Source organism: Schistocerca nitens, chromosome 2, assembly GCF_023898315.1.
Source record: "Schistocerca nitens isolate TAMUIC-IGC-003100 chromosome 2, iqSchNite1.1, whole genome shotgun sequence".
NCBI lineage: Eukaryota > Metazoa > Arthropoda > Insecta > Orthoptera > Acrididae > Schistocerca > Schistocerca nitens.
Window position 1 is genome coordinate 307,940,896 of NC_064615.1, and position 144,179 is coordinate 308,085,074.

General features: G+C 40.6%; 1 protein-coding gene across 1 annotated transcript; it reads left to right on the forward strand.

Moving 5' to 3' along the window:
* The first annotated feature begins 28,752 nt into the window (after positions 1-28,752).
* On the forward strand, positions 28,753-97,985 carry LOC126236075 (sodium-independent sulfate anion transporter-like). Its single transcript, XM_049945135.1, has 12 exons — positions 28,753-28,853; positions 49,550-49,773; positions 54,855-55,050; positions 64,295-64,515; positions 65,720-65,897; positions 65,996-66,172; positions 68,884-69,045; positions 79,117-79,257; positions 82,384-82,529; positions 83,665-83,829; positions 91,023-91,176; positions 97,734-97,985. The coding sequence occupies exons 2-12, from the start codon at positions 49,588-49,590 to the stop codon at positions 97,796-97,798; spliced, it is 1,791 nt and encodes a 596-aa protein (XP_049801092.1). The 5' UTR covers positions 28,753-28,853; positions 49,550-49,587; the 3' UTR covers positions 97,799-97,985.
* The last annotated feature ends 46,194 nt before the right edge of the window (positions 97,986-144,179 follow it).

Consider the following 144,179-nt stretch of genomic DNA (forward strand, 5'->3'; position numbering starts at 1 on the left):
GATCCACCACATGCATAACATTATCTTTTGTGGATGTGCGCAGATGGCCGGCCGGAGTGGCCGTGCGGTTCTAGGCGCTACAGCTTCGAGCCGAGCGACCGCTCCGGTCGCAGGTTCGAATCCTGCCTCGGGCATGGATGTGTGTGATGTCCTTAGGTTAGTTAGGTTTAATTACTTCTAAGTTCTAGGCGACTGATGACCTCAGAAGTTAAGTCGCATAGTGCTCAGAGCCATTTGAACCATTTTGTGCGCAAGTGTTTTCACTGGGAGTTGCTATTTTTTTGGGGATCAACCATTCCTTTCTTTTACTCATGTTAGCGTAAAGCCACCCTTTCTCGTCACCAGAAGTGATACAGGACAGGAATGGTCGGTGTTGTTCACGAGCCAGTGGATGACGAGCAAGAAGAGATGCACAATGAGCAACTGCTCATTTCTGTGATTTTGGCTTGGAGCATGCGGTAGCCATGCACACGATATTTGGACCTTCCCCGTAGCATGCAAATATCACACAATGGTGGAACGGTGACAGTTCATCACACTTGTCAGTTCTCGAGTACAGTGACGTTGCATTACACGCCCTGAATTAAACACTTTGACGCTTTGGTTAAACTGTCTGGCTTATGGTAAGTTTGCGAAATTGGATGAAACACACAAAGTTAACATAACATACCATATAATAACAGTAATAATAATATCGGAAGCTAAATTAACGACCCATAAATGATGTAGGCCACACAGTTGCGATTTGGTTAGAATAATGTTTGTTCAGAAAGCAAACTACTAGCAAAAATTGTCGTACTTAGAGTTACTGTTACACTCGAGCGCATATCCATTTGACACAGTTCGATCGTTCACAATCTCATCGCGAAATACAAGTCCAATACTCCACCTCGTTATTTACGCGGAAAGTTAGAGTTCACACCAGGCGCGCGTCTGCTCACCGGTCAGACACCAAGTCCCGCGATACCAGAAAGAGTGAATGAAATTTTCGAAGTCGTTTCATTTCATAGCTGCCTAAAGACCGACCGCCCGCTTTCGCCTCTGCACCAGCACTGCCCGGCTCCGGCCACGTTTACATTTGCATTACATGGTCCTGGTGACGTGTGTCGTGGCTTAAGATACGCATGTACAAGACTTGCTCCTGCCTGGTCTATACGGTACTTTTTCGCTGTCATCGCCAGACAGAGTGGGACCAATGCTAGTTTAGAAATATTTTATGAAGTGATATAGCAATGAAATACACTACTTTACTTAGTTCAAAAGATTCAAAATTTGTCTTACATATCTATGAAGTTATAAAAGAGGAAGGAAATTATGGTAACAGTAATAATTTAAAAATTTAACAAGAGTTTAGTCTTAGCATACAATAAAAATAGAAAGTAACTGATCTTTTGGCTGAGTCTGCATAATATGCCTTTAACTGCTTCTAGCCCTTGGTAATAAATAAATTAATACGAAAACAGAATTCTTCAACCTCAGTTTTCACACATTAGAACTGACTATTCGTAATGCTCAAATAGTGCTAGTGGTATAATCCTCAATTGTAACATGATTTCCCAGCAGAGTTTCAAAAAATTAGAATCGATTTGCAGAATACTGGCGATTTTTTGTAGAATTCGACCAGTTATTGGTTTTCCAGAAAAGCAGCAAATGGTGCATTGGCTAAGCTTTCTTTTATTTGCCTATTTACTTCGATATTGTGATGCTTTATATCTTTAAACGGAGACAGTCAAATTTTTTCAATCTTTTTTTTTCGAGTTGTACATTTTTTTACAGGAACTAATAGGAATAAAATACAGAAAATCGGTTATTCCAGAAATCGGTTATTTTGAACAGTTTCAACAATCGGGTTAAACTGGGGTGGAAAGAAAACGATACAACAGGAAACCGGTCGTTTCAGCGACAACCGCCGTGCCTACTGTGAGGGAGTCGTCGTTGTTGAGCTCCCGCATCGAGCGGTCACAAGCAGCGGCGTTGAGGACAAACAGCATGAAGGATTTGGTAGAAAAACAGTTGACAGTCGAAAGTCTTATGTCGCATCGTAGAAGAAAAGGGTTCAGTGATTCAGTTAATTCGAGGAAAGGAGCACGGGGTTAGTTATGAGACTTGTGCCTGAAACACTGCCGTATTTGTGAATCAGTAATTGTGGTGGAGAAACATATTCGAGACGTATAAGAGACATGTATGTGTTCGTATTAGGCACATGGTCAGGTTTAATTTCGTAACGAAGCGTGTTCTCTATGTAAAGCTCCCATACTGCAGTACGACAATCCGATAGCCGCAAAAGTAATCTAAAAATAAGCAGAAATATACGTTTAACAACGAGCAGAGATTTACTCGCTGCAACTGCACAGAGCAAAAATTACCAAAGCCACAGCACTGGGAAAAACTACCTACACTGTTAGCCGTCGATACACCTCCTCTGCCTGGCGCATGGGACAGCCTCCACTCACAAGAAAGAGCGTAACAGTTTAAAGTCAATACGTCAAACAACACAAAAAAACACGACTCTGAAAGTTACCATAGAAACGACTGTACTTTGTTGGCTACAGTTTAATCTCACAAGTCCGATTCATTTATTTAACGCCACCTCCAGCTAGCTACAAGTTCAGTGGCTTAGTGCGAAATCTGTTCTGGCCAATCTCGCGCGCATGTATTAAGACATGTGTTAAGATTCCCCTATAACATATGGCGTATCGGCATTTCACAGTCACGGACGATAGTGTATTTAGAAATTCATCACGCTTGTGGAACCAACAGAATAATTTTATCGATCGCCAAGTATCACTCACTTCCGGCTTACTATTCGCAACACACTTAAAACACTGCTTTCTCCCACAGAACCTACGAATCATCTGCTTCACGCAGCTAACTCCTCCATTTTGCGAGCTCGAAACCATCCCATGAATTTTAACACTTAAATTTTTATACTATATCTGATTCAGGAACAGGAATTTTGATCTTTTATTGGTGAATTCCTGCTCCCGCTATTAGACCTACTCTGGAAGCTGCTGCTTGTTGCCAGGTCTGTCCAAAAGCTATTTCCAAGAGGTGCTGTAAAATACCTGTGTCATGCCAAAGTCACTAGCCAACGCAGAAAGCCCCCGACTCCAACACATGTAGACGGATTAGGAAGACCGACAAATCACCTGCAGGCTGGACAAAGTCCACTTGTAACGCCGGAAATGCATATCCTCCTATTTCCATCTATTGCACTGCAAATTTTTTCCTTATTTTGTTACCTGAAGATATAACATTTCTGTGTCTTTGTATATTGTAATTGTTTTACTATTTGTATATATATGCATTTATGTCGATGTATAATTGGTTTGTTTTGTGAATAGTATTTGTATTTATACGCTGGGTCTGCCTAGGGAAAACTATGCTATCGAACGAATACATCGATAGGTCGTGTGGAGAACGAAAGTGTTTAGGATCTTTGGTAGTGTTAACTCGGCCGCGTGGAGCGCGGGCAGAGCAGAAAGAGTCTGCCTGGAGTAGCGAGTGGAGCAGGTGTGTTGTGTGACGCTCCCGCGAGCTGCCGCGCTTTCGGGGTTTGGCAGCATGTAATTGCGCTCGACTTGCTATGATAGTTTCTGACACGGTGTCGCGGACGGGAAGCATTAGCTGGCGCCCATCAAGAGCCCGTTTCGCCTGGTGACCATGTCGAGAAGGAGGCGAGCCAACATCCAGCTTCTACAACAGCGACGGCCGACAATGAGTGACTGTCGCCACCTCCTCGATCGACGGCTTCAAACCTTCAATCAACCAACAAGGAAGACTGGAAGCACGTAAAGTTTTAGAACTGTATGGCAGACCTCAGCTTTTAAAACTGTTCCAGTCACAAAATTACAGCAACGTAGCATGAACCTTTGTTGCTCATTGTCCCAATTGCATTACCAAGCAGGGTCCCTTCCTTTTCCGGAATGAACCCGAGTGTCGTTGAAATTCAAACGCCAGCATTAAAGCAATATTATTCTATTTCACTGCTTTAATTTCAAAGTTCAGTTAAAGTATTCATAGCTGGCTACAATATTTAGATTACACAAGCACAAATTATGAGTGCGAGTTTTGTTACCATATTTTAGCTTACCTGTGACTACAGCTCAGCTTGGTACGTACTAAATTTTACTATTGTTAATTGTTCAGAATCATTTAATTCAAGTTCAAAGTTAAATCTCTTATTTCTAAATTGCGTAGATTCAAGTAGCTTTTGAAATGATTGTTGAGGTAGTCCAAGACTAACCGTATTTTACTGAATTTCGATGTGCTTCAGAAAGAAAGCTCACTATTAACTTCAGTCACTAAATTAACTTTCGATTTTCCGGTTTTATTAATTATTTTGCTAAATTAAGTCAGAGTGTAGCGAAATTTATTATTTCCGACAAACTTTCAGTTTTCACACTACACGTGTCAACCTTCAGTTGCCACGCTTCTAGTGCTAATTATATGTGTAATAACCTTTCTTTTTCAGTTACTATAGTAATTGTCCTTAGGACTGGCGACTGTAATTTCCCCCAAATCTCAAATATCTAATTACCGCTAGTTAATTGTTGACGTAACGGCCGCACATTTACTTTCTTTATTAACTTTACCCCTTTTCAAAATTAATTTCCACCAGTTTCATTTGCATTTTTCCTTTCATTTAGATGTAACCCTTTCCTCCCTCTTTACCGACAGATTAACTTCGGTGACGATTGCTTTTCCCAAATTTCCATTAGGTACACGCGGTTTAATTTTTCACTGTCATTAAGGTCGATAAGTGAGGGGGAGGTTACACACTGTCATCCAGACACCGAAAACTGCCTCTGGCGTCCATTAGGGCAAAGAGGACGAGCCCTCAGGTGCTGTCACGAATGATATACAAGATGATTCCGTGAGGTTTTTGCAAGCTTTAAGATGATGGAGAAGGGCAAATGTATCAATTAGAGGTAGTTGACCCTGGTCCGGGAACAACAGAGTCGAAAGTTATAAGCTAAAACTGTTCTGGTTCCACTCACAGTGGACCAGTTCACACGGAGTTTTGTCAGAGATACTACCCAGGTTGCTGGAACATATCCCGCTTATTATTCTTCAACGGATGTGGTCCCTACGTATGGAGCCACAGCTCACTTTAGATGAGGATCCGTGAACACCTCAGTCAGATATTCCCTGAAAACTGGTAGGCAGAGGAGGTTATGTTTCGAGGCTAGCACATTCACCTGATCTCACCCCATTTCATTTCTTCTTGTGGGGTCATGTAAAATATCTTGTATACAAGAAGTCTTCTGAAACTAAAGAGGATCTCCTGGCAAGTGTTCTTGTTCTCTGCGACGCTCTTCAGACGACACCCGATATATTAGAATGGGTACGACAGAACTTTGTGCGATGATGCTATGCCTGGATTGACGCTGGTGACACCATTTTGAGCAACGGTTGCATATGTAGTAGCTTCTTAAACTTGCCCAGGTAAACGGAATTCGTTATTACTGTACTGTAGTCTTGGGATTTTCGGTCTCTCTGACATCAAACTACGAGCGCCGTTAGTAGTCCATCGACAGAGAAAGTTATATGAGGGCATTAGAGAGCGTTCAGTGGGATTCATTACTTCATCATAGATCATAAGATGGGACCTTGGATTGAATGTTGCAGGGAAGTTGAGTAGATTTTCGCTATGTCCTTCGAATCGGTCGTTTCCGGTCTAGGGTCCCTTACTTCAAATTGATATATTTACCCATCTCCATCATCCTTGAAAGTTTGTAACATCGTAACGGAATCGCTCTGTATAACAAAGGGGCTGTCCTTTGTGAAAATCGTCATGATAACCACTAAACTAAACTAAACTTTGCCAGAAAAGGTCATGAAGACCTAAAGGTACGAACCGGCCGCCGTCTCATCCTTAGTCCACAGGCGTCCCTGGATGCGAATATGGAGGGACATGTGGCCAGCACGCCGCACTGAGCAGCGATATTTCGCTATGATGGTCCAAAATCGTCTAGCTACGGTGCCACGGTGCAAATGTTCTGGCGTGGGCCATCTGATGCATCCGCAGCTTCATCGCTCTCCTGCCGCAGCAGACAATTTCGTGCCTTTCTGGACCGCGTCAGTGTGAGGAAAGCCTGAATCTGTTACGCTTTCGTTGCAACTGATGGCTCTCGATCTTCCACAATAACCGAGTCCATCAATATGAGGTAGCAAATATGAGGTAGCCAAGGAGGTGGAAACGTGAGTTCTACTATGCCAAGACTGCTTGGTAGCTACCGGGTGATCAAAAGTCAGTATAAATTTGAAAACTTAATAAACCACGGAATAATGTAGATAGAGAGGTAAAACTTGACACACATGCTTGAAATGACATGGGGTTTTCTTAGAACAAAGAAAAAGTTCTCAAAATGTCCGACGGATGGCGCTGGACAGCAAAACGTCAGTGACTGCGCATGACAATCGTGTACAAAAGGAGCTGTAATGAGAGAGAGAATCAGATGCGCCAGCAGTCGCAGCATGTTGACGTTACCTGAAAAGACGCTTTTAGTGAAGCTGTATTATCAGAATGGGGAATGTGCTAGTTCAGCGTTAAGATCCTATCGCCATAGGAAGGACATTCGAACGGGTAAAGGTCCGTTGGCAAATGCAGCTCTGGCGAGAATGATTTAGAAGTTCGAAGCCATGGGTTGTTTAGACGATAGACCCCGTAGTGGCCGACCGAGCACAAGGCGTAATGCTGCTGAGACAGTTCAAAAAGAAATGGAGACTGTAGCGGGTTCGTCTAAGCACAGGGAAGTCAGCGCTCATGCAGTCGCACGTCGCACCGGCATTCCATACACTGCTGTTTGGTTGACACTGAGGCGTACCCTCCGATGCTATCCGTACAAAATCCATCGGCATCTTGAACTGTTACCTGGCGATTTAGTGAAGCGGAGGGCATTTTCGGTGTGGGTGTTTCAAAAGATGGCGGAAGATGACGATTGGTTGAGTAACGTGTTGTGGACCGACGAAGCTCATTTCACGCTCCGAGGGTCTGTCAACGCCCACAACTGCAGAATTTGGGCTACCGAAAATCCTAGAACTGTCGTGGAAACTCCATTGCACGACGAGAAAGTCACGGTATGGTTTGGATTTACCACATCTACCGTTATCGGGCCGTTTTTCTTCGAGGAAAAGCGTGATTGTGGTTTTGTAACGGCTACTGTGACGGGTGAGAGGTACTCCGATATGTGACAGAATCGCATCATCCCTAGCCTGGCTGATAAACACCTGCTGGAATTTACGATGTTTGTGCACGATGGCGCACCACCCCATATTGCTAGACGCGTGAAAGATGTCTTGCGCGCGTCGTTTGGTGATGATCGTGTGCTCAGCCGCCACTTTCGTCATGTTTGGCCTCCCAGGTCCCCAGACCTCAAAAAAAAAAAAAAAAAAAAAATGGCTCTGAGCACTATGGGACTTAACTTCTGAGGTCATCAGTCCCCTAGAACTTAGAACTACTTAAACCTAACTAACCTAAGGACATCACACACATCCATGCCCGAGGCAGGATTCGAACCTGCGACCGTAGACTGTAGCGCCTAGAACCGCTCGGCCACTCCGACCGGCCCCCAGACCTCAGTCCGTGCGAATATTGGCTTTGAGCTTACCTGAAGTCGCAAGTGTATCATGATCCACCTACATCTCTAGGGAAGCTGAAAGACAACATCCGACGCCAATGCCTCACCATAACTCCGGATATGCTTTACAGTGCTGTTCACAACATTATTCCTCGACTACAGCTATTGTTGAGGAATGATGGTGGACATATTGAGCATTTCCTGTGAAGAACATCAACTTTGCTTTGTCTTACTTTGTTATGCTAATTATTGCTATTCTGATCAGATAAAGCGCATCTGTCGGACATTTTTTGAACTTTTGTATTTCTTTGGTTCTAATAAAACCCCATGTCATTCCAAGCATGTGTGTCAATTTTTACCTCTCTATCTACATTATTCCGTGGTTTTTTAAGTTTTCAAATTTATACTGAGTTTTTGATCACCCGGTACAACAGGTAAACACAATTAATTAGCAGAAGTACAAAAATGGTTCAAATGGCTCTGAGCACTATGCGACTTAACTGCTATGGTCATCAGTCGCCTAGAACTTAGAACTAATTAAACCTAACTAACCTAAGGACATCACACACATCCATGCCCGAGGCAGGATTCGAACCTGCGACCGTAGCGATCGCTCGGCTCCAGACTGTAGCGCCCAGAACCGCACGGCCACTCCGGCCGGCAGAAGTACAGAATAAGAAAGTATTTACTACTTAACTTTGTGGTAGTCCAAGATCTGTTGGTTGACAATTATAGGAGACGCGACTAGGTTAAAGGTCTGTAGAATGACATAATTTACAAGTCACAAATCTTGCAGTGACGAATTAATCTCTCATAATCTTGAATGTCGAATCCGGTGAATTTGAAGGCTAACTTGGAACTGAGCTACAAAGACTTGATAGCAGCAATGACTGAGCTGCAAACGATGACTAACATCGGCGCTGGCTGACCAATATCCTGTAGATCCCAGTCCTCCAAATTTCGCGTACGCACAGTCCGCCGCCTCCCTGCACGTTGGTCTGTCTGAGAGGATCCATGATCACACAAACGCCCAAAAAGGGCTTGAAACGTTGTTTGATGTGGTTGGTGTCTGTGAGGGTACTTGTTTTGGTATAGCACTGAGCACGGCTAGGAACGGTAGACTGGTACAACTGCACTACACTCCTGCTACACATGAAGTGGCCTAGCGGCGCCTCGCGGCGAGCGTAAGTACTGCGACTGGCTGAGTACTCTTTGGCTAGCACAGCCTTTCTTCCGTTTATCGAGAGAATCGTATCCGGCGGATCAATCTCTCAGGCGGCGTTGTAGTCGTATGACTGACATCACAGCGACATTCTATAATTGTAACTGAACCCCGGTGTGTCTTTTCCATCCTTCATTAACTTCCTGGCACAACTTTATCCAGCTTGCGACTTACAATATTAGTAAAGTATTACTATAGATTCCGCCCATTCTTGCTATTTGCTGCATTTAATTTCTTTTTGCGACGTTTAAGCAGAAACATCTCAGACTTTACTAGATTTTCCTTCGCACCAGTCATCAAAATGGTTTTGTGTCTATATAAACCACTGAATCGATAATTTAGGCTTGCTGCTTGCCAGGCTTTTCTACTTATTGTGGGCAGTAGAATGTGCATCACGCACTCCCGCATTTATTACATTAATTAGCCAGCACAAATTGTCTTCTGTTACCATTCATTTGACTGCAGACGTTATCTCCGTGTGAAGTAACGCAATTCACAAATAGCAAGCTAATAATAAGTGGATGTTTTTTCATGGCTGACAGGTAGGCTGATAATGATGGATCACCTGCTCATATCGAACGAGCACTGGGAAAGGAAGTAAATGTAGTCTTACATTAAGAATTATCGCGATTTAGGAAAATCGCAAAGTAGCTTGCTTACTGAAATGGATTCGCGATTTTCTGTCACAAATGTCAGAATACCTAGTAATTGACGAGAACGCCGAAGATAAATCTGGTGTTCCCAAGAGAAGTGTGATAGCCCCTTTTCATTTTGGATCTGTACAAATGATTTAGGAGACACGCTGAGATAAAGCCGTTGTTTATCACGAGATGAAAACGACACGATATCTGAATCGTGCGAAAAGTGGCAATTGAATCTGAACAATAAAATCTGCGAGACGCTTCACATGAGTACTAAGACAAGGAAGAAAGATCAGGATAACGGCCCACTGACAACGGGCTGACAAGCTCGGATTGTGTCAAGGATGGGAAAGAAAAACGTCTGTGCCCTCTTAAATGAACCGTCGTGGAATCTCACACGAGCGATGTAGGGAAGTAATGGTAAACCTGAATCTGAACGGTCGGACGCGTTGTCCTCCTGAATGATACTAAGATAGTTTCATAGTTTCTGTTCTATGTGAAGTGACACAAATTTAGATGCAGTAGATTCAGTTTAATCCATAGGGACTACAATTATAAACAACTTAAATTGGAACGGTCATGTATAAAATGATTTAGGGAAGGCGAATCACGCCTGCCTTTTATTGGCAGAATGGTCAGAAGTCGCAAAAAATCCTTTAAAAAAACTACTTACACTAGCTAGTCCGTCCTACTGTCAGAGTACTGCTGTGTGGAATGGGTACTTACCAGAGAGGACTGACAGAATACATAATAAATGTACAAGAAGGGCGGCTCGTTTCGTGTTAGGATGAAATAGAGGAGAGAGTCTTACGAGTATATAAGAGAGTTGGGATGGCTGTCATTAAAACAAAAGGCCTTTTTTCATTGTGATGTTATCTTTGTAAGAAAATTGGAAATGCGTCAGGGTAAAGTCGGCCCATCGGTTTCATTTTTATAAATGGTACTAGTTACTCAGTCAAGACACAGAGATTTTTTTTCCTTTTTTGTATCGCGCGTTACTATAGGGAAATAAATATTACATGGTGATTCGAGAGGTTACAATTTTCCTCCAACTATATATACTATCCACTGACGTTAATGTTCCCCCCTGTCACAAATCTGAATAACCGCCTTTTGCAGCCCAGGTCGCTGCGAGACGTGCAGGAAGAGAGTCAATGAAGTTCTGGGAGGTACCGACTGAGATGTGGAGCCATACCGACTCCAGTGCCTCCCAAGCTGCTCTTGCTTTCTCGGTTTAGAATCCAAGGCTCAAACACGCCGATCCAGGTGGTACCACTGATTATCGATTTGGTTTAAATCAGGGGCGTTTGGTGGCCAGAGGAGTACGGTTAACTCATCCTGGCGCTCTTCGAAAGACGCACATACACTGCGAGTCGTGTGACACGTTGGAGATGGTCCCCGAGGATATGGGCAGAATCATAGGTTCCTCGCAGTGGTCATAGCTTCCACTGTTTTCCCAAGTGGGAGGTACACACAGAATTGTTGTGAATGTGTTTACACTGAAAAATTAAGAGACTGACTAAGGTAATACCAAAATTTGGAAAAGAGATGGTCTCAAGAATAGATTTATATTTGTGTTAATCCACTGTGCCTTCCAGAACGACAAGATCACTCAGGGAATCTGCATCTACATTTATACTCCGCAAGCCACCCAACGGTGTGTGGCGGAGGGCACTTTACGTGCCACTGTCATTACCTCCCTTTTCTGTTCCAGTCGCGTATGGTACGCGGGAGGAACGACTGTCTGAAAGTCTCCGTGCGCGCTCGAATCTCCCTAATTTTACATTCGTAATCTCCTCGGAAGGTATAAGTAGGGGGAAGCAATATATTTGATACCTCATCCAGAAACGCACCCTCTCGAAACCTGGCGAGCAAGCTACACCGCGATGCAGAGCGCCTCTCTTGCAGAGTCTGCCACTTGAGTTTACTAAACATCTCCGTAACGCTATCACGGTTACCAAATAACCCTGTGACGAAACGCGCCGCTCATCTTTGAATCTTCTCTATCTCCTCCGTCAACCCGATCTGGTACGGATCCCACACTGATGAGCAATATTCAAGTATAGGTCGAACGAGTGTTTTGTAAGCCACCTCCTTTGTTGATGGACTACATTTTCTAAGGACTCTCCCAATGAATCTCAACCTGGTACCCGCCTTACCAACAATTAATTTTATATGATCATTCCACTTCAGATCGTTCCGCATGCATACTCCCAGATATTTTACAGAAGTAACTGCTACCAGTGTTTGTTCCGCTATCATATAATCATACAATAAATGATCCTTCTTTCTATGTATTCGCAATACATTACATTTGTCTATGTTAAGGGTCAGTTGCCACTCCCTGCACCAAGTGGCTATCCGCTGCAGATCTTCCTGCATTTCGCTACAATTTTCTAATGCTGCAACTTTTCTGTATACTACAGCATCATCCGCGAAAAGCCGCATGGAACTTCCGACACTATCTACTAGGTTATTTATATATATTGTGAAAAGCAATGGTCCCATAACACTCCCCTGTGGCACGCCAGAGGTTACCTTAACGTCTGTAGACGTCTCTCCATTGATAACAACATGCTGTGTTCTGTTTGCTAAAAACTCTTCAATCCAGCCACACAGCTAGTCTGATATTCCGTAGGCTCTTACTTTGTTTATCAGGCGACAGTGCGGAACTGTATAATCCAACGCCTTCCGGAAGTCAAGGAAAATAGCATCTACCTGGGAGCCTGTATCTAATATTTTCTGGGTCTCATGAACAGATAAAGCGAGTTGGGTCTCACACGATCGCTGTTTCCGGAATCCATGTTGATTCCTACAGAGTAGATTCTGGGTTTCCAAAAACGACATGATACGCGAGCAAAAAGCATGTTCTAAAATTCTACAACAGATCGACGTCAGAGATATAGGTCTATAGTTTTGCGCATCTGCTCGACGACCCTTCTTGAAGACTGGGACTACCTGTGCTCTTTTCTAATCATTTGGAACCTTCCGTTCCTCTAGAGACTTAAGGTACACGGCTGTTGGAAAGGGGTCAAGCTCTTTCGCGTACTCTGTGTAGAATCGAATTGGTATCCCGTCAGGTCCAATGGACTTTCCTCTGTTGAGTAATTCCAGTTGCTTTTATATTCCTTGGACACTTATTTCGATGTCAGCCATTTTTTCGTTTTTGCGAGGATTTAGAGAAGGAACTGCAGTGCGGTCTTCCTCTGTGAAACAGCTTTGGAAAAAGGTGTTTAGTATTTCAGCTTTACGCGTGTCATCCTCTGTTTCAATGCCATCATCATCCCGGAGTGTCTGGATATGCTGTTTCGAGCCACTTACTGATTTAACGTAAGACCAGAACTTCCTAGGATTTTCTGTCAAGTCTGTGCATAGAATTTTACTTTCGAATTCACTGAACGCTTCACGCATAGCCCTCCTTACGCTAACTTTGACATCGTTTAGCTTCTGTTTGTCTGAGAGGTTCTGGCTGCGCTTACACTTGGAGTGAAGCTCTCTTTGCTTTCGCAGTAGTTTCCTAACTTTGTTGTTGAACCACGGTGGGTTATTCCCGTCCCTCACAGTTTTACTCGGCACGTACCTGTCTAAAACGCATTTTACGATTGCCTTGAACTTTTTCCATAAACGCTCAACATTGTCAGTGTCGGAACAGAAATTTTCGTTTTGATCTGTTAGGTAGTCTGAAATCTGCTTTCTATTACTCTTGCTAAACAGATAAACCTTCCTCCCTATTTTTTATATTCCTATTAACTTCCATATTCAGGGATGCTGCAACGGCCTTATGATCACTGATTCCCTGTTCTGCACTTACAGAGTCGAAAAGTTCGGGTCTGTTTGTTATCAGTAGGTCCAAGATGTTATCTCCACGAGTCGTTCTCTGTTTAATTGCTCGAGGTAATTTTCGGATAGTGCACTCAGTATAATGTCACTCGATGCTCTGTCCCTACCTACCAGGGAATGCCACTAAAGCATTCCCCAGACCATAACGCTCCCTCCTCCGGCCTGGATCCTTCTGACGCTTATTACAAGGTGTTTGGGTTCAGAAGTTTCAAGCCGTATACGCTAACGGCCATCAGTCCGATGGAGCGTCAAACGTGATTCATCTGAAAAGACCACATGGTGCCTCTCGGTGGAAGTCCAGTTGCGTTACTGGTATGCAAATTACAGTATTCGTCGCCGATAAACAGCATTCACCATGGGTGCATGAATCAGGCGTCTGCTCTGAATGGTCAATGAGAAGACACTGTTGGTAGGCTCTTGGTTCTTCTGGGCAGTTAGCTTCTCAACAGTTGCACACCTGTTCGCCCATAAACATCTCCACGGCGGTCGTTGACTCCTGTCATCTATGGCCGGTGGTGCACCGCTGTTGCCTCGGTGTCGGTTTCGGATAGTGGCATTTTGTCATGAACGGTATACTTTAATCACAGCGACACTCGAACGGTTTACAGAATCAGTAATTTTTGGAAGTGCTTCCAGCCTTGTCCTGAAAGCCAATTATCGCGCCCATTTAGGCGTCCGATAAATCACTCCATTTCCGCATTATGACAACAAGTGCACGGTTTTCCGACCCCATCCGACGCACTTCATATATCCGCCAATTCTCCACTGCTAGTGCTCCCATCTGATTCTGCGAGTGGTTATTGCAAGCTGACGTCGAACATAGATGCGACCGGACCGTGTATTTAACTGCGTTCTAGATTGCTTTTGGTGTCTAGCTAGTTTCAGTGATTGCGACTTAGGCCAAACAGAGAATTTTCGTAGCAGAGCGGACTAATTTTCCACACATGCGTGACACTGTGACGTCATCTGTTCTGTTTGGGTGTCCATACCCTGCCAAGTACAGTGTCGACGCGCCAATTGTTTCGTACGAACAATCCCACAGAGTCCTCGGTGAAGTAACTGCAACGCTTGTTTTTGCAAAGCTTTGAGGATCAAGACATGTGACTGTACACTGTCATTTTGAAAAAGAATCATACCTTGAAGTATAGCGAAGCTATGCCGACGTGCAAAGTATCGGCGCACTACCGAGTGCAATGAGCGAGGCCAAGATGCGCGAATGTATTTTAGCAAAACGTTCAAATCTGTATCAGCTTCCGTAGTCTGTGAAATTTTTCTATAGTGCAGAGGAAAGATGGAAGCAATTCAGAATCGTGAGGATCGATGTGACAACAAGATGCAGCAGAGACGTCAAAGTCTGTACAGTGTGTTAACTGTAAGACGGCAGAGTTTTGAGGGGAGTGCGGGGAGAGGAGGATGCAAGCATTAGCTGGCGAGGGGAGAGGAGCCGTTGTGGGTGGGGGGTAGGGGGGGGGGACAAGGCACGCCTACCAGTTGCAGTGCTGGCACTACAAATTGCGCGTCATGCTTACACGAAAGCAGACGAAAGGCTTGGAAGTAAAACTCGCTGTAAGTGTTGTTCGTAAAAAGCGCTCACAAACCATTCATCTGATTGCAATGAAACTTTGGTGAGTTGTTCTCTGAACGCCCGAAAACAGTAATAGACAATGATTCAACATGCACGTCATTCTAGCATGTGTAGTGCAATTGATTAGACAAAGGCTTGTCATGCAGTGGACCTGGGTTCGATTCCCACTGCTCGAAATTTTTTTTTTTCATTTTATTTCATTCATATTGCCAGGCGTTTGTGGTGATACGCCACGATGATTCTTGGAAAACTGTTTGAATCTTCCAATGCTTTGCATGCTTTGTCCTGTGTATGTAGCAGCTGTCACTGAAGATTTGTAAATGGGGTGAAGCAATTTTTTCTGCTCCCTTTCCCTTTCGCAGCATTCAATCACACGCAATATAATTTTGCGAGCATCGCTACGTAATACTGGTTTCCTTCTAACCGTAGGCCTACCGGTAGAGGTTGATGGCGACTCCTGAGATGGGCCAGCAGCAACTGCCTCTTCACTCATTTTGATAATGTTTAGCACAACTGCACAATAAAAACACGCAGAACAGTACAGCGCAAAACAATAACGAAACAGACGACAATGGCTACCTTGTACAACACAGTCAGCTACGTAATGTTGGCAGCAGTCGAAACTGCGTGCCTATCGAAGCCTCCCGACGTTTACCGACTTCTACCGATTCAGGACTAGGGAGAGGTCTGTCATCTAAAAGTTTACACACTGTATCAGGACCAATCGGAAGACGTAAAAGTGCGTCCGCATTACCATGTTGAGCAGAAGGACGATACACAATCTTGTATTGATTCTGAGACAACAATACAGCCCATCTTTGCAATTTTTGTGCATTTCGTACAAGAATCGGTTTCATCGGATGAAACAAGGACTGCAATGGCTTGTGATCCGTTGTTGTTGTGGTCTTCAGTCCAGAGACTGATTTGATGCAGCTCTCCATGCTACTCTATCCTGTGCAAGCCTCTTCATCTCCCAGTACCTACTGTAACCTACATCCTTCTGAATATGCTTAGTGTATTCATTTTCACCCTCCAGGTTGCCCTCCAATACTAAATTGGTGATACCTTGAGGCCTCAGAACATGTCCTACCAACCGATCCCTTCTTCTAGTCACGTTGTGCCACAAATTTCTCTTCTCCCCAATTCCATTCAATACCTCCTCATTAGTTATGTGATCTATCCATCTAATCTTCAGCATTCTTCTGTAGCACCACATTTCGAAACCTTCTATTCTCGTCTTGTCCAAACTATTTATCGTCCATGTTTCACTTCCATGTGATCCGTTACTAGGTAGAAGCAGCTCTTTATTCGCACGAAGTAATGGCCGCTAACGACAGGGGATCTCAGGTTGATTCCGTATTTCTTGATTTCCTGAAAGCTTTTGACACCGTTCCTCACAAGCGACTTCTAATCAAGCTGCGTTCCTATGGGGTATCGTCTCAGTTGTGCGACTGGATTCGTGATTTCCTGTCATGAAGGTCGCAGTTCGTAGTAATAGACGGCAAATCATCGAGTAAAACTGAAGTGATATCAGGTGTGCCCCAGGGAAGCGTCCTGGGACCTCTGCTGTTCCTGATCTATATAAATGACCTGGGTGACAATCTGAGCAGTTCTCTTAGGTTGTTCGCAGATGATGCTGTAATTTACCGTCTAGTAAGGTCATCCGAAAACCAGTATCAGTTGCAAAGCGATTTAGAAAAGATTGCTGTATGGTGTGGCAGGTGGCAGTTGACGCTAAATAACGAAAAGTGTGAGGTGATCCACATGAGTTCCAAAAGAAATCCGTTGGAATTCGATAACTCGATAAATAGTACAATTCTCAAGGCTGTCAATTCAACTAAGTACCTGGGTGTCAAAATCACGAACAACTTCAGTTGGAAAGACCACATAGATAATATTGTGGGGAAGGCGAGCCAAAGGTTGCGTTTCATTGGCAGGACACTTAGAAGATGCAACAAGTCCACTAAAGAGACAGCTTACACTACACTCGTTCGTCCTCTGTTAGAATATTGCTGCACGGTGTGGAATCCTTACCAGGTAGGATTGACGGAGGACATCGAAAGGGTGCAAAAAAGGGCAGCTCGTTTTGTATTATCACGTAATAGGGGAGAGAGTGTGGCAGATATGATACGCGAGTTGGGATGGAAGTCATTAAAGCAAAGACGTTTTTCGTCGCGGCGAGATCTATTTACGAAATTTCAGTCACCAGCTTTCTCTTCCGAATGCGAAAGTATTTTGTTGAGCCCAACCTACATAGGCAGGAATGATCATCAAAATAAAATAAGAGAAATCAGAGCTCGAACAGAAAGGTTTAGGTGTTCGTTTTTCCCGCGCGCTGTTCGGGAGTGGAATGGTAGAGATAATATGATTGTGGTTCGATGAACCCTCTGCCAAGCACTTAAATGTGACTTGCAGAGTAGTCATGTAGATGTAGATGTAGAATTTTCTGCCAAACGAATAGTGGTGGAATTTGTTGACATCATACACAATAGCCAATGCATCTTCCTGTATTTGTGAATAGTTACTCTCAGCTTTGGACAACTCTTTTGATGTGAAAGCAATATGCTGTCTTTGTCATCAAATCTGTGCGAAAGCACTGCTCATATTCCGTTAGAAAAAGGGTCATCTTGCAACACAACTGGTTTGTCAGGATCAAAATGAACCAAGCGTCGATAATTGAGCAATGCATCTTTAAGTTTTTGAAAAGCTAATCTGGAACTCATCTGTCCAAAGGGGACGTTCTGGCGATGCAAACTATGCAACGGAGCTCCGATTTTTGCAGCATTTGGTATGAACCGAATATAATGGTTCATTTTCCCTAAGACTGACTACAATTCTGTGACACTGCGAGGACTGGCAAGTCACGAATGTCGAACAAATGTGACAGAAGAGGATGTACATCTCGACTGTTTATGACATGACCAAAATACAGCAACTCAGGTTTTAAAAAATCACACTTGTCCAGTCTACACTTCAGTCTTGCATCAGACAACACAAAACAAAACACGCAAATTTGCAATGTGTTCTTCTGGTGTTCGACCTTCTACGACACTATCGTCCAAATAGTTTGAACAGATTGGTACTTGAGCAGTAAGCTGTTACAAATACCGTTGGAAAAAGACGGGTGTGGAACCACTGACAAAAGGCAACGCAAACATTTAAACAAGCGCAAGCGAATGTTCACAACACACACAGTTTGAGATTTTTCATGTAGTGGTATTTGAATATATGCGTCGGGCAAATCAATTTTTGAAAAGAAGCGACCAGCTCCTAACCTGTCTATGAGATCCTCTGGGCGTGGCAATGGATAAGTATCAATCATAGATTGTGGGTTGACTGTAGACTTAAAGTAACGCAGAGGCGAATGTGACCTGAAGCTTTAGGAAGCAAAACCAGTGGATTTGCCCATTGACTAGCTCCACTGTCTTGCAATTTTTTAAGTTCAGCAGCTACTTTGTCCCGTAATGCAACAGTAACAGTTCTAGCCCGCGAAAATTTCGGCTGAGCATTTTCTTTCACAGTAATGTGTGCAACAAAATTGTTAGCCTTGCCTAAACCTTCAGAAAAAAGTTCAGGGAAGGCTTTCAACAAGCAAGCTACACTGTCTTTAGCGTTGAATGCAGTCACTGACAACACATTGTCCCGAGTTTGAAAGCCAAACAAACCAAATGAATCACGGACAAATATGTTCTCACAATCGCGTGACTACAGCACAGTGAAAGTTACAGTTCGCATATGCGTTCGATACATGGCAGACAAAGTACATTTTCCGAGAACGAAAATGTCTCTACCATTATAAGCCGTCAGGTTCGTGCTAGTTTTAGACAGGCGTGGGCCTGACAGCTTATATGTGTTACGATTCAACAATGTAACATAGCCACCAGTGTCCAACTGAAATTCCTTACGTTTCCCAGTAAGATGCAAATGAAAAAAAAAGTTTTTTGGACTGGCGTAGCACTGAAGAAACGGTTTGTTTGCTAGATTCGTTAATGCCTGTAGCAGGCTTCGAATACACTGCATTGATTACATGGGCCTTGTGACTAGATATTTGTGAGCAGGCAGAATTCTCATGTTTCTTCCGTTGCAAACATACGGATTGTATGGTACATTTCTTGCCACAAGCATGACACCGTGTTTGTCTGGACAGGCAGTCTTTGCGTTTGTGCCGTGAATAGCACCGAGTGCATGACTTAATGCTGTTCACCTGTTTAGAGAACTATTTACGCGGCTTGGCGCGCACGGGCTGTTGCTACATACTGGGCCGACCGTGAGCAAGCGACGACTCAACAAGAGAAATTGGTTGTGACTCAGATTTATCGGCCGCTATGGCACCTGAATCATATTGATCGAGAATTTGCACTTCAAGCACATTTGAATTTGCATTTCCTCGTCATACCCTGCAAATCTGCTACCCACTCGCGATGAGCTTGTTCTGACCTTTTCTTGTAACAAAAGAATTATTACCTAGCTGCCACCACATTCACTCGTTTGTCTTAATAGTTAGTTACGGAATTTACAACCTGATCATTGGAAAGTTCACTCGGAGTGGCGTTACAGAACAATTCCTGAATAAAACGAAAGATGGCACTTCCTACTGCTGACGAAGGGTAATGCAGTTTCAGAGTACCTGGCACTTTGTGAGCCATGATATGGGTTTCATACTGTTTCCCCTTCTTTTTCGTTAAACTGGCGAAAAGGTGGTATGGCAGTTGGAGCTACCGTTGTTACATTTTGCACTGCGTTGGCTACCTGAGGGGTAAGTGCTGCACCGTGTTTAACAGAGTTGAGATTTACTGCGCCTGAAACTGAAACATCTGTGTTAGCTGCGCTGCATCTAGCGCTTGCAGCTGAAACGCCTGAGCAAGGGTAGGAGAGGTGGGTAGCTCATTTTGGATTAGGCAAATGCAATAAACAGACAATGCAAGAAATAAAAATAAGCATGCAAGCAAAGAAAAGTTCTGAATAGGAAAAACACTATAAGAGACACTGTTAAAACATGTAAACACACTCCTAAAAAGAAAAGACAATGTAGAATTAACGCGCCAGCAAAACACAAAAACCCACGACAAAACAAAATTTGTGGCAGCCAGGCTCTGGGTTGTTGCTATGGGATTCATTAACCTTCTCATCGCCAAATACATGGCGTCTACAAAGCCTGCTTACAAGATTCGCCAGACAAACACTCAGACAAATTGTATTAATGAGTTTTATTACAATAAGTAAAGATACAATACTTAACTTTTGCGACTACACAGATGTGTCGCAAGTAAAGGGCGACATACAAAATAATAAATCTTTTTCAGTATAAACAATTTCAAGTCTGTGCTACATAGAGAGTAGAAGCCAAATGAATAGAGTTGACGCTACTATGTAAGTGCCTATTTTTGAAGCTGCTATTCAAATGGGCCGTCACCAATCGATCGCGGCACTCAAGTCCTCTTCACATCGTTATGGAGAGAGGTAGGTCAGCGTGCGATTGGCTGATGTCTTCTCACAGCCATCTCTTCTCTATCGTTGCCGACTGGTGTGCCGGTGCTTGACTTTAAGCCGTAACAGTGTGTGGCTTGGTTTATTGAAACGAAGTCAGAAAGCCAAGTTCAGTGAACTTTCAGAACGAAATACTGGAAACCACCACCCTCTCGGGCACTCATAAAAAAATAGAGCAGGAGAGTCGTGGAAAGAGAGACTGTGGATTTGAAGCACCATGTAGGCAACCCAAGAAAGAGCGACGAAACTAAGGAGAGAATTTGACAGGTTTTCCAGCTATCATCACAGAAGTCTGTTCGTAAGTCATCAAAAGAACTGCCAGTCCGCCGTACGACACTGCACTGGGTACTCCCAAATGGTCTTCATCTGCTTCCGTACATACTGCAATTGTTACAGGAAATCAAACCAAATGATAAGCCACAACGTGTTGATCTGAAGGCAAGGATAACGGCAGCTATTGAGACAGTCGACGCTGACGTATTAGAACAGAGAGTGAGTTGGGACGTCTACAAGATACTCTACTGCCACAAGAGGATCGCGTGCAGAAGTTGGTTAAAGAACCAAACTAAAATTTGTTGAATAGGTGCAACTGACAAATTTTATTTTTTATCTTTAAGTTAAATAAATGTCGAGTTAATGACACTGAAGTTGCGAAGCACTTTTTGGGACAATCTGTATTTAATTTCAGTCATCAAAGTGGGTTTCATCACGATGTCGTATCTAGCATGTAACACATACTATTTACTTACTTTTCAATTTATTTTGTTTCTTATAACCGAGGGAGACTTTTATAAGCAAGACGCTCTTCCAAAGCATCTAAAATGTCTTTTCTAACATTGAAGCCACTGTGAAGGTATGGTACATTTCAAACATCCAAAAGAAATTTTTGTGATTGAGAAACATAAAATGTGAATGTTGCATAGAAGTTATAACATTATTTTTAGTTTGCAGCAGAAAACAATATGTTGATGAGGAAAGATGGAAATAAATTGTTTGAAACATTAACAAGTCGTGTGTCTCATTCACGAATGTGAAATCGTTCCAGTAACAAGGAGTGGGAGAAGCTGTCAGCATATCAAAACTCTCACTAGTACCTTCATATACGAGTCTGTATTTGTTTATTCATTTAGTTTGGACATGTAGATTGAGGTCTAATTTATTGAGTATAGAGGACATTGAACTAAGGCAACTCAACGGGTTACGTGTTTTTGTCGTGTGTACATAAGGGTGTTGATGATCTGAGCAGGGAAGCACTGTTTTTGCTTGTTATGGGTGATTAGGGAAAGTAAAGATGGAACAGCAGGATGAAACGCTGTGCTCGTACAGTCTGTTCTTTTCTAACAGCAGTGAGGTAGCAGTTGATTTTAATATCCCCTTATAATGATTGTATGGGCACTTTTAGTGTCACATTACTTTTCTCCCTGAGGGCCCGGGCCGGCCGGTGTGGCCGTGCGGTTAAAGGCGCTTCAGTCTGGAACTGCGTGACCGCTACGGTCGCAGGTTCGAATCCTGCCTCGGGCATGGATGTGTGTGATGTCCTTAGGTTAGTTAGGTTTAATTAGTTCTAAGTTCTAGGCGACTGATGACCTCAGAAGTTCCAAGTCCCATAGTGCTCAGAGCCATAGTGCTCAGAGCCTGAGGGCCCGCTGAGAGGTTTAGTATCTAACAGGCAAGTGATCAGGAACTAAAAGACAGATCCTTGTAAGAATATACCAAAACAAAAATTCTCTAGCTAGTATGCAGTACAAATGAGACATGAAATAACCTCAGACCTTAAGAAGAATGTAAAAATTCCAATTACAAAGAAGCCAAGAGACAAAAAGTGTAAATGTGGCTGAATCATCTGTTTAATAAGTAATGGATACAAAACAGTAACTCTATTACAGAAGAATTGGAGAAGTAGGGGAAGCTCAGTTTGGATTCCGGAGAAACGAAGAACCACACAAAGCAATTTTGATTCTGTTACCTATGTTAGAAGGTACACTCAATAAATAAAAACCTATATTTATAGCAGTTCTAGATTTAGGGAAAACTATTGAAAATATTAATTTGGACACTCCTACACTTTTAAATATTCTGAAGGTAGAGGGTCTTGTACGGGAACCAGAATGCACTGATTTAAGTCGAAGAACATGGGAGGGAATCACTAACTGATAAGAGAGTTTTAGCCTTTATTCGATGTTATTCAGTCTCTACATTGAGCAAGCAGTAAAGGAAAGCAAAAAGAAATTTGGAATGAGAACTGAAGTTCAAGCATGAAAAGTAAAAGCTTTGAGCTTTGTCGATGACAGAATTATGTCAAATATCGGAAAGGACTTTGAAGATCATTCTAATGGAATTTATTAGTTTTTCCATAAGTTTAATGAACACAACAGATACACATAACAGAGATTTTAGACACGCATAATATATTCTCCTTCATTATTTACAATAGTCTGCCAAAGCTGGGGTAACTTCTCGACTCTGCGGCTGTAGAAATCACGTAGTTTTGAGGCGAAGAACTCATCGAGCCATGTTATCAGTTCATTTTCATCCGGAAAGGAAGTTTCCTGAAGGTTGTTCGATAGAGAGCGGAAAAGGATGAATATCTGAGGGCGCAAGGTCAGGTGAATGAGATCGCTGTGGAATTACTTCCCAACCCAACCCCTGTATTGTGTTTTTGTCTGTCTAGCAGAAAGCGGAAGGCCATTATTGTGCAGTAGCATCATTTCACGCACTCTTTTGGTCGTAGTTCTTGGGCTGCGTCTGCAAGACGTCTAAATTGTTGACAATAAATGTCAGCAGTGATGGTTACACCTTGGGGAAGCAATTCATAGTACACCACACCGTCACTGTACCACCAGATGCATAGCATTATCTTTCGTGGATGAGCGTATGTCTTTGTGAGGGTAGTTGCTGATTTGTTTGGGCTCAACCTTCCCTTTATTCTCATTATATTAGCATAAAAATACATTTCTCGTCACTAGTAGTGATACAGGATAGAAATGGACAGCGTTGTTCACGAGCCAACTCATGACGAGCAAGCAGAGATGAACATATGGCCACCAGTTTATTTTTGTGAGTTTGGTTCAGTGCATGCGGTATACACACCCCTAATTTTGAACTTTGTCCAATGCAAGCATCAATTGTAAAGAGAGACCAAGGATTAAGCAGTTCCAAGTGGATGTGTGTTGCAGCGGGAACTGCAAAGGCCGGTGTTCAATAAAAGTTCATCTAAACTGACATCTACATCTACATGGATACTCTGCAAATCACATTTAAATGCCTGCCAGAGAGTACATCGCACTACCTTCACAGTTCTCTGTTATACCAGTCACGTATAGCGCACTGAAAGAACGAACACAAATATCTTTTCGTACGAGGTCTGATTTTCCTAATTTTATTATTTTGATCCTTTCGCTCTTTGTTGGTCGGCGTCAACAAAATATTTTCGCATTCGGGGGAGAAAGTTGGTGATTGTAATTTCTTGAGAAGATTCCTCCACAGCAAAAAACGCCTTCGTTTTAATGATGTCCATCCCAAATCCTGTACCATTTCAGTGACACTCTCTCCCATATTTCACGATAATACAAAACATGCTGCCCTTCTTTGAACTTTATCAATGTACTCCGCCAATCCTATCTGGTAAGGATTCCACACCGCCCAGCAGTATTCTAAAAGAGGGCAGACAAGCGTTGTGTAGGCAGTCTCCTCAATAGATCTGTTACATTTTCTAAGTGTCCTGCCAATAAAACGCTGTCTTTGGTTAGCCTTCCTCACAACATTTTCTATGTGTTCCTTCTGATTTAAATTGTAATTCCTAGGTATTTAGTTGAATTTACGGCCTTTAGATTTGACTGATTTATCGTGTAACCGAAGTTTAACGGATTCCTTTTAGCATTCATGTGGATGATCTCACACTTTTCGTTGTTTAGGGTCAATTGCCAATTTTCACACCATACAGATATCTTTTCTAAATCGTTTTGCAGTTTGTTTTGATCTTCTGATGCCTTCACTAATCTATAAACGACAGCTTCATCTGCAAACAACCTGAGACGGCTGTTCAGATTGCCTCCCAAATCGTTTATATAGATAAGGAACAGCAAAGGGCCTATAACACCACCTTTGGGAGCAACAGAAATCACTTCTGTTTTTCTCGATGACTTTCCGTCAGTTACTACGAACTGTGACCTCTCTGAGAGGAAATCACGAACCCAGTCACATAACTGAGATGATATTCCATAAGCGCGCAATTTCACAACAAGCCGCTTGCGTGATACAGTGTCCAAAGCCTTCCGGAAATCCAGAAATACGGAATCAATTTGAGATCCCTTGTCAACAGCACTCAACACCTCATGCGAGTAAAGAGCTAGTTGTGTAACACAAGAACGATGTTTTCTAAATCCATGTTGACTGTGTGTCAAAAGACCGTTTTCTTCGAGGTAATTCATAATGTTCGAACGCAATATATGTTCCAAAATCCTGCTGCATATCGACGTTAACGATATGGGGCTGTAATTTAGTGGGTTACTCCTCCTACCTCGAATATTGATGTGACCTGTGCAACTTTCCAGTCTTTGTGTACGAATCTTTCGTCGAGAAAACGGTTGTATATGATTGTTAAGTATGGAGGTATTGCATCAGCATACTCTGAAAGGAACGTAATTGGTATACAGTGTTGGTCAGAAGACTTGCTTTTAATAAGTGATTTAAAGTTTCTTCTCTACTCCGAGGATATTTACTTCTACCTTACTCACGTTGGAAGCTGTTCTTGATTCGAATTCTTGAATATTTACTTTGTCTTCTTTTGTGAAGTCATTTGAGAAGGCTGTATTTGGTAACTCTGCTTTGACAGCACTGTCGCCGATAGTATCTCCATTGCTGTCGCGCAGAGAAGGCATTGATTGTGTCTTTCCGCTAGGATTCTTCACATACGACCAGAATCTCTTTGGATTTTCTGCCAGGTTTCGAGACAAAGTTTCATTCTGGTAACTATTATAATCATCTGGCATTGAAGTACCCGCTAAGTTTCGATCTTCTGTAAAAGATCGCCAATCTTGGGGATTTTGCGTCTGTTTAAATTTGGCATGTTTTTGAAGTTGTTTTTGCAACAGTGTACTGTGCACCAAGGGGTGTCAGCTCCGTCGTTTGTTAATTTATTTGGTATAAATCTCTCAATTGCTGCCGCTACTATATCTATAAATTCAAACCACATCTGATCTACACTTACATTGTTAATTTGGAATGAGTGAGACTGTCTCTCAGGAACGCGTGAAGTACGTTTGTATCTGCTTTTTTGAATAGATATATTTTTCGTTTATTTTTGGAGGACTTGGGGTTACAATACTCAGCCTCGCTACGACAACCCTGTGTTCACTAATCCCTGTATCCGTTTTGATGCTCGTTATTTACTCAGGATTATTTGTCGCTAAGAGGTCAAGTGTGTTTTCACAACATTTTACTATTCGCGTGGGCTCATGAATTAACTGCTCGAAATAATTTTCAGAGATTGCGTTTAGCATAATTTCGGATGATGTTTTATGGGTACCTCCGGAATTAAACATGTATTTTCACCAACATATCGAGGGTAAATTAAAGTCATCACCAACTATAATCGTTTAAGTCGGGTACGCGTTTGAAATCAAACTCAAGTTTTCTTCGAACCTTTCAGCAACCGTATCACCTGAATTGGGAGGTCGGTGAAAGGATCCCATTATTATTATGTTCCAGTTGCCAACAATGACCTCTGCCCGTACTTTCTCACAGCAACGATCTAATTCAATCTCGCGACAAGATAAACTACTGCTAACAGCAACAAACACGCAACCGCCAACCATGTGTAGCCTATCCTTTCGGAACACCGTTAGGTTCTTCGCAAAAATTTCGGCTGAGCTTATCTCCAGCTTTAGCCATCTTTCAGTGCCTATAACGATTTGAGCATCAGTGCTTTCTACTAGCACTTGGAACTAAGATATGTTCCCAACACCGCTACGACAATTTACAACTGTTATACCGATGTTCCTGTATCTACGTTCTTCCTGTGTTTGGCCTGCACTCTTTATGACTGAAGCCCTTCTTGTGTTTTCCTGAGACACTCTAAGGTAAAAAAACGCCCACACCACGCCACACAGCCCCCGCTACCCGTGTAGCCGCCTCCTGCGTATAGTGGACACCTGACTCATTCAGTGGAACCCGAAACCCGACCACGCTTTGGCGAAAGTCGAGGAATCGGCAGCCTACACGGTCGCAGAACCGTCTGAGCCTCTGATTCAGACCCTCCACTTGGCTCTGTACAAGAGGTCCTCAATCGAACCTGTCGACTATGCTGCAAATGATCAGCTCTGCTTTCATCTTGCAAGCAAGACTGGCAGCCATTATTAGCCTCTCGAAATCAGAGAGAATCTCTTCCAATCCAAAGTGACACACATGATTGGTACAGACGTGAGCTATCATCTGCAGTTGGCTGCACCCTTGCTCTTCATGGCATCTGGGAGGACCTGTTCCATATCTGGAATGACCCGACCCGATATGTACATGGAGTGCACATTGGTTTTCTTTCCCTTCTTGGCAGCCATGTCCCTAAGGGGCCCCATAACGCGCTTCATGTTGGAGCTCCCAAGTGTCAGTAATCCCACCATCTGTGATTGCCCGGATCTTGCAGGCTGAGAGGTTTGCCCTGAAACAGGACAGGCGACAGCATCTGGCTCAGCGACAGTTACAGCCACAGACAGCACCCGGAACCTGTTTGTCAGATGGACCGGGGAGGCCTTATGTGCGGCCCCCTGGGAAGTCTTTTGTCGCCTGCTACGTCCTGGGGAGACCCCCAGTCGACCAAAGGTGAGGGGTCAACTTCAGTGAGAGCAGTAACTGAGCTCACCACTGGTGAGGACCGACTGGAGGACTCTGACGTGCTGGACGTCCGTTGGATCCCCATGGCTGACCACAACAGTGGTGCCCATCCACTGCAGCTTCGAGCTGTGTAAGCCGGCCGTTGTGGCCGTGCGGTTAAAGGCGCTTCAGTCTGGAACCGCGTGACCGCTACGGTCGCAGGTTCGAATCCTGCCTCGGGCATGGATGTGTGTGATGTCCTTAGGTTAGTTAGGTTTAATTAGTTCTAAGTTCTAGGCGACTAATGACCTCAGAAGTTAAGTCGCATAGTGCTCAGAGCCATTCGAGCTGTGTAACCGAAGCTATCACAGCCTGAAACTGAGAGCGAAGTGTCACCAACTCGGCTCACTTCCACATACAACAATCACATTTTCTATCCATACTGAAGACAGTGGAAAATTAAACTACCCAGATAAAAGGATTCTCGGCATCTACTGTAGATGCTGACGAAAACTCAGGAACTGTATCTAATAGATTAGATTAATATGCAGAGGTTCAAAAACCTAACTGCCGAAGCACTCAGGTGAAACTAAATAATTCCCCCTTAATTAGGAACTTGTAATATGTCACAACGTCGGTTTACTTTCCGACGCATCGAAAACGCGAGAAGTCTGGCTATAGATATTAAATTAACATGCAGGAACTGAAGAAACTAAACTATTAAGCCACCCAGATGATATTATATAATTCGCTCCTGGTTGGTAACTCGTAAAAGTCACAAAATTTGTTACTTCTCTGTTGCTGCGTCTGTTTCGGCCGGATGTTGCTGCTTGATTGTCCAAGAAGAAGAAAAATATCGGTAGAAATGGTTCAAATGGCTCTGAGCAGTATGGGACTTAACTGCTGTGGTCATCAGTCCCCTAGAACTTAGAACTACTTAAACCTAACTAACCTAAGGACATCACACACATCCATGCCCGAGGCAGGCTTCGAACCTGCGACCGTAGCGGTCGCGCAGTTCCAGACTGTAGCGCCTAGAACCGTTCGGCCACTCCGGCCGGCAATATCGGCAGACAAAATAAAAAGCCTCCAATAGGAACACAATTGAAACTGGAAGATATGCAGCTTGACGAAAAACGAGGGAAAAGATAAACAAGAAAAAGATGGAAAACAAGGTCAAGTTGAAAGTCACGGAGAAGGGAAGAAATCTGGTAGGACACTTTCCGATTGTCGTTCATACAGTATCTGAATAAAAATCCAGAGAAAGAGACCAAAACCAAAATGTTGTGCAACGGTCATCTGTGAAATCAGAATAATAAGGAAAAATTACGGCGTCAGCCGGCTAAAGTGCTGTCATCATCTGCTACTGGAACGAGAATCCAGCAAGTAGAGATAATGTACGACAAAGAGCTCTCCTGATTAAACACGGAGCTTTGAGGCTACTTACCACAGCGTCGTGGCGGTGGACTTTGCAACCGATGACCAGGACTGGAGGTAATGCCTGGGAGCGCCGCTGCGACGTCAGCCGTAGGCGGCTCGCGTTATAAAGTGGTGACACCGCGGCTACTATCGCCTCACACGGGACAGGGACCCCAATCCGGCCACAGCCGGCCAGCCCTCGCAGCAGCGCGGAAAAGCGGCAGCGCGCTCCTCTCATAGCACAGTGCGCATCTAACTACACAGTCGTGGTGAGTAATGACGGCACTGCGGCTGTTTCTTGTTTTTTGAACAAAAGTTTCTGTAAACTATTTCTGTTTTACTCTCCACGCATTTTTAAAATCCTGTTTTTATTTTGTTTATTGATTTTTGAGTGAGCTTGTAATACTGCGCCCTTCTATAGATTTCTTTTCTCAGTTACGTTACTTTGTGACAGCGTAATGCACCATTGGTTTCTGTAAGTTTGTAGCAGAGCTATCGTTGGCCTTCGTATAAACGTATTGTTGTTGCCTGAATGTTTAACTGCTGCTACACTGTCCGCTATTTTTCACCGTCGGTATGAATCTGAACCATGAAAGTTGGTCAGTATATGTGTATTGCAGTTTTGAGTCACATTTGAACGTAATTAATCTTTTCTCAATGTCCTCCTCGACGAAAGGAAAAGTAAAACACTTGGGAGAAATCAAAAATGGCCTCAAAAATTATTAGAGAATAATGCGCAAAAGGAAATTAGTTCAAATGGCTCTGAGCACTATGGGAATTTTCGTCTGAGGTCATCTGTCCTCTACAACTTAGAACTACTTAAACCTAACGAACCTAAGGACACCACGCACATCCTTGCCCGAGGCAGGATTCGAACCTGCGACCGTAGTGGTCGCGCGGTTCCAGACTGAAGCGTCTAGAACCGCTCGTCACACCGGCCGGCAGGAAATTAGTCTAATACATTAACGGATAGTATTAATAAACCGTTTGATGAAAATTCCTCTCAAATTGCACCGCAGATTTCCTTCCTCGTCCTACTCCAAGCCTGTGTTCCGTCAGTAATGACATCATGGACGGAACGTTAAATATTAATCGTCCTCCGTCAGACACAACCAACAAAAAGTACCTTACACTAGGTGATTAAAACGTCCACATGAAATTTCAGTCGGAGTTTCTTCAGCAATGCAGCTCAGTGTCTCTTCCCTGTCTTCCAAGTAGGCACTACAAAACATTTGGTGCAATAGTCTGACTTTCGTCAATGGCTTTTGAGGTTGCCCCTTGCCTCTTTTAACTCAGCACTAATTTCTCTTAGTGTCACACTTACTACTTGCCCTGAGATTTATATTTACAATAGCCCAACTTTCAAACATCTTGCGATTTGATGTGACTGTTTAGCTTTCCCCGGCGGGTATGTTCAACGTATGGCTCTCCAGTATGCCACTGGATCACGTTTTGTGTATCCCTGTCTTTCCTGCAAATGGGCAAGTTTTTGGACATCGTAGCTCCTTCTACTTTCCAACAAGCACGCAACACATGACGATGTACTGCAGCTGAGTCGAGGAAATACTGTGGGACACACAAAGCATGCTCCAGAGACACACGCGAGAGCCATGTATCTTGCGATTTCATTTGTAGTATGGAAAAAATACGGTAACCAATACTCACAGAAAGGAAGCATCATTTCACTAAAATGTATTTTAAAAAAAGAAGGAAAACCGATCCATAACGTCGAAAATGACTGTGGCATAGCACGTCATTCCTTTTTATTCCCTCATAAAGTAGGACATTGTAACATACTTCAGAAAATCAAGTACTCGCTGTAACAAATACTTGATTGCAAACACAGGTAGCGGAAATGTCACTGTAGATAATCCTACAAAATCTCAACAGAGATGGATGTTCTGATTATAGTGTGTAATGAGAATAATGTAAAGTAGGGAAATCTAAATCTTTAGATTCCCCGTAAAGGGAACCGAACAGCTAAACAGTTCTTCTATGTAACTCTAAGGCAATTCAGAGACAGATGAAAATAATCTTACAATCCGGCAATGGTTTTTGTACGGTTTTCATGCAAGTATTATTTGTTTACACTTTACTGACACGGAACAAACGATGATACTCGTACAAAGATTGTTTCTGAGAATATGGATCATAATATTCTATACAATAGTACCTGCAAGTCAAGAGCACATACCACGTTTTCCAAGCTTTGACAGATAGACAATCATAGTATACTCACCTACATTTATTCGAAACTTACTGAATATAGCGGCAGGTACTCCAGTTACTGTTGTGTTTCTTCTTTCATGTTCCATTATTGACAGGAGCGTGGTAGAACGACTGTCGGTAAGCGACCGCATGAGCTCGAATATCTGTGCCTTACGTGTCATGGTCTTTACGTGAGGTGTATGTGCGACGAATTAAGTCGCTGAATGACTCTCCTTGGAACACATGTTCCAGGAACCTCCCCTTGAAGCACAACGCCTCTTTTTCGCGTCTGCTGTTGTAGTTTGATGAACATCTCCATGACGCTATTAATCCTACCTGCTGAAGATTCCAGACTGACGAGCAGCACTCGCGAATCTGTTAAACGTTGGTTTTGTAAACTCCTATTTACGATTCCTTCGAATCTTCCAACGAATTTCTGCCTGGTATCAGATTTTCCTGCATGTTTCACGTGCGCATTCCAGTTCAAACCACTTCAAACCATTCTTCAACATATTGTATGGCTGGTTTTGTTTCCACTGACTGAGTGCTAGTCTTGTATTCGAACATTAATGAGTTTTCTCGCCTCTTTGTGTGCATTACATAGCATTTGTTTACGTTCATTGTCGGCTGGTAATACCGTACCAATTGTCGATCCTCTGCAGTCCTTTCCAGTTCTTGCGACAATTTTCTAGTATCCCGCAAGTCTCACATAGGTGCCGACCTTGCCCGCCACATCGTTTGTGCAGACCAATTTCGAGGCATTGTAGACGAATTTTTGATAAAGAAAGAAAAAATTAGGGTAGGAATCCATGTCTGGAAACATCATCCAACAAAGCTTAGGAACTTCGGGACTATTGGGACCAAAGACTGCTAATAGGCCAATACTTTGGCAGACAGACCGCTAGAGAAACTTATCTAAATGGGCCTGACATAATTTAGGTCGTCAGATGGCGCCGAATACGTTCGCATCTGCCGTAAACTGTATATCACGCAAAGGGCGGTGGCGTCGGCGTACACACTAATAGGTTGCTGCCGAGTGGGTAGCCTAGCGGTAGGCGCTGTCCCCTGCTGCTTCGTTTTGCTGTACCCCGTACACGTCGTCAATAGTAACGGGTTACTTTCACTTACAACGACAACGACGACGACGACTCCTCTCCATTAAGAACCATGTTGAGTTTTGTCTTCGATACAGCCACATTACAATCACAAAGCTGTCTCTGTTCACCAGGCGACAATACGGAACTGTATGGAATGACTTTCATAAGGAAGGAAAAGGACGTTAACCTAGGAGCTGCTGTTGATTGTCTTTTGGATCGCATGTGCGAGAGGAACAAGCTAGACTTCACTAGATCGCTGTTTACACGTTGATTTATACATATTGGTTTCGATCTTGAAAGGAGTTCATAACACGCGAACATAAAAAGTATTCCACAATTTTACAAGGGACTGACGTAAGGAATATTAGCCTGTAGTTGTGCCTCTGTCCGATAACTTTTGAAAATGGGAATTACGTGCGCAATTGTTCCTCATCAGCTTAGAATGCTTCTTTCTTCGACTGGTCTACTATAAACTGCGGCTCATGAACAAACTGACTCACGCAATCTAAATAGGATCACAGAGGCAATTCTTCAGGTCCTGTTGCTTTTTCCTTGTTGAGGGATTTTAGGTGATTTTATGTACTATAAATAATTTGAAGCATAAGATTACTCTGGGTTTCTCCTCATCCTAAAAGCCAACTGTAAAAGAGAATCCTACCGAAGTTATTGTAGATGATGATACTTTATAACCTTCACTGCTGTTCAGCTCTTGCGAAAATCATTTTTTTAAAATAAAAACACAGGGTTCAACTGAGGGGCTATGTATTTAAAAACAGATTGTTAATTTTCACAATTTTCAATACTCATTTCTGCGGTGAATTAAATGTGTATTCATACCGTAGTTTTAGAATCGTACCGTATCCTGGTTTCATTCCACGACAGTATACTATATTTTCAGTCTTTATCTCATGGCGAGTTCTGGGTACTGCCAGCGTTCTCAGGACTTGAAAGAAAACGAAAGAAACATCTACAGCTAACTGCGTAACATTGCTGATTCTGGAATGAATTCGTACTAAGGAGAGGCATAAGTAATGTAATACTAGTGTTATTTGTTTCCAGTAGAATCGGTTGTCACGTTCGTGTATACATCTACTGTTTCCTATTTTTCTTCGACGACATTTTTCAATCTGGCTTCACGTTTGATATACGCAAATCTAGTTAATTATGATGATTTTTAGAAGAACGATGCCACACATCACGAAAGGTCTCTTTGCTCATGCCCATAAGGTCGTGACGAAGGAAAGGATTTTCATCTAAATTGATTATTACGAAATACTTGCTCATGAAATGTCAATTAAAAATTATCGTGGTTAAGGAATAAATTTCAGTCAGCGGACAAATATTGCTCGTTTCTCCTTTTTCCATACTGTTATACTTCATTACTTTTGTTGTATGTCGTATTAAAGTGTACGGTACATTGTTCTCCTACAAGAATGCTTTTCTCCGAAGAATCTGAAATAAAGAAGACTACTATCTGTTGTGAGTGGAAATACAGCGTATTTACACCATTTGTATTTCAGCCTGACAGTTTATCGGAGTCTTTCCTCTTGGTTCTGGTCGCCAAGTAATTCCATACCTGTCCAGTTCATTTCAAATAAAAAATGGAACTGAGTTATTATTCGTCTGTTTCTAAATAAAACCTCTAGACATTTTTGATGTGTGTGTGTAAGGTAGGGTGCGGGAGGGCGGGGGGGGGGGAGGTGGGGGCGGTCGCAGTTCCACACGGGGGAGAACACACAGAAGAAATCACATTAAATCACGTTTGCATGAGGCAACTCGGGGAAGCAGGGTTTCAAGCAGTCTCGCTCCGACACGGCTCCAGTGTATTTATCGATGCCAACACGCTCAGTGCAGTATTCAGTTTTATACCTAGTGTACGTGTATATATATATATATATATATATATATATATATATATATATACGTGTGTGTGTGTGTGTGTGTGTGTGTGTGAGAGAGAGTGACTGAGTGAAAGAGAGACAGCGAGAGAGAGAGAGGTAGAGAGAAACACGCTACAGGGCTAAGAACTGTAATATCAATGGATTTAGACCTTTATTGCCAATGAGAAACACTACTATGAACACAAGAAAAAACATATATTGCCAAAATATCAAGAGCCAGAAAATTTAATGACGTGTCGTTTTAGATATCAGCCATGAAGAAAGTTCAAAGGTAGTGTACATGTTGCGGGTGTAATCGTTTCACAATCTCCCTTGTCACAAGATTCTCATTTCAGTTGGGTGAATATCTGATCTGAGGAAAAATAAAATATCGTTTTATGAGCTCAGTCACCGTTACTGTCAATAAACGCTTACAAAGCGATGCTGTGAAACCCATGCGAAACCCATGAACTGCATAACAGTCTCTATTTACGCCACCAAACAACTGTTTGCTTTACTTCGGTAATTACAAAGTGTTCTGTAGATTTCATGATCCATAGCAACAATTCTGTTATATCATTTCTGTATCTATTTCTGCATCCTTATCAATATCAACTAGGTAATTAATTGGAGCATATGGTTTTATATAACATTTTTGAAACAAATTGTACAGAATTCAGAGATGTTGTTATTATTTCTTAACGTGCCCATTATATTTCGCCTGGAATCTCATTCACTGCAATAGAATTGTCTTCAGTGGTGGTCACGCTTCGAACTGAGCCCCGATGACCGCAGAAGACGTGTCTGGAAAAGCCGTGGACAGCAGTGGGATACCGACCCGACGGCCCGACACCTGGAGTAACAGCTTGAGGTGCCATTTCATTTCATAGTAGGTCTCCTTTCGTTGTCATCCGCGACATCCTTACAGCACAGCAGTACGTCGACGATATTCTACGCCCCGTTTTGTAGCCCTTCATGGCAGGCCGCCCTGAGCTTACATTTCAACAACATAATGCCCGCTCGGCGAGAGTTCCTACTGTTTTTCTTCGTGGTTTCCAAAACCTACTTTGGCCAGCAAGATCGCTGAATCTGTCCCCAGTCGAGAACGATTAGAGCATTACGGGCAGGGCCCTCCATACCGTCTGGGTATTTCGATGATCTAAAGCATCAATTGGACAGAATTTGGCAAGATATCCATCAGCAGGACGTCCAACAACTCTACCAATCAATATCAAGCCGAATAACTTTTTGCATAAGGGCCTGAGGTGGACAAACGTGTTACTGACTTGCTCAATTGGTGAAGCTCTTTCTCTTGAATAAATCATCTAATTTTCCTCAAATTGTAATCTTTCGTTAGTCTGTGTGTGTACATCACATCTACTGATTTCCGTCCTATTAGGACACATCCTTCGTGGTGCATTTTTTTTTCTTTACGGTTTAGATATAGCTAAGACGGCTGCCTCTGGGTACATCATTAATTCTGGTTATAGGATTTCGGCTGTAGCTTAATCTGCCTTTTAGCATTTCATACCCAGATTTCTGAACAGTGATAGAAATTTTATTCAGTCTGCAACATCTCTGAACCATGTCTCCTTCGTTTCTCGTTGTAGTCCTTCGGCTCATATTAGGAAATCATCAACATACGCAGTTTCTCCCAATGCTTCAGGGTTTTATTGTAGGGTATTCAAAAGAGGTTTGAAGTTAATGTCCTAGAAAGAAGACAGCGTTTGATGATTGATTTTTTTCATTTCCTTGTTGGGGCTTGACAAATTTACCCTCAATGCGCACAGTAGTTCAGAAGGCTTCTGTAAAGTTTGCGTTGACCGTTACAGTGTTTCAGCCACACGAGTAAAAAGGTGCATGAAAGATGATTAAACACATTAGATATATTCATGATAAGAGCTCGTTAGATAATTACTGGAGGTAACTACAGTAAAAGTACTTACTTTCACAATCATGGATTAAAGAACAGTTAACCTCTTTTAAGCGACTAGACACAAAGTAGCTTATCTGAATGCGCAAAACCTGAGTGCTGATGCAGGCGGCTTTCGTTTTTCGTCAGCTACTTGTTTACAAACGATTAACGCAGCTTTCAACTATTAAGATTGTGTTTGGTGATGATGCAACTGCGTTCCCCGTGCACTTCTCTAGAGATGGTGGGGAGACAATATGTTCCACTGGCGTAACGAGAGCTGATATAGATTGAGATGGCTTACTGGAAAAGATGCTGACTGTCCATTCTCCCACAGTGCCCTATCAATGTTCCGCAAATTAACGGTGTCTTAAACCTTTCCTTCAGAGGAGAATTACGTAATCTAGATTCTCACTGTAAATATCTGGTAGTCCCTTTTTGTACGAAACTTATTGATCGAGGAAAACAAAATCCACAGCCACGTACGCCATGCTATTAAAAAAAAAAAAAAGTTGATTTAGTAAATCAATATAACGAAGCCACACAAAAATCAGTATACAGATTATACAGGAAATTAAAATTAACAATTACGGCTCGCATTTCGAAAAGACAACATACTTCCTAAGTTAGCGATATATTTCTATCTGTGTTTTAACTGGCAAATGCTAGCTGCATCGGTTTTCAGTTGAAAAGTACGTCAACTGTGATTCCTCAGTTCTTTCAGAATGCTTCTTAAAGAGAGTGTCGAAAAGAAAGTTGAGCAGTGTTCTCACCACAGGCTTTGCAGGATTAGGTCATGGGAGCTATGCTGCACATAACCTATTACGTCACTGTGATTTGGAGATGGTTCTGACTACCAATAAATGTTAGTAATGCCGGAGATAATTTCTGAAAAGGAAACAAAACACGAGAACTTTGAACTGCACGACAAAACCTCATAAAGTAAATGTGCGTAAAAAAACTGATGTGAAAAGAAACAGATCAATTCAAACATTGTTATGCTATAGAGGGAAGTGTCTTATATCTGGACCATCTTCTTTCTTCTTCCTATGAAGTTTAGGGCAGCTGGCCTATTACTGCCTCAGTCCACCTCCTTGTTGGACTTCCCACCTATCTTCTACCTTGGTGAGAAGGGGGGAGGGGGGTGGGAGGGTTCCGGCCATTCTCCAACCATAGCGCATGGTCTTTCCGTGATGTTCTTTAATTCTGTACTGTGTTGAGCATTGGTTCTGCATTGGGATCCTTAAGGATGTCATCAGACCTTTCGCTCTTCAATAGCCAGCTGTTCTTCTCACGAGCCGAATCTCGGCTCTCATTAGTCTCGATTCGTCATCTCTGAAGATTGTCCAAGCTTCACTGCCATAAAAGAGGATAGGTTTTGCCCGCGTATTGTGTAGTTTGGGTCTCGTATGCCATTGAACAAAAGATAGTCTGAAGATATTATTTATTAGTCTTGCACCTTCTGTCCTGCAACTTCTGTGAAGTTTATGAAAAAATCTGTATTACGCGCAAATTTAATTTACGAGATCAAAAGGCCTTCCTTCTTAAACTTTCTATCAGGCGTAGTGCGCGTGCTTTCAACTGATTTTTTATTTACGAAAAAAGCGGAATACTCAATAGAGGTCGGCCCCTGTGGCCGAGCGGTTCTAGGCGCTTCAGTCCGGAATCGCGCTGCTGCTACGGCCGCAGGTTCGAATCCTGCCTCGGGCATGGATGTGTGTGATATCCTTAGCTTAAGCAGGTTTAAGTAGTTCTAAGTTTAGGGGACTGATGACCTCAGATGTTAGGTCCCATAGTGCTGAGAACCATTTGAACTCAATAGAATTATATCAAACTGTCTATTTGTTTTCGCATCCGCGTTTGACACTGGCGACCCCATCATGAACACATTATTGCTCACCGCATTTGACTCTGAAGACAGTTGGTTTTCCTAAATCAAAATACTTACGGTACTCACTACAAGGTGACCATGAAAAGACCAGAGTAAGTATCATCTCGGAGATGCCTCGGGCACACATGACACGGCCGCGACCAAATGTGCTTATATTACATGCTTCACTCATCCTATGCTCAACTGTCACACCGATGGCCACATCTCAGTCATGTAAAACTCTGAAATATTCTATTCCTGCAGCGATATACCGTCCAACACATCAGCTATATCTAATTCAGCTACCCGTGTGTATAATTCTGCTCCACTCTTACACAACAGCTATTGCGATTAGACACCTTGAACCACCTGCTGGTTACTGATAGCTGTGTCATTCCATTCCATGGGGGTCACTGGACAGCAACATAGATTGGCATGTACGGGGTGGCCAAAATAAAACTGCCCCATGAAATTTACGGTTGCCTATGTTAAGGTGAATGAAACATTTTCCAGGTCAGTTTTATTTTGCAAACCCTATAGTTAGCAGAGCCAACGATCTTGCCTCTGTGGTAACACCGGTTCCCGTCAAATCACCGAAGTTGATCAGTGTTGGTTTTGGCTAGAAACTGGATGGATTACTGTCTGGTCCGCCGAGCCGTGTTGGCAAGCGGGCTGCATTCAGCCCCTGTGAGGCCAGTTGAGGAGCTACTAGACTGAGTAGTGGCTCTGGTCATGAAAACTGATAACGTCCAGGAGAACGGTGTGCAGACCTCATGCCAGTCCATATCCGCATCCAGTGACGTCTATCGCTAGAGGAAGACACGGTGGTCGGTCGATACTATTGGGCCTTAAGAGGCCTTTTCGGGCAGATACTTTATAGTTATTAAAGCACTCTTGGTACCATTAATGTCAGGGTATCCAAAATAGAACCACTACGTACATTCCAAATAGATCCTCAGTTTTCCTCAAATATCTGTGCACTCCATTCTAGTCCTCCCACCAAGAAAAATCCCTCTGCAGTACAGTACCTCAAATCGACCCAGTATCCTTCACATGGTAGCCTGAGAAGTTGAGTGGCGGGCTACAAAGCTGGACAGAAAGTCTTACAACCCGCCTTTAATACAATACCATGCTAATACGATAGACGGTAGTTAACAGTTTCGTGACAACAGTGGCGAAACCCTGTCTGAAGATTGACTATAGTGGTGCAGTTCACGCTCTTGAAAACCAGGAGGATAATTCGCTGAAACAAATTAGTTTGTATATAAACGTAGGCTTCCGCCGCCATTGTCATATTCAATAAAACGTTTCTGGGTTTGTGAGCAGCTGTGTCAGTTGGAATGAATTTACAACTGTTCCCACTTTTACTTTCTTTGAGACCACCAGCAGAAAGTGTCAGTAAACTCCTGTTGACAAATTCAGTTAACTTAGGGTGCTCCAGCCTCATCTTCCATGGAACATTGCTAGCCTTGGATGTTTTGATCGGTCTAAGGACTCGCAGAGCGCTATGCCTGGCAGAACTTCCATATGTTCTTGTTGCAGGTAGTCAACTGTGTGACGCAAAATAAAGTCACTTACCTCTGAATACGAAAATTTCAAGATCCACCATTTACGTATTTGACACTAGTAGCATATCATACACTGATTAGAAGTAACTCTTCCTTAGGGATCTAGAAGAACTGAAATCAAATGCTCACTTTTCGTTAAGAATTGGGTGACCATCTTCTCCCCACACTGAGATTCTTACTGTGCAGTAGACTAGAGATCAGTTTGGTGCCCTTAACTGTATACCTACGCATACTAGCCGGCCGGTGTGTCCGAGCGGTTCTAGGCGCTACAGTCTGGACCGCGCGACCGCTACGGTCGCACGTTCGAATACTGCCTCGGGCATGGTTGTGTGTGATGTCCTTAGCTTAGTTAGGTTTAAGTAGTTCTAAGTTCTAGGGGACTGATGACCTCAGGCCCATAGTGCTCAGAGCCTAAGCATACTGGACAAAAATTAGTCATCCTGTAACGCCTAGTTTTTCTAATGGTCTTAGATCGACGAGAGAGTGAGTCAACAATATCCTCAGCAAGACCATATTCGGCTCAACCAACTAATTGTGCGACGGGCTTTCAATAAATAATGCTACTCAATTTTTTCTTGGCCAGTTTCGGTTCAAAAATACGGAATTTGTTGACGAACATCGTTGAATATTCTCGCCTGAGCCTCTATGGTTTCATGAAGTTCCGATAGGTGGCTTCGCTGTACGTAGCCTTCAATATGGCATCTGTAACGGAGGTGCATTCCAAGCAGAGAGCTGTCGTTGAGTTTCTTTTGGCGGAAAACCAGATTGCCTGAGTTATTCATGGGAGCTTGCAGAATGTCTACGGAGACCTAGCAGTGAACAAAAGTAGGATGAGTCGTTGGGCGAGGCATCTGTCACCGTCGCAACAAGGTCAAGCGAACCTCTCTGACCTGCCATGCGCCAGCCGATCGCACACTGCTGTGACTCCTGCAGTGTTGGAAATTACGAGCGTGTCACTCATTCGACGAATCACAATCAGACACCTCGCTGCACAACTGGACTATCTGTTGATAATGCTAGCACACTCAGCCACCAGTTGGTGTATTCAAATGTGTGTGCCCGCTAGCTTCCTCGCCGCCTATCAGATGACCATAAACAGCAACAAAGAGCCATCTGTAGCAAAATGCTTGCACAATACCAGAGTGTTTATGACAGCTTTTTGTCGAACGTCAAGACAGGAGATGAAACATAGGTTCGTCACTTCGAACAGAAAACAAAATGGCAGTCCATGGAGTGGCGCCACACCACCTCTCCTTTGAAGAAAGAGTCCAAAGCACCACCCTCAACCTGTAAAGTCATGGCGACGGCCTTCAAGGACTCTGAAGCGGTTATTCTGTTTGATTTCCTCCTTCATGATGCAACAATCAATTCTGAAGTGTACTTTGCTGCCCTCACTAACTGAAGAAACTACTTCCGCGTGTTTGTTGCCACAAAAATGCAAACGAAGTTCTCCCTCGTCCACACTATAGCTCTTATTTCGCACCTATGGACGTCATCTGTTTGACCTAACAAAGGATGCACTACGTGGAAAGCAGTACGTGGGTGACGGGAGGGCTATTGATGCACCAAGGCAGTGGCTCCATAGTCAACCAGTAGTGGTAACATGCGGGCATACAGGTCCTATTTGAAGGTGGAGTTGCGCGGTTGCATTGAATGGCGATTACGTTGAAGAACCATGTTTTGTACACAAAAGAATGGGTAGTAATATGATGCATTGGAAATCTGAGTAAAACCAACCTGCTTTCAGAAAAAAATGTGCTGCATTACTTATTTAAACGACGCTCGTAAATACTCAGCGCGCCACTGTACAATTTTCTGATGATCACATCCCGCAGATCTACAACTACTGCTGATATGTTGATCGCTACCCTTCAAATTATTCCACACATTTTCTACGACATTAGCGTCAGGTAAACTTTCCAGTTAGTCGGCTTGTGATAAGGTGGCTGAACGCATTTGGACCGACTTGTGAATACATCTGTTGTCATCTTGGATGACGGGAGTGTCTACAGCACACTAATCATTACATTCTGAAGAAACAGCAACATTTTGTTACCGAGAAATAAAAATCGTGTCTCATGTCCACAGCAACCCCAAAAAGTGGGCCAAAGTCATGGCACTTAAAACACCGCCAAAACATCACAAAACCGTCTTCGGTCTAAATTACACCCTTCATACACTTCTGAGTAAACGCCTTATTGTGTAACGGGTTGCATCACTTGAAAAGAGCGACAATCGTGATTCCTCGATCCGCACTACAAGTCTCCAATCAGCTGCTGTGCAATATCTCTGTTGTTTGACCTACGAAGACGTGGAGCTCTATGTGCACAATGGCATTGTGCAAGGTCAGATATCAATTACATGCCTTTCTTTTCATAGTGTTCGTTCAGAATCTACTTGAGATATACCTGCATTAAGTGAAAGCAATAATTCTTATCGTGTTTGAAACCAATTGTCATTGGCAAGGCAAGACACTTATCTCAAGTCTCGGTTGCTTTAAGACACTGTTTCTTATGCTTGCGTCTAACTTAAATGTGGTACAACAAACCTGAATTAACCAGAACAGCCAATAGACAAAGGATTCGGTCTCACGCTGGGCAGAAATGAGTCAACAAAACTGCTGTGGTTTTCTTGAAGGAATCATCTGCGAGAAACATAAATCAAGATAGTTAGTAAGGGATTAGAAAACCCCCTCCTCCAAAATATGTGCTACCGCATCTAGCGTCTTCAGAAGAAAGTTCAACTTAAGTGGTTTAATATGTCCCATGATATAGACTTTATTCCCTGATAAAGGCCGTCTTTGCAGAATGACGGTGCCCACATTCACACAGCTACCTCAGTTGAACGGGGTTCGTCGAATATGCGCGTGGATTCCAATACCTCATCTAAACAGTCCAGTTCCCTGACTGGAACATTATGAGGATCTTTGGCATGGTTTCTAGAGAAAAACCTAGCGCTGTAAACCTTGCTTCCATTTAACGTAACAACTTGACAACCACCGTAAAATTCTTCTCGAAATACTTCACATGTTGTATCAATATATTTCGCTACAAACCGCACCTTTACGACAGATTAAATGTCACCGCTTTTCTCTAAGGAGTTTGGTTTATTTGCGTGAATATATGTATTATGAAATTAATTGTAGGATCTGGAGGAGCGACGTCTAACGTAACAGCAAAGTGTATAACAGTGGAAGTATTGTATTGCTGACGGATCCACATTAAGTGAACTCTCACACTCCTAGCTTGCAACGTTCTGACACGTGAGTCGCAATGCTGCACTATGAACATCTATTTTTACTGATACAGCCTACATGAAATGTCGAAACTCCATTGGTAGCACCGCGATTAACGGTTGACATGTTAAGCCTTGCATTTACTCTGAAGTTTTACAGGGATTATTATAACTCAGTCCACTAGTAATCTGTGCAGGCTTATTAATATCATCTTACGCAAGAAATCTTATGCGCATGACAGGACTCAAATCTCCATTTTAAGAACTTGTCATTCTCACTGTAAATCCCACACTTTCCCAATAATTAATCAATGCGGCCCTTTTTAGAACAAAGAAGAGGCATTTTCCTTTTGTTATTTCTCCATATAGACATGCATGAGCATAGCTGTGCAATCAGGAGTAGGCATTTTTTAACTTTGATTATGTCTGTCACAAGCCCTCAGCACAAGAAGGAGCACAAGTGGGACGATTCTTTGAGAGGAATGAATGAACAACAAACTTTATCTCCCCTCTCGATACTATGTGGAATACATTTAAAAAATGATTAGGTGGAACTGCGAGACTACTAGCAGATAAACCAGCAACATATAACCCAGTTACTTCAACAGACTGGATACAAAGTCAAATTAGTTGATCTGCTGGAGAATTCCAGCAAGGCCCCAGAATACGCCTCTCTCGTAAAAAACAGTTGCTCCAACATTATACCACGAACTAAGAGTCGGTTGAAACCTGAAGAAGGGAGCTGGGAATTTTTCGATAGCACGTGGAACATATATCAGAAAGACAGATTAGACTCTCCAGGAGTAACGCTATTTAGCAGAGTATGTAAAAATATTAGGTTAGCAACCTCCAAAATGAATCTGATTCCGAACTACTAAGGATGAGAATAACCAGTTCGGTGGACTTAAATTAATAACCCTACTGCTCACCAGAATCGCACACACCAGTCGTAGAGTTATTGAAACATAACCTAAATCTGATAGCACAGAAATACCCTGAGCATTTGTCAGTAGTGTGTGATAACAAACCTGCCCAGTATCTGCTGGGAAAGCTAAGCGTATGTTATCGGCAGTAAGTTCGAAAATAATAACTTTTCCATGAGAGCTAAATACTTCTATCCATAAATTAGTACAGGATTAGAAAGCATTGCTCGTACGAAACTCAGCTTGCCATTACCTCACATAATATCCTGTGAATCGCGGATGAAAGGCAACAGGCAGTTTCCATTAAGGCATTTGATACGATGCACCACAGCAGGCTGTTAATGAAGATATGTGCATGTGGAATAGATGTACAGATATGTGAGTGGTTCCGAGTAACCGAGTATGTTGTCCTCGACGCCAAGTGTTCACCAAAGACAGGGCTGTCATCAGGAGTGCCCCAGAGAAATGTGAAAGGACTGCTACTATTCTCTATATGCATAAATGAGCTGATGCTCAGGTTGAACAGCAGTATGCGGCTGTTTGCTGAAGAGGCTGTGGTGTACAGGAAGGTGTTGTGATTGAGTGACTGTAGGAGTACACAAGATAACTTGCACAGAACCTCTAGTTGGTGTGATGAATAACAGCCTACCCTAAAAGTAGAAAAATGTAAGTTAATGCAGATGAATACAGAATTAGTAGTGTACTGCTTGACACAGTCACATCAATTGTATACTGTATACAGATGTAATGTTGTAAAGCAATATGAAATGGGATGAGGTGTAGGGAAGGTGAATGGTTGACTTCAGTTTTTTGGGAGAATTTTGGGAAAGTGTAGTTCATCTATAAAGGAGACTGCATATAGAACACGAGTCTGACACTTTCTGGAGTACTGCTTCAGTGTTTGGGATCTCCACCAGGTCAGATTCAATGAAGACTTGGAGGCAATTCAGAAGCAAACTGCTGAATCAGTCAATACATATTATGGAGATGCTTTGCAAACTCAAATCTGAAGTGAAGATGACGTTCTTTTTTGCAAAACACCATTTACAAAGCTTAGAGACGTGGCATTTATGGCCATCTGCAGAACGATTTTACTACCACTAATATATATTTCATGTAAGGACCATAAAGATAAGAGAAATTAGGCTCTGTACAGAGACATTTAGAAAACCATGTTTACCTTACTTATCATGTGAGTGGAACGGAAGGGTAATGACTACTAGTGGTGCAAGGCACCCTCCACCATGCACCATATAGTGGCTTGCAGAGTATGTATGTAGCTTTAGACAGATGTAGGTAAGGACATTTTGTGTGGCAACTGCCTTGAAGAAGTAGCTCGACAACCAATATTTATTTCATGTTCCGTAGATCTCGTATTGTGAGCATGTCACATGAGATGTTGAACGAGTCAAACATACAAAACAACAAACATACAAAAAGATACAAAACAGTCTTCATTAAATATATAAAAAATGTTCTACATAACTGCATATAGTTAATACAAAGTTTAGAGGAAAAACAGATATTGTACATATAACAGCAGATTTCTTTGAGTGTTAATACAAAATTTCTTGTTTTGATTTGGAGAAAAATTGCAAGCACATTTCTTTGTTAACAATATGGATAATTCTATCTAACTGCTATTTCCCTTTTTGCATCATAAAACTCTTCTAATGTATAAACAGACAAATTTAACAAATATTCCTTTAGTTTGCTTTAAAAAGAGATTCATTTCCTCTTAAACATTTTATCTGGTCAGGGAGATTGTTAAAAATTTTTGTTCCTGGCCATTTGACACCTCTCTGAACGACTGTCAGGTTCTTAAGTTCACAATGAGGATTTTCTTTCCCTCTTATATAATATTTCAGGAAACGTAGTAGGTGTATATGGATTGGGGGTAAGAAATGAAAGAGGAAGCCACCTGGTAGAATTTTGCACAGAGCACAACTTAATCATAGCTAACACTTGGTTCAAGAATCATAAAAGAAGGTTGTATACATGGAAGAAGCCTGGAGATACTGACAGGTTTCAGATAGATTATATAATGGTAAGACAGAGTTTTAGGAACCAGGTTTTAAATTGCAAGGCATTTCCAGGGGCAGATGTGGATTCTAACCACAATCTATTGGTTATGAACTGTAGATTAAAACCGAAGAAACTGCAAAAAGGTGGGAATTTAAGGAGATGGGATTTGGATAAACTGACTTAACCCTGAGGTTGTTCAGAGTTTCAGGGAGAGCGTAAGGGAACAAATGGCAGGAATGGGGGAAAGATATACAGTAGAAGAAGAATGGGTAGCTTTGAGGGATGAAGTAGTGAAGGCAGCAGAGCATCAAGTAGGTAAAAAGACGAGGGATAATAGAAATCCTTGGGTAATACAAACGTCTCAAAAATGAGATCAATAGGAAGTGCAAAATGGCTAAGCAGGGATAGCTAGACGATAAATCTAAGGATGTAGAGGCTTATCTCACTAGGGGTAAGATAGATACTGCCTACAGGAAAATTAAAGAGACCTTTGGAGAAAATAGAACCACTTGTATGAATATTAAGAGCTCGGATGGAAACCCAGTTCTAAGCAAAGAAGGGAAAGCAGAAAGGTGGAAGGAGTATATAGAGAGTCTAACAAGGGCGATGTACTTGAGGACAATATTATGGAAATGGAAGAGGATGTAGATGAAGATGAAATGGGAGATATGATACTGCGTGAAGAGTTTGGCAGAGCAATGAAAGACCTGAGTCGAAACAAGGCCCCGGGAGTAGACAACATTCCATTAGAACTACTGACAGCCTTGGGAGAGCCAATCCTGACAAAACTCTACCATCTGGTGAACAAGATGTATGAGACAGGCAAAATACCCTCAGACTTCATGAAGAATATAATAATTCCAATCCCAAAGAAAGCAGGTGTTGACAGATGTGAAAATTACCGAACTATCAGTTTAATAAGTCACGGCTGCAAAATACTAACGCGAATTCTTTACAGACGAATGGAAAAACTGGTAGAAGCCGACGTAGGGGAAGATTAGTTTGGTTTCAGTAGAAATATTGGAACACATGAGGCAATACTGACCTTACGAATTATCTTAGAAGCTAGATTCAGGAAAGGCAAACCTACATTTCTAGCATTTGTAGACTTAGAGAAAGCTTTTGACAATGTTGACTGGAATACTCTCTTTCAAATTCTGAAGGTGGCAGGGGTAAAATATAGGGAGCGAAAGGCTATTTACAATTTGTATAGAAACCAAATGGCAGTTATAAGAGTTGAGGGGCATGAAAGGGAAGCAGTGGTAGGGAAGGGAGTGAGACAGGGTTGTAGCCTCTCCCTGATGTTATTCAATCTGTATATTGAGCAATTAGTGAAGGAAACAAAAGAAAAATTCGGAGTAGGTATTAAAATCCATGGAGAAGAAATAAAACTTTGAGGTTCGCCGATGACAAATTAATTCTGTCAGAGACAGCAAAGGACTAGGAAAAGCAGTTGAATGGAATGGATAGTGTCTTGAAAGGAGGATATAAGATGAACATCAACAAAAGCAAAACAAGGATAATGGAATGTAGTCGAATTAAGTCAGGTGATGCTGAGGGAATTAGATTAGGAAATGAGACACTTAAAGTAGTAAAGGAGTTTTGCTATTTGGGGAGCATAACTGACGATGGTCGAAGTAGAGAAGATATAAAATGTAGACTGGCAATGGCAAGGAAAGCGTTTCTGAAGAAGAGAAATTTGTTAACATCAAGTATAGATTTAAGTGTCAGGAAGTCGTTTATGAAAGTATTTGTATGGAGTGTAGCCATGTATGGAAGTGAAACATGGACGATAGTTTAGACAAGAAGAGAATAGAAGCTATCGAAATGTGATGCTACAGAATAATGCTGAAGATTAGATGGGTAGTTCACATAACTAATGAGGAGGTGTTGAAGAGGACATGTTCTGAGGCATCAAGGGATCACCAATTTAGTATTGGAGGGCAGCATGGAGGGTAAAAATCGTAGAGGGAGACCAAGAGATGAATACACCAAGCAGATTCAGAAGGATGTAGGTTGCAGTAGGTACTGGCAGATGAAGAAGCTTGCACAGGATAGAGTAGAATGGAGAGCTACATCAAACCAGTCTCAGGACTGAAGACTACAACAACAACAACATTATATTTGTGATAGTTCTTATTTGATGGAAATTGTGCAGGGTTCTTAATTACAAAACACATCAGCGAATATATGTACTGGGATACAGAGGTCATTATTTGCAGCTTTTTGAAAAGGTTACGGCATGATGTCCTGGGGTGTACTCTGCACATAATTCTAATAGCCGTTTTCTGGGCCACAAAAATTTTCTTTGCCAACGCTAAATTTCCCCAGTACATAATTCCGTAACACATAACGGAGTGAAAATACCCATAGTATGCAGACTTCATAGTGGTTAAATCTCCAATGGAAGACATCATTCTGATAGCATACATAGCCGAGCTTAATTTTTTTAGGGTCTGTTGTATATGGAAGGACCAGTTCATTTTGCTATCAATATGTACTCCAACAAATTTAGACACATCCATTCTTTCTATTGGTTGATTTCCACATGTTACATTTATTTCTCTCACTTTTTTTGTTTTTGTATGGAACTGGATAAAATTTGTCTTACTTGAGTTTACAGAGAGACCATTAACACTGAACCAGTTAATCACTTCAGAGAGTATGTTGTTAACTGACTCCTCGAAATTAACATCTGATTTTCCACTCATGAAGATGGTGGTATCGTCAGCAAAAAGAGTAAATTTGCAAGGCAGGCTTGCACACAATGGTAAATCATTTATAAACATCAAAAACAATAGTGGCCCCAGAATTGAGCCTTGAGGCACACCACAACCAATAGAAGTCCATTCAGACTGAGTGGAGGTATCCCTTGACTCATCTGAGCTGTTTAAAATTACTTTCTGTTTTCTTTCCTGAAGATAAGATTGCAGCCAGTTACCTGCGACACCCCTTATTCCAAGTAGTTTGGATTTCTGCCTGAGAATTTGGTGATCTACACAATCAAATGCCTTTGATAAGTCGCAGAAAACACCAATTCCTATCATTTTTTGATTTAGACATTCAAGTACTTCATTTGTAAGTGCATACACTGCATCCTCAGTTGAACATTTCGACTTCCTGGTTACAGGCAGATCACATCATTTTGAGAGTCTCAACTATGAGAGAGGATTGCCGACCATAATGGTACAGTATTATGAGAAATATTGTCATAAAATTCAAAGAGGTCATCAAGAAAAATAGAGGGGGGGGGGGGGGGGATTTGTGTTTGCTCTAACAGATAGATAGTCACCACCAGTTCACTTATAGGATGAATGGAGAACATTTAGTTCAAATCTGGTAAATGTACAATTTTAAGACACACACACACACACATACACACACACACTCACTCACACACACACACACACACACACACACACACACACTTACCTTCTTTTGTGCATTTCATATTCTCATCAAGGTGGCCATTTTTCTGAACAGTTGATTCCCTGCTTACTTGTCTATGGGGGCACACAAATTGTAGAAGTCTTGGTACTTTCCAAGCCAATCTCAGGAAGCTGTAAGGAAGTGCCTAAAGGGTGATATTACAAAGAGGGTTTGCAGTTTCAGTAGATGCAGAATAAGTTTCTTTTTAGTCAAATATCAACAGGAAATTGCAACTAGGACAAGGATATTACTGAGGATGTTTGAGAGGAGATTAGCATTTCTGTCATTTGCCTTAGATCAAAGCAAAACATTCTGTAAAATCTTAGAACTGGAGACTGGTCACAATAAAAAAATATGTAAACACCGTGTGCACACTTACATGAATTGGTGTGTGCATTTATAAAGAAAATATTTGACAAGTGTCTTGGTGTTGAGTGGAATAATTTGTTACCTGCAAGAATGTAATCCTGTCCTTGAAGGATTTTGTGCTACATAATTTGCTGGAGTTTAATTTGGGGGTGTGATTCCTTTAATTGTGTAAAATACTTTGGAAAACTGTATTTTTGTGTGAACCTCATTCTAAAAAATTTCTTGATAGTTTCAAAATCATAATGCTTTATTCACTAGAATGGGTACTTATAATAATCTGTCTCATTTTCAGTATATAGTGTAGTCACTATATCTTGTAATGCTTCCTCCATATATTTTATATACATGGCATATACTGGACATTTTTTGGCTATAAATAGTTCCATAAAGACTGTTGTGATTTGTCACTTAATGGCAGCAGTTACCATCATAATCATTTTGACTGTACAGTGACTTTACTCTGACCGGTAAACATCCTGCGCCAGAAGATGCACATATGGCTGAAGAGGGCATTCTCACAGAAAACATTGCTTAAGCGGTTGCCTGTGCTGTCATGGCTGCCTCGCTACTCCACAGAGGATGCTGTGGGTGACCTGGTCGCTGGCATCACCGTTGGACTCACTGTCATCCCACAGTCACTCGCCTATGCCAGCATCGCTGGTCTTCCACCACAGGTACTGCTGCCATCAGAGCAACACTATTTCATCTGAACATTTTTCTGGTTGCTCTTCTCTATGTATACATCTCTACATCTCTCCCCATACCAACCAGCCAGTCCTCCCTCCCTTGAACTCCCCCTATCCCTTCCTGCACCTGAGCACATACATGTAAATGCTCTCTAATCAAAGTGTGACACCTTAACACGGTGGTTCTCTACATCAGATTTAGCATCTCATGGGTGGTCAGGGGAGGGCAGAGGAGATAGGGAGTGTGGGAGGGGTGGGGTGTATGTTTGTGTGTGTGTGGAGGGGGAGGGGGGGAGGAAAGCATTTTCGTTTCTTGAGGAGCTGTGAGACAAAAGTGCGCAGCAGGGCACAGTTGGCATGGAAAGGATGCTATGGGTGGCAGCAGCAATGAGTGTTTGTTATTTGAGGAACAAAGAGACAAAGTGTATGTGAATTTAATTTCCTAAATATTGCTACGGTAATATGTTACAGCAAGATCCAGTATCATTGATGAAGATGATATTTATGGTAGAAGTTAGTTTAAAAATTATACAAAAATAACTTTAAAAAAGATGCAAATAACTAAAATAGTTGCTTTAAAGAAAGTATTGTAAGACTTTGTACTTTAGTTTCCACAAAGCATAATAATGTTGGCAGGTGTTTTACCTTTGCGTCAGTATGTACTCATAAAGTGGACAAGCTCAGATTCAGGGAAAGCTCCAACAAGGGAATTCCCTGTGTCTCAGTGTACATAGAAAACCCCCACACCCATGCCTTGAGCCATGTGTCACAAAGAACTTCCGAGTGAAACATTCTGGTCCACAGAGCTCAAATGCCATCTAATAATGACAGCCTTGCCAAAGAATTATAAGACCTACGAACAGTGTTCTGGGTGCTCAGATTGACAAATTGAGTGAGTGTGGCAGTCAAGGTAAACAAAAGCTGAGGAAGATGTTTAGAGCAATAAACAACTAGACATGCCAAGAATTGTTTATATGCCCAATCTCCAAAATGATTGCTAGTCTCCTACGGAAACATGGCAGTGAGGGTTTTTTGCTCCCATCAACAAAAACATCAAGATTTCTTTGTAATGTGAAAGACAATCCAGTTCTCTGAAAGCAGGTGTGTACCACATTCCATAAGAATGTCTCATGTCTCATGCAAGTCAGACTATTAAAAATAGACGAGGAGAGTTGCAAGGAATATCAAAGAAACATCCATTCCTTAAAATTTCCAATTTGCTCTGTGTAGCACTTTGAGCTACAAAAATAGAAAAACAGTCATGTATATTGATATAATTATGTGTTTTTCTCCCTGCCCATCCACATAGTTTGACTTTCAGACAAATTGTATAAGTCTTCCTCATACATTCATAACACACCCCATGAAAAGAACTACATACTGAATCAGAACTTGTTCCATGCACCATGACTGCTTAGCATGTGGGATGTAAACTGGATTTCCCTGGAAGAGGGAATGACTTTAAACCATGAGTCATACTGGAAAGTGCTGTTTCATACAATGTCTAAATTGTCAGTACAGCAGCTGTAAGATATTTTTCACAATATACGCTTGACATTATTCCACTCTGGGGGCAATCTAGTAAAGTAAAAAATTTCAAAATTCCATGCTTGCTTAAGTAGAACATTTATTCAGGTTAACGGTTTTGGCAAAACTTTGTTGCCATCTTCAGATCTGTAGAGCATAGACTGAGTAACCACAAAAACTAGGTGTGAAATATTAACATAATATAGATCCATAATGTGCCTTATTTGCTACACTTCAAAGTATCTCATCCAAGTCTGAAATGATTTGTGTCACATAATTAATAGACAGTCCAAGAACATGCATGGCACAGTATATCCACATGTCAAAGGTAAAACAATCGGTATGTAAAAAATCATACACACTGCACCAAATATATACTCTCATGCTTCCTTGAAAGCTGCATACACACTGAGACTGGTTGGTAAACATGGTAGATACTATAATCAGCCAGGTGGCACCACAGTAGTAACAAACTGAAATACACAGTTTCTTATAAAGCCTAGGCACAAATATGAATATGTATACATGTTTACAATGAAATTATACAGGTAATGATGCAAATCAGAGTATAGATTTTTTTATAATTGTTTATATTTAAAAATCAATTTCTTAAATTTTTTTTGTTTCACAGTATTTAAGTTTATAATTCTTTATTAACCATAAAAGAAAGTGCTACCCATCAGTAATTATAATTCAATGTGTTTTAAAGAAGCAAGACATATGGTGTGTTCAAACTAAATACATTGATGAACAAAATGTTAAAGTAAGTCTTTATTGTTGACAACTGGTTTTCACAGTTGTACCTGTCACCCTCTGCCTTCAAAATATTTTTTGCTATGACATGTATTACATTGCGAGTTCATACTTCATCCATGTTGTCATTATGGTAGATAAAATAAAGCACATTACAAACTACTGGCCATTAAAATTGCTACACCACGAACATGACGTGCTACAGATGCAAAATTTAACCAACAGGAAGAAGATGCTGTGATATGCAAATGATTAGCTTTTCAGAGCATTCACACAAGGTTGGCGCCGATGGCGACACCTACAATGTGCTGACATGAGGAAAGTTTCCAACCAATTTCACATACACAAACAGCAGTTGACTGGCGTTGCCTGGTGAAACGTTGTTGTGATGCCTCGTGTAAGGAGGAGAAATGCGTACCATCACGTTTCCGACTTTGATAAAGGTCAGATTGTAACCTATCATAATTGCAGTTTATCATATCGGGAAATTGCTGTTCTCATTGGTCGAGGTCCAATGACTGTTAGCAGAATATGGAATCGGTGGGTTCAGGAGGGTAATAGAGAATGCTGTGCTGAATCCCAGCGGCCTCGTATCACTGGCAGTCGAGATGACAGGCATCTTATCCACATGGCTGTAACTGATCACGCAGCCACGTCTTTATACCTCAGTCAACAGATGGGGACGTTTGCAAGACAACTACTACCTGCATGAACAGTTCGACGAAGTTTGCGGCAGCATGGACTATCAGCTCAGAGACCATGGCTGCAGTTACCCTTGATGCTGCATCACATACAGTAGCACCTGCGCTGGTGTACTCAACGACGAACCTGGGTGCATGAATGGCAAAACGTCATTTTTTAGGATGAATCCAGCATTATGATGTTTGCATGCATGTTTGGCAACATAGCAGTGAATCCATGTTGGAAGTATCTTCACCATACTGGCATATCACCCGGTGTGATGTATGGGATGCCATTTGTTACATGTCTCGGTCACCTCTTGTTCGCATTGATGGCACTTTGAACAGTGGATGTTACATTTCAGATGTGTTACGACCCGTGGCTCTTCCCTTCATTCAATCCCTTCAAAACCCTACATTTCAGTAGGATAATGCACAATCGCATGTTGCAGGTCCTGTACAGGCCTTTCTGGGTACAGAAAATGTTCGACTGCTGCCCTGGCTAGCACATTCTCCAGATCTCTCACCAATTGAAAATGTCTGGTCAATGGTGGCCAAGCAACTGGCTCGTCACAATATGCCAGTCACTACTCTTGATGAACTGTGGTATCGTGTTGAAGCTGCATGGGCAGTTGCACCTGTACATGCCATCCAAGCACTGTTTGACTCAATGTCCAGGCATATCAAGGCCGTTATTAAGGCCAGAGGTGGTTGTTCTGGGTACTGATTTCTCAGGATCTATGCACCCAAATTGTGTGAAAATGTAATCACATGTCAGTTCTAGTATAATATGTTTGTCCAATGAATACCCGTTTATCATCTGCATTTCTTCTTGGTGTAGTAATTTTAATGGCTAGTAGTGTATATAGGTTTCTCAAAAGTATGACCATTTACATTTAAAAAACATCTTGTGCACATTAGAATGTTCAGATATGTCACACTCACAGATGCTTGTGTAAAATGTATTATATACAGTAAAATTCACATTTGTACATCTGTTAATGTTTGTGTTACATGTTAAATATTTCAGGGATCCACCTTATCTAAAGCATGTGGACAGCAGTGGAATGGTTTTATTTTTGAGAAACCTTTGTATAACATGCTGTATTTTATCCACCATAATGACAACATGGCATGATATATGAGTTCACAAATGGAACGCATTTCTTAACAAAAATTTTGAAGACCAGAAAATAACAGTTACAACTGTTGAAACTGTTTGTAAAAAACACAAACTAAGTTATGCAGTCTTGGCTATTGTTAGTTTTTTCCCAAGTAAAATATAAACAGCTCCTTCATAGTTCCCAACATGAGAAAATTCATTCAAGTAGTCAAAGCACCATCCCAGTTATAGAGAATAGGACACAGTATAGATAGTTTATGATATAACATTTTTGAAGAAAAATGTATTATGTTTATAGAAAGGCAACATAACAAAATTTTACAGATGTAATCTTCATTTCCTTATACATGTGTCATATACTATACAATACTAACTGTGCAATATAAATTCTGTGCAATAAAACCTAATTCTTGATATCTAGGAGAATTTATTTGAACTGTAGACGCCACAAAGGACACGTAATGGTCCTCTTCATCATATATGAAAATAACATAGTCATTAGTTTATAAAAAATGGGGATTTGTTCTCTAGAATAAGCATTCAGGTTATCTAGGTGGAATTTGTTGGTTAAGCAATGAAATTTTGCACGTTTTAGTTTTGACAAATATATCACAGTGAAATATCTACAATATTTGTGACTGGTGTACCCTCTTTGCTGAGAATGCCATCAGCAGGTTTCATTTTATGTTTGTAAATTTCAAGTTACGGTAGACTAAAAGCTGAAAGTGCAAAATAAATCACTTACTTCCTTTGTGCAATATGGCAAGACCAAGGTATATTTTATCTGTTGTGAAACTTCAATGTTGGATATGAGGGACTACTGTAGATGTTTTAGTTGAACTTGAAGCCATGTACTTCCCCCCTCATAGCAGCTTACTCATTTGCGGGTTATTTCATTTTGCATCCTTATTGGCAATCGATCAGGACACTATACTCCACAACAACATGAACTTGCAGAGCAGACACCATCTTTTTGTGTGTTCCAGTATGGGTTGTATGGCTCATTCATGGGCTGCTTCCTGTACATATTGTTTGGCAGTTGCAAGGATGTGCCCATGGGCCCTTCTGCAGTCATCTCTCTGCTGACATTTCAGTCAGTGCACAGCATGGGTCCCGAGCATGCCGTACTTCTTTGCTTCCTCACCGGAGCCGTCCAAGTCGTCATGGGGATCCTGGGACTTGGTAAGCAGATCTGCTTCATTTTTGCAATGTAAATGTGGTGATGAATGGATTAAGACAGAATTCACAGTTATGTGTCACAAAGGTTAACATTCAGAGTTATAAGAAGTATAAACATTCAAACAACTATATCTGATAGTTTTATGTATTGTGCTTACTGCCTGAAAACCTGTTCTGAAGCACCCAATTTTTTTCTTTTGGAAAGTTTAGGTCATATTGTGAATTTAAGTATTTGGTTTAGCACAAATTACTATGCCAAGGTTTCTGTTTCCTGTCATTGGAGGCATCAGATCCATATGTTATTGAGAAGATGCAGAATTCTCTAATTCTTTTGAGTGTGATTATTCCTGATGCTCCACAAGAGCTCACTGGGTGACACAGCAAAATTAGTGCACACTGACACAAGATTGGACTGAAAAGTAGCAATTACATTCTTTACTAGAATACATCTTAAAAGTTACAGTGCCCATTTTTTAATATTGTAGCTATGCACAGTAAAAGGTGATACTGGACTCCCTCTTTCTCCCTGAAATTGGCCACAATGACAGACTGATTTGTAGTGTCACCAGAGGTCTAGGTTATGCTGAAAGGTGAAAATTTGGTTGGGAGTAGGCAAAACCAATGAATGTGAATGCCAAATAAAGAATGTAGTAACAGACTGAGTTGTAACATAGCCTAACGTTTACATTTGCCCCGTATTTAAATGCACTTTCCTAAAGTTTATGCATATTTCAACATAGAAACCAAAACTGGAACATAAATTTAGAAAACATATGTTATATAATAGATGAGTCTTGAACAGGTATTTTGTTGCATATTATGTACATGTATTGTAAATAAACTATGAAAAATATGAAGGGGTGATGGCCCATTACGTAACTTTTCCCACTGAATGGCATAGATAAAAGCAAACAACATTTGTATGATTCCTCCTAATGATATATCCCCCATTTATATTAAAGTACAGTAACTTGTGCTGTGGCAAGCACAATGAGACATGTGTAGTGAACTTTTACTGGTGAAATAATTCAAACATGAGATGTATAATAAATCCGAGAGAGAGGATGACAGAAGAACTGCAAGACCAATCATGCTTCAAACAACTTGAGTAATTATGTATCATACACAAGCTGTAGCTGGTGGATTACATCACTGATAAGCCCCAATTATTTTGCTGTACATTGTGGACTAGTATTCCTTATGAAACTGCATCTGTTATGGCTCAGGACATTTGCTGGCATGGTACTGTTTGCAGCTTCATGTTCTGTAGTAGTGACCAACATTACAAAGCTAAAAATTTGCAGTTATCAAAGCTTGAGTTCTTTGTTATTAATCTGATAATTTCTTTACATTTTACAGGTGTGCATGCTATATCTTTCATACTGATGAACAAAGTGTAGAAAGACAATTTCCACTACCCCATTTAACACCTTGCAGTTTGGAAGGAAATGCTGCACATCTTCGGGAAAAACACCAAACACATTCTTTGTAACGGTTAATACCATTTGCAATAAAGCAACTGCTCTTCATCTGTACATGACACACCAAGGAAAAACTTACTTGAAAAAAAGCTCAGTTCATAAGCATTTCAATTGTGTCCTTCCCCATTCTTTCCTAAATTGTAACACCCACAAAGAAAGATAAAGTCTAAAGAGCTTCCAAATCATTAATGATATCAAAATTTGACTACTTAACAATGTTTCTCAAGTTAAAATTATTCACAATCTGTGTTATGTTAGTCAATGACCTTCATCTTAAAAGTGTTGCATTATACATGTTCTTCTGTGACAAACTGTACTGGAACAATGACAGGGATTTCATCAAATTTCTCCTTGTAGTCTTTTAGTAGATAACTAAAAATGGACAGGCAGCAATGCTGCAAACTTCATTTTAAACCATCCAAAAGTGCAATCTTTCATTAGATTTGAATCAAAATTTGTGACAGGTGTTCCTGCCATGTTTCTTGTTTCATGTTCTGCTAAAAATATAGGAAGGATGTGGCAGTATGTGACATTAGAACTGTTAAGAATGCAATTTCAATATTTATATATTGTGATTTTCATAAAATATCTTCGTACATAAAAAAGCTTTGTCATTGTCATTATTCTGTGCTCAGTTGTCTACAGTTATTTTTCAATTTAATAAAACCAACTAATAATACATTTTTAGAGTTTTATGTAAGGCCAAGAAACTGAAAATTTATCAGGTTATGGGCCTGGGTTTGGTTTAAAATGGAATTTATAACAAAATACATGGCCACGAGTGTATGCTCATATAATTTTTTTTCAAGATGGCAACCGAAGTGGGAAAATGACATATTTCTTTATTTGATGGAACAAATTTAAATAATTGAATATTCAGGATGGGAACGCTTCTCAAAGAACTTGAAATTTTACTGTTCGTGCAAGTGAATTATCTAAAAAAGGTGGACTTTGTGGATGGAGAGACTGACACACAGTGTGTCACAAAGGAAACACAACTGGCTGAATTGGGTAAACAAGATTAGAAATGTAATTCTCATCTTATTCAATGCTTCACCAACAGTCACATGGAATATGCAAAAGATAAGATAATCTCTTTTGATTTATTAGGATATCTGTAGAATATGTTTGAGAGAAAAGGAATTGCTAGTCAACTTCTGTTGAGAAGACAGTTGTTAACAATGAAATTTAATGCAACAAGTGATTTGCTAGTTAAGTTTGATGTACTGATTCGAGAATTACATTTGACTCTCAAAGAAACCAACTTTGCATGCCACCTCCTTTTAATGAAGCCTGCAGAATACAACATAGAGGTTACTGCAACGAAATACTGTCAGTAAAAGACTTTCTGTTGAGCTTTATGAAAAAGAGGCTACTGGATGAAGAATTGAAGGGGAAGGGAGCCATCAGGAAAAACAAAAATGAAGATACTCTGCCTCCTGCAGCATTTTAGACTCAACGGTATCAGAAAAAAGGTTCATCAGACACAGTAAAACTCGAAATCAGCAAGGAACTTCGGGGAACCCATCCAACTTTACTTGTCATTGTTGTGGAAAATCTGAAGGGCTAATTGCAGTGTTAAGTTATCAATCAAGAACTGAGGAACCAGCAATTCAATGGTTGTGGCTAATGTCAAAGAGGGAGACAGTTTTTGTTTTAAAACATCAAGTGAAGATCAGTCACCGAACAGCATAAATCGGTTCCTACCCTATGGAACAATGGAACACTTGACCAACAGAAAGATACCTCTCACTAATTTAAAGAACCTGGAACAACCAATTAAAGTTAAAGACTTTTTTCTTGAGGCTACAATAAAAGGAGAAATTAGGCACTAGCGTTGTAAAAGAACGGAATTCAGATAATGGTCAAAGATGTTTTATCATTGCTTGATCTTAATTGTAATCTACTGTCAGTTAGAGAATTGGAAATGAATGGTTTTAGTGTCACATTTTAAAAAGCTCAAGGTTTAATTAAAAAGGAAGAGAAATTATTGCAAATAGGAATGAATCTCAGCTACATTTTTTTAAATTTTTTGCAACATTAAGCCTTGTCAGCCACTTCCACTGAAACTAGTGTGGAACTGTGGCACCACAGGTTAGGCCATTTGAGTTATGGAAGCACTAAACACCTTCAGTCATAAGTTGATGGTATGGAACTGGACGCTTCAACAATCCCCATTGAAGAATGCTCAGATTGTGTCAAAGGAAAACAATCACAGCTGCCTTGCAATCACACTAGGAAATGTGTCACCAGATCTCTTGAATTCATTCATAGTGACCTGTGTGTGCCATTCTCACCAGAATCGTTTGACTGTAAGGAGTATGCGCTCATGTTTGTCAATGAATTTACATATTTCATGGTGGCCTACACACTGGAATCATAGTCAGGGGTAACTCGCTATCTAAAGATGTTTCACACCATGGCTACAGCTCATTTCAACTTGAAGATCACCTGATGGTGGTGTGACAATGAACGAGAATACAGAGGGTGTTCCATAAGTAACGTGACCAATTTTTTTCTGATGCAACGGTACACCACAGCATGTTGTAACTCACTGGGCTAAGTGGAGGGGGGTGTTAGCTTCAAAAAGCTCTTTGTCTCATTCAGCTGCAAGCTGCAGGAGATTCAGGACATGCATTTCCATCAACCCCATTTTGAGTTTATGTAACACAGCACAATGGATCATTCTGTAGAGCAACAGTATGCTATCAAGTTTTGCATTAAACTTGGGAAGTCTGCAACCGAAACGCTTCCATTACTTCAGCATGCCTTTGGGAATGATTGCTTATCCAAAGTAAAAGATTTCTGATGACACAAGTCATTCATGGAGGGCCGAGAGGAGATCACCGATAAACCTCGCAGTGGACAGCAATCAACCGCGTGAGTCGACGAAAATTTGATGCATGTTCTTGATTGTTTCAACTCTGACAGATGGCTGAGCCTTCAATTGATAGCATGAACTCTAAACATGTCAAAAACAACCGTTTTCTACATTGTGATCAAATATTTGAACATGAGAAAGGTGTGTGCCAAACTCGTCCTAAAAGTGTTGACTGACTAACACAAGCACATGCGAGTGTTTCGGTGCCGAGAAGTGTTGGAAATGTGTGAAAATGATCTTCATTTTTTAAACTCAGTTATCACTGGTGATGAGTCTTGGATTTTTTAGTATGACTCTGAGACAAAAAGGCAGAGTTCAGAGTGGCACACCCCAGCATCGCCCCATCCGAAGAAGGCAAGCATGAGCAAGTCTAGGATCAAAACCATGCTCATTGTCTTCTTTGATGTCAGATGTATTGTCCACCATGAATTTGTACCTAGAGTGAACTCAGCTTTCTATTTGGAAGTGCTCAAAAGACTGAAAAGGTGGGTCTCGCACTGCCGAAGCAACATCAAGGACATGTGGAATGTTCATCATGACAACGCGATGAGTCACAGTGCCTTCATTGTCAAAGACTTTCTGGCCAGGATCAAGATGCAATAGGTTTCCAAGCTTACTATGGTCCTGACCCTGCTCCCACTGCCTTTTTTTTTTTTTTTTTTTGTTTCCTCGGTTAAAAGGAGTCATGAAAGGAAAGCCCTGGGGCACGATTCGAAGCATCCAGGTGCGTGTTACATCAGTTCTAAAGGACATTCCGGAAAAGGCATTCCAGGATGCCTTCCAGGCATGGAAACACCGCCTTCAGAAGTGTACCAATGCAAGTGGGTGCTATTTTGAAAATTTTTGATTATTTGTATGAATATATTCAGTAAATGATTTTTTATGAATATGGTCGCATTACTTATGGAACGCACCTTGTACATGTCAAATGAGTTGAAGCAATTTTTTGAAGAACATGGACTACAGTTTGAGTTTACAATCAGATATATTCCTCAGCAAAATGGTGTCTCAGAATGAATGAACAGAACCCTTATTGGAAAAGCTCCCTGTTTGATACATCAATGCAAATTAAGTAAGGCATTCTGAATGAAAGCTGTTTGTAATACTGTGTAGCTACAAAACAGGAATCCTACTTTGGCTTTGGAAGGAAAGGTTACTACAGCTTTGTAGTACAATGAGAAACCTAACTTGAGTAAGCAGAGAGTGTTTGGATGTATTGTTTATCTACTTGGAATTGAGAACAGCGAAGTTTGACAGCAAATCTTTGAAGTGCTACTTAACTGACTACTATCCTAATGGCTACAGACTTTGGTGTCCAGAGGAAGGAAAAACAGTGACAGGAAGGAACCTTGTTTTCTACAAAGGAACATTTGACTTTGAACATATACCAAATAAGGACTGTATTCCAGAATCTGTTCAGAAATCATCAGAGAAGGAACACAAAGATGATAATGGAGGTGTGAACTCATCGAAGATTATGTTAAATCAAGTGATGGAGGTCGTGAAAGAATTCCCATACCAGAAGTGGCCAATGATGAACAGGAAACTTAAAATGAAGCTTTTCAATGTTCTATCAGGAAGAAGAACCCCCCCAAATATTTAGATAACTGTGCTGTTCTTCACTGAATGCTGAATCATTTGTCGATGATGTACTAAAAGCTACAAGGAAATTGCAACTCATGAAGATAAAGAATACTGATATAAAGCTATAGTGGATGAAACTGACTCTATAAAGGAAAATAAGACTTGGATTTTTGTTAAATTATCCCTGGAAGGAAGACCACTGGCAGTAAATAGATATTCAAATTGAAGGACAAGGATGGAAATATCATACGACACTGAGCTACATTTGTGGCTGAAGGATGTTCACAGAAAAAAGGATTTGGTTACAAGGAAACATATTCACCAGTGGCTTGCCTTTCAACTGTTAGAATAATGCTAGTTATTGCAATCCAACAAGAACTGGTTCTGGAACAGTTTGGTGTTGCCAATGCTTTTCTTCGTGGATTACTCAAGGAGGAAATATACATGATTATTCTTGAAGAGCTATTCCTGGATAACTAAAAGACACAACTGATTTGCTTTTGAGGTTACAGAAGGCTTTATGCGGCTCAAAGCAAGCACAACTAGCATTGAATCACTCTATTCATACGATTCTTATCTCTTTAAGATTCACTCAGTCAGAAGCACATAAATGTCTTTACTATATGATTTTACAGATAGTTGTTATTTGCTCTCTGTTGATGACATTCTGATGGCACAAAATAATACAAAGAAATTTGACAGAGTGAAATTTAAGTTAGAGAAGAAGTTTAAAATAAAGGAATTAGGAAAACCACAATCATAATTGGGAATTGAGATTTCAAGGAACAAAACAGAAATCTATCTGAGCTAAATGCCGTATTTGAAGAGTTTGCTACAACAATTCAGCATGCAAGATTTTAGCCTGGTCAAGACTCCTATGGAAGTCAAACTGGAAATCAAGGAAGTAAAAAGGATCTTCAAACCATGAAGAGAGCTGATTGGATGCTAGATGTGTGCAATGACAACAACAAGGCCTGAAACATGTGCTAAGGTCAACTTCTTCAGCTGGTACCAAAACAATCCATTGGAAGAACACTGGGAATGCCTGAAAAGTCTTTTGAGATAAATCAAAGGAACCATCTATATGCAACTAAATTATGGAGAAGTGAATCTGATTGTCTGTTACAACTGTTTGGAAATACTGTCTGTTGGGCTTCTGCAGAGGCAGAGTATGTAGCTCTGGGAACAGCTGCTGCTGAGTTGCTCTGACTGAAATACTTGCTGAACAGCATTCAAATTGTACTCCAGCTACCAGTTTGTGTATTCAAGGATAATCAGTCCTGTATATGCTTACTGAAGAAATGGGAACATCACCAGTTGAGGCACGTCAATGTTAAATATTGCTTCGTGTGTCAGCTTCACCACCACAAATTAATCACTGTTGAGCACGTGCATTTGGAGGACCAGATTGCAGATATCTTTACCAAAGGCTTACCAGCACCTAGATTCATTTCTTTGAGAAGCTTGTTGGGTTTGGCTTAATTTTTGTTAATGTTAAATATAAAATCATTGAACAGATGAAGGGATGTTGAGAGTGAAATTTCAATGCTTATATCTGTGATTTACATAAAATATCTTCATAGATAAAAAAGCTTTGCTACCATTGTTATTCTGTGCTCAGTTGCCTTCAGTTATTTTTCAATTTAATAAAACCAACTAATAATATATGTTGTGACTGTTATTTAAGGTTGAGAAACTGAAAACTTATCATTTGAGTGTTATTTAAGTGTGAGTCATGTAAATGTTATTTAAGGGTGAGAGACTGAAAATTTATCAAGATCACATCTGATTGTTTGTCTCTGTACAAATGAGGGATGTCTAAAAGATAAACTGAAATTTAAATGGATCCCTAGAAGCATGTAACATTCAGTGTATAGTTTTTGTCGAGTGCATGTACCAATGATGTCCCCTCTTCTTCAGATGAGACACCATAACAGTCACCAGTCCTAGAGGAAAGCTTCCTTGGCAGCAAAGATAAAAGTGCATCTCTTACAAAGAGCATCACAATGTAAATGTGAGAAAATTGTGGGCTTATTTGAGGTAGCAAGTGCCTTCCAAACTGACACACACAAGAGCTATAAGTAAAATTTTAAATATCCTGTGTTTAGTGATGTCTCATAGAAGGAACTTATGAATCAACCATTGTCAGGGAATGATTTAAAGGTTGTACATTTTTAACTGAACTGTGACAGATTTAACCTGTGAAAGACATTACATTTTGTAAATGGGTTGTATTGCCAAGGCAGACAAAAATTTTTACACCCCTATAATTTGTGATTTTTTTTTTTGTGATGACTGGGTGTTGTGTGCTGTCCTTAGGTTAGTTAGGTTTAAGTAGTTCTAAGTTCTAGGGGACTGATGACCATGGATGTTAAGTCCAATAGTGCTCAGAGCCATTTGAACCATTTTTTGGGGATTTTTTTCAGAAGAGATCCAATTTGTGTTTGCCTGTCTATTATATCTTCACTAGTGGTCATTCCAAAACAGGAACAATTTTCTCAGAACTACTTCACTTCATGACTACAAAGAATTTGTGTAACATCCATCCATTTTATGTGATGTAGACTACTTTTTTAGTTTTCATTCAAATATTTTCATTTTATTTTAGCTTCAGTTTTCTGAAGTAATGAAACTTCATGATTTAGATTTATTCTCATGTATGTATATGTCTGTAAATATGTATGTGAAACATGCAAGAAACACATGAGCTACCAAAAATTACTCTGTATGTTACACCTCATTCATCTAGTAATAGAAATTATATTAAAACATAAAACAAATATCTCAGATAAAATTTCATTATTGGGACTTAAAGTCAGACAGAAAAATGTCCTTGCAGTTGTTTCATCGAGACCGCACAGTTGGGAATCTAAAATTGGCACACAGTCACGGAATTCATGCAAGTTTAGGAAACATGGAGGCAGTGCTACCACTAACACACTCCTCTATGCCTGTACCCTATCATAGACCAAGTTGACTAAGTAGACTTCAACAACAAAATGATTCCTGCCAGCTGGAAAGAGTTTGGACTCATGATACATCTACACTTGCAAATGAAAGAGTCCAGTAAGTGTGAATAAAGAAAGCTTTTCAGAATTAGGTGGCTGAACCCTTTGAACAATGCTACACAGAATTACATTTTATCCACTCACAGGCAGCTGAGATGCAAGGTTTACACAGATAATGTGCAATAAAAATATAATATAAATAATATAATATTCACCCATGTCCAATATAAAAATAGAATTCTGGATCATGGATTAGCAGAGGATTAAAATATTGTTTCATTTTGTTTTTGTAGGTTTCGTTATTGACTTCATATCTGGACCAGTGTCATCAGGTTTCACATCAGCAGCTGCTCTCATGATTGTAACATCACAGATGAAGGATCTGTTGGGAATCACAGCAGAAGGCAGTACTTTCATTGAAGTATGGAGAAGTCTTTTCCACAACATGCATAACACAAAACTCTATGACAGTGTTTTGGGTACTGTTTGCATTGTGGTGCTGCTATTGATGAGGGTGAGTTGTTACCTTGTGATCAAATAATAGGAACTGTAGTGTGATTCCACTATTAGCAAAGCCCGGACATTTATTATTTTAATTGATTCAATGTTACTTCTCTGTGAAATGTTGCATTTTGTGTCAGTCAAGCAAATCAATTTTTTGTCTTGTTTCACAAAACCTTATTACTTTTGTAAGACCTTGGTTATGGGTTGTAGGTCATTTTCCTGAGTCAGTTATGTACTGGAAAATGAGCTTATAACCTGCCACTTCTATGGTAAAAAAATAATTAAGTTTTCTGAAACAAGGCAAAAAACCATTTTGCTTAGTAAATACAAACACTTTTACAACAGCCCAAATTTGTCTTGTCATCTCCATAACACCACTGGAAAAATGCTGAATTTTCCATATAGTGTGCAGGAAATTTTCATATAATTTGTATATAAAAATAAGTGAGAAGCATATTTATTTCTTGTTTTGCTAGATAATTTGGTATCACAGCCAAAACCATGACAGACTGTCACTTCATTCTATATACAAAGGGTATTCAAAAAGCTTTGCAAAGTTGTCTCAAACTTTTTTTTTTTTTTAGGAGAATGACATTTTTTGTGCAAAACTTCTGAATGTCATTTGTATAATGTTATGTAATCAGTATTCATGCAAGCACTATAAAAAAATAAATATTAACCTACTGATGATGGCACGAACATGTTGGAACATGTTTGGGAGATAGTATTCTTTAAAAATGGGTTTCTCAAATAGCAGAATGTGACAATACTTTCATTTTGTACATAAAAAAGAAATGTAATCTGATTAACAATAGTATCGTATAGTTGCATATGTAATTCAGTATCTTAAGAAAACATCTTTCTCCCCATCTAACATCAATGCAGCAGAGTTTGCTGCTAGGAAAACTATTGCTGTCAGTTCTTCACATTATATTTGCCACATTTACTCTAAATTAATGACAAAATCACTGCTAAATGATCTTCAACTATCCTGAAGTACAAGTTGCAGACAGATGCGGCAGAATGACACTACTGGCTGGAATGCTACATGGTACACCACCCATGGTACACTGCCCTTGCCATTGCAATGACCTTTTTACTGTGCTCCTGAACAAAGCAAATGGCAGGATGTGTATTAACAAATTGAACTCTTAGATTCTTATTTTTAGTGCTTTACATTAATCATCACTTATGGACAAATTTGATTGTTACAGGTACTGGCGAATTTTAAAATAGGACCAAAAGAAGATGAAAACAAGACAACCACCCACAGGATTCTAAATAAAGCTATCTGGCTTATTGGGACGTCTCGTAATGCTATCCTCATGGTTATATGTGGCATCATAGGACATCAGCTATCACTCTCAGGAGACTCACCTCTTAACCTAATAGGTTTGTTTTTAAATTCAGAAATGGTAATTTTCAATTCTAGAGCACTAATAATAACTGTTTGTGACTTTGACTAATATGTGAATTTCCTTTTTATTTAGGTCCCATACCTCCTGGACTTCCACTTTTTCAGTTACCACCATTTACTGTGACTTTAGAGACAGCAAATTCCACAGTCACATATTCATTTGTTGAGATGTGTTCAAACCTTGGGTCTGGAATTTTTGTTGTACCTCTTGTAGCACTACTGGAAAATATTGCTGTCTGCAAGGCATTCTGTAAGTTCAGGTTTTGTTGCACAATATTATTTTATTTTACCCTTTTCTTCAGCCGTACTGAAAGGCCTTTGAGTTACATTATGACAGAAACAACTTTTGCTTAAGTTGTGACAACAGATATACATGAACAGAAGCAATAATATCACTAACATGCAGAATATTAGGTTGCTTCATCTAACAAAAGAAGGAAGAGGTTGGAAGAGACAGAACTATTGTAGTATTAAGTAGTATTCTTTCTCAGAAAAGACATGGAATGTTAGAGTGAAGAGACAGACAACAAAGAAACACCACCAATAGGTAATGCATATCATGGTTAGAGGTCTCTAGTCAACCCACTTAGCCTATTCTCAATGTCAGCAGGATCTGCAGCCAAAAGTGTCCAATTTCACACAGCAAGTTTGTATTAACATACATGAGTCTAATGCCTTGTTCATGATTGTAAAATATATTGTGGAAGGCATTTACTGCAATATGTTGTGGTAACACTGAAATTTGGTGAATGGTGTTTGACTGTCTGAAATTCTTCTTCTTGGTTTGGGTATGGACCACTACTATTTTTCAATACCAATTTTCTGTATCAATGGAATAATGTTACTTGCCACAATGCAAGAACCATCTGCTTGATGGGTTGAAGAAAATTAGGCCATCTTGTTGGGTGACACATTTCAAGTCCCAAACCTCAACCTGAAAATCATGTAACATCTTAAGGATAAAATAAAAATTAAACTATGGAACATTCAGGATGCAATAACAACAGTGTAATGAAAAGGATAGATTGCTACTCATTATACAGAGGAGATGTAGAGTCCAAGACATGTACAGCAAAAAGACTGTTATGCATTTAAGCTTTTGGCCAAAAGCCACCTTTCTAAAGTAGAAAATACACTCACATTCACCACATTCACACAAACAAAACACGCACACACATGACCACTGTCTCTGGCTACTGAGGCTGGACTGCAATTGCAGTTTGGCCTTGGTGGCCAGAGGCAATGCTTAAGTGCGCCTGAGTTGTGCTTCCATGAATGTGTTTCTGTTTTGTAGTTTAGAAGAAGGCCTTTGGCCAAGAACTTAAACATATAATGATCTTTTTGTTGTGCCTGTCTGCTACCCAGTGTTTCCTCTATATGATGTGTAGCAATCTATCCTTTTCATAATATTGTCTCTAAGATGAAACAGTCATTTGTGTGCTATATATATTTGTCCAGAATATGGCAATACCTCTCATCACCTGAATTATGGAAAAATGTAAAAAAGAAAAAAATCCACTTCCAGTATGTCAAAACATAGAGAAAAAGACATCCCAGATACTCAACACTATAATATTGACAAACAAGTTTTTGTATGCTGTTTGTTACATGGTTGGTGTCTCTCAAATGACAGGATCAGTTTCTGAAGCTTTGATGACATAGTAAATATGTACATAATAACTTACAAGTGAGAGACAAGGTGATCAGTAAGTTAAAAAATGAAGAGGAAAGACTGTAAGTAGGAATGAAGATGGACAGCAACAAAGACCAACTGAAGAAAAAGCTTATAGAAGATGAAAAGATGCAAAAGAAAGAAAAGACTAAGCAAAAAGCTGAAGATTGAAAGACAATTATTAAATCATGTTTCCACTAAATCAATCACAATCCAACAGTCACAAAAGTATGTTTACCCTGTGATTATCTATTGCCCATTTTCTCTCATTAGTTCTAATTAGTTCACCCTCCACTCTTCTTTGGAAAGGCAACTGACAACTTCAGAGGGTATTCTCATTTGTCTTTAATTATCATCATTCATGAGTCTATACACATGATTACCAGTATTCAGTTATATGAGTTAAACAGTTATTTCATGCTTGCAGTGTCCATGAAAGCAGGTGTAGCATTCCAAAAGAAACATTTTTTTCCTCTTCTGGATTTATTCAGAAATTAACACTTTAATATACTTGAGCTGTAGGAATAATTACTATTCTGTGGTCAACATTTTAATATCAGATAGTAAAATCTTTACATTAACAAACTTCATTGTGTGACCTATTACTTTAAAAAATGTATTATTACATACAGAACTTATGATGTAATAGGGCAAGAATGGGGAAGGAAAATGGCCACATCCTTTTCAAAGGAGACATTGTAGCACATGTCTTGACTGATTCATGGAAACCATTGAAAGTCTAAATTTCAACGGTCAGGCACAGACACGAAGGGTGAAAGCTCTGTGCTTTTATCATTAGATATGAATCACATGATCCTATAGAACAAATATGGGGAAGGAAGTTGGCCATGTCCTTTTCAAAGGAACCATCCTGGCATTTGGCTTGATTGATTCAGGAAGCTATGGAAAACCTAAATCTGGATGTTCAGTTGGGAATTTAAATCCCACTCCTCCAAAATGAAAGTTGTGGGCTCTAATCACCGTGCCAACTAACATTTTCTTTTTTACAGCAATGGATATTGCTACTTGCATTTGTTACATATTCAGAAATTTAAGGAAGCACTTGTTACATGTTTCCTGATATATGGTGAAAATTATTGAAAGCATTTGGCAATACACTTTTTCTTTCAGTTTCTGTATCCTCAGTCATTATTATTCCTCAAACATTTTTAAAAGAATAAATTTTAAAAATCTAGTCTGTAGTACTTACTGTTCACATGTGTTAACATAAATAACTAAATGAATTTAAATAAAAAAAAACTGTTAGGTTAGTCTGTTTTATTTTTCAGCTAATGGTAACCCTACAGATGCCACACAAGAACTACTTGCCATTGGTATTTCCAATATTGGTAACTCATTTGTCCAAGGTTTCCCAGGAACTGGAGCTCTAGCTCGTAGTGCTGTTAACAATTCCAGTGGAGTTAGGACAACACTTGGAGGGCTTTACACAGGTGATTGTGCTTTAAATTCAAATGATACATTGTTACCAAAACCTGTTCAGCAGATGTATAAAATGCTCCATAGCAGTCACAGCGAAGATTTTACAGCTGTTTACTTTCTTCCACTTTGTTATCTTTCATTTCGGTAATTTCCTTATTTATTTATTTATTCTGGTAACATTTTTATTTTATTTGTTTATTTTTTATGTCTTAGTCAGATTTTATATAATGGGTGTTTCACTGAGGGAGATCCACAGATCACATAGCAAATTTACTGGCTGTTGGCTACTGGCACCTGTCATAAGATGGCTGCTTGCACTTCCCCTGAACTGGGTGAAAATTATGATACAATCTGATTGAATTAAGCTTACATTTATTTAAGTCAGTTGCTCAAAATGATGTTCCTCTGTGGAAAGAACACCTTCTCAACACATTATGAAACACTCTCTGAATTTTGGCTTTTGAAATTTGGAAAATGACTAGCCAAATCCTGTCTTTGACTATATGGAGATTGTTTGCATATACCTTATCATTTAACATTCCCCAAAGATAAAAATTGCATAGAATTACGTCTAAAGAATGAGAAGGCCAACCAACTATCCTATCACCAAAAGCACTTCATATTAACATAATAGAGCACTGTCAGTATGTGGTCTTGCATTGCTTTGTATAAAGTAATCATAAATCTCTTCATTAGGTGCTAGGTCTCTAAACAAAGTATTCAGTCTGTTATTCATACACCTATCAGAAGTTACTATTTCATGGAAAAAGATAGGTCCCATAATTCATCTTGAACTAACTGCACAATTCAGAGGCGATTGCTAAAACTGATGAGGACTTTCAGAGCTCCAACACTGATTGTTCTATGACTTTACATACCCTGACAAGTACTGCCATGTCTCATCAGAAAAAAGAGCATTTCAGAATCAACCTCCCCATCCTGCACAAACAGTAACAGCTAGTTGCAATAATGATGTCAAGCAACTGCATCTGAGTTAGCCAGCTGATGCACTACTGTTACTTTGTATGGTTTCAGTGCTGAGTTTGTGTACAGTGTGGTGAGGAGATGCTACTGACACACCGGTCTGAAGTGCTAACTGGTGCAATGATTTTCTCAGACTTCTTTCTGGGACCTCTCATACCTCATCTAATTAATTTTCAATTAAAACACTGAGTTCTCTAGACCTCTGCTTGTCTAATATGGATCCAGTCTCTAAATTTCTTCACTAATCTGCACTCATTAAACCACTGGGAATGCACATGCTAGGAAATTTTCGTATGAATGCAAGCTGACATTCCACAAAAGATTCTGTTTTTACATAGTTCAACACAAGAAACACTCGTTGATCCTTTGTGTATACCATAGAAAATGAAAACTTGACAAAAAACTCAAAGGAAAACACTGATGCAATCAATCATATGGACAGGAAAGTCCCAGACTGAGCACAGGCATCATACATGAAACACTCAGGGAAAGCACTTGCAACCATCTTGCAGCAGATACAGGGGACAACAGCTGGTAAATCTACTGTGTGAGCAGCCAGTTTTCCCAGGCATTCCACATGAGAAATTGTATTGTCACAGTTACCTAACACTATTGGTCTTGATATTTTGGCTCCTTACTTAATTGAAGGATTCAAAATGCAAAAAATAATTGCATTATGTTTGAGACAAAGCTGACGAACTTCACAAAAATAAAAACCTGAATCTGAGATATCAGTATTAGAGATATATATGGGCGAAAGAATTAGTATGAATAATATAATGGCAGCTACATCATTTCTTCAGAGAATCACTGCCTCATTTAAGTGGTGAAAGACTGCACATTCCAGGATATATTCTACTATTATTCAGTGCAAATTATTATCATAGCCAGGGAATTTGCTCTTATTTTACTGATGGTTGTCTTGTTATCAAATTCTTACCTACACTACAGTAAAGTAAAGAATATGTGGTAATACCTTCTAGCATTCAGTTTATGATGATTCACAGTTGAGATAAGCAGAGATAATTTTTCATGCAGACCAACTCCCATATTTATCTAGCTACCACTAGTGCTTACATGAGCACCAATTATGGTGATGACTACTTTGAACTAATGATCATAACATACAATAAGTCATTCATTAATTGGGTAGCATTATGAGTGATCATCTCAGTATGCAGTTATTGATAGGTCAGAAGAAGACTTCAACTGCTAGGTGAAGAGATGAGTAGAAGAAGCTTTACAGTCATGACTTGACACTTTTAAACCCACTTTTTGTGCTTTAATTATTACGGTATATTGTGTTTTGGGATGTACCTGAGGCAGATTCTGAAATATTCTTAAAGATCAAAACTGTCAGCATCGCTGTGATTTCAATGTGGATACTTGGTATAATTGAAACTGTAAAGGCTGGCCAGTGGCATGACTGGTGAGCTTATTTTTTCAAATTGTGAATGAAATTATAGTAAATGAATATGTATCATCACTTTGCTGTGATTCATTGCCTCTTGAAAAGCTTTCTATTCAATTTCGACATATCTGGGACTCATAGCCATTGAAAACACAATTACTGATTTAATGTGCATTGGTATACTGGCAGCTGACATTGGATGTCATCACAATAAAAGGAAATTCAGAATCATAAAAGCAGTCAGGCCATGAGAAGCTCTACAATTATGACTTGGCACTTAAATCCACACATTTTTACTATAGGTATTAAAGAGTATTGTGTTTTTGCATTAGATTATCATGTAATGGAGGCAGATTCTGAAACATTCTGAACAGTCATTCTACAGTAAGGAACTATAGAGGAAGTCTTCATATTTATAAGCTGTGAAAATTAACAATGTTTGTGGATTAAATGCATCATACCTTGACCAACTTGTTTGTCTCTAGTGTGGATAATTTTCATCAACAAATTGGAGAACTGAAGCTATAATATGACTAAAGTAATATATTATCAACACATTGAAAGTAATATTGTAGAATTTAACAATAGATTTGTGGGAAATGTGGTAGTGAAGGTGTGACAGAAGAATAGAGACATACCACAGAGATACAATTTCCACACTATTTATTACTGACCAAAATGTACATCACTTGTGTAATTGTTATCATCATATGGAGTGTACTAATTCTCCTTGCCTCCTATAGCAGCAAAATCCCTTTTCTCCAGTGACAGATGATACACCACAACAGAGAAACACACACCTTCTCAGCCCCCCTCCACCCCCTGTAGTGCAGAACACACATGAGGAGAAAGAGGCTGCCGTGAGATGTGGTCTGTCAGAAGTGATGTAGACAATTGTGTGATGGTGGATGCAGTGGAAGACATGTCGTAATCAGCAAGAAAGGTGTGCTGAAGGGAGCAAGGCATGCCCAAAGCCCAACACAGGTGGTGCATCTAACGGGTTCCTATCAACAGCATTACCAGATAAGGAAGTAGTCTTAGTGGCATCTTTAATTTGTACTGGTCTGGCAGCAGTATTTGAAGAGGGAGGCATGTCGGCAGCATTTCCTTGCATTGTTGTGTCCACGGGAGGTGTTTCAGGGTCTGTGGCAGTGTAAGCTGGGGTGGAAATGGTGAGTGTACCATTTACTGAAAAATGGGAGGTGAGTCCTGCCATGTCAGCTTCTGGTGGGCTAGGAGTAGTGTGAAAAAGCTGTGTGTGATGGTGCTGGTATTGTGTAATGTGACGGACATGTCATCAGGCAGAACATCATGGAGATTCATATGCACTTGGAAATTAACTAACAGATTCATAGGAGGTGGTGTGGAAGTAAGTTTGTTTTCCAGCAATTTTCAATCAACAGTGTTTGTACCTCATATCAGAACTCGATATGGTCCTTTAAACGGCAGTTGTAGGGCATATTTCACAGTGTCTGTACGTAGCGTCACATGAGAACATGTAGCCAGGTCTTCATGAATAACAATTTGTTGTGTGATGTGATGGGAGACGGTAGCATATGGATGTTTTGTATATGTGTGCACATGAGCACATATAAGACTGGTAGGTCCTGATTTGTGGGGACTGTTTCATGTGCTACGAATTCAGGGAATTGGGTGAGGGGCTCACCGTATAGTACTTCAGCCAGCAACACATCAAGGCCATCTTTATGTGCGATGCAAATACCCAGTAGAACCCATGGAAGGGCCTCCACCCACAACTCTCAGCGGCACAGGGGAGCCGCTTTCATCATCCATTGTCGCCATTCCATGAGGTCATTGAAATGGGGGGGGGGGGGGGGGGGGGGTAGGCAGCTGTGTGGAACTGGTGGCATCTACATAGGTGACAAAAGTCATTGAACAGTTAGTATCTGAACTGCCAACCCTGGTTCAATGTTAACGAGGTTGGGCAGGTGAATCTGACAATCCAACTCTTGAGAAATGTTTTTGCTAATGTCTCTACTGATACATCGGAAATGGGCATGACCACCACCTATCAAGTCACACGATATCACTGACAGAATGTAACAGTAACCATATGATTTGAAGAGTGGCCCTATGATGTCAATGTGGTGTGGTGGCCAGTTTTTGCTTGCTGCCATTGAGTGCAAGTCTGGTCCCATGGCACACTCCTTTTTAACGTTACAGATCATTCCATGATGAGGCATATGGTAGGGTACCGGCCCAGGTATGCAAGGTTGTGGAGAAGGTCAAAAATTGTTCTGTCATACAGCTCTGGGATGACTAGTCGAACCTGTCCATCTGAAACATCACACCAAACTTCTTTGGTAATGTGGGGTAGTGTGCATTGTTGCAATTGGAGTCTGGTGTCTGGTATGTTAAACAACCTGTGGAGATCGCCATCTGTTGCTTGTGCATTTGTGATTCTATTCAGAGGTAGCAGTGATATGGGAAAGATAATCCACCAAAATATTATCAGCACCTCTAATGTATTGCACAAAGGTAGTGAACTGTGCTGCAAAAACTAGGTGACAGAATGTCCTGTGCAGAATCTGCCAATGGGTTGTGGAATATGTTTGCCAATGGGCGATGGGCTGTATTTACAGTAAGGGGTCTCTCCTCAGCATCATCTTGAAAGTGATGAACTGCTTCATATATAGCTAGTAGTTTGCGATCAACTATGGACCATTTTTTCTTGGTATCAGTAATTTTGCCTGAGAAAAACCTGAATAGCTGTGTGATTCCACTGATTTCTTGCTGTAAAGCAGGCCCAGTAGCTTGATTGCTAGCATCGAATGCAGTAATTAGATGTGCATTGGGCAATGAGTGGACGAGGGTCATAGGTGCAACAGGTGTTCTTTTATTTTGTCACAGATCATCTGCATTTGCAGTGTCCAGTCAGAGCATCATTAGATGTATTCTTGCCATGCAATGCTTGTATGAGTGGTACTAAAGTCTCGGTGGTGTGTGGCAGTTGTATCCTGTAGAAAATTATAATCTCCCAAAAGCTACACAGCTCTTGGTAGTTGTTTTTGGGTGGGAGGAGGCATATCTGTTCAGTTTTCTCAGGAGTAGGACACACACTGGATGCATCATGTGTTGTACAACAGAGGTCACATGGGGTTGCTGAAGTTGGCACTTGTCATCATTTAGCACATCTGCCTGAGAGAACAGGTTATCAAGGACATAACACAGGTGGTCATTGTGGTCTTTCTCATTTTGCAAGATGTCATCTAGATAAATGTAACAATAAGGCAAATTGAACAGTACACGGTCAATAAATCTTTGCCTTGTCTGTGCTGTTTTTTTTTTTTTTTTTTTCCAATCGTTAGGGCATGTAGAGGAACTCAGAAGGGCCAAATGTATCAATTATTGCAGTTTTTGATATGTTTTCGGCTGCCATCAGAATTTGTAGGTATGCTGTTTTGTAATCGATGAAATTGAAAATTTTTGCCCCAGACAAGACATAGGAAAAATCGTGCAGCTCCAGAACAGAATAGCTGTCAATGACTGTAGAGGGATTGTGATAGCAGCAGTCACCACATAGGTGCCAAGTACCATTCCTTTTAGGAAATAGTTTAATTAGGGAGGTCCAAGCACTGTCTCATAGCCTGACTATACGAGCTCATGAAAGACTGTTCACTGCAGCTTTAGCTGCTTTAAGGTTGTGGGGATCTAGACAAAGGTGGCGACAACAGAAAGGGGGACCTGGAATGGTTGTAATGTGGTGGGCTGTAGTACCCCGCATGGCACAGATTATATGTGGTCTCATGCAGGAGTATGGAGTGAGTCCAGAAGGCAGGATGCAATGTGACTTGCCATCGCTGATAACATAACACAGCATTGTTTCAGGAGTGCACTGAAGTGGAGATTGTGATCCTTCAGTAAGCTGAAAAGTGTCCATAGCAGCAGCACTGTGGTAGTGATCAGTGTTGATGTGGTGAAGGTCATCAAGGTGCTGTTAAGCTACATGTAGAGATGTAGAAAAATCCACAATTAGTTTCTGTAGTTGTTTATTATTGAGGCATGTGACCTGGTTTTCTTGGCGTAATGATGAACACTCAGCTGCCTTTAAGTGTAAATGGTTGAAAAGTGCTTCACTCTGTAGCTTCAGGTCGAGTGGCGTGTCAAGCAGAAGCACTGTGACCAAGGTTGTTGCTGTGCCAGCAGGTAGAGTGTTGCTGACCACACAACACATTGACTGCTGGCCATCCTGTCATAATAGATGGGTATGATTTAAATCTCACAGTATTTGGTAGAGTTGGAGGAAATTGGCTGCCAGGATTGGTCCAAATGTCTCTGCCACTAAGAGTGTCCAAGGTACTTGCGTATCTGTTCCAAGGCTGATTGGTGTCATTGGCCATGCACATTTGCAGCAGCAACAGTGATAGTGTAGCAGCTGCAAGAACAGGTTGTAGAGTGCTCACATCATCCCCAGTATCAACAATGAAATATTTCTGCAGGCACCTGTCATGGACAGATACTTGGCAACCATCTGCCCATTGGAACACTGTATTGGTGCCGTTTTGTCGTGGTGTGCAGAAGTGTCTTGTTAATTAAGAGTGGACTGGTGCACTTATGTCAGGTCACTGTTCTAGTTTGGGTAGGTCCAGGGTTGTCTGCAGTGCTGTGTGTACTGCTCAAATTTGGTTGTGCAATCAGCAGTAGCATTGCTGTGTGTTGGTTGTGGAAGCAGGCAATGCACTTGGCTCCTGTATATACACAGAGTTGGGGCAGCAGCCAACCAGTGTGGGGGGGGGGGGGGGGGGGGCAACAACCTCAGCTGTCATGGTAGGTGACTTGACTGGTTGTATACCCAAGCTGTAAAAGGAACCCGGGGTGGTAGAAGCGGGAGGCACTGACCAGTTCGGGTCAGTACAGCAGTTGTTAGGCAGTCCTCGGCTGTGCAGAATGTCAGGGTAGCTCAGCCATGATTGTGCAAAATTGGTTTTGGTGCAGGTGCACTGGGCATTGACTGCAGCATAGGGCTGTTGATCGTTGATTAGAATGTGGTGTTGTAATGGTACCTGCATTCTGTCAGTGAGTTGAAGATTAAACTCTAGAGGTGCCTCCTCATGCGCTAATCTTGCTGTCTGCATGTTCTCTGGCAGTTTTAGGAGCAAAAGTGTCCATAGCAAATGATTAGGCAGTAGTGTTGGATCAATTAGAGCTTGCAGGTGGCACCAGACCAAAGGCAGCATGCTATTGCCCAAAGTAGTCTCATTGATGACAAGGTCTAGCTACTATTCAGGTGTGTGTGTTAGTTAATGTAAAAGTTGTGTCTGAGCAGTTTAGTATTTGTGAGAAACTGGAATATCATAAAGCAAGTCACTAATTAGGTCCATACTGTCTCTGAGATGGTTAAGAAGAGTGGATAACTTCTCATCATCCCCAATGATGCCACTGGCTGACATCAAACACTCACTGAGGACAAACCACATCTTGAGAGAATCTGCACAGAACAATGGTAGATTCAGACAGTGGTGGATGCTATGATGGCTGTCAGTGGTCTGATTGTAAGGCACCATCAGGAGGTGCGTGTGGCATGGCGTAGGACACATGGGAGGTGCAAGAGTGTTTGAGAGTGAGATGGGCAGGAAATGTGGCTTCACATAAGGAAGTGCATGAAGAGGCAGTTCATGTTGTGGCACAGTTGACATTGTCATCACATGATGATGTATGTAGAAGTTGGGTTGCTGTTTGTAGAATGGCTGTGCATGTGAGTGAAGTTCATGGGCCAATGCGATAGGTATGACTCTCCCAATGTTAGATGTCTGAGACAGTGTAAAATGTATATGAGACTGCGCATGAGGCTCTGGCACCACAAAGAAGGAAGGCGTGATCCATTTATTATCAACCGGCACAGGCAGTATGTCATGGAGTTCATGCAGAGTCATTCACAATGCAGATGACACAGATGTGATGTCACTCAAACTGGGAGTCAGCAGTATCTGACCTTGCCAAGGAGAGACAGTGAAAAACACATTCACGAAGTCCATAGTTGTTTTTGGTGCTGGGTGCGAGTGATGCACATGCAAAGCACAGTGCTGGACTGGAAGGAGTCAGTTGTGATGCAAGGCATGGCTTGCACAGCAGGGTGTCTTAGTCTGTCTCTCAGGACTCACATTTAATGGCAATGGTCGAAACTGAATTTGGAAAATAGGAATGCACTGGTACTGAAAGATGACGTAAACCTTGAACCCATGGTCTGCTAGCAGATGGATGATGAAACAGAGTAATGGAATTGTATGGTGTAGGCATTGTTGTTCAACTGTAATGGCACTGTGGGATGCAATGGTCAGAGGCACTTAGGTTAACATTTGCTCCGGAAGTGGGCAGCCATTGTTTATTGTTGTTCTCTGCTGCACTTTTCTCTGAAGTACCAGGAATAGATTCACTTAGGGTCAAATCTGGAATGTTTATCAATAAGTCACTCAGTAAATTTGGCACTTGACATCAGCAGCAATGCAAGGTTGGTCCTAAAATGTGCCGAAAAATTAAGGCATTGTCACTATGTTGTTCAGCACTGTAGTACTCTCCTAGCTTTGGTGGATATTAAGTAATTTTGCACACAGAATGTTTGTGGAATTAACGAGCACTTGTTGAGAGATGTTGTCAACATTGCCAAACAAAAGTGATGTTGTACTATTTGTAACTTCAGTATTGTTCAGGTGTAACTGACGCTTCGGATTTTCGATTTAACTATAACATCACAGTGTGACGCAGAAAATCGTGGTAACTGCTGGGAGGAATGGGGTACTATCGGTGTGATAGCAGAATATTCACACATAATAGAGGTATAATTTCCACACTGTTTACTTCAGAGCACAATATACATAACTTGTGTAATCGTTTCAAGCACAGAGTGTGTACTAACTCTCCATACTTCAGGAATAATGATCTTCCTTTTCTCCAGTCAGAGATGTTACGCTGCCATGTATTTATAGAGCCAGTTGATGAGTTTTTGCATTTAATGCAGTTTAGGATAATAATCAGATAGGCAAGCAAAGAAAATAAGCACATGGATGGGAGAACAAACTGAAGTGAAGGATATTATTATAGTCATAATAGCGATGATCAAAACATGTAGTAAAGAATGTAAGTTGTAGATGGTACACGGAATCTCTTCATTGAATTCAAGAAATAAGAAAAGAATGAGAAGATGATCTAAAAGTGGGTAGGTGATGTCAACTAAAACAGCGGAGCAACATCAATCCTACTAGTGAAATACCATAATGCATAGAGATATTTGGATGAAACTGTCATTTGGAAGTGGTTGCCGAATAGCTGATGATGACAAAATTTCCACAAAGTAAAACAATGCATATTTTGGCTTATCCCATTCAAGTTACAAAGTAAATGAATCCAATTTTTTAACTGAATAACATCTTAGTTTTCCATTTCTGTAGGCCTACTTATTTTGTTTTCAATTGACAAACCCGCCACTTACTCTTATGTGGTATTGTTCTGCACTACTTTTACAGGTGTATTTTAGACAAATAGAAAAATTGCTGTGGGAAGTTAAAAGATGTTGCTAACAATCTTCTATTTATCATTACTGTAACTCAATACTAAAAAATAGTGTTTTGTAAATAAATGAGATGTTTCAGTTTGTTATATACTGCATTACTACCCTATAAATCTGAAATGAAGATGGCAATCTTCCACATTTGTTCTCTTTTCTTCACAGGACTTCTGGTGATTTTATCTCTTCTTTTTTTTGCTGATTATTTCTACTTTATACCAAAATCAAGTCTTGCTGCCATAATCATAGCTGCTGTGATATTTATGGTAGAAGTCAAAGTTGTGGTCCCAATCTGGAAGACAAAGAGTAAGTATTCACATGCTAAAATATGTTAATTTATCTATCAATGTGCAAAGGAAGACATACAATAAGAGTTTTAATCATGTATAAATGAATTAATTGTTTAATTAAAAATGAAATCCAGAGCTTAAGTCCATCTGCCTATATGTCTGAAGTGTTTTAAAAATTTACCAACAGGAAACTATAAAGAGCTGTGTCATGAAAACAAAAGTAATGACTCGAAAATCAAGTTGCTGGGAACAAAATATGCACTTTGACTAAAGGCTCATAAATTTGCCTTGTTCTTGATTAGATCAGGGAGTCAGATTGTGGTTGACACAGTGACTTCCCTGTATTTAGTCAAGCTGGAGAAGCAACATTTGATATTAATATGTGTGCCTCTTATCAAGCTATAGTATGATCTTAAACTCAATATGAAATCTGTTAACAAAGAAAATGTGTTAGTTGAAAACATTTGATTTTATATACTGATTGTCTAGTAAATCAGAGGAGACAGTAACAAGCACTGTAGGATAAGCATAAAAGCTTTTATAAAGAAAAGTAAATTCTACTGTGAGACTGTATTATTGGTTCCAAATGTTAAGATCCTCACAATAGGACCATTGTACAAACATCATATACCTATTCTTCAATATGTCAGATATAGTTAATGCTGACAATATCCTAGGGTTTCAAAGGTTCACATAATTGTGTTTCAAATTAGCCTAAATTTCAGTAATATATTTTTCTTTCATTGGAGCTATGATACTAGTGAGAATTATCATTGTTAGTAAAAAAAGATACAACATATTAAGTTCTGTGTATTCTGCAATTGATGTTAACTCAAAATTTAATATATTTATCAATGAAGTTACAAGTCTCTTTGAAGAAACCTTTCCACAAAATTCAGTGAGAGAAAACCTGTTAAAATCTGGAAACAAGCCATGGATTACTAAAGGCATCAAAATTTCTTGTAAAACAAGAAGAGAACTACATGCAGCAGCCAAGAGATCAATTGATCCCAGTAGGAATATGCACTATAAACTCTACAATAAAGTTATGAATAAGACCATACAAGCAGCAAAGAACATGAGCTTGAAGACAGAAATTGATTACCCAAGCAATAAAGGAAAAACTTTTTGGAACTTTGTAAAGAAAGAAACAGTTTCTAGTGGAAATATCCAAATAAAATATGAAGGCCATCTTGTTAGCAATCCAAAAATAGTTGCAGACACATTAAACAAACATTTTTTAACGTTAACGGAAAAAATAGGTTTATAAAGCTCCATCAACCAAGCCATCAATCCTTCGAAAGCCAGAGTACCTAGCTCAGTACAACACATGAAGGTAACAACAGTCATTGTTCAAGAAATTGAAAGAGTTATTAAATCTCTGAAAAGTAAAAACTCTACCAAGATTGAAAATATCTCTAAAAAATTATTAAAATACTGCTGCAGCCATGTAAGTAAAGTCCTTTGTCACATTTTTGATACATTACTTAAGCAAGGAATAGTTCCTGAGAGGCTTGAGTATGCAGTTGTAAAACCATTGTATAAGAAGGGAGATAAGACAGGTGCTGCTAACTATTGGCTAGTATCACTACTGACAAGTTTTCAAAGGTTTTAGAGAAATTAATGCGTGCCAGGGCAGTTAATCATCTCAGGGATCAATATATCCTCAGCGAAAGTCAGTTTGGATTTCAGAAAGGCTTGTCAAGAGAAGATGCAATATTTGCATTTTCTGGCAAAGTATTGGAATCTATCAACAAAAAACTAAAGATGGTTGGGATTTTTTGTGACCTAAGAAAAGCATTTGACTGTGTCAGTCTTTTACAAAAAGCTGCACATCTCAGTATAAGTGGCTCATCAGAGAAATGGCTTGACTCATACCTGTCAAACAGGAAACAGAAAGTTGTAGTGGATAGTCAAAATGCAGTCTCATTATCTTCAGAATGGGGTACTGTGACATGTGGAGTGACCCTAGGCTCAGTTCTGGCCCCCCTACTTTTTATTATCTTTATAAATGATGTGCCCCTCTGTAAAGAATATTGTAGATTCACCATTTTTGCTGATGACGCTACACTACTTATTGATAATTCAGTACATAAACTTGAGGAAACAGCAAATAAGGTTTTAAGAGAAACAGTGAACTGGCTTAATATTAATGGTCTTTCTTTAAATTACACCAAAACAAACTATGTTCAGTTTCACACACCATTCAAAGATGAAGAAATAGTAGTGAAAATAGGTGAGCAGATGATAACCAGGGTGGATACCTCAAAATACTTAGGCTTGCGTATTGACAGCAAACTGAACAGGTCAAGCCACATCATGGATCAGCAACTTACGCATTTCGCGTTGTTTCTTCTTATAGAAATATGGAAACCATGAAGTCAGCCTATTATAGTTATTTTTATGCCATTATGGAATATGGATTTATATTTTGGGGTAATCAGTCACTGGCTAAAAAAGTAATGTGTGCACAAAAATGAGCCATAAGAATCAAGTGTGGAGTCCATCTTTGGAATCATTTTAAGAAACTTGGAATCCTTACATCCACTGTGTTATATATATATATTCTCTTTGATGTGCTTCATAAGGGAAGAAAACTCCATTTTTAAACTGAATAGTGAGAATCATAGTCACAAGATGAGAACAAAACATGATATCCACTAGGAATAGGCAAATCTAAGTATGGTACAGAAAGGAGTCCATTTCCACTGGCTGTAGGATTTTTAACGCCCTCCCTTCAAGAATTAAGTGTTTGGTAGAAGATGAGCTCTTGTTTAAAAAAACTTTAAGGCAGCTCCTATTAGAAGGATCACTTTATACAATAGAAGAGTTCCTGAACTACAGTGTTTAGCATTTCTTGTATCGTTAAATGCAAATATGTGCCAAAATCTACATTTGTAATCCTAACTATTGTGTATTTTAAACACATATTTTGCAATGGATATATACGGTATGCATCTCCTTAAAGAAAACTTTGCTTAATGAGCAGCTTGTCCACTCTTTGGGGCCAGCGAGATGATAATGTAATGCTACATGACTGTTTCTAGGTTACATAAATACCTCTGTGAAGTAATTATGCTACAGTGTATTGGTTTCATTACTTGATTATAATCTGCAAAATTAAAATATTATTTCTTTCCAGAAAATGATCTTATTCCTGGATTTGCAACACTTTTTGCCTGCCTGATACTGCAACTGGAACTGGGCATCCTCGTGGGAATTGGCTTGAATGTACTATTCATTCTTTATAATGTTGCACGCCCAAAAATAACAATTGAGACAAAGAAAGTAAGCATTTACAAAAGTAAGCATTTACAGTTTGAAATATATTGCCTTATCCTCATTTCACTTAGTAAAAGTAACCTAACAAACATATTCAGACCAATACAAAACTTAAAACTGAATTCTGAGCTTCCAGAACTAATCTCATACATTACTACACCTTTAATATTGACAGGGGAAAATTTCACAAAAGACAAGATATGAAAGATGACAACTGAAATTCTAGGTTATTCTAAATATTATCAAAAAACATTTATTTGAGTACAATTTTGAAATGACGCACATGTTAATAAATGTAATGGAAATATTCAAAAGGATATAGAGCAAGGTAATTTCTGTCTCATCACAGTTTGTTGATAACTAACACAGATAGGAACAGTAGGTGTATGACTCAGGAATTAAGTTATGAAGGAATTATTCAAGAACTGACTAATGTATCAATAAAAATCTGCAAAACAGAATACCCAGATGAACTGCTGTGCAGATTACTACACATCTGCTGAAAAGATTTTCATCATAGATTATCAACATGTCCACCCCATTAAATGAAGATATAGGAGAAAGTGGGGATTTTTAGACACTTTAACTGGGAATGAAAATATAAGCATAAACAATGAATATAATGTAATTATAACAGCAAGAGCTGTAATAACTCTTAACACAGCTAAAAGTCACAGGCAATAAAGCAAAAGAGATAGAAGAGGAACTCACTGTAATGATACGGAAGATGAAACCACTTTAAAAGGAACACAAACACACATGTCTTTTAGGCAACTGAAGGTTAATGGGACCATAAAATAGGTGGATGCTCAGGATTTGGGATATTAGAAAGAAAGGAAGGAATGGAAAAAGAAAAAATATGGTGTAAATGAAACTCTGGTATGTGACAAAGCAAGATTTTATTGTAGATAACATTTGTTCTCCAAAGTTCCAATTCATATTTACCAACTTCAATTTATTTCTGGTGAGTCTAACATTTTCTTCCATTTCCATGAACATCCAAACTTTCATCTATTTGAAAATTAACATGAGAATATATTGTGCACATAAAGTAAGTAGCTTTTTTCCATGAATAATTACTTGTAGCATTTTAACAGGTTAACAAGATTCTCATTAATGATAAATTTCTCATTCATTTCAGACTGTAGAGGGCACTGACTACCTAGAGCTTACTCCGGATAGGTGTCTTATTTTTCCTTCTGTTGAATATGTACGCAACCTGGTGGTGAAGCAAAGCATGAGGAATGATATGCCTGTTGTAATTAACTGTTCACATGTATTTGTATCAGACTACACTGCAGCCAAGGTAATAAATTATTTTATACTTTCATTAGTACATTTCTGTGAACAAAGAGACACAGTTCAAGGACTGCAGTTTATTTGTGCATGAGCTACAATCCAAAGAGAGTGGGATAATAAATTAAAGCAGTAACCACATGAGGGCAAATGTACATAAATCCTCAAGCAATCTTGGAAGTGAGGAATAACATTCGCTTTGGTATCAATGTGTGAGCAGAAATTGTGGGTGACACATTTAGCACCATACCAGATACTGGTAATGTATTAGGTGGTGTTTATCTCCAATTTGTGTACAACAACTTAAACACACTACTGGAGAATATTATCCTTGCATAAAAACAATACATGTGCAGGTTGCCAATTGGGGAATCACCACAGTTGCTGTACCCCACATGACAGTACCTAACACAAATGTTTAACTGAAAAGGATGTCACGAACCGGCTCTACTTCTCAGGAAAAGTTAACTCCATAAGGACACCGTTACGGTGTGGCTAATGGCTGTAAAGTACTTTAGTAGAGCTGGCCATGATGTCTCCTTTGTTGATGCTGCTGTGTCTGCGTTGTCCATGTGGCTTCTTGTTGTCTAGGCAATGATTCCTTGGCTGCTTTGGGTCCAAGAAAACGTGCGGGTTTTTTAATTATTACTGGACTATCGAAAAATGATGCAGTATTCCACGGTTTCTTCGTATCAAACACATTTATTGCAAGAACTATATGCACAACTACACTCAACCGCGGCCAACACACAAGTGGCCGAAAACCTGTAGGAGACCAAAGATCACGGTCATAAGCTACAAAGAACATACAATTCCAATATCGATTATTGACCGCAACACCTAACTTAGTATTATCTTAAGCAAAAGCTTTTATAACACGACTTTAGTGTATAATAAAATAAAGTGACGTCTATTAGTGTATCATAAAATAAAATGACGTCTATTTGTCAGTTCCATTACAAGGAGCAATGAAAGATGTATAATAATAAATGGTAACCCCAATGAGCATCTCCTGTGCTGAAAATAAAATGCACTTGGGATAATTGTAAATTTACCAGGAGACAGACTGGGTGGCCATGTATTACCTCCAGGGGGCAAAATTCTTAGTGTAACTGCCATGTAAAAGTGGTACAAACTGTACATAACTTTTAAACCTGTTAGTTTGTATTTTAGGGAGGAAAGAGGGAAAAACAGTGATAGGTTGTAATGGAGGGGCAGGTACCTCAAATCCCAGATTGAGTAGAATGTACCTGAAACATCATGTTCCTAGGTTCCAGCATGAGAAAGGCGCTAACAATTATGAGAGCTAGTCATTGTTTTTGGTAATTTTTAAATCTGTCTTTTGGCAACACCTGAAATTTTGCCTTTGACACAGAAAAATTACCCACCATGTGGGAACTCACAGTTCAGTTGCTGAACATGATCATCATCAGGACTTAATGAATCTATGTGCCTAAAGGAACCAGAGGCCACCTGAATCCTCCCACTCAGCTGTACTTTCCCTGTAAAGTTGTAAAGTTGAGATGGGAAATTGCACCCACTACATTCTCACATATGACAAGCTACCTGGCTAAGCCTCTACTAACAGTCCTCCCTCTTCCAGTAATTGCGAGGTGTGTTTTTTTAATTAAGGTCCATTTGAACATAAGTAAACAATGAAAGGTTATTTCAAAAAAGTAAATTTATTTTCAGAAAGTACATTCTTCACTCTATTTTTCAACGTAGTTGCCAAGTTTGTTCAAACATGTATCATACCTCTCAACCAATTTTAAAATACCCTCTTCATAAAAACTTGCCACCTGCTCTGATAACCAAGAGTTCACTGCCTTTTCACATTGTCGTCATCATTGTATACATTGCCACTGAGGTGTTGTTTGAGGTGGAGGAACAGATCGTAATCACTCAGTGCAAGATCAGGACTGTAGGGCGGGTGGTCTAAAACTTCCCAGCCAAAACTTTCAAATAAATCGCAGGTCTGACCTGCAGTGTGGGGTTTTGCATTTTCATGGAGAAGGACAATTCCCTTTGTCAGCATTCTGCATCTTTTGTTTTGAATCGCTCTGCATAGCTGTCTCAGGGTTTGTCAGTATGCTTCTGCATTGATAGTTGCTCCTCGTTGCATGAAGTTGACCAACAAAACACCATGCCTATACCAAAACACTGACACCATGATTTTGCACTGGGACAGAGTCTGTTTGGTGTTCACCTTTACAGGTGAGTGTGTGTGTCTCCATTCCATGCTCTGTTGCTTCAATTCAGGTATGATATGCAAAACCCATGTTTCATCTCCAGTTATATTCTGACTCAAGAAGCCATCACCTTCTTCATAATAATGAGACAAGAACTTCATCTCACACTCAAATCTTTGGTTTTTGTGATCCTTTGTTAGGAGTTTCAGGACCCAACAGGAGCACAGTTTCCTAAACTTTAGGTGTTCAGAAACAATGTTCTAAAGCACTGACCTCAACATGTCAAGAAATTCATTTCACAGACATGTTATTGTGAAGTGCCTGTTCTCGCGAATCCTCGCTTCAATTGAAGCCACCAAATCATTTGTAATCAAAGAAGGGTGACTGGAGTGGTCATCATCATGTCATTCTCATACTTCGCAAATCTGTTGATGAATTTCTGCAGCAGACAGGTTCCTTGCTGACAAAAACCGTATTACTGAACAAACCTCACACACTGTGGGTGAGTTGGTAGTCTTAAACATTTTGAAAGCAGAAAACAGAACCATACAGATTAGCTACAGAGCTGAAATCATGCGCTTGTTGTGGTATGGGCATGAACTACTGGTGTCTACAACAAAATGAACCTTACTTAAAACACACACGTTGTACAATTTGCAAAACTTGGTTTCTGCTAGTAGTATTATTTTTTATTGTTGTAGTTTCTTATTTATTCCATAACTTGTTTAGCCTACCCCTTTTTGTTTTTTCTCCATCTGCTTTCCTTTTAGATCTTAATCACACTATGTAACCACTTCTTATTCTCTTTCTCATCCTGTCCTTCTGTCAGGTCAAAACTTCAGTTTGCTGATGCAGTGCTTATCATGGAACATTTTTTACCTCCTACTCTCTCAGATGCCTCACCCTTTATCAGTGTCTCATCTCCTCTTCCTAACAGGTGGGCTGCTCTCCAGCTGGGATTAGGGTAACCTGCCCACCTTCCTCATCTTCAATATATGCCCCTTCTTCCTCCCTATGACAGGAATTAACTGTTCCAAAATCTAATCAATAGTTTTTGTACATACTGTATATCAGAAATACTTAAGTTTTGCCTTATGTAGATTAGTTCTGGACAGCCATTCTATTTACAGTATACTCAATAGAATTCTACTTTTACAGTGATTCGCTAATCTTTTCCCTAATATCTTTTACATAATATAACTATTTATCTTTGTTTCCCAAAAACTGCCAATTTTTATGTAATGTCTCGCAGAGATTCACTCAAGAACAATAAACTTGTACCCAGCTATCTGATCAAATACAAACTTTGCTATTCTGAACCATATCCATATTACTTGAGTTACTACAGTTTCACTTCCATATCATTCACTGGGCATCATTTTTCTCAGCCACCTCCACAATTGTAATTGCTAAGACACACATATGCAGTAGTACTCAAATTTGAAGTTGCTGGTTTAAGTCATAGCATTGAAAAAATACTTGGAAGAAGTACTTGGCTGGCAAAATTCCAAAAAATTCCAGGTACTACCAACAGGCACATTTAATATTGGAAAAAATACCTAGTGTTCACAACTGTTAGTTCCTTCCCCAGTGTAGAATCCAGGAACCCAAGGTTCCAGGTGCCTCTTCTCAGCCACATCCTAAACCCATGGAATGATTTCAATCAAATGTGGTACATATATTTATTACAGTCTGGAAATAAATACTGTAGGGGTAAGGACCACCAGTCTCCCATTCAGGTGAGTGTGATGATGTGGAGAGAGAGGGGAGGACTAGCGGTTGGAAACACAGTGGTTGGGGGGAGGGGGGGGGGGGTAGGAGAAGATAAGCACAGACAGGAGGATGAGCAGATGGACAGAGATAGGGGAGGGGGAAATGGATGGTTAGAGGGGAAGGGAGATGGACAGAGAAAGGAAAGAAGAGAAGATGGGCAGACACAGGGGGAGGAAGAGACAAGCAGAGAGATGAGGCAGGAGGGGATGAACAGACGTAGGGGGAGGAGGAAATGGACAGAGAAAGGGAAGAGGAGGAGATGGACAGAGAGAGGGGAAGAGGAGATCAAGAAAGAGAGGGGTAGGAGGAGCTTGACAAATAGAGGGGGAGGAGGAGATGGACTAAGATGGAGGAGATGCATATGGAGCGAGGGTGAAGGAGCAGATGGACAGAGGGAGGAGAGGCAGATTGACAGAGAGAGGAGGCAGCAGGAGAAGGATAGAGAGAGGGGCACAAGGAGATTGACAGAGAGTGGCTGATGGAAGAGGAGGATACCTTGGCATCACTGGGTACTCAGATAGCCTTAAATAAAACTAGTTTGAGTGTGTGACTCTCTAGTTGTGTTCTTATACACACCACTGTTTTGGCTGCTGTTGCAAGTGTCATTCATTAGGGTGATGTATTTGGTCAGTACAATATAAAGATCTCATTTACAAACATTCCATCCTGCCACTAGGGTTGGTTGTTAATGAAGTCCATTTTCAATTCTGTAGGAGGAGTAGGAGGTGGAGTCAGTTCCCCTTTACTGAGAGTTATTGATTGATGGATGAGAAGCAGATGAGCACAGTGACAAAGCACTGTACTACTACCAAAGTGCTTGTTGGTGATGGAGACAGCATGTTTACTGCTGTCCCCAGTGGGGCTGCCTCATGAATGCTAGCAATAACACTCGACGCCTGGAGTCCCACTTCTACCATAGAATCAAAATCGGATTCAATAACATTTTTAGCACTTGATACTACCAACATAGTGAAATATCAGATCCTAATGTGCCAATGGATCAATAGTAAACACGCCAACCTGAAAAAAGCCACATGCACCAATAACTGAAATATTAGTATGCATAGAACTCTGATGACGTGACCATTACCCAGGAAAGCTTTATTGATGACAACAATGACCACACATGTCTTGACTTATATTTAAGCCATCAGCACATGCTTCATAAAGGATGAGGCAAGCATTCAGACTGAACAACACACTAAGTCTTTTTGGTAGAACATCATATTGTGTGTAACAAAACTGTACTGTTTTCACAATCTTGCAAGTTATCTCTGCAGCCTTTTACACTTAAGAGAAAGGTACAAGGGATGCCTGATGTGAAATTATGGATGTGGCCTTCCATTGTCTTTTAGCTGTCATAAATAGTCAAATTACAGACTGATAGTGGTTAAAAGACAACCCCTTTTAGTATGGCAATAATAGAGTCCTCCTCATTCATCAGTGTGAAACAACAGAAATAGATGTAAAAACTACTGTCAATAAATGGAATTGCCTCCTTCCTACCATTGTCATCCATCCAACTAATCAATCAAAAACTGAGCTCAGTAAGTTGGTCGATAACTGCCATTTGGAGCAGAAGGAAATCTCAATATATAATATATGAATTTGGAATCTGTCCACTCTAGTGAAGACCTTTTAAAACAGTGACAAAAACGTTAGTGAATATGATGTTGTTGTTGTTGTGGTCTTCAGTCCTGGGACTGGTTTGATGCAGCTCTCCATGCTACTCTATCCTGTGCAACCTTCTTCATCTCCCAGTACCTACTGCAGCCTACTCCTTCTGAATCTGCTTAGTGTATTCATCTCTTGGTCTCCCTCTAAGATTTTTACCGTCCACACTGCCCTCCAATACTAAATTGGAGATCCCTTGATGACTCAGAACATGTCCTACCAACCGATCCCTTCTTCTAGTCATGCCACAAGCTCCTCTTCTCCCCAATGCTATTCAATACCTCCTCATTAGTTATGTGAAATCCCATCTAATCTTCAGCATTCTTCTGTAGCACCACATTTTGAAAGATTCTATTCTCTTCTTGTCTAAACTGTTTATCGTCCACGTTTCACTTCCATACATGGCTACACTCCATACAAATACTTTCAGAAACGACTTCCTGACACTTAAATCAATACTTGATGTTAACAAATTTCTCTTCTTCAGAAACGCTTTCCTTGCCATTGCCAGTCTACATTTTATATCCTCTCTACTTCGACCATCATCAGTTATTTTGCTCCCCAAATAGAAAAACTCCTTTACTACTTTAAGTGTCTCATTTCCTAGTCTAATTCCCTCAGCATCACCTGACTTAATTATACTAAATTCCAATATCCTCACTTTGATTTTGTTGATGTTCATATTATACCCTCCTTTCAAGACACTGTCCATTCTGTTCAACTGCTTTTCCAAGTCCTTTGCTGTGTCTGACAGAATTACAATGTCATCGGCAAACCTCAAAGTTTTTATTTCTTCTCCGTGGATTTTAATACCTACTCTGAACTTTTCTCTTGTTTCCTTTATTTATTATGGTGAATGTGATAGTGATACAATATGGTTGTGCACCCAGAAAGTTGTCACAAAAAATCCCAATTCTAATTATCAGTACCCAAAAGTAAGGCAGCATTATGTGATTGAGTAAAGTCCTCACAAGAAAAAGAATAGAAGTTATCTACAAAGATCTGTATTCTGAAATGTTCCACATCAATGAGGGTCTCCTTTCTGTGTGGCCACGGAAAAACAATGTATCTAACAATGCTTTATACTTTATTTTTTCTTGTAGAAAATGTGTCAAGTCTCAAGTTGCACAAGGCATATTTATAGGCATTTATATGTGCCCCACAACTATGCATGCACACAAGGAAGCACGCGCACACACACACACACACACACACACACACACACACACACACTCTGTTCTTTTGTTGCTGTATTGTTTGTATTCCATCAAGCAATTTCCCTCATTACATCAATTTATTATGTTTAATTTTTCTTCAGGGACTGTAGCAGTAGAATATATTTCTCAGCAGGCTGTCAGAAAGTGCCACTTTATTGAAAATTTGTATATGCAACCCCAATTCAGTTATACCAGTCACATTGAATAGAAACTCAGAGTAAAATATATATGTTTTGTTAGCCTGCTATGTTCATCACAATAAATATGTTTTTGTAGCCTAAGGTGATAACATAATATAGCAGTTACCTCATCTCAGGGGAAAGGAAAATTTGGTTCATAATTACTTACAGGTGGTTGACTGCCTTACACTTGACTTTAGTAAGAGACAACAGCCACTTTTCTTCTATAAACTAAAGCCAAGCATAGTTAAGATGTTCCAAGGACTACATCCAACAGAATTTGTTGATTATCATGATGAGAAGGAACTGGAGAGTCTTATCAGAGGTAAGATCTACTTCTGTTACTATTTGTAATGTTTCCAGTTCTCTGGTTAACAGTATTCCACACATGTGTTTGAACAGGATGTTAAGCACATGTAAATTGTTTACTTTAATTTTCTGCACTTTAAACATAGTTTTCCTTCCAATACTTGGGAGGTTGACTACAATGGTTTCCAACTGGGTGATTGGTATAAGAGTTCCCTACACCAGAACTAATGAACTAATTGCTTTTTGTAATATTTTCATGTTTTGTGTTTCTAACTGTTATAATTTTCTATGTCTGCAAGCACGAAAAAGGCTCAAATCTGCGAATTAAATTATTTTTTGTTTCCCAAGCCCACAATAAGTACCTGGATGCATGAAATGGTATTTCTGAACACAGTTTTGGCAGTAGTGGATGACTACCACAAACAAGCTTACAAGAAACCTCTCCTTTGCCAATTTCTTCTCAATCTCAGACTAGCACTTACCTAGTCCTCAATTATTTGCTGGATTTATTCCAATCTCTGTCTTACTCTACAGTTTTTGCCCTCTACAGCTCCCCCTACTACCATGGAAATCATTCCCTGATGTCTTAACAGATGTTCTATCATCCTGTCCCTTCTTGTCAGTGCTTTCCATACATTCCTTTCCTCTCAAATTCTGCACAGAACCTCATCATTCCTTACCTTATCAGTCCACCTAATTTTCAACATTCACCTGTACCACCACATCTCAAATGCTTTGATTCTCTTCTGTCCTGGTTTTCCCACAGTCCATGTTTCACTACCATACAATGCTGTGCTCCAAACGTACAGTCTTAGAAATTTCTTCTTCAAATTAAGGCCTGTGTTTGATACTAGTAGACTTCTCTTGGTCAGGAATGCCCTTTTTTCCATTGCTAGTCTGCTTTTGGTGTCCTCCTTGCTCCATCTGTCATTGGTTATTTTGCTGCCTAGGTAGTAGAATTCCGTAACTTCATATGCTTCATGACCAGCAATCCTGATGTTAACTTTCTTGGGGTTATCATTTCTGCTACCTCTTATTACTTTCATCTTTCTTCAGTTTACTCTCAGTCCACATTCTGTACTATTTAAACTATTCATTCCATTCAAAAGATCATGTTATTCTTTTTCAATTTCACTCATGGTAGCAATATCATCAGCAAATTGTATCACTGATATCCTTTTACCTTAAATTTTAATTCCACTCCTGAACCTTACTCTTATTTCCAACATTGTTTCTTTGATGTACAGATTGAACTGTAGGGGCAAAAGACTACATCCCTGTCTTACACCCATTTTTATCCCAGCACTTCATTCTTGGTTGTCCTCTCTTATTATTCCATCTTGGCTCTTTCACATATTGTGTATTATCTGTCTCTCTTTATAGCTTAACTCTATTTTTCTCAGAATTCTGAACATCTTGCACCATTTTACATTGTTGAACTTTTTTCCAGGTCAACATATCCTAAGAACATGTTTTGATTTTTCTTTAATCTTGCTTCCATTGTCAACCACAATGTCAGAATTCCCTTTCTGGTGCCTTTACCTTTCATAAAGCCAAACTGATAGTCATCTAAAACATCCTCAACTTTCTTTTCCATGCTTCTGTGTATTACTCCTGTTAGCAACTTGGTTGCATGAGGTAGTAAGCTAACTGTGCGATAATTCTCACACTTTTCAGCTCTTGCAGTCTTCGGAATTGTGTGGATGATATTTTTCCAAAGTCACGTGGTATGTCATCAGACTCATGTATTATACACACCACAGTGAACAGGTATTTTGTTGCCACTTCCCCCAATGATTTTATAAATTCTGATGGAATGTTGTCCATGCCTTCTGCCTTATTTGATCTTAAGTTCTCCAAAGCTCTCTTAAATTCTGATTCTAATCCTGGATCCCCTATCTCCTATCACATGAGACAAATCCTCCCACTCATAGAGGCCTTCAATGTACTCTTTCTGCCTATCTGCTCTCTCCTCTGTATTTAACAGTGGAGTTTCTGTTGCACTCTTAATGTTGCCACCCCTGTTTTTAATTACAACAAAGGCTGTTTTGACGTTCCTATATGCTGAGTCAGTTCTACTGACAATCATTTCTATTTTGATCTCTTCACATATTTCATGTAGCCACTTCATCTTAGTTTCCTTCCAGTTTCTATTTATTTCATTGCTCAGTGAGTTGTAATTTCTGTATTCCTGGAATACCCTGAATATTTTTGTATTTTCTTCTTTCATCAATCAACTGAAGTATTTCTTTCGTTATCCAAGGTTCCTTAGCAGTTACCTACTTTGTACCTATGTTTTTCTTTCGAACTTCTGTGACTGACCTTTTTAGAGATGTCCATTCCTCTTCAACTGTACTACCTACTGAACTGTTTCCTATTGCTGTATCAATAGCCTCAGAGAAATTTGAGCTTATCTCATCATTTCTTAGTACTTCCATATCCCACTTCTTTGCGTATTGATGCTTCCTTACTAATCTCTTAAACTTCAGTCTAATCTTCATCACTACTAAATTGTGATCAGAGTTAATATCTGCTCCTGGATATTCCTTACAATCCAGTATCTGATTTTAGAATCTCTGTTGGCCCATAATGTAATCTAACTCAAATCTTCCTGCATCACCTGGTCTTTTCCTAGTATATCCCCTCCTCTTGTGATACTTGAACACAGTATTCACCATTACTAGCTAAAATTTATAATAGAGCTCAATTAATCTTTCTCCTCACTCATTCTTTGTCTCAAGCCCATATTCTTCAGTAACCTTATCTTATACTCCTTCCCCTACAACTGCATTCCAGTCCCCCATGACAATTAGATTTAAATCTCCTTTTAAGTACTGTATTACAGGAATCCTCATGAACTTGAAAACAGTACTTGCTCAAGTGCAAATGTTTGAATATGAATCAGTATAATACTTTGACAAATGAGATTAGCAAAATGTGTGCTGAAACTTACTTTCTTCTGTAAAGCCGAAGTACACAACTATCTATAACTCCAACAGTGACAAATTCAATAGATAAACCAATGCTCTTAGTTCCTCAAAAAGAAAGCTGCATAGTATTTTCTCTGAATTGATTTGTCAACTCAACACTGTAGGTTTTTATGACCCCTTATGTTAAATTGGGACTTGTTCATTATTAATGAAGCAGTGATGTAATGCTCAGAGTACTTGGTACAAGCAGATGCTAGATGCTTCTCCTAACATTCTGCACCTGGTCTCAAACTTCCATTGTGACTGGCTTGGAAAACCTGTTACAAGATGCTGATACCTCTCACAAACTAACACCAGCCCATTGTGTTGAAAATGATGAACAAATACTGGTTTTAGACTTTTAGACTTTTAAATATACTTATAAGAGCAATCTGCATAATTTTGCAGAAGTAAGGCCAGCAACAAATTACATGTTATCAGTATAATGAAACAGTATACTCAGCTACTGTACCATTAATCTGTTATTGTCATAATTGCAGTAATGAACAGTTTATAAGGATGTTACAGTGAGATTTTATCAGTATCTTGTCATGCATTCTTTCTGGAAATTGCCTATCATTCTACTAACTACAAGGCTTGGCTTATGTGTATTATGAAATGAATGAAATCTCAATATATAAGATCTGAGTTTGTTACTCATCTAACCCATAAAGACCATTTAGAACAATGACATTGATGTTGGTGATTATGACAGTGGTACAATGTGATTGTACACCCAGAGAAGTTGTCATGAAAACCATGATTCTAATTGTCAGTACCTAAAAGTAATATGGCATCATGCGACTGATTAAAGTCCACACAAGAAAATGGAGAGAAGTTATCTAGAAAGATCTGTATTCTGAAATGTTCCACATCAATGAGGATCTCCTCAGTATGTGACCATGGAAAAACAGTGGGTCTAATCATACTTTTTGTTTTATGTTTTCTTATAGATAATTTGTCAATTTGGATTGGGGGTTGAATTGGGGGAGGAGACCAAACAGCAAGGTCATTGGCCTCATTAGATTAGGGTAGGATTAGGAAGAAAATCAGTCATGCCCTTTCAAAGGAACCATTATGGCATTTGACTGAAGCGATTAAGGGAAATCACATAAAACCTAAATCAGGATGGCCGGACATGGGATTGAACCGTCATTCTCCCGAATGCGAGTCCAGTGTGCTAACCACTGCACCACCTCACTTGATAATCTATCAAGTCTCCAGTTACTCAAGGTGTATTTGCAGGCATGTGTGTATGCGCCACGGGCATGCAGACACAAAAGCGCATGTGCATCTGCGCCCCCCCCCCTGCCCCCAACAAACACTCTGTCTGTCTCTCTCTCTCTCTCTCTCTCTCTCTCTCTCTCTCTCTCTCTCTCTGTTCTTTTGTTGCAGTATTATTTTTTGTATTCTATGAAGGAGTTTCCCTCATCATGTTAATTCCTTATGTGTACATTTTCATCGAGGATTGTAGCAGTATATTTATATATTTATCAGCAAGTAGTCAGGACTGTAGTAGTATATTTTTCAGCAACCTGTTATGAAGTGCCACTTTGATGCAAATATGTACATGTATCCCCAATTCAACTATCATGTGTCACATCAAATAGAAATTCACAGTAAAATATTTATGGTCAATTAGGTCTTGGTTTTTCCACTTGAAATGATAAGAAATTTTTGTGCTATGTGCTGCTTAATATGTTCATCACAATAAATATGAGGTCTATTCAAAAAATCCTGGAACATTCATAATTTTGCACCAGCGGTGTGTTGGAGCCATATGAGGTTGGCACTCCTGCACACACCTGTGTTTAATGTTAGCTGCTGGAATTTTCATTGTTGTATGTGTCAAATAGTATGTGAATTTTGAGATGGCAGAGTTTGAGAAGCATTGTGGCTGCATAAAATTTTGCATGAAACTCAAGAAAACTTTTACAGAGACACAACAAATGATGCAGAAAGGCTACAGCAATGAGTGCTTATGCTGAACTTGGTGTTAGGTATGGTTCACATGGTTTAAAAAATGGATGGAACTTAAAGATGACCCTCGTACAAGACACCCTTTGGCGTCTACCGATGATCCTCATGTCAGGAACATCAATGAAATTGTGCAGTCCAATCAAAGACTGACTTTCTGAGAGATTGCAGAAGAATGCAACATTTCAGTCAGATCATGTCATGAAATCCTGACACAGCTTCTTCGATTGCATCATGTTGCTGCCTAGTTCATCCCATGGCTCATTAATCAAGACAGGAAAGACCTTTGCCACACAATCTGTGAAGACCTTTTGGATTGCACAAATGAGAATGGGATTCCTTAAGAGAATCAAAACTGGTAATGAGATGTGGGCCTATCATTATGATGTGGAGACCAATGTTCAGTCTTCACAGTTGGATGGGAAACATTCTCCGAGACCATAGAAAACTCATCAGGTCAAGTCAAATGTCAAAGCAAGGCTGATAGTTTTCTTTCACTTTGAAATATTAGTTTATCATGAATTCATACTACAGGGAAAACTGCTAATTGGTGGTATTATCGGGATCTGTTGCAATGCCTACAAGAAAATGTGAGAAGAAACAGCCTGAAATGTGGTGAGATGATTTGCGGCTCTTGTATCATGAAAATTCACCCACACATTCATTATTGATGGTGCATGACTATTGCACAAAAAAACAAAATCACTGTGTTGTCTCATCCTCTGTACACTGTAGACCTAGCCCCTTCCAACCTTTTTTTTATTTCCAAAGTTGAAAACCCTGTTGAAAGGATAAAGACTTGCAATGATAGATGAGATAAAAGAAAATTCGCAAACGGCACTTCGTGCAGTCCAGCAAGAGAAATACCAAGACTGCTTCCAGAAGTGGAAACAGCATTGGAAATATTGTATCAATTGTGGTGGAGAGTATTTTGAAGGAGGCTATGCACGACAAATCAAAGGTAAGCAAATATAAATACTGTGGATAAAGATCCAGGATTTTCTGAATAGACCTCATATGTTGTTGTAGCCTAATGTGATAACATAATACATGAGTGACCTCGTCTCAGGAGGAAAGAGAATTTAGTTATTAATTACTTACAGGTGATTCCTTACATATGACTTCAGTAAATGACAACAACCACTTTCCTTCTGTAAACCAAAGATCAGCATAGTGAAAATGCTCCAAACAGAATTTGTTGTTTATCATGAGGAGAATGAACCAGAGATCCTTATCGGAGGTAAGATCTGCTTCCATTACTATTTGTAATTTTTTCATTTCTTTAACTGTTTGTCTCTGGTTAATAGCCTTCCACATATGTATAGGAACAGGATATTAAGCACATATAAATCGTTTACTCTAGTTTGCTATGCTTTAAACATAGTTTTTATTCCAGTATTTGGGAGGCTGACTGCAGTGATTTCTCACTGAGTGATGGGTGCAAGAGTTCCCTACACCAGGACTAATGTACTTACTGCTCAGGGGCCAGTTCTTCCTCTTTTTGTAATATTTCATGTTGTGTGTTTTTAACTGTTACAATTGATTTATTGGAGATCTGAAATATTTTCTGTGTCTGCAAATATGAAAAACCTCAGATCAGTGAATTAATTTATGTTCTGTTTCACAGCACACAAAAAGGACATGGCTACACAAAATGGTATTTCTGAACCCAGTTTTGTTAGCAGTGGATGATTGCTACAAAGAAGCCTACAACAATCATCACGAACTTGAAAATGGTGCTTCCTCAAGTGCAAATGATTAAATATGAATCAGTATAATACTTCAGCAAATGACATTAGCAAAATGTGTGCCATAACTGAAGACATATTTATATTAGTGCTAGTGCAATACATAGGAACTGATTTTCAACACAACTGAAGCAAGGACGAAAGATGTTATTTGGTGGTAGTATGTATGAAGCTGAAAACCAATCAATACATTTACTTTCTTCTGAAAAGCCTAAGGAAAAAACTATTTACAATTACCACAGTGGAAAAATCAGTAGATAAACTAAATGTGGTATACACTTAGTTTCCCCAAATATAAAGCTGCAGAGTATTTGATTTGAATTAATTTGTCAAATCAACACTGCAGATTTTTATGACCCCTTATTTTAATTTGGGACTGGTTCATTATTAATGAAACAGTGATGTAATACTCAAAGTACATGGAGCAAAAATCTCAATGGTACAAGCAGATCTAGATGCTTCTCCTAACATTTGGGTTCAAACTGAGCCTGCTCTCAAAGTATTATTGTGACTGGCTTGGAAAGCCAGTTACAAGATGGTGAAACCCCTCACAAGCCAAAATCAGCACATTAACCTCAAAATTATGAACAAATACTGGTTTAGAATTTTAGATATACCTACAACAGAAATCTGCATGTTCTGCAGAAGTAAATGCAGTAATGAACTGCTTGTTATGGATTTAATGAAACAGTATACTCAGATACTGTACCATTAACCTGATATTGTCATAACTACAACAATGAACAGTCTATAGGGACATTGCATGAGATTTTATCAGTATCTTGTCATGCATTCTTGCTGGAAGTTGCCTATTGTTCTACTAACTAAAAGGCTTGGATTGTGAGTATTATAAACAGATTCATGTGATCAGACATTGTGTGCTGAACAACAGTGGCCTTCTGTGAGGGAAAGTGAGTCCAAGACTTAGCATGTTCTTACTCTATACAAAGCAGTTGAGATGCAGAATTATCTCCTTTTCTGTTTAGTATATTCTGGTGATTATACACAACTTCCTCTTTAAGGCCGTTGGTGATTCATTTTATCAACAGTGTAACGTTTTTATCTGTGTATCCAGGGTTACTGCAGAAAACATAAAATTAACATTTCTTTTCCTTTCTCTGAGATATGTAGCCCTATTATTAACTAGCTTTCAAATTTACAATAGTTAACTTGGGACTATAGTTTTCGATAAGTAATATAATGATTTCATTTTGCTGCATTACTGATTATTTCAGTTGCCTCTCTCTTAAGTAACAGTGTAGGATGTATTTCAAATTGATTGTTCTTGCACTGTCATATTAACAAATCTCCTGTAAAATGTTTCTGATTTTGAAAAGATAGAGTGGTGGTGTATCGTCTACCACTGGAGAAAAGGAAGATCACTGCTTCAGAAGGCAAAGAGAGTTAGTATGCTGTGTAAGCTTGTAATGATTACATGAGTTATGTATTATGTACTCAGTAATAAATAGTGTGGAAAATGAATCTCCATAGTGTGTCACTATTCTGCTATCACACATCTGTTACCCCATTTCCCACAGGAGTGAGCCCAAACTTCCGTGTGGAGCCACGATTTTGCTTTTAAGTTGAAAATCTATTGCATTGGTTACACCATCGAGAATGCTGCTACTATAAATGGGACAATCTCACTGTTTCTTTGGCAGTGTCGACAATATCTCTCAACAAATTCTCATGAATTCCATGAATGATGAGTCTGCAAAATTGCTAAATATCTACTAAGGCTTGGACAATACGACAGTGCCAAACAATATAGTGATAATGCCTTCACTGTTCGCCACATCTTCAGACTAACCTTGAATCATCGCCGATGTCAAGCAATGAACTGTGCCATGATGAGTGTCGAATTTACCAAGTGACTTCATGATAAACATTCCAGATTTGACACTGAGTGAATCCAATCCAGGCACTTCAGACAAAAGTGCTGCAGAGAATCACATTAGACCACAAACAATCTGCGCATGTGGGGTGGTACACCCCACCAATTACAGCCACACCAGGTCTCCCTCTAGTCTAGCACCTCACAAAATTAAAGTGGCTAAAGCTGCAGTCTATGAACTTTTGTGAGCTGTCATATTCAGGCCGCCTCTGCCATTAAACCAGTTCATAAGAAGAGCAGTACTTGGCACCTATGTGGTGATTACTGCTGCCTCAACGCCCATACACTCATTGAATGCTGAAGTTGCATGATTTTTCTCACATCCTGACTGGGGAAAAAATTTTCAGTGTCGTTGAATGCAAATTCTGATGGCAGCAGAAGCCATACCAAAAACTGTGATAATCACACCATTTCGTCTCTCTGAGCGCCTCTATAAGCTGTGTGGACTAAAAAATGTGCCACAAACATGGCAAAGATTTATTAATGATGTCCTGCTCAATTTGCCCTTTTGTTATGCCTGTCTAGATGAAATCATAATCTTTCTGCAAAACGAGCAAGACCAAGATGACCCCCTGTGTATCATCCTTGATAAGCTGGCCTGTCACAGGGATGACAAGTGCCAACTTCGGCAACCCCACATGACCTTTGTCAGACACCACATTGATGCATCTGGGGTGTGTCCTACTGCTGAGAAAACTTAAGAAATACGCCTCCTCCCATTTCTTAACAACTACCAAGAGCTCCATAGGTTTTTGGGGGTCATAAATTTCTACAGGAACCAATTGCCACACACCACTGGACATTACTACCACTCACACAAACACTGCACTGCAGGAATACATTTGGTAAACAATGCATTGATTGCACAGATCAAAAGCAGATGGCTTTTGACAAAATAAAAGGACACCTGTTACATGCCATAACACTCACCTACCCATCATTTGAGGTACACGTCTGATACTAGCGATCATGTGATTGGGGCTCCTTTACAGCAAGAGATCAGTGGAATCGCTGATGTTTTTCTCATAAAACCTTACTGACACCCAGAAAAAATTGTTCAAATTGATCATGCTCAAGCCATATATGAAGCAGTTCATCATATTCAAGATGTTGAGGGAAGACCCCATACCATACATACAGACCATCGTTCATTGGCAGACACATTCTGCAACCTGTCAGCAGATTCTGCACCCATGAGATTCCACCACCAAAATTTTGTAGCACAGTTCACTACTGACAAGCAATACATCAAAGGTGCCAGTAATATTGTGGTGAACTATCTTTCCCGTATTGCAGCTACCTCTGCCCCAATGGACTTTGATAGGATTGCATGGGCAGAAGTGCAATCTCTGCACCTTTTTAACAAACCAGACACTAGGTTCCAATTGCAACAATGCATGCTACCTGAAGCTACCAAACAAGTTTGCTGTGATGTTTTGTATGGATGGGTCCAACCAGTCATTGCAGATCCATGATGCAGGACAATTTTTACCTTCACCACAATCTAGCTCATCCATGCATGTGCTCTATCATATGCCTCATCATGAATTGTTTTGTCTGGTCTAACATTAAAAGGGATTGTGCCACAAGGGGCCAGGACTTGCATTCCATGCCAGCAGGCAAAAACTGCTGCCACACACAGCCCCCCTTTGGTAAATTCCCAATTCCTAAGGAGTGTTTCCAGCATGTACGCATTGACATCATAGGGTCACCCCCCAAATGGTTAATAATACATATTGTCAATGATAGTTTGCATGACAAGATGGGTGGAGGCCACACCCATTTCCAGCATATCAGCAGAGACAGTAACAAAAATTTTCTTCAAATGCTGGAGTGCCAGATTCAGCTTCCTGGCCTCCTTAACATCAAACAAGGGTTGGGAGTTTAAGTCCCAACTATTCAATGACTTATGCCACCTGTACCAATGCCACTAGTTCTACACAACTGCCTACCACCCCAAAATCAATGGCCTCATGGAACAGTGTCATTGGAAGACAGAAGTTACTCTTCTGTGCCCCTCAGAATTATGGGTGGAGGATCTTCCATGGGTTCTTCTGGGCATTTGCACAGTACATAAAGATGACCTTGATGTCACTCTCCGAAATACTAAATGGTGAACCCATCAACCTACCTGCTGAGTTCGTGGTGCATGAAACAGTCCCCACAGACCAGGACTTATCAGACTTAATCAAGTACTTGCACATGCCTATACAAAGCATCCATGCTCCACTCACCTCCCATCACATGACAAAGCGAATTTTTATTCATTAAGACCGCATTAGATCCACTATTTATAGCACTAATACATGTGTCAAAATGAGATACATACACTTTTTATAACAAAATTGCTCAGAGACAAGAAACAGAGTTGGTGAACCAGCTTAAACTGGCATGGATGTTAGTAGACCTGTCACAACAGACACTACCCTCCCCACCATCTCCTATGCACCCATTAATCAATTTACAAGTACCTATGAATCTCCATGATTTTCTGCCCGACAACATATTTGTCACGTTATGCAATACTAACCTTATGACTACTGCTACCTACATGGACAGGTGGTCAGGTGGAAGCACCATCACACACAGTTTTGTGCACAGCACTCCTGTCCTTCCAGAAGTTGAAACGTCAGGACTCACCTCCTATTTTTCAGCAGAGGTACACTTACACTGACAAAGGCCCTGCAACATCTCCTGTGGATGTATAAATGCCAGGCAAACCGCCAACATGCCTCCCTCTTCAGATACCACCATTGAGCAAGCAACAATTAAAGACACTGCTGAGACTACATCCTTATGTGCTAACAGTGCCGGCAACAGCCTGTTTGCTGCACCACCGATGCTGCAGGTTTTGCACTTTGCTGACTACAATGTGTCTTCCATCACATCCACCATCACACAGCTGTCTACATCACTTCCGACAGATGATGCCCCAACACAGCAGGTGGTGTACCATCTCTGACTGGAGAAAAGGAAGATTGCTGCTCCAGAAGGCAAAGAGATTTGGAATGCTCTGTATACTTGTAATGATTACTCGAACTATGTATATTGTGCTCAGTAATAAACAGTGTGGAAATTGTATCTCCACTATTCTGCTATCACACCTCTGCTACCTCTTTTCCCACATTAGTTTTGATATTTAATTTTTATGCTGGCAGATAAATAAATTATTTAAAACAATAAGTGTTTACCTTGTTTACTCATTTTAAAAATATTCTTTGTTTTTAAATATCTTGTATCCATTTAAATATCCTCTGCAAAACATCATTGTATTGTTTTAAATGGTGCATGTCAAACATTGTCCAACATCAAATTATGTCTATAAAGACAATTTTTAAGTTTTAACCCATCTTGTAGTAGTGCAGTACAGTTATATATTCACCATCACGAATATATACTGATGATGCAAAACATTATGATCACCAGCTTAATAGCATGTTGGTCAGTCTTTGGAACACAATACAGCAGTGATTCTACATGGCATGCATTTCACAGGTCCTTGGTAGGTTTCCAGAGGTATGTGGCACCAGAAGTCTACACACAGACCATGCAATTCCTGTAAATTATGGGCCGCTTGTTTGTGGGTGTGAAGCTGATGCCCAGTAGTGTCCCAGATGATTTCCATCAGGTTTATATTGGGCAAATATGGTTGCTTAAAACCACAGCAGCATAATTCTGCCTTGTGACATGGACAGTTATTTGACTGGACAATGTCACTGTCATCAGGGAAGACATTAAACACGAAGAAATGCAGGTGATCTACAATAATGTTCTCATAGCCCATAGCTGTCATGGTGTCTTCAATTACTACCACAGGTCTCATGTAAGTCAAAATTAATGTTTTGCAATGACATAATAATGTCCCCACTGATCTGCACCAGTGATGCAGTGCACGCTTCAAACTGCCATTCGCTCAGATGGCATTCCAGGCACAGCAATTGACATGAATGTTATGGTCCAAAACAATTGTGCCTGCACCAGGATTGTACTATCACCAGATCTGCCACACATCACTGCTTGCCCTGCTTTACAGAATGACCCAGCTCTTTAACTCCACATTCTGTGATGAGGTGTGAGCAATTGATACCTTGTGTCCTACTTCAGATATCACCATCCAACCATTTTCCATAGATGCTCATTACAGTAGCATAAGAAGAGCCAACTGACTTTACCAATTCTGAGATCTTTGTGCCACAAAAAACTGCCCTTCGTCGAAGTTGCTTATATCTGTGAATTTTTCAATCTGCAGCCCTATCATTGCTAGAATGATTCCCCATTCATCTCTATAACATATACATACTTTCCTTGCCTTATCACATTCCTGCAACAATGCTAGGCATTATTCAGTGTGAGATAATGTTTAGTTTCTTCAGTGTATAAAAGTATATTACAGGAGCTCAAGATGGGTGAGAACTCAAAACATGTATTGCCATAAATAAAGTTATTAATATAGGTGGCTGGCTGCAACATTTTTTCTTCAAGTAGTTTAATCTACAGCCTTGGAGCTAAACTGCATTTATCATGGATAAATTAATATCATTATTTGCAATGCAGTGAAATAATTCTTAGACCACTGAATTTGGTTTGCGACTTTCCATTTGTGATGAAAGACTTCCATTTTCAAATGCTCTTGATCATTGTGAGACAGAATCCAACATGCACAAATAAGTTTTTAAGAGTTCTACATGAGCTGCTATAGGCACTTCTTGCTGTAGAGCTTCCATATGTGTCCAGATGTGAGCATTAGGTCATCGTTTCTTCTTCTCACATTGTTTTCAGGGCATAAACATGTTACTTTAGTGTAAATTTTTCCTGTTCTTCATAAATCTCATACTGCTAGGCAAATCAGTCAGTAGCATGCAATTTGCAGCTAAGCAGTGGAGGTACATTAAGTGCAGCCTACAGTTTATAAAGAGGTGGATTATAAGATTAATTAGCTGAAGAGATAATGTGAGCAATATTAAGATTATGAAATTCTTATGGTTTCTGTTTTCTGTTAACCTCACCGATAATAGGATGTGATGGAAAAGAATGCCTGAAATCTAGACACATTCAAGAAATACAAACTATTGAGCAGCAGGCAGTGGTAGGTTTGTGTGTCCCTGGGCAGAAGGTGAAAGATGGAATGGGCTGCATGGTTGGCTCCTTACACCTTAGCAAGAGGTACAAGGTGCAACACAGTGTTAATACTTCTGAGTAAGCACAAGGTGCTTCTCCTGTTGGGCTAGTGGCTGACATCCTGTCCAAATAGGCAAGTGCAGAGGGCGAGTTTGCCAGTCATTGGGAGCTTGAACATCAGGCAGGTAAAGGAGCCTCTCAGGGAAATAGCATGCAGGGCAGGAAAGAATGCCAGTGTGCAGTTGTTTGTGATCTGAAAGAGGTCCTGCCAGTAGACTGGCTGCAACTAGCTGCAAGTAATGGTGCATGTCGGCATGAAAAATGCCTCCTGCTTGAGTTCTGAGGTCATCCTCAGTTTGTTGCAGTGGATGGCTGATTTGGTGAAGACAACTAACATCACATGTGGGGTGCAGGCTAAGCTTACAATTTGTAGAATCATACCCTGGGCTGATTGTGATCCTCTGATTTTGAGCACAATGGAACCTCTCAACTAGAGGCTCAGATGGCTCTGTGGTGGTAGTGGGTGAAAATTTCATGATCTCCACTACACACTACACTACCAGGTGCTGAATTGCAAGGTTTCCCTTAATTGGTCACGTGTGCACTACATGCAGGAAGTGGCTACAAGTTTTTTTTTTTTTTTTTAGAGAGAGAAACTCCTCTTGAAATCAGAGATGAATTGCCTGCCAATACTGAAGTTACATCAGCCACAATGTTTGTCCTTGCAGATCAGATATAGAAAAGACTAACATGATATTAATAAACTATGGAGCATCCAACAAAAGGTCAAGGAATCGGTATCACTTGGTAAACATTATAATGCCCAGATAGTACACACATCAAACAAAGTGTTACATCACCCCACTTCCCAGAACTACTGAAGATAGATGTTGACTGTGGATATTGTATCACAGACATGGTCCCTTTGACTGTTCAGAGATGGCACCAAACCCACCCAAAGATGTAAACAACCATGCATAAGCACCACTTATTAGATGTGTGTGGGGATGGGGGGGGAGGGGGTCCGACAGCCAATCAGTTCCAGTCATTACACAAGGAAGGAGGTACATGGCTCATGTTGTCTGTAGTTCAGCCATGCCTGCAGTTTGATCACATCCGCTTTGAAGTATCCAGGCATCTAGCAGTGAACCAAAGCAATGTTGTTTGGACGTGGAGGAGATAGAGAGAGACAGGAACTGTCAATGACATGCCTTGCTAAGGCCACCCTGGGGCTACTACTACAGTGGATGACTGCTACCTATGGATTATGGCTCAGAGGAACCATGACAGCAACATCAACATGTTGAATAATGCTTTTCGTGCAGCCATAGAATGCCATGTTATGACCCACATTGTGCACAATAGGCTGCATGAAGCGCAAATTAACTCCTGACATTCATGGCAAGGTCCATCTTTGCAACCACAATGCATGCAGCATGGTACAGATGAGCCTAACAACATGCTGAATGGACCACTCAGGATTGGCATCACGTTCTCTTCACCAATGAGCATCACATATGTCTTCAACCAGACAATTGTTGGAGACATGTTTGGAGGCAACCCGGTCATGCTGAATGCCTTATACACACTGTCCAGCAAGTGAAGTACAGTGGAGTTTCCCTGCTGTTTTGGTGTGGCATTATGTTGGGCCAACATATGCTGCTGGCGGTCATGGAAGGTGCTGTAATGGCTGTATGATACATGAATGCCGTCCTCCAACCCATAGTTCAACCACATTGGCAGCATATTGGCGAGGCATTCGTCTTCATGGACAACAACTCGTGCTCCCATAGTGCACATCTTGTGAATGACTTCCTTCAGGATAACGACATCACTCAACCAGGCATGAACCCTATCGAACAAGCCTGGAATGGATTAAAAAGGGCTGTTTATGGACAACATCACCCACCAACCACTCTGTTGTATCTACGTTGAATCGCCATTGAGGAGTGGGACAATCTGTACCAACAGTGCCTTGATGAACTTATGGATAGTGGCCACGATGAATACAGGCATGCATCAATGCAAGAGGACATGCTACTGGGTGTGTGCAGCAATCTGGACCACCACCTCTGAAGGTTTCACAGTATGGTGATACAACACGCAAAGTGTGGTTTTAATGAGCAGTAAAAAAGATGGAAATGATGTTTATGTTCATCTCTATTCCAATTTTCTATACAGGTTCTGGAACTGTCAGAACTGAGGTGATGAAAAGCTTTTTTGATGTGTGTATTAGGAACAGAAAGTTGGTTGAAACTGGAAGTGAACAGCAACAAAATCCTAAGTTCAGATTGGAATGTGTATCATAAGGATAGGTTAGTCAGCAATGGTGGTGGTACATTTATTGCAGTATTGACTTTGATAATATGTAATGAGGTTATCATGGATTCTGAATATGAATTATTTTGGGTAAAGTTAAGCATCAAAGATCAGTCAAAAATAGTAACTGAATGCTTTTATAGTCCACCTAGGCCAGGAGTGTATCAGAGACAACTTGTAGAATGTCATTTATATGTTTATTGATCACGTAATTGTAGTAGGGGGTGACTTAAACTTGACAGGTATAGGTTGGGAGAGCCATGCATCGAAACTGATACCAGGAGTAGGGATTCATGTAACATTATTCTGAATGTGTTGTCCAAAAATTACTCCAAGCGGATAACTAGAGAACCAACTTGTGAAGGTAACATGTTAGACCTACTAGCAATGAACAGGCCTCAAATTATCAAATCACTTAGCACAGAGGAAGGTACCATTGATCAAAAGACTGTGATAGCAACTACGACTATGGGATTTACTTGGACTGTTAAGAAAAGCAGGAAAATATTTTTGTTTAACAAGAATAGTAGGATACAAATTGCAGAATATCTGAGTAGTGAGTGTCAAATATTCAGTGCTGCAAACAAAGATGTGGAGCACAAATGGAAAAAATCCAAATGTGTTGTTCACTATGCGTTAGATAAGTATGTTCTGAGAAAGTTCCTAAGGGATGGGAAAGACCCACCATGGTTTGATAGCCATGTCAGAAAAATGCTACGCAAACAAAGAGAGCTTCAACACAGATACAAGAGAAATCAAAACCTAGCTGAAAAAAGTTGAATGAACTGAAAATGAGAGTAAAGAATCCAATAATAGAGCCATTTAATAAATTTGAAAGTAAAATTTTGTCAACTGAACTGAGTAAAAACACTAACAGGTTTTAGTCCTACATAAAATCAGTAAGTGATTTGAAATCCTCTATTTAGACAATCTGATAATACTAGCACAAAAGTGGAAGAAACCAGGGATGATGCTGAAATACTGAATTTGGTCTTCCAAAATTGTTTCACTGTGGAAGACCATAACTTGGTCCCTCCTTTCAGTCTTTATACAAACACCAAAATGGTAGATATTGTGATAATTGATCACGGAATATTAAAGCAGGTACAATTGTTTAGTTGTGGAACGGCATCAGGACCTGATGAGATATCCTTAAGATTCTACAAAGGTTATATAAAAGAACTTGCTCCCCTTCAAGCAGCAGTTTATTGTAAATCACTGGAGCAACACAAGATACCTAGCAACTGGCAAAAAGTGCCGGTTGTTCTCATTTTCAAGAAGGATTGTAGGACAGAAGCACATAATTACAGGCCTATATTGTTGACATCAATCTGTAATAGAATAGTGGAACATGTTTTATGCTCAAGAATTCTGATGCTTTCAGAGAATAAAAATCTTCTGTATAAAAATCAACATGGATTCCACAAGCAGAGATCTAGTGAAACTAAGTTCTTCTGTTCTTCCATGAAATCTGTAGCTGTCAGGCTGACACTGTGTACCTTGACTCCAGGGATGTATTTGACATTGTCCCACACTGCCATTTAGTGAAAAAATACAAGCTTACTGAGTACTGGACCAGATCTGTGTGACTGGATTCAAGACTTATTTGCAGAAAAAAAGTCAACACATTACTCTTAACAGAACAAAATCAACAGATGTAAATACAATTTCCAGAGCATCCAAAGAAAGTATGAGAGGGTCGTTACTGTTTACAATGTATATAAACAACGTAGTAGAAAGCATCAGAAGTTATTTAAGTTTGCAGATGATGCAATTGTCTATAAGAAAGTAGTGACACCTGAAGACATTATTGATTTGTAGAAAGACCTGCAGATGATTGATGAATGGTGCAGGCTCTGGAAGTTGACCCTGCATGTAAATAAATGTATGATATTGCACATAGGAAAAGAAATTCAGTACTGCACAGCTACACTATTGATAACAAATTGCTGGAAACAGCGTCTACCATAAAATATCTGAGCAACCTTAAGTGGAATGACCACATAAAGTAAATACTAGGAAAAGCTGTTACCAGACTGAGATTCATAGGAATAACCTTACGCAATTGTGACTCATTCACATAGGGAGTGGCATACAAGCTGTTTGTTTGACCAATTCTTGAGTTCTGTTCATCTATGTGATATCCTTACCAGGCAGGACACAGAAGAGATATAGAAGATACGTAAAAAGTGGCGTGTTTTGTCATGGGATCATTTGGTCAGTGCGAGAGCATTACAGAGGTGCTCAACAAACTCCATTGGCAGATGTTACAAGAGAGACATTGCGCATCACAGAGGTTTACTATTGAAATTTTGAGACAGAAATTTCCAGGAATAGTTGGAAAACATACCACTTTCTCCCACATACATCTCGTGATATTACCACAACAAGAAAATCTGAGAAATTAGAGCTAATACAGAGGCTTACCAACAATCATTCTTTCCATGCACCATTCGCTAGTGGATCAGGGTAGGAGGGGGGAGAGGTGTTCAGTTAGTGCTACCAGAAATACCCTCTACCACACACCATTAGGTAGCTTGTGGAGTATGACTTAGATGTGGTATTTAGTATAGTGAGCTAAAAATGTAAAGGACTGCAAAAAAAGTAGTTGATCTCTTGTAGGATTAACTAAATTAGATAATTAAAAAACACATTCATGTACTAAACCTGCTGAATATAATTTAAAACACAAAAATAAATATTAAATTATGTAGATGTAAAAACTTGGTACTGTAGAAGCTAGATTAAGGGAGCATCTATTATGTGATAAATAATCTTAAATTCAGTACTACAGGTATGACCAGTTTTTACAAAGAACAACACATACAAGAATGAGCATGTGAAATGATATCAATACTCTTCAAATAATTACAGTTTACAAATTCTTAAAAACAAGTTCCAAAACATTTCTATATCTGAACATTATTATGTAACTGTAGGAAAAGAGGGAGCAAATAACACTAAGTTGCTATTTCAGAACTATTTTTTTAAAGAGTCACTCAAAAACATGATCCATTAACATTATTCAATACTTAACAACAATATTATGAAAAGGATAGATTGCTGCTCATCATACAGTCAAGATGTTGAGTCACAGATAGGCACCGCAAAAATACCATTAACAAGTAAGCCTTCAGCCAAAAGGCCTTCTCCCAAATTGGACGATGTACATGTACACACACATTCATGCAAATGTAAACACACACACACATGCGACTACTGCCTCTGGTTGCTGATGCATGCTTGTAATTTTTATCAGCTGTAATGTTCTCAACCACAATCTTATAAAATAATAGATGTATTGTTATGTCCTAGAAACAGAGCAGCAATTGAGCCAATGGAAGATTCATAACTGTGACAAAAGAAACCTGGTGAGATTTTATTTACAATGAAATGGTGAATAAATGAAACAGTCACAATGTGTTGTCAGAATATGATGCCCAATTAGCCAAAACAGGGAATGTGGAGACTCAAAGGCAGTTGTTAATACATTAAATGGAATTGTTAATGATTTCAAAAACAAATAGTTTTATGAAGAATATGTGGAATGCCAATCGTAATTATGTATGAAAGAGATGTAAAAGTAATAGATTATGATGGTCAGTTAGCCAAAATACAGAAAGTGAAAACTCAAAGGCAGTAGTTAATAATTAAAACAGAATTGTTAATGATTTCAAAACAAACAGTTTTATGAAGAATATGTGGAATGACAATTGTAATTATGTACGAGAGAGACAAAAGTTACAGGCAAGGGGTTAGTGGTAATGGGTTCTACAGCTAGGTGCTTCTACCACACCCTATTTTGAATTTGTTGTGCAAGAATTATGCATACAAAAGAATCAGGATAGAATTGTAGTTTTTATAAACAGTATTTGATACCCAACAAAGATGTAGGATGAAGCAATGAGTTAAAATTTGTGCCAGTGCCAGGATTCTAACCTGGTTCTTCTGCTTACTAGCCAGATGTGGTACCTGTTACGCCACACTCAGGCATAGTAAGCAGGAGACCCACGTCCAAATCCTGGCGTTAATTCATTGTTTCAGCCTACATCATTATTGTAGATAAAGGTGAGACTCAATGTGTTTCAGGACTATCAGTTGCATATGATTAATAGTATTTCATATGTTTCACAATTTTGCAGTGGTAGTCATGACAGAACAACACACTAAAATGAAGTTATGTTTCCCGTTACGAGACTCAGCACCAAAAAGTGTATTGTTATGTCCTAGAAACAGAGCAACAATTGAGCCAATGGAAGATTCATAACTGTGACAAAAGAAACCTGGTGAGAACCAACATAGAAATATTGTTTTTTATCCCCATCTTGAAGGTGCTACCCCCACCCTATAGTATGGTTAACCAAGGTATTTCAGGTGACCAGTGTCACTACCTTCAAAAGCTACAATGACTGTAAGAGGCATGTGGAAAAAATAACTAGTATTATGATGATCAAAGGATTTGCCCCTTGATCATGGCAATGCTTTTGGTCACTGATTATTGAGTGTCACGCAGTGTCTGGCACAAACAAAATGACAGCAGTTTTGTGTCCATTATACTTACTGCATCTAGATCTCCAAATGTCTCCTGTTCTCTACACTGAAGAAAAACCTAATCAAGAGGTATTTGCTCAGTGAAACAAAAATTACTGGAGACATTAAGTAGCATAGCTTTGGAAGAATTTAAAAACTGTTACCATAAACGGGTGAAACAGTGAAACAAGTACAGTGTTTCTGACATACAGCACTCCAAAAGTGACCAAATTTTGTAAATATAAATTTGTCATCCCTTCTGGATGCTAAAGTTTGTGATTGTGTTTCAGCTAATAGATTTATAATAAACTGACTAAGCATTTTAAATATAACATATTTATGGATATATTTCTCTCCTCCTACCACAGGCAACTTCCCTTTTGAAATATGGCATTAATGCAGTATCATTTTATTTAAAATTGAGTGAAGACAAAGTGTAAGGACCATTCTCAACATGGCATGGCAGGTAACATTTGTTAAACTGGAATTACTTGCTTCTACATCTACATCTGTACTCCTTAAAACACTGTGAAGTGCATGGCAAGGGTACACCCATTGCACAGTTTATTAGGGTTTCTTCCTGTTCCATTCATCTATGGAAAGCGGGGAGAATGATTGTTTGAATCCCTCTGTGCATGCTGTACGATATGTAGGGGGTTGTAGTAAATCCTTAGAGTAATCATTTAAATCTGGTTCTTGAAACTTTGTTAATAGACTTTTTCAGGATAGTTTATCTCTGTCTTCAAGAATCTGCCATTTCATTTCAGTTCCTTCAGTATTTCTGTGACACTCTTCAATGGATTAAACAAACCCATGACCATTCATGCTGCCCTTCTCTGCATATGTTCAATGTCCTCTGTTAGTCCTATCTAGTATGGGTCCCATAAACTTGAGCAATATTTTAGTGTGAGTCACAAGAGTGATTTGTAAGCAATCTCCTTTAGACCGTTTGCACTTCCACAGTAATCTACCAATAAACTGAAGTCTACACCTGCTTTGCCATGATTGAGCCTATATGATCATTTCATTTTATATCCCAGCAAAATGTTACACTCAGACATTTGTATGAGTTGGCTGATTGCAACAGTGATTCATTGATATAATAGTCATAGGATAGTACATCTTTTTGCTTTCTGAAGTGCATAATGTTACATTTTTTCACATTTGAAGCAAGTTGCCAATCTTTGCACCACTTTGAAATCTTATCAAGACTTGAGTGAAAATTTATGCAGCTTCTTTCAGAAAGTACTTTATTATAGATAACTGCATCATCTGCAAAATGTCTGAGGTTACTGTTAATACTGTCTGCAAGGTTATTAATAAACAACAGCAACAGTAGGTGTCCAAACACACTTCCCTGGTGCACATCTGAAGTTACTTCCACATCTCATAGTGACTCTCCATCCAAGATAACTTGCTGCATCCTCACTACCAAAAAGTGCTAATACTAGTCACAAATTTCACTTGATGCCTGCTGACCCATGGATCTCACCGTTGGTGAGTTGGCTTGCATGCCTCAGCAATACTCATAGTAGTATTGTAGGTGCAACTGCAATGAAAGAGTGTCTGTTTAGAGCCCACACAAATATGTGGTCCCTTAAGAGGAGCAGCAGCCTTTTCAATAGTTTCAGGTGCAACACTCTGGATGACTGTCTGATTTGGCCTAGTACCACAATCAAAATGTCCTTGCTGTGCTGATACTGCACATGGCTGAAAGCAAGGGGAAACTCTACTGTGTGGTTAAATGATGATGGCATCCTCTAGGGTAAAATATTCTGAAGGTAGAAAAGGCCCCCATTTGGATCTCAAGATGGGGCTACTCAGAAGCATATAATAGGGAGAAACAAAACTGCCATTCTACAGATAGGAACATGGAACATTAGATCCCTTAGTTGGGTACGTAAGTTAAAAAATTTAAAAAGGGAAATGGATAGGTTAATGTTAGATATAGTGGGAATTAGTGAAGATTGTTGTCACTGGTAACAGGACTTCTGATCAGATGAATACAGGGTTATAAGTACAAATTCAAATAGGGATATGCAGGAGTAGGTTTATTAATTAATAATAAAACAAGAATGCAGGTAAGCTACTACAAACGGCATAGTGAATGTATTATTGTGGCCAAGATAAACACAAAGCCCACACCAACCACAATGGTACAAGTTTATAAGCCAGCTAGCACTGCAGATGATGAAGAGAATGAAGAGATGTATGATGAGAAAATATAAATTATTCAGATAGTTAAGGGAGATGAAGACTTAATTGTGATGGGGGACTGGAATTTGACAGTAGGAAAAGGAAGAGAAGGAAAAATGATAGATGAATGAGGAATGAAATAGAAAGCCACCTTGTAAAATTTTTCACAGAGCATGATTTAATCTGCACTAACACTTGGTTTAGAAATCATGAAAGAAGGTTTTATTTATTTTATTTATTTATTTATTTTATTTATCCATCTGTTGACAATAAATATTGTATGGATGTTGTCAAGGGTACATGTAAGCCATTTCAAAGAAATGGGACACAAACAATATATACATAAAAAAGTATAAAGCAAAATAATACAATGAAGTTAATAATAATACAATGAAATTAATATAGCCTATATACATCCCTGCTTGTTATTTTAAATGCATAGTCTGTTTTTCATAAGGCTTTAGTTTTGTCCTCCCTAAACAGCAAGTCCTTATATATACAACACTGCTTAAGTATATATTTACATCACACAACAGCTGTCCTTTAAGTATGTAAATGTAATGGATGATTAGGTAATGAATGATTAGGTACAGATAGAGTATTTTCCATTTTGCCTTTATAAAAATCATCAGAAAAAATTTATTGACCTACGTAGTCATTTATAGAATAAAAACATTGTTCTACTAGAAATTTTTTAAATTCTGTTTTAAATTTGTTATCATCTTCTAACTGCCTGATGTTGACTGGCAGTGCGTTGTACAGTTTTGCACCAATATGGCTCACATGCCTTTGTGTATTGGTTCTTTTTGTTCACTGAGTATGGAGTGCTGCGCTATTACAGGTATTGTAGTTATGAAAGTCGGCATTTGTCTGAAAGTCTGCAATGTGGGTCCTGACATACAATACACATTTGTATATGTATAATGATGGTATAGTAAGTATTCTAAGCTTTTTGAATATGGGTTTTCAGTGTGTCTGTGGATGATTGTGAGTAATTATTCGGATGGCCCTCTTCTGCAACAAAAAAATTTCTTTTAGGTGCCCTGTTGTGGAACCCCAAAATATTATTCCGTATGTGCAAGAGATTGAAAATAGCTGAAATATGACGTTCTGGCACCCTCTGAGGTACAAACATTTGCAATAATTCTGAGGGCAATACAGGATGAATTAAGTTTCTGTGCAAGTTTTATTATGTGGTCATTAAAATTTAAGTTTTCATCCACATGAATCCCCAGAAATTTTGTGGATGTCACTCTGTCTAAGGCTTTGTCACCCAACACCAGATCGAGATTTACATTTTGACATCTTTTCCCAAACTGCATATAATTTGTTTTATTTACATTCAATGTCAACCTGTTTGCATTGAACCAAGAGTGGATGTAATTTAGTACTTTATCAGCAGTTGTTGGTAGCAATTGCTTTGGTGCACTTATTATCACACTAGTATCATCTGCAAATATTATTGCTTTGGCTGCATCATCTGAGGTGTGAAAATCATTTATATAGACAAGAAACAATATGCGCCCTAGGATGCTGCCTTGTGGTACTTCTATTTCTACATTTTTTGCCTCTGATACTGAATTTATTTTGTGGTTGTACACATGGAAGAGACCTTGATTATATAATGTAAAACAGAGATATCAGAACCAGATTTTAAATTGCAAGACATATCCAGGGGCAGATGTGGACTCTTACCACAATTTATTGCTTTTTAACTGTAGGCTAAAACTAAAGAAATTGCAAAAAGGAGGGAAATGAAAGAGATGAGACCCGGACACACAGAAAGCTCAGCTCTTACTGTAGGCAAAAATGCCAGAAGTGGTTGTGTCTGTATTTATACAAAAACAGGGATAAAATTCAAAAGGAGATGTGATATTGAAAAGTTAAATGTAGAAAAGTATTTTGAAGCAGCTGCTACTGAGTTGTATGGTAAGCAAAGGAAAATGACGGTAATAATTGTGTACGGGTCACCATGTGGAGATGTAGATAAATTTTTTTCAAAACTAAAAATTATGTTAAACATTGGGTACAATGAAAAAGATACTGTGCTTCTTTGTGCTTTGATTTTAACATAAATCTTATGTGCAGTAATATGGTTAAAGATAAATTTCTGAATATTTTACAGAGTTTTAACATGTTACTCCATGTACTAGGTCCTACAGGAATAACACACACATCACAGAGCCTCATAGATAATTTATTCCCAAACATAGATTCCAATGAAGTGGAGGTAAATAGCACTGATCTTGGTTTATCTGATCACAATGCTCTTGTGCTTACCATTCCCCCAATGCATGTGAAAAAAAAAAAAAAAAACCTCTTGCCACACTCATAAAAGAATTTTTTTCTAAAGAAAACTGCACACATTTTGTTAACTGTCTAACCAATGAAAGCTGGACAGATGTGAGATCAGAATTAAGTGCAAATAATGCATATAATACCTTTTCTTCTATATTCATGTCACAATTTGAAATGTGTTTCCCTAAGAAGTTAGTGAGGTCCAAGTCTTCAGAACAAAAAGCACACAAACCTTTGATAACTACAGGCATTAGGATTTCCAGTGTAACCATGAAAAGACTGAACCAAGAAATTAAAACTTGCTCAATCCACAGTTTGTAGGATATGTAAAAACATACAGAAAAATATACTGAAAGGCAATAGCAAAGGCAAAGTTGCTATATAATGATAGTTTAATCAGTAACTCAGACAACAAACCACAAACTATATGGGAAATTGTGAGGAATGAAACTAGTACCTTGGGAGAAGAGGAAGAAATAATACTCAAAAGCAGTGAAAATTGCAATATCGAAAAGAAGGAAATGGCAAACTATATTAATAACTATTTTTAAAATGTACCACATTCACTACACTTCAACTTCATAAAACAAAAAATAATACATGCTCCAAGGGTTGCCTGCAGCATGAATATTCCTTCAACAAATGAACAGGAAGTAATTAGAGCTATTAGAAGCTTAAAACCGAAAATGTCAGTAGGTGTTGATGAAGTACAGTTTCAATCATAATAAGGACTGCAGTGCAGATTGGAAAACATTTCATTTTCATTTTATTCATTTCATTAAAAGTGGAAACAGACATAAAATAGAAAACTACCATCCCATATTACTTCTTCCTGCCTCCTCCAAAATATTAGAGAAACTGATGAAATTGAGAGTCACTAGTTACCTAGACAATAATAAACTTTGGAATAATAATCAACACGGTTTTCATGCAAAACGAAGCACAGAAACTGCAGTCATAGGTTACACCCAAGAAATAATTAAAAATTTGGAGAAAAACAAAAGTGTAGTAAGAATCAATTTAGATCCATCTAAAGCTTTCAATACAGTCTGCCATGAAATCCTCCTTGACAAGCTGGAAGCAATAGGTATTAAAGGAAGAGTTAAAACGTGGTTTGAGTCATGTCTCTAAAACAGATCTCAGACTGTAGAGCTCACCACTGTAAATTCAAATCAAGTAATGAGGTCAGTTTCATAAGCAAAAGAAGTTCCTTTAGGAGTACCCCAGGGCAGCAGCTTAGGGCCACTACTCTTTCTCATATATGTCAATGATTTACAGTTACAATATGATACAGCCAAAATTGTACTATATGTAGATGACACAAGTCTGATAATGAGCGACTTTAAAAACTTGTTACAGTCAACTACTGATAAAATCCTAAAAAGTATTGAGACTTGGTTCAGTGCAAATAAACTTACACTCAATGCAAAGAAAACAAATTACTTACAGTTTGGTAAAATGATTCAGCATAAAGACATTAATCTAGAACTGGATGACAGACTAATAGAGAGAGTGCATTTTGCAAAAGTGTTAGGAATGCATATAGATGAAGCTATGAATTGGAAACACCATGTAAAATTTCTTACACACAGACTTAACTCAGCCTGCTTTGCACTGAGAGTTATTGCAATGTTTGCACTCTTGAAGGCATCAGAATGGCATACTTTGGATACTTTCATTCTGTTGCCTCATTTAGAATAGTGTTCTGGGCCAGCTCAAAATCTAATTTGAAAGACATTTTTATTTTACAAAAACGGGCTGTTCGAATAATTACCCACAGTCTGACACAAGCTCACTGCAGACCTCTTTTCAAAAAGTTGGGAATACTTACTCTGCCATCAGTCTATATACTTAAATGTGTACTCTTAACCAAAGCTATTCTAAGCAGTCTCCACACAAATGCAGACTGTCACAGCTATAACACGAGGAACAAGAATGATCTCCACATCGAACAAGTAAGAAGAACACGAACTCAGAAGCATGTAAGCCACATGGGCATTAAGCTCTATAATGCACTGTCTCAATACATTAAAGGTTTAAAGGACAATACAAATTTTAAACTGGAACTATTTTAAGGCACATCACTTGTAGTTGATTTCATAAATGTACTCAAAATTGTCTGGCTCTTATATGCTACCACCTTCACCGGTTTGACATGATTTTCACTTTTAGAATGTTTTTTTAACACATTCCAATTCAGACACGAAAGTTACGTTACAAATTCTACGTCTATCCCTTTCAGAGTTCAATTCACTGGCGCACAACCAACCTTTAAATTAAGGATTAGTTTCCCAGACTTTTCTATACTTTTGTTTTCGCTTCTTAGATTGAAATGCTCCTGCTGTAGATTTCTTGGGAGTAGTAGGGTCACTTTAATTTCCTCTGTTCCCACTGACTCAATTTTGCACTACTTAACATCTTATGAATCGCTCACTGTCCTCACCTGAGCCAAAGAGTTAGCTGTAATATTTTTAACTTATGTATGAACACCGTTCAGGGTGCAAAGCAGTCAATATGGTGAATTCCCCTGCGGTTTCATCTTGGGAAATAACCCAAGTTGACTTGTGCACCTGGAGCGTAATGAACTTGGGGAATCCCACGGATGGACGGACTGGCAATGTCAAAAATTAAATAAACCATGAAATTAAAATAATAAGAATGATCAAGTCTTAACAATAATAAGCATTTCAAAATACCGTACAATAGACTTGAGATCCGAAGTGTGGATCGTACGTTCGTACAAAATCTTAAATTATCCTTCATGTACGATCCACTGTTACCAACGGCAGCACACAACGGAAAAGCCACCAGTGAGTGCACTTTTACGTATTTAAAGCAATGGAAAGAGAGTCACCTGCGTTAGACTAAAACAGCCACTGATTATGCCTGTACACTTTCGTGATCATTGTCACTTCTTGTATGCGACTTGACTGGCTGGTTCGAGAACATTTTCCAGTGGAAGCGAAAATATGATCATTTGGCGTCACCCTAGCCCCCCTCCCCGCCGCACTTCCATAGACAGGTTCGTCAAACTTTATCTTCGTTTGATTTTCTGAGACCGACAAACGTAGCTTTTGCTCACCTAGCTCAAATGCGTCACTTCTAAAAAATACACGTTTTTACACTGATAATGGGCGTTGTAACAAGTGGTAACTCATGGTCCCACAGATGTTTGTCCATTACCGCACTTTAGTGCGTGAATTTTCGCGCGCATGGACATGATTGGCTAAATTTAACGCTAAATAACTCAGATATGGTGCAATGTATCGAATATTTTTCTTAACAAATATTTCTCAGCACAATCTCCCCTGCAACAGTCTTGCAAGCTTTACAGACTGTTTCTGGCGACCCTGTATAGGGGCTATCTAGTAATACCTGACGTCAGTTGTAGAGTTTTTGACTTTATGGTCGGTCTTTCTTAACCATCCACACAAAATACAGAGTAGCTCAGTGCAAGGTTATGTATTTTTAAAAAAATAAAGGAATTACCGGTGAATTTATATACAGTGCACTTCATATCCTACCATCAGTTTAATGTGCGCTATTGCTGTTGATCTCGCCCGAACATTCTAATCGTGTCATCAAAAATGACGGCATACTTGGCACTGCTAAATCAGCAACAGCCAAACTTAAGAATGGTAACAATCCAACTTACTTACCTTACCCTCTGCAGTTTATTGTGATTGTCGTAGCACCGACATCACATTTTAAATATCCATCAGCTGTTGTTGCTGCTACTCTTATTTGTACATTGTGCGTTTCAGTTACCTGTTCTGAACCTTAAATGTAATACAAAGCATCCCCTGAGCAGTAGTTTTGTGTTTAACATTCTTAAAGCAACGATCTACAGTACGTAGAATTTCCAGCCATGAACAATGCACTCTATTTCTCGTTGAAACTACGGAGTACCTGTACTGTCTCTTGCAACTATTTATTACATGGCATTTTCGCCTTTCCCAACTGTGTTAAATGTAATTATTCCGCACATCAACATAATTACACATGTTTCTAAAATTACTTTTGCAACATGCATTTCACACTCTTGTATTTTTTAACCGCGTTATGGGAAGTAGAGGAGAAAGGAAAACACTAGCGACCAAGTCTTTCGACTACTATCATGGAAGGAAAAAATTTACTCTTAATAACTGTGAGCTGCTCAAATGTAAATCGATCAAAGTGAATATGATTACAGCTGAACCTATCTGTAATAATGTCATTATACTCGCTATGTCATTTTCGTTCATTAACCAAAATTTACAAGTTACATTACTATGGCATTAATAGTGGGATCCCACAGGATTTTGCATATGTGGATATTTTATAGTGACGAAGATATAGGAACGGATTTGATAAAAAGTATTTCAGCAGTAGTTATGATATAGGCCTATATTTATTCATCATGTCTGTGTAAAAGCGATCTCAGGTACAATGCAAGTTCAAGCCTTTCTTATGTCCCACTCTTCTGCGATGGGTGATGCTACATCTTCAAACACATTACGTCTCTCAGTACGATGGAACACCTCCAACCTCCCCTCGCCATACACAGACACATATTGAGGTAAGGAGTTTCGTATGTTTTTAAATCAGCATCTACCAAATCGCGCGATCGGTCGTATTGGAAAAGATGACGCCACATTGTCTTAGACTCCTATACATGATCTACACTTTCCCATAATTCTCCCAAAAAGAACTTAAGTCGACCATTCTCCTTCCATACTAGGTCCATTCTTAAACGCTTCTTCTATTTCATATCGCTTTGCAACTTACGCCCATACATTTAATCAACGTGACTGTAAAGCAGAAGGCTCTGAATCCTTCTCTATTCGACTGAAGCTTTCTGATAGCTTGTCGTATGGGAGACCTCCCATGCGCCTTACATTGCTGTTGACTAATTACAGATACTTCACTGTATTGACGGGTCTGGTGATGGTGCATGTTATTATTTTTTGTAAACATACGTAAATTTCCGTGAATAAAAGACACTGTTTCGTGACTGTAAATATAAGGCAGTGGCAGGGTACTGAATTCCAGCAATAAATGTACTAATGTATTTATGGAAGAAGACACGAGTATGCTGTAATATTCTATAATGGATTTATTTGAATGTGATCATGTGAAACACCTACTGTATGAGAGCAATTTCAAAAATCCACACGTTCATTTACTCGTATAATGCTTTCGCGTCGGCGGCTCCACATATGTCAGTATGTATGATGTGAAATGGGTCAACTGATTTGAGTTGATTCTTGTTGATTCCAGAAATCCTGTTGTGTGCTGTTACCTATGGATATGGGACAAGTCACAATTACAGTTTGTACAAATGTTATAATTAACTCATAATACGAGAAAGACAATAGATGTGGATGTGGGGCAAGTTACAGTACTACGGTATAATTATTCATGATAAGAAAACAAAAAAACAACTAAAAACTAATGGTATTTAAGAAAACATTTAACTTGGCTATTTTCGACTCACAGTAGGAAATATATCTGAAGCACTAACCGGCCATAAATGTATGGTACAGAAGAAAATTTTCATCTTGGTATTTTAGACCGGCATTCATAAATTCTTTAACTAAATGCAAACAGCACTTCTGAAGTAACGTTTTCACTTTTGCTCTGAATCCTTCTCTATTCGACTGAAGCTTTCTGATAGCTTGTCGTATGGGAGACCTCCCATGCGCCTTACATTGCTGTTGACTAATTACAGATACTTCACTGTATTGACGGGTCTGGTGATGGTGCATGTTATTATTTTTTGTAAACATACGTAAATTTCCGTGAATAAAAGACACTGTTTCGTGACTGTAAATATAAGGCAGCGGCAGGGTACTGAATTCCAGCAATAAATGTTTATCCCATGCGAAAGTCTGCGAACGTTTTCTAAACATTTGCGAATCGTGTAACGCACACACACACACACACACACACACACACACACACACACATCAGGGCTGGCCAGCAACTTCTACACATACTTTCCACCTTTCAGCGCTTTCTTCTTTACTGACATTTGACTTGCCATCCTTCTTACTATTCACAGAGCTGAGCCTCTTCTCATCAAAAGTTTATTTAATTTTCCTTTATGCGGCAACTATCTTTCCCATACTCTTGAATGTCTCTATAGCTTTTCTTTTCTCTTTTCGTCATTCCTGCTTAGCTATTTGCACCCACTGTCAAACACAACTTACAGACATCAGTATTCCCTTTTTCCAGCAACATTTTTACATGTTTTCCTTCCCTCAATTAAACTCAGTACCTGTCGTTTTATCTAAAGGTATAGGGCCAAAACGACTGAGCGAGGTGGGGCAGTGGTTAGCACACTGGACTCACATTTGGGAGGACAGCGTTTCAAATCAGTGTCCGACCATCGAGATTTAGGTTTTCCGTGATTTACCTAAATTGCTCCAGACAAATGACTGAATAGTTCCTTTGAAAGGGCAAGGCCGAAATCCTTACTCATCATTTAGAAAAAGTCAGATCACTGGGATGTGTACCTGAATGTTATTATCAATTCAGCCCAAACCTCCAATGTAGTAGAAAACTTATTTCTACTATAGTTCACTAAAAAGGTAGCAGTACGCACTCTCGTTAAAATCTATTTAATACTTGCTTTACAGGGCTGCACTAGAACGAAAATAAGGTAATTATCAACAAAATTTATAAAAAGTGAAAATAAACAGTTTTAACTGAACTTTGGTAGCAGTTTGATTCCTGGCATTTGAGATCCTATAACCAATACAGTGAAACTGTAAATAACTTTGCGGTCTCTTGGCAGTCTATGGTATAGTCACTGCGGCTAAGCAGACACCCGTAGTTGGCTGCTTCTATTTCTCCACAAACAGCGACTGCTAAGATGGAACTGCATTCTTCTCAATGTAACTCCCGGAACTGTGTCCCACAGAGTAACTGCAGGAGATGCCGGCACTGTCAGAAGAGGTGAACTGCAGGAACTCAAAGAGCGTCGGTGGAGTATCGTCTTTGGTCGGCGTTGGCAGAAGAATCTCCATCTGTGCGAGTACTAGGCGGAAGCGATATACGCTCAGTGGAAGAAAAATCGCAACACCAAGAAGAAGTTGAGCGACATAAACGAAAGTTGGTAGGCGTGTTTCTACATCTGAAAGATGACGTCTGTTCAGATTTGGCGTCAGTCGCATGAGAGTGGCGCTAGTAGCACCACTATGAGGATGCAGATCGAGTTTGCTTTAAATACGCCTTGTAATAGTCGTGAGCGTTAGTTATCTTTGAAAGTGGACATGGTGAGCTGAAGTTAGTCAAGAATGCCTTTAAGGCGACGAGACACCATTATCATCAGCTCACTGAGTTCGAAAGAGGTCGTGTAATAGGGCTACGAGGAGCTAGCTCTTCCCTCTGCGATATTGCAGAAAGACTTGGCAGGAAAGTAGCCATTGTTCATGATCGCTGGCAGCGATGGTCTCGAGAATGTACGGTCGCAAGAAGACCGCGCGCCGGATGCTCACGTGGCACTACAGGTATTGTAGTATTTACAAAATATTTTAATTTTCTTCGCCATTTCATTTCGTATACCTAGAACAGCGGAAGGGGTCAATTTGACCCCACTGTAATTTCTCTTCTGAATATAAGTAAACTATCCAACAATACAGTGGCAACAGTGAGCAGTAACGCAGAGCACTTGCTCCTCGTTGCTGCAATTTGGCACGTGTATATTCCAGTCCGCCACAGATTATGTTGTGTCACTCAGGCAGTCTTTGTCTGTGAAACACGTTTTTGGACATGTATCGTCAGCATGGACTTTCTGATGAAGAAGTGTTATATCTCTTAGGTAATTCCAAAGCTGAATCGGAAATTGACTTCACTGATGAAGATGATGATTATGTCCTTCACACAAGTGAAGATGAAGACACTGTGAACGAGGGGCGATTAGTGGAGGAGGATTGTGGGTGGACCGTGTTCTGCCCCTCCACGGGTTCCCCTTCCGTTATGGTTTGCACTAACTGTACGGATATCTGCACCGTCGGGACACGCAAGCCACCAAAATCTGGCAAGATTCGTGGTTTTTCGGGATGATTGATGATTAATGCCATATCAAATAATTACACAAGTAAATGCAGTAAATTGTTCTGATCATCTAAATTTTATAACTACTATTTAAACAACTAGGTGTTCTCATAGCATTCTCACACGACTTTTACTAGCTAGAGACGTCTGTCGGTGGTAGCTGGTATCAGCTTCGAAATAACAGAAACAGTTATAAGTACAACGCTAGCAATAAAAATGACTCCACTACTTAAAGCTTGACCTTTCTCTGGTATTCAAAGGAGCACATTATGCGTACTGGAAATTATTTTACCATCTACCCGATGCTGACAAACAATGAAGAAAATTTTAGACATAATTTATTCTTTTTTCTTCATTATCTTTTTTCGTACAAGAGCTAATGAAAAGAGTTTTATTTTTATTGAAAATTTATTAATAGGATTGATTTAGATACAAACAGAAACCTCTTACATTAGAGGCACATCGCTGCGAGATACTGCGAACATTAAATAGGGAATTATGTTTCTTTTCGTCACTTGTGTACCACAGCTTTTATAAATTACAGAAACGATATCACGCAACACCTTCACGTGCTGTTCAATGTACTCTTCATTGTGCGAGCAGTTTCGGTCGAGACCATTATCCAACACCTGCTGTATGCACGCCGTGGAAAATTATAGTAAAAAATACGAACAATACGTACAGATTTTTGTTAGCAGCATTAGTTACACATATACATAAAGAACACAGTCAAAAATATTATATTTATAAATAATATTTAATCATGCAGACACAGGTGCATGGAAGATTAATTATAGGCAACTATGCAATGAATGCACAAAATAAAACGGTAAAGAAGCATTAGCAACCATTAAGTAAAACATAGCTAATCTGTAAATGGCATAGATCTAGTCCTAACCATTTAGCCCTCTTGACTAGCATTATCTTTGTTGCAAGATATCACGGAAATTTTCAATATATTTTTGTTGTTTTTCAGTTCGAGTTCTTCATTCAAAATGGAATTTTGTTTTTCAGCACAATATGCAAAAAGTTCTATCTCTGCCACGAGATCCATACATCCATCTTTCTCTGCTTTATGTAGAATAATGAAGCTATATTCATTTTATCTACTACACTCTTTTCAATTCATCTCTTAACTGCATTGCAAATATTGATGGATTGCTTTTGTCGGTGTTATAATGTTGTTTGTTTCGTGCACATATTGTTCTACCGTTTTGTCCTTTGTAATTCACATAAACTTCTGCTCTTCAATTTTAATGGTTATTTAATGTTAGTGACTCAATCTAATGTCGCAGCTAACGTCTCGACCTAACTAAATCCCTAGTACACATTGCATGCTGTAATTTGTAATCTGCCAAGCAGCATTACGAAAACTAGAACTTAGCTGGTTCATAAACAGGCCAAGACTGACACATATTTAGGCATCAAATTGTAACAGCTTACTGTTTTTGTTTGCAGAACTCAAATTTTGACTTTCAAATGACGAAGTTATATAGGGTACGTGAGGGTAAAGCACAGAGTGAGGTAAAATCCCAATATTTTTTGTTGCTATATTGTAAATTACTCTACAATTAGTAATATTAAAGAAGGAAAGTTGCTACTCACCGTATAGCGGAGATGCTGAATCGCGGTAGGCACAACAAAAAGAGTCACACAATTATAGCTTTCCGCCATTAAGGTCTTTGTCTGCAATAGACACACAAATACACACACACGCACACACACACACACAAGTAAACGCAACTTGCACACACGTCTGCAGTCTCAGATAACTGTGAGGTGGTGCAGAAGCTAGCATACTACACTCCTGGAAATTGAAATAAGAACACCGTGAATTCATTGTCCCAGGAAGGGGAAACTTTATTGACACATTCCTGGGGTCAGATACATCACATGATCACACTGACAGAACCACAGGCACATAGACACAGGCAACAGAGCATGCACAATGTCGGCACTAGTACAGTGTATATCCACCTTTCGCAGCAATGCAGGCTGCTATTCTCCCATGGAGACGATCGTAGAGATGCTGGATGTAGTCCTGTGGAACGGCTTGCCATGCCATTTCCACCTGGCGCCTCAGTTGGACCAGCGTTCGTGCTGGACGTGCAGACCGCGTGAGACGACGCTTCATCCAGTCCCAAACATGCTCAATGGGGGACAGATCCGGAGATCTTGCTGGCCAGGGTAGTTGACTTACACCTTCTAGAGCACGTTGGGTGGCACGGGATACATGCGGACGTGCATTGTCCTGTTGGAACAGCAAGTTCCCTTGCCGGTCTAGGAATGGTAGAACGATGGGTTCGATGACGGTTTGGATGTACCGTGCACTATTCAGTGTCGCCTCGACGATCACCAGTGGTGTACGGCCAGTGTAGGAGATCGCTCCCCACACCATGATGCCGGGTGTTGGCCCTGTGTGCCTCGGTCGTATGCAGTCCTGATTGTGGCGCTCACCTGCACGGCGCCAAACACGCATACGACCATCATTGGCACCAAGGCAGAAGCGACTCTCATCGCTGAAGACGACACGTCTCCATTCGTCCCTCCATTCACGCCTGTCGCGACACCACTGGAGGCGGGCTGCACGATGTTGGGGCGTGAGCGGAAGACGGCCTAACGGTGTGCGGGACCGTAGCCCAGCTTCATGGAGACGGTTGCGAATGGTCCTCGCCGATACCCCAGGAGCAACAGTGTCCCTAATTCGCTGGGAAGTGGCGGTGCGGTCCCCTACGGCACTGCGTAGGATCCTACGGTCTTGGCGTGCATCCGTGCGTCGCTGCGGTCCGGTCCCAGGTCGACGGGCACGTGCACCTTCCGCCGACCACTGGCGACAACATCGATGTACTGTGGAGACCTCATGCCCCACGTGTTGAGCAATTCGGCGGTACGTCCACCCGGCCTCCCGCATGCCCACTATACGCCCTCGCTCAAAGTCCGTCAACTGCACATACGGTTCACGTCCACGCTGTCGCGGCATGCTACCAGTGTTAAAGACTGCGATGGAGCTCCGTATGCCACGGCAAACTGGCTGACACTGACGGCGGCGGTGCACAAATGCTGCGCAGCTAGCGCCATTCGACGGCCAACACCGCGGTTCCTGGTGTGTCCGCTGTGCCGTGCGTGTGATCATTGCTTGTACAGCCCTCTCGCAGTGTCCGGAGCAAGTATGGTGGGTCTGACACACCGGTGTCAATGTGTTCTTTTTTCCATTTCCAGGAGTGTAGATTCGCACTCGGGAGGACGACGGTTCAGATCCGCATACGGCTCTTTTAAGTTTTCCGTGATTTTCCCAAATCGCTTCAGGAAATTGCCGGGCTTCTTCCTTTGAAAGAATACCGCCCATTTTCTTCCCCATCCTTGAAACTTTCTGAGCGCGTGCTCTATCTCTGATGACCTCAACATCGATGGGAAGTTAAACCGTAATCTTCCTTTCGTCTTTCTTTCTCAGCATCTCAAACCGAGCTCTGAGGCCACATCTTGGTTTTGTAAATAGCCGTCAAATAGAGCTGGCGCTGCGTCCCGTTTATTTAGTGAAACACAAAACATGAAAGCAGACATGCTTCGCTCTCAGACGTGAAATATAATACTGCTACTTGTATTTTGTGAATACAGCTGCACATGAAACAGTAAAAACCTGCAAAGAGAAAGAAAAAAGAGTGGTCTCCAAAACTTGTCATGTGCAAAAAAATCTGTTTCATAGGTTCAAACCATATGGAAAAATGTGTTTATTGGTCTCGGTAGTTTCTGTAAGTCCGGTAATTATTGATAAGCTTCCACCCAATGTGGTAACGATGACCAGTGATGAGACACTCTTCCGGGGTGTTAGGGGGTAACTAGCCACATCACATTGTACTGTTGTAGCAGTAGTTAGGATCTCCAGCTGCTATTGCACTATTTTGTTCGTGGTAATAATAATAGTAAACGGCAGAGACACTGAAAATTATTATTCCTTTTTCACACAGAAGATGCAGTAAACTGGACCACATCGCTTTGCATGGTTTCTCCCGTAGAATACAAAAATACCTTTCCGGTCATGGGCTCCTACTCGAGCCACTATCTGTCCAGAGCACCTTACACGTCCTTGGTGTTGGAAGAGGAACTTTAGAAACGTCGTGTACAAAGAACTTCGATTTTTGGTCCACGTAGAGGAAAGTGCATTTCGTTTACAGTTTTACTGTTCAGTTGCATAGTGACTGCGATTCGAAAATAGTGACTGTATCTTTCAATGAGGCAGTTCATTTACATCTTGCACACCTACCGTCTGGCACTTGAGGTGGTACCAGCCGCGCAGAGGCGCTCAAACCGTCAGGTATTAACACCGAAAGCGTCTTTCCGAAGGCTACGTAGTAATAGTCTGTGCCATAAAAATATGGGCTACGTATCGAAGATATGGACGATACCAAATTCACTGTAATTTTGCAGCTTTAGTAAGCTCAACTCCACTGTCAATGGGCTTAAACCAATGTGAGGAGCAGGGTTCATAAAATACTGCAAACCGCAGTTTACTCGAATGGAGAGCAACTGACAGAGGAAAATTTGGTGAATGGAGACTTTTGGAAATCCAGTGACGGAAGGAGTGCATTCTGTACTGAACGGTTCATCTAGTCACCACAACGACGGTAGAGTGGGCGTTACAAGCCGTATTCAAGCCACAGAAACAGCTGACTCGATCACATCCGCAGTAAAGGCAAAGGAAGAAAGTTGCAGGTCATCTTTTTAACACTGACATAGGTGCGTTGAAATTTTATGGGCAAGCCGATAGATAAAAGGTAGTTGGTAAGACCAAGAAAGTTGCTCTGGAAGAGGCGCGCCCGGCCGCGGTGGTCTAGCGGTTCTAGGCGCGCAGTCCGGAACCGCGCGACTGCTACGGTCGCAGGTTCGAATCCTGCCTCGGGCATGGATGTGTGTGATGTCCTTAGGTTAGTTAGGTTTAAGTAGTTCTAAGTTCTAGGGGACTGATGACCACAGATGTTAAGTCCCATAGTGCTCAGAACCCTTTGAACCATTTTTGAAGAGGCGCGCAGGTCCAATTCGTGAAGTGGGTGCAGCTTCTACGTGATTGTCAAGCACCTATTATTTCAGTTTGGGTTGTAAGTTAATTTCACTATTTATTAAATTCTTTACATCAGTGGGTAATTGGTCAAAGATTGTTACGTCTTAACACATCGCTCATTTCTGTGACGCAGTAAGGCTGAGTAAAGGATACCGTAAACCACTTCCCTTTGTGGTCATACTGATTTCGGTTATATCGTCCCCTTTATTGTCCTACAGAACTATGCTAGGTCCTGTCGCATCGCTATCGACGAGACGGGGAAAAAGCCCTGTCTTCGAAAAAAGAAATACAAATTTGCCAACTGTATTGATCTTTATTTTTCAGTTCTGTGACAATTGATGGTATTTCTTTGGAGTAAAGCTAAAGCGTTACCTTTTATTTTTTGTATAACTGATTTTCAGAATGACTCACATAAAAAAACTTTACCCGGACAGGACAGAAAGTCCTGCGGTACAGACGGGCCGCCGTGTCATACTCAGTCCATAGGTCTGACTGGATGCGGATGTAGAGGGGCATGTGGTCAACGCACCGCTCTGCCGGCCGTATGTCAGTTTAAGAGACCAGAGCCGCTACTTCTCATTCACGTAGCTCCTCAGTTTGCCTCACAAGGGCTGAGTGCATCCCCCTTGCCAACTGCGCTCGGCAGACCGGATGCTCACCCATCCAAGTGCCCCAGCCCAACAGCGCTTAACTTCGGTGATCTGACGGGAACCGTTGTTACCAATGCGGCTAGGTCGTTGGCCGGTTCTGCATAAAGACAATTTTTTCTTCAATCTGTTTGATAAAACATTTTACTAGAGTGTTACTTGTTAACAATCCAGCGAACACTTTAATGACCATGGTGGACATCTGTTCAAAAATGGTTCAAATGACTCTAAGCACTACTGGACTTAACATCTGAGGTCATCTGTCCCCTGGACTTGGAACAACTTAAACCTAACAAATCTAAGGACATCACGCACAGCAATGCCCGAGGCAGGATACGAACCTGAGACCGTAGCAGCAGCGCGGTTTCGCACGGAAGCGCCTAGAACTGCTCGGTCACAGCGGCCGGCCTGCACATTTGTTTGAGTAAATTACTAAATTCGTAACTCTGATAACAAATGATAGATGTCTCTGCGAGTCTTCTTCCCGCCTCCTTTCTTTGTCTTCAGTCTGAGCTTGTACTGTCAACATGTAACCGTACCCTGTCTATAACTGTTAGCAAGGGCGCGCTTAACAAGGACAAGGAGGGGGGTGCGTGGGGTGGATGTGAGACGCTCCGTTCCTAGCTCTCAGCGAAAGGAAGAAATATGGTGTATTCAACTTTTTTCAGGAAAATGGTTTAAAAGTCGGTATTATGCAGGTTTTTAACAGGTTACATACTAGAACCTTTTTATGGCTACTTAAAAGTCGCCATTCGTCTTCCGACGTATTAAGTATACTCCATACTCCAAGGTATTGCCTCCCCCCCACCCCCCCCACCCTAACCTCTACAAACTGTCGTATGGGCGCCCTTCACTGTGGGCTCGATAATTATCTTAGCAGCCTTATTTAGCCATGTTAATTATTTTAAACGCGATCGCTACCCTATCTCCTTGTCATGCAAATGAGTTTTGGATGTATTTTTCAGCGACAAAATACGAGAGGTCGCAGGGGGATTAGTCGGCGGTGAGCTGCCGAGAACTTCTTGTGTTCTTTCGTTAACTGCTTCTTTAGCGTAAGATAGAACCTCCGAGAGATATTTACACCGATGATATTTACACCGATCATTTTCATTAACTTGCGCAATATGTTTTTGTAAGTATTGTACGGGATTAATCGGTCACCAGCCGTCGGACAATGACGTCAACCAACCTACTTACTGGCTTGATACGTCGGGAAATATTAAATAGGATTTGGATGACGGGTGGAAACAAGGAAAGAGGAAAATTTAATGAAACCCGGATTTTTACCGCGCCGCACTGTGCTCTTAAAAAGAAATCGATCATTAATGTGGGTCGCCTTCTGATTGAGACAATTAACTTACGTAAAATTCATATATCACATTCTGACGTTGACCTATGAGAAATTTTCAGTTAAGTATCTCACTGTGACTCAGAATGAAACGCTACTAAGCGAAGTCCAGGAGTGCTGATTGCAGCGACTCAAGTGATGTCAGACGGCATATGAATATCGCCACACAGGGGAAGAATGCAAATGACATAAAAACAAATAGTTTCAAAGATGAATACGAAATGTGATTCAAATTACAGATGTTAATTAGTTTAGTTACTGGTATGTCCAAAACGCATGACTGCGATCTCTCGCCGTAATGTCGAACGAGACACTTCTACACTTTTAGCACAACTTTTTAGTAAAAACTATGGCGACAAGGTAACCATTTGCACGACTGTCCTTAGCGACTTTTTGTATTTTTTGCTTACCGGTATAGCGAGTTATACTTAACTTCGTTCAGTATTTTTCTTCAGTCTCTTTTTTTCTCTCTCTCCCTCTAAAAAACACACACCACATTGCTTCATACTCACAAATTATTCTACAAAATAGATTATAATAGATTATAAGTGGTTGTTATGAAGCTTTTGTTTCATTTTGGGTTATAAGTTAATTTTACCATCTATTAAATTCTTTACGTCACTGGGTAGACGGTCAGAGATTTTTATTGCTTAATAACTCGTTCATTACTGTGACGCACTAAGGCTGACTAAGAGATAGCACAAATCATTTCTAGTGTAACACCCCACCCCTCACTTATCTGGTTTTGGCGTGTGTTCACCCCAGCTAATTGACTAACACATCAACAGAGAGTGCAGAACTGCCGCAATATCGGATATCGCAAAGAAAGTAGTAAGGCACTGTGACCCCTGATTGAACTGCGGTGGCAGTGTTGACATTAATTGATTCAGAATTGATCACTTTTAATTAAAAAGGGGTGCACATTGATGTTATATTCAGCTATTGGACACCAGATGTAAATGTTGAACGTAAAATTAATTAAGAAAGTGACTTGGGATTTCAACTACTTGATTGAAAACAGAAGCAGTCGATTAGCACAAATTTATTTTAACTCCTGACCTTCAATCATCACATTACAAGACTCTCCTATTAGGCAGTGGTAATAAGTTGCGTTTACGTGGAGTAAAGCGCGATAAATCAAAATTAATTCCTATCGACTGACCCAGGCATAATGCGAAATGCGAGAAGAATTCCCCAATACACGGCCCATGAAACCATCGTGGAAACTTTGCCGACGTGATCCAACAAATTAATCAGCCGGAGCGGGTGCAATGTCACCGAATTCAGCGTGGCGGGGCGTCATTGTTGTGAGGACGTCGGCCGGCCTCGCGGTGCTGCAAGACTACGCTCGTCTATTCACTCCTAGCTATCTTGCTCAGTACATAGCTGAACCAAAACTTTCTATCTCCGAGCTCAATCGTTCCATTTGGTAAGTCCTAAACTGCAGAGATGCTCGGTCTTTCTGAGGCAAGCTGAGTAAAGAACGCCATGTCCTCACTCTAGGCAAGCTGGGAATGGAAGACCTCTACGGAGACTTCTGCCAGTCCACTCTTCGCCTCGGTTTCCTCTCCAGCAAATCACTTACGCCAATTGCAGCACAAGTCGCGTTAATTAAGCCTCGCTTCCCAACGCTGACCAATGCCTGCTCTGGGAAGTGAACAAATTCCCACAAAATTTCCTTTCCTCTCAACTTCTGCTGTTTAGCTCCTCCCAGGCCGCCCATCAAGGTTAGCGTCTGCAAAAAACACCAATTTTTCCGGAATTCTGACTCCCAGGAGAGTACTTCAAATTCCTTGGTCCTACGTTCCCATTGGAGGCCGGCGTATTTCATTCTGTCGCTCTTCACCTGATTTACTTCAGACTCTGTGGATTGTGAATTCAGCATGAAGTTGCGAGAGTCACGAACACACATATTTTGGCCTCTGTTGACCGCTCCACCATAGCTTTGTGCGGCTTTCTCGCATGTTTCACTGAAAACGGGACGACGGACATTTATCAACCGGCATACAAGTTCTCCGTCTGCTTCCCAGTACACCAGTATGGGGTCAACCACCCACTCACTGTCACTCATCTTAAGGCAGCTGGAGGCCGCACCCTGTTACCGCTTTCTCAGAGCTTGATCCGCCCTAAGCTGCCTATTGTCGCCTCCCTTCGCCACTCTCCAGCTGGCCACGTTCAACTCTGAATACTTCCCTGGGATAAACTTGCCTCCAGTAGATCGATGCATTTCCAGAAAGTTTTCATGTCGCGTGAATTACTTTAAAACCATCACCTGACATTAATTATTCCAATACGTCAATACTATAACCTCTACAAGATGCATTGTGCCTTGTCAGTCATTTTTGTTCAGTCCTACTGTTCACTTACCGTGAGTTCGGTGATCTTTAATGACTTCATGTAAGGGGCATAGTTCTTGCCATCTTACATAGCCCCTCTCTTCAAATCAATTATGTAGTACAGGTTATGACTCCTATGGTGTTACCACCTGTGGTACAAAATTAATATCTCCATAACTAGTATCTTAACCCGTTCGCGTGATTAGTTACGGGCGATTGATTACCACTGCCTCCTCTCTCATGCACAGTCTCACTCATTCCTAGGGTATCTGCCTTCAGTGGCTGGATTTACTGTTAAAGACGTGATCATTATTTAGTCTTAAATTTACTTTAATCTCTGCCGATTCCTGAGACAATTATTGGTCAGAGTACTCAAAAGAAAACTACAATTATATTACAAGGACACACGTTGCAAAGGGCAAATACACATGTTTAAGCACCTCAGTGCTTGTCATTTGAATGGCAAGACCCGCAATTATAACTTAAGGTCCATTCACTCTCACTTATCCATCCCTATTCGACTTAAATTAGGAAAAACATACATGAACAATATTCGTGTAACATTTTGTGAAGTTGATAGTGGTTGATCTCATTCAATTATATGTGAACGCCCATTTGAAAATAAAGGTTTTGTTTTGTGTGTCTCACTGTCTCTGGACGTTTATATTGTGCATGGTGTAAGTGTCATCTTTACACAATTCAACAAGGTCTGGCCCAGTCCAGTGTCTGGATTGTGTACACACATGTACCTTTTTATATATATAAAACACAACCAAACTGGCAAGAATCATTGCGTATTGAGCAACCACTGTTGTGTATTTGTAACAAGGTATAAGTATGAAATCTTATTCTAACACAAAGAGACGTGGCATGACAAATATATGACGTTTCAACAAATGGAACATTTATAAAATCATAACCTTCTTATAACATAATTCAGAAACAGAACAAATGAGTACTTTACGTTCGTTGAGGCGCATGTTATTCATTTGAATCCACACTGACACACTCACACACACGGCACAAGTTTCTTGCAGAAATGGAAGTGACATTAGTTCTGACTAGCAAGTTGAGGGATGGCTAATGGCTGAGAAGAGAGCAACGTCGATTACCGAGATGGCGCCACAGGCACCCGCATCTTCTTGAGTCAGGATGGCTCTCACCTAAGAGCTCATTGTTGACATCCTGTCCGACAGGCACAAGACCCCATTGGTGCATCCTACGATCGGTGACCTCTCGCGGCTCAGCCACTTGTCATTGCTCCTTCTATAGACGTTTTAGGGCAAGGGAGGGACCGTGATCAGACAAGAGCCTATTTTTTGCTCAGGCCCTCACAGTTGGTGTCATTAGGCACAAAAGGTCAGCTGGGTTGTCGCTTCACCTGACGCGGCGAGCAACAAATATAGAAACCTTTTTGGACCGTGTACAGAGACCAGGACCGACCTCTTTGTCGTACACAGAGGTGCTGGATGTCACCTCTCCTTGGCTGCTGAGTTGACCACCGTCCCCGTCGATTCGGGGCGTGGTCTTCATGCCATCACCATGGTCAGCTGTGTGCTCCCGTCATTGCTGTCGTCCTCGTTCCTTGTCAGCTCGTGTGTGGTGTGCCAGGTGTCGTTGCTTCAACTCCCTCTTGCTCAGTTACGCCTCCTTAACACACTAAGACAACTAATTTTAGTACATGGAAAGTGCTCATGTTTAACCATCAGTACCATACGTTCTTTTTTACATTTGATTGAAGACAATGAACTTGTTTCATTACAAAAGAAATAATTTTACTTGTTTGTAAATCAACTTCACGATCAATTAAAACAGAAATGTAAGAGAACTTTTTTATACATAAACATAAAAATGTACAAGACAACTTGCTTCACAGTCATTCACACACACACACAATCAAGGGATAGGGTATCAAGATTATCTGGACAGGATCCCATCACCATTTCTAACTACCAATTCCTACGACTAACATGGTGCTAGCCAACCCGACTACATATCTAATATTTACTACTTTTTTATCTCTAATCTTGTTTTTTCTTCTGAATTGCCTATGTGGCAGACGTCCCTCTTATTGTGCCTGCGAATATGTATAAAACACAACAAACATGTGTCAGTCTTACCAAGATTTTGGTTGGAAGTTTGGATAGCGTCCTTTATCGCGTTCTATTGCGACACTTCTTCTCTCCTCTATTTTCTTCCCGTTTTCTCCTTTTGTCACGAATTGTTTTATAAGACCTGTGAAAATATTTCGGATTAGCAATGTTACAATGGCACAACACAAATATAGCTCGCTGCTCACACTCGCATTTGTTACACTATCTTGGTATCAACAAGTATTTCTGGCGTATCAATGCTGCTGTTCGCTCTGTAGATGATTACATCTGGTTCAATTTAACATGCACTTGGTGTGCTAATTCACGCAACTGCGCATAGCAGTCCACCTTTTACGTATTCAGGGGCATACGAGATGCGTCGGTGCGTCCTCGTAACGACCTACGGGACTGACCACCTTAAATATGTTCTCCAATGACGGAGATACAATTACGGGGAACTTTTCTGTAATTTACAGAGTTCCTAATCTATCTTTTTCTAGGGGTACGCACAGAAATACTTGTTTTCCATTATTTAATCATGTGTTTTTACAAAATAATCTAGTGCACTTCGCTTTCACGACATCGAGAGGCGAGATATCATTATTAATAATAAAAACACAAAATATCGGCACATATAAACGAGAAATTCTACCACTAAGATCAGTATATACACAAACAAACAAGACACTTTAACAAAAATCCTTATTCTAAGCCTATATTTACTACAATTCCATGTACAAAGTCTGCAGTTCATCATTCCACAAATGCCTTTACATGTGCTATCGGATGCACTCTCAGCGATTTTCCTGTTTTTATGGATTCTACTTCCACTGCTTTGGCATGCGCTATTCTCCGCACGAGCACAGGCCCGCTATTCGCGGCGAAGAATTTGTGGCACAACTTCCTTAGATTGTTTGACAGTCGGTGTGTCTTAATGAGTACCTTTTCCCCAACCACAAATTGTCGTACTCACGCCCCTTTATCCGCTCGTGCTTTGCGCTTCTCGCCCGCACGTCGGATATTTTGTAGGGCTTCCTCCCCGACGGTCCCATGTCGCTGCCGTGTTCTTGGAGGAAACTCCACTAACTGACGGAGTCTGTCCGGCGGGTCCCGGTTCTTTAGTACCATAATTGGAGCTAACAGTGTGGTGCTGTGGGGTATCTCATTATTTACCTCCTGGAAATCTTTGATGAAGATGTCCCATGTGTCGTGCTTCTTACTGCAGCACAATCTGCAAAGGTTTCGGAAATCCTCCATTGTTCTTTCAGAGGGATTAGAACTGGGGTGGAAGCGGGATATGAAAACTGGTTTAATTCCATGACTTTCAAGTATTCTCTTCCATACCTCCGACCCGTACTGTGGCCCATTGTCCGACAAAATATACTGTACTGGCCCTACCTGTGCCAAGAAATCTCTACGCAGCGCCCTGCTCACCGTTGTCCCGGTTGCTCTTTTCAATGGTGTCAGGGTGACGTACTTAGACGTTAATTCTAAGACCACCATGATGTATCTATAACCCCTTTATGTGGTTGGTAACGGACCCATCATGTCCGTCGCCGCTGTTTGTCTTAATTTCTCCGGAATAATGGGGTACAGAGGCTTCTGAATGGCTGCAGTACTGGTTTTCGCCTTCTGACACTTCTTACATACAGCGAGAACCTTGCGTATTCGTCTCTCCGTGTTTATGAAGTGACAGACGCTTATTAGTTTCAAGAAGCACTTCCTGGGTCCGAAGTGGGCATAACTGAGATGTGTATACCAGATGAGCTTGTTTATTAATTCCTCTGGCACACACACGACCCACAACGTCTCACCCGGATTTCTTCTGTAAAACAGTACCCCATTTCTTAACAGATAATGCTGACTAAGCCTGGCTTGCGTTCTATCTTTCCACTTTTCTTTTATTCCTCTCAACACAGGATCTTTGTGTTGTTCTCGCCCAATATCACGCATTGTCACTGTGATATAATTTTCAAATGCCACTTTTCGTAGATAGAACAAGGAGAAATGTTCTTGTTCCAGTTCTTCAGCCTCAAAATCGCTTATCCCCAGAAGGGAACGGGATAGTGCATCCACTATTACATTTGTGGTTCCCGGTACGAAGACTATTGTGAAATTGAATTCCTGGAGGACAGCAACCCATCTCGCAAGCCTGCCATGCGTTAATTTAGCCGTAAGTAAGAACTCAAGAGCTCGATGGTCGGTATAGACATGTGTCTTACGTCCGAATAAAAAGTACTTGAACTTCTGGAACCCCCATACTATCGCGAGGGCCTCCAGTTCGGTTACTGAGTAGTTCCTTTCGCTTTTACTCAGCACCCGACTCCCAAACGCGATCGTTTTGTGTATCTTTACTCCATCTTCTTCATATTCTTGGAAGACCATTACGCCTAGCCCGGTTTTCGCGCTATCCGTGGCCATACAGAAGTCATGCGCCAGATCAGGATGTGACAGAATCGGAGCCTTTACCAGAGCTGATTTTAGCATACTGAATTCGCTTTCTGCATCATTGTCCCATACCCACGCCGCATTCTTTCCGGTTAATTGACACAGTCGTGGTGTCGCCAGTGCCTCTATATATATATATATATGAATTATTTGTAAAAATTCACGATACGGAGAAAGCCTCTCAGCTGTTTCCTTGTGGTAGGCGTTGCAAATTCTGCCATTACCCTCATCTGCTCGTGGTCTGGCATAATTCCTTCCCCTGAGATGACATGACCCAAAAAATGTACATTCTGGATCCAACTCGATTTGCCAGAAGCTGGATTTCAAATCCAGAGAGGAAAACACCAAAACTCCATGGAATTTCTGCAGTAACTCATCGAGCCACTCGGGTCTGTCGGGTTCCGGAACTATGATCGTATTGATGTATGTAAATGTTGAACATAAAATTAATTAAGAAAGTGACTTGGGATTTCAACTACTTGATTGAAAACAGATGCAGTCGATTAGCACAAATTTATTTTAACTCCCGATCTTCAATCAACACATTACAATGCTCTCCAATTAGGCAGTGGTAATAAATTGCGTTTACGTGGAGTAAGGCGCAATAAAACAAAATTAATTCCTATCGACTGACCCAGTCGTATTGCGAAGTGCGAGAAGAATTCCCCAATACACGGCCCATGAAACCATCGTGGAAACTTTGCCGACGTGATCCAACAAATTAATCAGCTGGAGCGGGTGCAATAACACCGAATTCAGCGTGGCAGGACGTCGTCGTTGTGGGGACATCGGCCGGCCTCGTGGTGCTGCAAAACTAAGCTCGTCTATTCACTCCTAGCTATCTTGCTCAGTACATAGCTGAACCAAAACTTTCTATCTCCAAGCTCAATCGTTCCATTTGCTAAGTCCTAAACTGCAGAGATGCTCGCTCTTTCTGAGGCAAGCTGAGTAAAGAACGCCACGTCCTCACTCTAGGCAAGCTGGGAACGGAAGACCTCTACGAAGACTTTGAAAGGTGGCTACACTGAGCCACAGCGCCAGAGATTGCGCCAAAGAGTTTTATTCCGCCGCCTCCACTGGCAGTGCCTGTCGAGATGTGGCAGTAGTGAGTGCTTGTTGAGAAGTGATAGGAGTCAAGTCGTTGTTGAGATGTCGTCGTAGTGAGTGCTTGTGCAGATCTTGCTGAGAGGATATTGATAGCTGTGCTATTTGTGGCCATGTTGTATGCAGTTGTTTGATGGGCTAGACAGCAGATGTTGTTCGAATGGAGATATTGTAATGATCAGAGTGCTTTTCGTCAATATATAATGAAGGTAAAAAAAATTCCTTTTTTTTCATTATGTCTTAAACAATGCCTCGTCACAGGTTCAGTCAACAAAGCATCTGGCTCATGTTCTTGTATTAGAGTGTAATTCTGGTTTTCTTGCGCAATTATAGAATTTCTATTTTTTTTTAATTGCTTCAGTGTAAATGGTATTTAAAATTTCTTGTCTTATTGAAGAAGAACCGTGCCAGATGTGTACGTTGAATCACACTTCCACACACAGAACAGTTACACTTGTGCTTTGGTTTCGTACGTTTTATAGTTGCTGGGGACTTAATTAATTAATTGTGTTAACGGAAATTTTCTTTCATTCTTTGTTGTTATTCTATGCAGTCAGATTGCGTACTAAAACTAGTCAGGGCCAACCGTTTACCAGACTTCATAACCGGACAGTTAACTACTAAATCTAAAAATTAAAAGTATTTCATATTTATATTTAATAAAGCCCTCATGCAACTTCTGCCAGTCCACTCTTCGCCTCGGTTTCCTCTCCAGCAAAATCACTTACGCCAATTGAAGCACAAGTCGTGTTAATTATGCGTCGTTTCCCAGTGCTGACCAATGCCTGCTCTGGGAAGTAAATAAATTCCCACAAAATTTCCCTTCCTCTCAACTTCTGCTGTTTAGCTCCTCCCAGGCCGCCCATCAAGGTTAGCGTCTGCACAAAACACCAATTTTTCCGGAATTCTGACTCCCAGGAGTGTACTTCAAAGTCCTTGGTCCTACGTTCCCATTGGAGGCCAGTGTATTTCATTCTGTCGCTCTTCACCTGATTTACTTCAGACTCTGCGGACCTGAAGTTGCGATAGTCACGAACACGCATATTTTGGACTCTGTTGACCACTCCACCATAGCTTTGCGCGGCTTTCTCGCATGTTTCACTGAAAACGGGACGACGGACATTTATCAACCGGCATACAAGTTCTCCGTCTGCTTCCTGGTACACCAGCATGGGGTCAACCAGCCACTCACTGTCACTCATCTCAAGGCAGCTGGAGGCCGCGCCCCATTACTGCTTTCTCAGAGCTTGAGCCGCCCTAAGCTGCCTATTGTCGCTTCCCTTCGCCGCTCCCCAGCTGGCCACGTTCAACTCTGAATACTTCCCTGGGATAAACTAGCCTTCAGTAAATTGACGCGTTTCCAGAAAGTTTTCATGTCGTGTGAATTACTTTAAAACCATCACCTGACATTAATTATTCCAATACGTCCATACTATAGCCTCTACAAGGTGCATTGTGCCTTGTCAGTCATTTTTGTTCAGCCCTACTGTTCACTCAACGTGAGTTCGGTGATCTTTAATGACTTCATGTAAGGGGCATAGTTCTTGCCATCTTACACTAGATCAATGTTATATCTATGAATGTTACTTTTGTTTTTGAAATGAGGGTGTTTGTTGACTACAGATTTCATTTTGGGCTCTTGTTAGCATGTTCAACTGTTTAAAGAGCTGTCTACTACCGTTATAGAGTGAGCGCTACATATTATCATTATTAAACGCTTGTGTGCAACTAACACTATCGACCTCAATGATGAATTAGCCCAGAATACGATGTCATTAGACATTAGCGAAGTAAATTAGGAAATTTAAGTCACCTTTTTGACATTATCATCTCCAATATTGGATATTATCTGCAACTCAGAAGCCGCACAGCTTCGACGTTTAAGAAGATCTGTAACATGTGATTTCCAGTTCAGTTTCTTATCAATATAAACACCTAAGACTTAAAAGTATTTTGTTCACTTATTGATACACTCTCAGGTATTATTCATACTGGTGTGGTCAGGCTTTCTGCAGCATGTAATTAGGTGTGCTGTGTTTAATCGAAGTTCAATGAACTAGTTATTAATTACATCTTGGGTTGTCGGGTGTTCTGCCGGATATCAGCGTCGTACTTGCACGATATTTCCGTCACGTAGCTCGTAACCTTCATCAGGTGCGACCTGAGACTGCTCCTCGAGTTTTTTTTTATATAGGATGGGGCCCCTCCACGCCCGCACCAACGTGGTGACCAACACAAAAGTTTTACTGTCACCTCCGTAAGCATGTTAGTTTTGAATCAGGCGTCACAGGATGCAGGCTGTGATGTTATCCATGCGTCTGGGTAAGACTACTCATTAACATGGTCCATCAGGAGATAGTAGTGGTCGAAAACGATCGAAGGGTAGCGGTTTTAAGAGCAGAGGAAAAAAAGTGCCAAGGCCAGCGCCAAGGGAAAAAAACCTCTGCGACAGTAGGACGGGTGGTAAGGGCAGTAGCGGCTTGCTAGCTGCGACAGAGCATGCAAGGTGAGGGGGGTTGGCGTAAGGTATCGTGCAACGTTACCTATGTACTGCGTGGTTGTTAGCTGGGGCAGTCCGGTGCTGCGGCTGGGCTCGCTTGTAGTCTCCTGGGCCGGCCGCAGTGGCTTACTCCCTGTAACATAAAAATTCGGCGCGGCAGGGCGGCGACGCTTCTGCGATGAAGACTGGCCTATTGGCTCCTCGACCCCTTGCGGAGCCCGGTCCCGTAGCAGTCGGCGTCGCCAGCGGCTCCTCTGCGGCGGCGATTGTCTTCTTCTTTGCGCCTCTCACCCGCGCTGCTGCTGGAACAAGAGCTGGGATAGGCGCGCGAACGTCCTTCTGCGAGGTCGCAGGAGTGTTCGCAGGTACGACTGCGCTGAGGCCTTGGGCGAAAACTGCTCGCAGTTGCCTCAAGGCCTCTTCCTTCTCTGCAGCCACGGCGGCTGCGAAGGCAGCCCTCTCCGCCGCCATGACGGCTTTGAGGGCTGCTGTGGCCTCCTTCACGGCGGTGCCGAGTTCGAGGTCACATCTCTTCGCAGGAAGGCGAGCTGCGTCCTGGCTGCCCGTTTCCGAGCGGCCGTCCCCGCCCCTGGCAGGTGGATCTGCTGCTGCGCCGTCCCTCAGCTGCGCCGGGCTGTTCTGCGCCCTACGCCGTTTCCGACGTCGTCTTCTCTTCTGCTGCTGCGTCGGTGCGGCCGCGGCCGCCTCGCCGCCCCCGGCACGGCTGCGGCTTGAGAAAGCCGCACAGCCGCGCCAACTGGCGACGTGCGGGCCGCCACACCGGACACAAGTCGGCAGAGCGTTGCTGCCGCGGTCGCAGGCGCGGCTGTCGTGCTCGCCTGAGCACTTGACGCACCGCGCCGCGTTGCGGCAATACTTCGCAACATGGCCCTCGCCCTGGCACCTGAAGCACTGGGGCTGAGGATCCATGGCGGTCGGGAGAGCCTCCGTCGTAACCGGGAAGCCCAGCAACTTCCGCAAGTCGAAGATGTCGCTCCCGCCGTCGACCGTTTGCACGGTCACGGCATAGAGCGGCGCCCTCTTCTTGTTGGTTCGGTTGTGCAACCTTGCGGCTGCACTACCAAACCCGGCTCGCAGCAGCCCTTCCCGGACCGCTGCCTCATCACAGCACCAAGGCAACCCCCTGAGGAGTGCCTTAGTCGTCTTCATCCTTCCTACGGAAGGTGCCTTCTCACGCGCCGGCGGCGCGTCGACGATGTGGTCGGCCACTGCGACCTTGATCGCCCTGTGGTCGGCCACGTTTGCGGCTCGAACGCAGATCAGCGAGTCTGTATCGACAGACTCGTAGACCACCTCTTTCCGAGCGCAATTCGTTATGGTGTCGAATAGCGCTGTCCACCCGCCTTTGCACTTGACGTACAAAGGGGGGACAGGCCGCGACTCGTCTTCTCGAGAGTTCCTTGCACGGTCGGCAGACTCGGTGAGTTGCACAACCGAAGGACCCTTCGTAGCGGCAGGTTTCCTCTGCGCACGCTTCTTTCCCATGCTGCGAGGCGCGGAACACGACACGAGTGGACCTGGTCCAGTATTTATGCCTATGGCCTTCCCCCTCCACCAACGGCTGCAGGCGCTTCCTCTGTGGTCCGCGCCCATTCCCTGCGACCTGCTGGAGCGCGGCTGCTCCGTTTTCGGTCCGCTGCGGTTCTACGTGTTCCCTCTGCGGTCCGCGCCCACCAAACCCGCTCCTGGGGGTTTCATCTACGGTCTGGGGTACCAAGCGTTCCCCCTGCGGTCCGCGCCCGCTCACCACGACCTGTTGGAGCGTTGCCGCTCCGTTTTTCGTCCGCTGCGGCTCTAGATGTCCCCTCTGCGGTCCGCGCCCACCAGTCCCACTTCTGGGCGTTCCATTTTCGGTCTGGTGCGCCTGGCAGTCCGTCAGGGGCTCGTTTTCCATCTCCATGTCTCTGGTTCTTCTGTTTGTGTAGTGTTGCAGCTGGCCCCGTTGCTCCTTTAACAATTCCAGAGCCGGATCCCATGCTCTGCTTAGTTGGTACCCTGTGTCACGGTTCATAAGATCGTCAGCCATTTTAATTTCTATCGATTCTCTTATAATACTGTCCCAAAATCTGGGTGTTTGTGCTAGAATCTTGGTATCCTCATACTTCATGGCATGATCTAGTTCTAGACAGTGTTCAGCAATGGCTGACTTAGTCACCTGTCTTAATCTAGTGTGCCTCTGATGTTCTTTGCACCTGATCTCCACAGTTCTGGTCGTCTGGCCAATGTAGGACATGCCACATTGACAAGGTATATTGTAAATCCCTGGTTTTCGTAATCCCAGGTCGTCTTTGACACTCCCCAGCAGTCCCCCGATCTTGTTGGATGGACAGAAAACACACTTGATATTGTGTTTACGGAGGATCCTACTGATTCTGGC

Bases quoted from the DNA above. Each gene is read 5' to 3' on its own strand.
- LOC126236075 (XM_049945135.1), top strand. From the start codon at position 49,588: ATGCACATATGGCTGAAGAGGGCATTCTCACAGAAAACATTGCTTAAG. The intron at 79,258-82,383 runs GTAAGTATTCAC...ATTTCTTTCCAG, and splicing joins CCCAATCTGGAAGACAAAGA to AAAATGATCTTATTCCTGGA. The intron at 83,830-91,022 runs GTAATAAATTAT...AATTACTTACAG, and splicing joins CAGACTACACTGCAGCCAAG to GTGGTTGACTGCCTTACACT.